This window comes from Alnus glutinosa, chromosome 9, assembly GCF_958979055.1.
Source record: "Alnus glutinosa chromosome 9, dhAlnGlut1.1, whole genome shotgun sequence".
NCBI classification, from domain to species: domain Eukaryota; kingdom Viridiplantae; phylum Streptophyta; class Magnoliopsida; order Fagales; family Betulaceae; genus Alnus; species Alnus glutinosa.
In genome coordinates, this window is record NC_084894.1 from 6,312,594 (window position 1) to 6,442,783 (window position 130,190).

The 130,190-nt window shown below is 34.7% G+C and overlaps 18 protein-coding genes and 1 non-coding gene across 19 annotated transcripts; 4 read left to right on the plus strand and 15 right to left on the minus strand.

Moving 5' to 3' along the window:
- Positions 1 to 2,219: 2,219 nt before the first annotated feature.
- LOC133877982 (NAC domain-containing protein 90) lies at positions 2,220 to 3,710 on the minus strand. The gene is made up of 3 exons (XM_062316459.1): positions 3,510 to 3,710; positions 3,125 to 3,417; positions 2,220 to 2,776 (listed from the first exon to the last, which is right to left on the minus strand). The coding sequence occupies exons 1-3, from the start codon at positions 3,658 to 3,660 to the stop codon at positions 2,486 to 2,488; spliced, it is 735 nt and encodes a 244-aa protein (XP_062172443.1). The 5' UTR covers positions 3,661 to 3,710; the 3' UTR covers positions 2,220 to 2,485.
- Positions 3,711 to 14,424: 10,714 nt separating this feature from the next.
- LOC133876700 (uncharacterized) lies at positions 14,425 to 15,578 on the minus strand. The gene is made up of 3 exons (XM_062314956.1): positions 15,069 to 15,578; positions 14,734 to 14,962; positions 14,425 to 14,645 (listed from the first exon to the last, which is right to left on the minus strand). Exons 1-3 carry the CDS (start codon positions 15,576 to 15,578, stop codon positions 14,425 to 14,427), a joined length of 960 nt encoding a protein of 319 aa, XP_062170940.1.
- Positions 15,579 to 15,875: 297 nt separating this feature from the next.
- LOC133876701 (uncharacterized) lies at positions 15,876 to 17,012 on the minus strand. The gene is made up of 2 exons (XM_062314957.1): positions 16,698 to 17,012; positions 15,876 to 16,616 (listed from the first exon to the last, which is right to left on the minus strand). The coding sequence occupies exons 1-2, from the start codon at positions 17,010 to 17,012 to the stop codon at positions 15,876 to 15,878; spliced, it is 1,056 nt and encodes a 351-aa protein (XP_062170941.1).
- Positions 17,013 to 32,632: 15,620 nt separating this feature from the next.
- LOC133878457 (uncharacterized) lies at positions 32,633 to 33,651 on the minus strand. Its single transcript, XM_062317015.1, has 2 exons — positions 33,473 to 33,651; positions 32,633 to 33,366 (listed from the first exon to the last, which is right to left on the minus strand). Exons 1-2 carry the CDS (start codon positions 33,600 to 33,602, stop codon positions 32,969 to 32,971), a joined length of 528 nt encoding a protein of 175 aa, XP_062172999.1. The 5' UTR covers positions 33,603 to 33,651; the 3' UTR covers positions 32,633 to 32,968.
- A 14,244-nt stretch (positions 33,652 to 47,895) lies between these two features.
- LOC133878232 (small ribosomal subunit protein uS11x-like) lies at positions 47,896 to 52,377 on the plus strand. Its single transcript, XM_062316764.1, has 6 exons — positions 47,896 to 48,050; positions 50,572 to 50,691; positions 50,827 to 50,872; positions 51,344 to 51,429; positions 51,561 to 51,690; positions 52,094 to 52,377. The coding sequence occupies exons 1-6, from the start codon at positions 48,048 to 48,050 to the stop codon at positions 52,159 to 52,161; spliced, it is 453 nt and encodes a 150-aa protein (XP_062172748.1). The 5' UTR covers positions 47,896 to 48,047; the 3' UTR covers positions 52,162 to 52,377.
- A 2,435-nt stretch (positions 52,378 to 54,812) lies between these two features.
- LOC133878655 (germin-like protein 9-3) lies at positions 54,813 to 55,693 on the minus strand. The gene has a single exon (XM_062317229.1). It carries the CDS (start codon positions 55,631 to 55,633, stop codon positions 55,007 to 55,009), a length of 627 nt encoding a protein of 208 aa, XP_062173213.1. The 5' UTR covers positions 55,634 to 55,693; the 3' UTR covers positions 54,813 to 55,006.
- Positions 55,694 to 57,752: 2,059 nt separating this feature from the next.
- On the minus strand, positions 57,753 to 58,376 carry LOC133876702 (germin-like protein 9-3). The gene has a single exon (XM_062314958.1). It carries the CDS (start codon positions 58,374 to 58,376, stop codon positions 57,753 to 57,755), a length of 624 nt encoding a protein of 207 aa, XP_062170942.1.
- A 2,643-nt stretch (positions 58,377 to 61,019) lies between these two features.
- LOC133877072 (putative germin-like protein 9-2) lies at positions 61,020 to 61,646 on the minus strand. Its single transcript, XM_062315307.1, has one exon. The coding sequence runs from the start codon at positions 61,644 to 61,646 to the stop codon at positions 61,020 to 61,022; it is 627 nt and encodes a 208-aa protein (XP_062171291.1).
- A 3,292-nt stretch (positions 61,647 to 64,938) lies between these two features.
- Positions 64,939 to 65,565, minus strand: LOC133877055 (putative germin-like protein 9-2). The gene has a single exon (XM_062315290.1). It carries the CDS (start codon positions 65,563 to 65,565, stop codon positions 64,939 to 64,941), a length of 627 nt encoding a protein of 208 aa, XP_062171274.1.
- A 2,259-nt stretch (positions 65,566 to 67,824) lies between these two features.
- Positions 67,825 to 68,451, minus strand: LOC133877054 (putative germin-like protein 9-2). Its single transcript, XM_062315288.1, has one exon. The coding sequence runs from the start codon at positions 68,449 to 68,451 to the stop codon at positions 67,825 to 67,827; it is 627 nt and encodes a 208-aa protein (XP_062171272.1).
- A 7,502-nt stretch (positions 68,452 to 75,953) lies between these two features.
- Positions 75,954 to 76,704, minus strand: LOC133877031 (germin-like protein 9-3). Its single transcript, XM_062315262.1, has one exon. The coding sequence runs from the start codon at positions 76,598 to 76,600 to the stop codon at positions 75,974 to 75,976; it is 627 nt and encodes a 208-aa protein (XP_062171246.1). The 5' UTR covers positions 76,601 to 76,704; the 3' UTR covers positions 75,954 to 75,973.
- Positions 76,705 to 80,087: 3,383 nt separating this feature from the next.
- LOC133877058 (germin-like protein 9-3) lies at positions 80,088 to 80,714 on the minus strand. The gene has a single exon (XM_062315294.1). The coding sequence runs from the start codon at positions 80,712 to 80,714 to the stop codon at positions 80,088 to 80,090; it is 627 nt and encodes a 208-aa protein (XP_062171278.1).
- Positions 80,715 to 82,218: 1,504 nt separating this feature from the next.
- Positions 82,219 to 84,638, minus strand: LOC133878224 (peroxidase 60). Its single transcript, XM_062316758.1, has 4 exons — positions 84,344 to 84,638; positions 83,471 to 83,650; positions 83,202 to 83,361; positions 82,219 to 82,833 (listed from the first exon to the last, which is right to left on the minus strand). The coding sequence occupies exons 1-4, from the start codon at positions 84,578 to 84,580 to the stop codon at positions 82,406 to 82,408; spliced, it is 1,005 nt and encodes a 334-aa protein (XP_062172742.1). The 5' UTR covers positions 84,581 to 84,638; the 3' UTR covers positions 82,219 to 82,405.
- Positions 84,639 to 88,888: 4,250 nt separating this feature from the next.
- LOC133877820 (uncharacterized) lies at positions 88,889 to 89,818 on the plus strand. The gene has a single exon (XM_062316245.1). It carries the CDS (start codon positions 89,131 to 89,133, stop codon positions 89,677 to 89,679), a length of 549 nt encoding a protein of 182 aa, XP_062172229.1. The 5' UTR covers positions 88,889 to 89,130; the 3' UTR covers positions 89,680 to 89,818.
- A 9,466-nt stretch (positions 89,819 to 99,284) lies between these two features.
- Positions 99,285 to 104,803, plus strand: LOC133877370 (rho GTPase-activating protein 1). The gene is made up of 5 exons (XM_062315646.1): positions 99,285 to 99,968; positions 101,390 to 101,510; positions 101,781 to 101,900; positions 103,219 to 103,449; positions 104,030 to 104,803. Exons 1-5 carry the CDS (start codon positions 99,511 to 99,513, stop codon positions 104,576 to 104,578), a joined length of 1,479 nt encoding a protein of 492 aa, XP_062171630.1. The 5' UTR covers positions 99,285 to 99,510; the 3' UTR covers positions 104,579 to 104,803.
- Positions 104,804 to 107,377: 2,574 nt separating this feature from the next.
- LOC133877371 (protein FANTASTIC FOUR 3) lies at positions 107,378 to 108,641 on the plus strand. Its single transcript, XM_062315647.1, has one exon. It carries the CDS (start codon positions 107,670 to 107,672, stop codon positions 108,453 to 108,455), a length of 786 nt encoding a protein of 261 aa, XP_062171631.1. The 5' UTR covers positions 107,378 to 107,669; the 3' UTR covers positions 108,456 to 108,641.
- A 2,024-nt stretch (positions 108,642 to 110,665) lies between these two features.
- Positions 110,666 to 117,944, minus strand: LOC133878696 (N-carbamoylputrescine amidase). Its single transcript, XM_062317287.1, has 9 exons — positions 117,765 to 117,944; positions 116,495 to 116,543; positions 113,056 to 113,147; positions 112,733 to 112,884; positions 112,595 to 112,641; positions 112,444 to 112,477; positions 112,038 to 112,204; positions 111,192 to 111,288; positions 110,666 to 111,076 (listed from the first exon to the last, which is right to left on the minus strand). The coding sequence occupies exons 1-9, from the start codon at positions 117,848 to 117,850 to the stop codon at positions 110,901 to 110,903; spliced, it is 900 nt and encodes a 299-aa protein (XP_062173271.1). The 5' UTR covers positions 117,851 to 117,944; the 3' UTR covers positions 110,666 to 110,900.
- Positions 117,945 to 119,712: 1,768 nt separating this feature from the next.
- LOC133876994 (uncharacterized protein At2g27730, mitochondrial) lies at positions 119,713 to 128,917 on the minus strand. Its single transcript, XM_062315225.1, has 4 exons — positions 128,790 to 128,917; positions 126,913 to 127,032; positions 121,035 to 121,073; positions 119,713 to 120,344 (listed from the first exon to the last, which is right to left on the minus strand). Exons 2-4 carry the CDS (start codon positions 127,012 to 127,014, stop codon positions 120,129 to 120,131), a joined length of 357 nt encoding a protein of 118 aa, XP_062171209.1. The 5' UTR covers positions 127,015 to 127,032; positions 128,790 to 128,917; the 3' UTR covers positions 119,713 to 120,128.
- Positions 124,732 to 124,870, minus strand: LOC133878722 (small nucleolar RNA Z247). The gene has a single exon (XR_009901969.1). It is a non-coding gene; the product is annotated as a small nucleolar RNA Z247 (small nucleolar RNA).
- Positions 128,918 to 130,190: the final 1,273 nt, after the last annotated feature.

The following is a 130,190-nucleotide window of genomic DNA, read 5'->3' on the forward strand; positions in this document are numbered from 1 at the left end:
TAAAGCATGCGCAGAGGAGCGCAACCCTAGTACACATGGAGTATAAAAGAGAACCCCTAATAGGAAGGAACATAAAATAAATTAAAAAAATCTGCATAAGTAAAAATACTCAAGCTATGATGTGCCACTATCCATATATATAATGTTAAATTTTATTATTGGCAGTTGCTGGAAGCTGCTATAGCTCAGCCTAGAGAACCATTGATAGTTTGTTGTTTATAGAATGTGGTTTTACTAAATTAGATGGAGAAAGTATCAGAGAGCATTTGATTATATTGCAAGGTGAGGCATAAGCCTCAACCACGAAACGAGTACATGCAGGGTAGATCAGTTGGTTAAAGAATGGCTCTATATCATATTATTAAGCTAGCATGAAAATTTAAAACAGCATAGAATCATTAAAAGCGGTGCATGTTTTTCCAAAAGTAACTGCAACAAGAAAGAACCAAGAAGTTGTTGGAAACAATTTGCAATTGATGTATACTATTTTCAAAGACAAAGCCAGAAGCATTGTACTTACCTAAAGGTGAAAATGTTTATGAGCTTAAATAACTACTGAACTATTCTTCCTCGTGGCTAATGCTAGGAACTCTCTCCATGTCTTTATATGCTCCTTTGATAGTCAACAATTGACTTATGATTTTTTTATATAATTATTCATCTTAGTAATACGATTTCTGGACTTAGTTAATAAGATCATGGGGTTAAAAATTCAATGAAGACTTCATAGTTTGGGAAAAAGAGTGCATCACTACTTTGAGACATTTGAGTCATTGTTCGAGGTGGAAAAAGCTTAGTGCTAACTGTTGGGCATGCATTTGGGTTTGTTAAAAGCCAATGCCACTAATCTTTTGAGCTTTAATGTCTGTTAGGAGTGACTGACATTGAGACAAGCCATGGGGCATACCCCTAAAATACAACAGAGCCTCAACAAAGGATCAACTACAGGAAATTGCCATATCAGATGTATATCAACATGAATTCATACCTAATTACTAGGACAGGATGAGTCATCCTGTTCTTAATGCAAGGTACTGCAAAAAAGATAACAATCAATCCATTAGTTGCCACTGGTCAATATAATACAGAATAGTTGCACCAACAAAGGCATAAGCCATTGTGTCTTTTCCTGTTCGATAATTACTTACCGCAGATGATTGACCTTTGACGTACCAATGTAAAGTCTCATGTTTATTATTCTCAAGGACTTTGCTTATGCCATCTTCTGGCATTTCTTTTGATCTTAACACACCAGCAATGATCTTCTTGTTCCATTTGCCTCCTTTTTTGTCGTACCTTACTGAAATAGTACAATTTTTGGATGACAAAGAAGACCCATGCCTATACAATGTAGAATTTATATGCTCCCATTTGTTCAACAATATCCTTCCACCAAGAGCTTACTGTTTGTTAAAATTATTTGGGGGTAAAAAGTTATTTCTGATAGTTAGACAACCTTTGGTATCAATGAACTCTCTATCTGTTTTGCCAATGATTTCTTTGCAGATTGTATCTATATAGTCTATTTATAAATTTTCATAGGTACATACATCATTTGAAACCATCACCACCCTTAATAAGAAAAATCCTTCTCTGCTTGTATTTCCATCACAAATCCATTTTTGTCTTCCCATGATTTTTAGACCGGTCCCATGCAACTTTTTATGTTTTTGGCTATATTGTTTTTACATCATTTGAAACCATCACCACCCTTAATAACCCAACCAAGTTGCGTCTATCTAGAAATTTTCTTTATGTTTTTGGCCATCCCTTTGTCTATGTAAATCAGAAAAGTAAGCAGAGACTGAGGCATCTTCATGTTTTCCTATCAAGGCTCTATTCCTGAAGGAGGAAGAAGTATGGATTCGCGTTACTCAGTTCAAGCATAATACCTTGGGGAATGGTTTATGATTTAGTTACTAAATTTGGATTTTGAAATATGTTTTAACGAGAGAGATTTACATCGTCTGTATCATTTTGATTCAGCAAATACATTTGAAAGAATTAGATGCCCAGTCAAGTTGGAGATAGATTAGCTCCTTATTTCTTTAAATATTAATACATGGAGTAAATAAACAGTTTTTCTTTAAGTGTATTCTTCTGCTATTTCTTCCCCTTGTAGTTTTGTTATACACTTTTTACTTGATCTTGAAATATGACATCTTATTACCTATTCCAGGCTCACAAGTCGTGCTTGGAAGTTCAGGACACAATTTCAATGGGAGAGAGAAAAGGTGATGCCATTTTCAAATTTAATTGAAGTAGAAGGTTGTCAACATGCGATCTACACCCAAAACTTCCCTCACATCCTGCTGGTTATTCCTAGCTTCGGTTTGCCCACTAGAATCAGGACTATCTACATTATCTAATTCACTATTACCCTTCTGTCTATAAGAAAAAGAAATAAAGAATTTAGTACATCTAAAGTAAGCTGTTCTAGAACTTCTAGTGCTTTCTTCGTCAACAGTTCAGCACGTGGCTTGACTTAAAGCCAATTCAGTTGTTCCCATTCCCATAGAGGTTGTTCGAAACCATCATTTATCTCCCAGGTAATGTTTCCTGCAGTCTCTGGGAGATCAGCATGGTCTCCTCCCGAGTAAGAAGTTTCAGATGAGCTTGTTTTCTCCACCGTTGTAGCGTTCCGAGAAGATGCTTCAGCCCTGTCACTGGGATGTTCATGTTGTGCTTTTCTTGTTGACATTTCTGGGCGTCGATCAAATGCACGGAAGGTTCCCGATATCACATACACTCGGCACAAACTGAATTCATGCCTCAACTGCAGGTAAATAAATAGTGTAATGAGTTACGATAATTAGAAATTCTAAAAGAAAATTAAAGAATTACTTTTTGTTAGACTATAAATTAAATGATTAAATTCACTTGTTTCCATTAACTTGAAATAAGTAATAATTTAATATAGTATTAAAATAAAGATCATGAATTTAAACTTTGTCTTTATCAATTCACACCAAATTTTAATTAAATATTTTATGGATTGAGCTCCACTTATTAAGCGAAAATTCAAGCACACATGATAGGAGTGTCAGACTACAAATTAAATTATTAAATCTATCTCTATTAGTTTCGGTGATTTAACACTTTTCCATCTTTGGAATCAACAAACCTTGGGAACGACGGTGCTAGATGGACTGGTTACTTCTTCAATGGCTCTGTACTCATTCATCTTCCATTTGGTTTTCCTTCCAGTAGGAGCTTTTCCCTTATAGAAAACCATGGTTTTCTTCACTCCAATCACCCGGTTATCCGATGAATACACGTAGCCAGGAGAGCCTGTTGCCTTCCAGTACCCAGAAACTGTAGTTCTGCTGGGTCTTCCTCCCCTAGCTTCTCGTTCTTGTCTTGGCGCAAAGAAAAACCATTGCTCAGTGTCCTCTTTACACCGCTCTCCTGAAAGCTCTGCAACACAAAATCAAATTTGAAGTTAGAAATTTTAAAACGATCAATCAAGACTGAATAAGAGGTGAAAACAATCTCGAAGAGAATTGTACTTGGAAGGTGCCAGGGTTCTATGTCGTAAATGCCGAGATCGGGGATAACCCGTTGAATTTCTGGTCTCTTCCCTTCTAGCTTGTTGTGCAGGTAGAAAGAAACAAGCTCTTCTTCAGTTGGGTAGAAGCGAAAACCAGGTGGGAACTCCATTCCTCGGAAAAGCTTCTATTTTTGTTATTGTTTTTGTTACTGTCTTTAATGGGCATGAGCTATATCTATATATACAGAGAATGGGTTGGGTGAGGGAGACTTGTCAAGTGGAAGGAGAAAACTTTGGAAGTTTGGGATAGGGTGGAGACGTTTACGCGGTTATGTGAGAAAATTAATGTATTTTTGTCCTATGATTCGCTTCCATGGTGCTAATAGAATTTGTCAAATAAAAAAAATAATAGTCTTTTGAACCAGTCAGCCCTCGGCCCGCCCTCTTTCTCCCCTGTATTGCGGGTCCAGGCTTTGTTAAGAGCACCTCAATGCTAGCCAATCATAGAGTGTCCAAGTGTTGTCGGGGGTCCAACTACTTTTCCTCATCCGGAGTTTCTATTCCTTTATTGCTTTGCGTGAGACTATTCCAATGGCGTCTCTAAGTACCAATAACTAAAGTAATTATTAAAAAAAGTATGATTCTCTATTTTAGTTATTGTTTTTTTTTTTTTTTTTTTTATATATATTTTCTTCAAAAAAAAATTTTATTCTACTCTTTATTTACATTTAAATATCATTTTGTGTAGGAAAAAGTGTGAAAGAAATAGGAAAAAAAAGAAAGGAGGAATGCCAAACATCCAAAAACCTTTTTTTTTTTTTTTTTTTTTTTTTTTTAGAATTTAGTTTTAACTTGATGTGTCACAATTCTATAAGATCTATCATTTTGAGAAATGTGCAACAACCTTATAGGATTGTGACACATCAAGTTGAAACCAAATTCTGAAAAGAATGTTGGGATATCAAGCATTTCTCGAAAGAAAGAGAAAGAAGGAAAGGAAAAGAGAGAATAATAAAAAACTTTTTGTAGTGTAAATAGTGAACAAGCAGAAGAGCCTATTTAGAGCATTTCTAGCAATAATAGCCAAAGTAGCTATTGAAAAAGTATGACTCTATTTTAGCTACTATTTTTTCTATATTCTTTCCAACAGATTCTATTATACTCTCTACTTGTATTTAAAGATTATTTTGTGTGGAAAAAAGTGTGAAAGAAATAGTGAGAGAGAGAGAGAGAGAATAATAAAAAAACTCTTTGTAGTGTGAATAGTGAATAGGTAAATGAAACTATTCACACTAGAAGAAAAAAAATCTATTTTGCTTATTCTGATGGAGACGAAAAATTATTAAATTTGACTATTATGAATTATTTGCCTATTCTGTTGGAGATGCTTTAAAAGCTTTAAAAATAGCCTTTCGAAGTAGGAGTTGAGTGTTATTTCAAAATGGGCTATTTAAAAACAGTGATTTTAAAATGTGTAATTTGAAAACGAAAATTTTAAAAATGCAGTTAAACGTTTGGTAAAATTACAGTTTAGCCTTTAAAATCGTGAGTTTTTAAAAACGCACCACTTGCCTATGGTTTGAAAACGCAAATTTCTCTAAGTTTTTAAATCGCAAGTTTTTAAAAACGCATTATTTTTTGTGATTTGGATTAAAATTACATTTTTAGTTTGCAAAATTGCAGTGTCAACTGCAATTTTGGAGATATGGCCCAAGGTACCGTGACATTTTAATCTTCTTACCATTATATTATAGGATAGTAAGATCATATTTCCTCTAATGTATTCTACCAATTAAATTATATGGAATTTAGAAAGTATATAGCATTCTCTTGCACGTGGATTCACGAAATGGACGATCTAAATTGATGTATTTTAAAAAGTGTAGACTTAGGTTGTCGCTAACATAATCTTGTGCTTTACTTAGAGGGGCCAGTTGACAGACTTATATTCACACACCTTGAAAGGGCATAACTTTAATAATAATAATAATAATAATAATAATATAATAGCAATGTTATATATATATATATCTTACCTTTATTTTAATGGGTTGATGTGACAGTATCCATCAGTATTTGTTAAAGTATTCACAGTGGATGATCTAAATTTTTATCTAAAATAGTTAACGAAAACTCATTTTTGCTAGTTTAAATAATCATTTTTCAGCACCTTAATCCATTAGTTTATCTAAACTTCTTCTATATTTTATTAAAATAATCAATTTTTATTTTTATTCATTTTAATTAAAAACACATTATCACCAAAAACACAAAAACCGAAAAGTCCCAACTCAAAAACCTCGACCAAACCACATTCTCACTGTACAATCCCATCAACTATATCTGAAACCTCATCCAAATTTGAAGAAGAAAAACTCTAAACAAATTTGACCCGAAAAAATAAGGAAGAAGATCCTTGAAATCGACAAGGGGGGAGATTTTGATCAACCAAGCAGAGGACGAAGTTCTCATCAACCAAACAAATCAAACACAAGAAACCAACAAATTTCGATCTTGCGATTCCCAGAAGCCAAATAGAGGTCTTGCTCGTGCCAGACTTGGCCTGGGTGATGACTTCTCTGCCGTTGATTATGGGCACCACAACATACTGCTAGATCGCCAAGGAAGGAGAAGAGGAAGCCTCCGTACCAGAAAATGGAAACCAAGATATCTCCTTTAAGAATGGAAACTGGTTCCGCCCACTTGGGAGAAGAGGAAGGTGGATAGGTAGGTAAGAGGTATAATTGGGAGAGTCTGAGAGAGAAAATGCAGGAGAAGAGAAGCACAAAGTTTCGAGATAGCGAGAGAAAATGAGAATAATTAATAAAATAAGTACACGTCTGTGAACAATGTCACGTCACATGAGGCGTGATAATACTCTTCACAAATGCAGGGGACATCTATTGTAGCGTTGGTTTGCATAATCCATTGAAGGAGTGTTTTGACCTTTTTGTTATCTATTCCGGCTAAAAGTAGGTTTTACATAACGCACTGTGAATGTTCTTCATAGGCACTGTCATACCAACTCAATAGAATGAAGATAAAATGCGAGTGTACTATTTGATATTTCTTTAATAACAATAATAGATGAATTCTAAAAATCATGCTTTTATCTCGTTACTACTATCACATCCTGCTAACGTGCCAGTACCAATTAGCAGGGTGACATTGTGTTTGGATAAGTGTGGTTTTTAGCATTATTCATAATAATATTTTTTTTTTTTCATTGCGAAAATCATCTTCACGTCAGCATTATTGTACAAAATGTGTTCATTTATAGTGCAGAAAACATTACTATTCAGCTTATTATCTCTCTCTAATATTCATGTATAAGAACCCATAAATGGGCAGAGACTTGGAAACGTGACGGTGAAGGTATGGCATTAGTTGGCTTGGCTGTCTATGCCGCACCATACAAATTACAAAAGCATGTGCGAAACCGCAGATCGGTCCCCTCTAAAAGAGCCGGCTTTCAAACAGTTGCCAGCTCCGCGTTCGCTTTGGGTTCATTTGGTGACATCACCTGCTTACGCATTTTTTTTTTCCTGTCAATTATAGCCATTCCTGATCCTCAACAAGTTCTGTTAGAGTTCTCAAATTGCAAACATATTCTTACCATACATTCAGAGATTCTTCACTTTAAAAAATAAAAAGAGAGAAATATATATATATATATATATATATATATATATAAAGAGAGAGAAATATATTAATCTCAAACAAATTTAATTTATGAGAAATTATCAAAACACTCACAATGCACAATAATGACACAACACCAAGGCACATTAAGATGGGTCCCACCTCAATGTGCCTCGATGTTGTGTCATTGTTGTGCACCAAAGAGTGCAATGAGGAGTTGTTGTGTAATTGTTGTGATGGTGTTGTGTATGAATCAAATCCCTATTTATTATGAGCAATACTTTTCATGCTATACTCCTATTTGATTGGGATGACATGGCATTGCACGTCAATCTAATAGGATGAAAGTAAGATAAATATGTAATATGTTGTATTATTCATTTACTATTAAAGAAATACTTTCCCTTCCCCTCGCTCCTTTCCTTTCCCAGACATGAGCTGACAGGAAAAAAAATTCTGCAATATAAACGTAATGTATAGGGGTAAAACAGGAAAAAAGTTGTCCTCCAGTCAGTACGCATCTTGGAAAAACTTGTCCTTTGCTGAAATTTTTTTTCAGCATTTCTGCTAAAAGTTTCTCCTGTCAGTACGCGTCAGAAAGGGAAAGAGAGAAGGGAAAGGGAAAAGAGATATCAAACAGGGCCTAAGTTAATATAACAGTGCTAATTAACTTTTAATTTATTTATTTTTAATAAATAATAATTTAAGAACCGGTATATATTATCACATCAATCAAATAATTTAATTTTACTATTATTATTGTTACTCTTTTGTCGTTGTCGGTGCTGTTGTTATCAGAAGTTTAAACAAGTCATTTTTAATTTTCTTTTTTTTTGGGATAAAGTAGTTTGAACTTTGAAGAAGTCTTTACTTCGTACTAGAAGTTCAAACACTGAACAGTGAACCCAAACAACTAGAAAAGACAAAAGATTTTTTCTTTCAAGTAAAGTCTAAAGATTTTGACAGTGAAATGATAGTGACTTCAGATGAGATATGTACATATATTATTATTATTATTATTATTATTATTATTTTAAGTAAATTGAAAAAGAGTTACATGACTCAAAACATCGAAAAAAGACTTTTGCTCTCCAACAACAAACTTATAACAGAAATTATATTACATATAAAATGCATATAGATAATAAAAAATAAGTCAAAAAATAATCTAGTTTTGTCCTCTCAATAGAGGCGGCATAAAACAGTAAAAATACTAAAATAAAAGGTATATGCAGAAACATGACCGTCTCAAAATTCATTAATTGTTCGTTTGAGTGTTGAAGTCAAATATTAATTAAATTTATTGTACGAATTATGATATTTGATTTTGTGAGATAAAATTTAAAAATTTTAAAAAAATATTATTTATTTTTTTAAAAAATAAAATATTATTCGAAATAATATTCTAAACAAACGTACAAAGTTAGAAAAATTTAATAGAAAAGTTGAATGCCAGCAAGACTTATTCTAATTTGGTGTCAGATAAATGGGCGCTAAGAAAACATTTTGTCCCTCCCATCACCCTCGCGACCCAGTCTTGATGGCATTGAGGAGGACAAAGAAGCCCATCCGTGCACGCCGAATTTGGGGACTATTTTTCTACGCAGCCACAATTCCCTTTTGTTTGGGAAATTAATTTTTGTTTTTGATTTCCAAAATTGTTTTGGGGGACAAAAAAAAAAAAAAAAATTTGTTTTCAATTAACAAAAAGTAGTTAAGATGTTTAGAGAACCGTTTTAAAACAATTTTCACTTAAGAATAAACCAACAATTGAGATTTATTTATTTATTTATTTTTCCTTATATGTCATTTAAATGGATTGTATATTAAGAATCTCTCATATGATCTCCCCCCAAAAAAAAACAACATTCACATGTTTACATTATCGCAAAAAATATTCATAAACGAGAGATTAGAATCCAAGCCTATCATTTCACACATTTAATCGAACAGTTAAAAGGTCGAGAGCAAGACATCATCTATGCTGGCTCACGACATGAAACTTACTTAACAATTACCTAAAGACTTCCAATAAATTGACACAGAACAAACGAAAACACACTTGCAAGAAATCCCACAAACTTGCAAGAAATTGACACAAAACAATATTCACAGACTTTCAAGAAATCGACACAGAACAAAAACAATGAATCAATAAATTAAGACAAACCTATGTAAGGGTTGTCTTTATTTGTAGCATCAGTTATGCCTCACAAAGATCCATACAGATACAAAATAAAGTTAACCCTAAGAATTTGATAAGCAAGAGGCAATCAGTCAAAAAAGAAACAGAAAAAATAGCCCTAAGGATCCAACGATGTACAGCATGCAGTTGAAGGAGGTTCTTAAGAGTACAAAAAAGTGAAACGTATATGCTACCATGTTTGGGCATTATAGATGTAGTGTGAAGAAGAGGCGGTGCGAGAGTGACAATTAGTTTGAGAAATGCTGTTGATTATTGCTCCTCGTCATTCCCATGAATCGAACCCCATATCAACACTACCCTTTTTTTGATGTACACTAAAAATCAAAGGCGTCTTTTTGTTGTTTGGTGAGAACTGTTTTTGAAACCAAGTTAAACATGTTTCCCGTTTTTGTGTTTTTTCAATTTTAATTTTTAAAACAACCGGCCACACGCTCATCTAGAATACCAAAACAGGTTGCCAAACAGGCTAGGAAAACGTTTTGTCCCCCTCCCATCACCCTCACGACCTAGTCCTGAAAGTATTGAGGAGGACACAAAATCTTTATAAATTAAATCGAAATCTTAAAAAGTCGCTGTCAAAACTCAGAAGCTAGCCCATCCATGCACGCGGAATTCTATTTTCCTCCACAACCACAATTTCTCTTCGTTTACCTCTTCGTATCCGCGTCCCGAGTGTGTGGGGTTCTCTTTGCTGCACCAAACACATTTATTCATAGAATTGGAAAGTTTAACTTTAGGGCCTACAATTAAATATTCTTTTCTAAAAAATTCTAGGCATTACATATTTATCTAAGCATCTAGCTAGGGACGGAAAGAGAACAGTTAAAATATTAATTAAATAATTAAATATATGTATATATATAATTTAAAAAAAATACACATTACCCTTTCAAACTATCAATTCATTATCACTGTATTCCTCAAACTATTAATTGTATCAATGTCTCCCTATTGACAAAAATACATTTCGTAAAATTATTAAAATAAAATAAATTTTTAGTTTTAGTTTTTTTTTTTTTGAATTTGTAAGGACATTTTTATCTTATTATAAAAAAAAAAATTAGGGTCACTTTTGTCTTTTTGTTGGTCTTAGAAGGGGCATTGACACAATTGGTAGTTTGTGGGTACATTGACAATTAAGTGATAGTTTGAGGGGGATATGTATACTTTTCCCTTTTAATTTCTTATCCGCTTAAACTTATAGAATACGTGGTGATTTAACTTAGTATCAGAGTCAAAGGTTTTTAATTTGAACTTTGATAGACGTCTAATCTCCCATTTAATTAAAATATTTTTCGTGTTGGGCATCACCTATTAAAAAGAAGTTTGAGCCTACATATGATGGGAAGTGTTAGAGTATTGATTAAATAATTAAATTTACGTCTTCTATCAGCTTAAATTTTTGGGATAAGTGGTGATTTAATAGAAACTATATATAAACTAAGGAGAGCCTTGATCTTTCTTGGTCTTCAAATTTTCTTGTAGAAGTTTTTTTATTAAGTTATATATACGAGGAATGCTAAAGCTCATTCTAATATTCTTTGGTGTCTTCTGAAGGACATAAATGTAATAAAAAAATTATCTCGATGTCATTCTGGATGCATGGATGCAATTTTTTAAAATGTAATAAAAAAAATTACATCTATATTCTTCTGGATGACATTGATGCAATTTTATAATTTTTTTATTATATTTAAATCTTTTCATATAGATTTCAGAAGAACACTAGAAAAAATTCTAATATTTTTCTATATATATATATATATATTTTAAGCTTAATAATTAGAATTGGCCCTTGTCAAAAGTATCTTTGACCCTTAATTCATAAACCCTTTAACAGCTGGATCTAGCTGTTAAGCCATCACTGAAGTAGAGGTGGACTGTTTTTCCATCCCCTGCGATGGGCTGAGGTTGACCTCCAAAATTAAAAGTATACTTAATTTCTAAGTGTTTTTATTATTATTATTATGAATTACTTAATTGCTAAGCTTGAACGTAACTTGGACGTAACTTGCCAAATGAATTACATTGCTAGCAAGTTTAGCTTAGCCTTAGACTGTGGAGGTGATCAAAGATGACAATTAGCTTAGTTAATTGATTAAGATGTGTTTGGCATTACGATTTCATATATAAAAAGTGAGATTTAAAAATAAATCGTAAAAAATTGATTGTTTGGAATTGAATTTTTAAAAAATTACGATTTTAAAACGTAGAAAATCTGTGTTGGCAAATCACATGCGAAATTGAGTAGTTTTAAAAACTTATAATTTTAAAGGCTAAATTAAATATGAGTTTAAATTAAATATAATTTAAAAATTATATATTTTGAAATAGCTATTTTTAAATTACACCTTTTTTTTTTTTTAAATCGTAAATCCAAATTTAAAATGATTCCATGAAAACCGATGGCTTTCTCCATTTTGTATCCCTTTATTCGGAGTCCAAATTAAATATAGGAAGATTTGAATTCGAATCCAAATCCCACAGACTTGAGTCTAGGAAAAAAGGTTCCAAAATCCAATTACGATTCGAATATGAACACAACTGCTCTTGCTTCCGCCATTTTTTTTTTTTTTTTTTTTTTAAAAAAAAAAAAAGTAAAACTAATCAATTATATGAAATTATATTACAAAAAAGAGAAGTATTTCATTTTACATATTAAATAAAAGACTTTTAAAAAAAAAAAACACTGAACTAACAGCCACCTCTTTTCTTTTTTATTTTTTTTAATTAAAAAATTCTAATTTTTAAAATTCTTAATTTCTTTAACTTTTTAGATTTTTTTTTTTTTTTTTTAAAAAAAAGAAAACAGGTTTTCTATTAATTTTTTATTTTTATTTTTTAGAGGATAACGGTATTATCGGAAAAAGTGGCCTTTTTGGAACACATCGATAGTTTGATGGGTCACTTTATCACACTTGAAAATTCATAAAAGTATTCTAAAATAAGGCTTTTTATATTCATAGAAGTATTCTAAAATATCTTCTTCTTCTTTTTCTTTTTTTTTTTTTTAAAAAAAAAAAAAAAATGAAAAAAGAAGAAGAAGAAGAAGAAGAAGAAGATCAATTATCAGTCATCCGTCTCAAAATTAATGGTAATCTTTTCTTTTTTAGGTTGTTTCAAATTAGGGATTATCCCAAATTGGACCAGCTCCCCTGGCCTCCAATTTGGTTGTTTGTATCGGATGAGCTCAAGGAGACATGGATTCTCCTCTCCATGTGTTGAAATATGCAATGGCCATTGACATCACAAGGGCGTCGCCATGGGGGTGACTTATTCCCCGTGCATACTCCTTAGTAAAGGCAATGGGCTCCCCATGTACATCCTCGAAGTCTTGGCAGGTCGTCCTACAACATATATTTCCTCGGTGTGAATTCGCCTTGCGTGTGCTTTTTGGGAAGAGTTCAATGTTCCTCTCCCCAAGAGCCCCCTTCAATGATTTAGGTGCGTTTGGGTGTTGAATTTTTAGAATCAGAATTGAATTCTTATTCTCTTTACGAATTTCTAGGAAAATAGAGTTTAGAGTTTTTTTTAAAATTGTGTTTAGGTGTTGAATTTTGAGATTGAAAAGTATTATTTTTTAATGGTAGGAAATGATTAGAAATGATTAGAAATATGAAAAGTTGTGTATAATGATTGGTGTTATGAAAAGTAGTGTGGAATTATGATTGAAATAAATATAATAATAAAAAAAAATGACTTTTAAAAGGAAAATTTTATACTTAATTTAAATTAATTATAAAATTTAAAAAATATGGCAACAATACCGTTGATTCCCTGTCCATTTCTTTTTAAGCATTATTAATTTTTTAAAATAATATTAATTTTGTATGTTCAAAGTGGAGGCACGTTAGTGTTAAAAGGGCCGGGACAAATAAAATATCAAATTGCAATGAGAAGCGTGACCCCCTGGCCTTTTCCATCAAGGGCATTGTCCTCTAGCTCTACTTCAAACGATGACCCTCCAACACTTGACACGTATTTATAATATTATCGCATGTGTATATGTATGTTATAGTACTCTCTCTCTACGAATATGTATCATGATGACATATCTAATCTATGGCTACTCCCAATTAACATGCATGCATGCATGCATACGAGTGACTCACGCCTCTCATACGTAGCACTCTTCTTTATCATATTATTGTATATTTCTTTTTTTTCTTTTTTTCTTTTTTCTTTTTTATCTTGTCAACCTACGTTATCAACATGCAAAGCTTGTAGGTAGTGATCGAGTGGTTCGAAAGCAAGGAGCTTAGCGATTTTTTTTGGAGAGTTAAACTCATAAAAAAACATAAAATCAGGAGTTTTTTTTTAAAAAAAATTTTATAAAAAAATTTGAGGTTTTTAAAAAATTTGAGAAGACTTTTGTCCCTCCAAGCTCAAGGGCAGTTCTGCTCCTGTTTAAATCTGGATAATCATGAAGATGAAAGATTCAATGACAGATTTTTGGCCCATGGCTCTACCCCGCTCATAAAAGTTTTTGGCTCCATCCTTGAAAATAGGCTCCTTTTGTTTTTGTTTTTTTTCTTTTTTCTTTACTGTCTTTTAGGTTTAAAAAGTTTTCAAAACTAATATAATGGCTCAATTTACTTAAATCTATGGACCAAAAAAAAAAAATATTTACATACATAAATATATAATTCAAATGACCCACACAAACAACATACATATCAGTCAATTTCACATATTTGTCTTACATTGAAAAGTCTTATCAACCATAAAACAAACTCAACCATAACAAAATGCATGGGCATTCTAAAAAATATTACTTCAACATTATAATTGCCCTTTTTTTTAATTATCTCCATCTTCGTTTCCATGTGCATTATCCCACATTGCTTGTGCAATGCCTTCTCTAAAATTGGCCATTTCAATGCCAGCTGCAGATGAGAAGTCATACTGTCCTGAATGCGAGGGGCCTGCCTCATCATTGTTGCCATATGCATAAGGCTGCTCACTCGTCTCTGGTTCTGCTGCATCAGTGCCGTTGAATATTTGATCATTTGAATTACGTGTCCCGATGAAGTTGTGCAGTGTACAGCATGCCATGATAATGCCAGGTTGACGTGTCAATAAGTACCTAGGCATATCGTACAAAATACGCCATCTCCGGCCTCTTTAATCTAGCGAAGCAGTTCTCAATCATCATTCGTAGTGAGGAGTGTCTGAAATTAAACAGTTCCTTGTACCCACGGGGCAGAGGCCTATTACGAAAATGGGAGAGATGATACCTCTCCCCTTTATACGGAGGCAAGAAACCTCGTGTGCATGGGTATGCAGAATCAGCCACATAATAGTGCCCTTCATAAATAAAATACCCAAAGTTTATTGAAGAGCATGAATTTTTATGATATATAGAAAATTACGCAATTGTATGCAACATACTAACCATCTGTAGGCCACTCAAAGTCTTGGTCAGTTGTAACAGCATCCTTGAAAATGCGGCCATCGTTCGCGGATCCCTCCCAGCCAGCGTACACGAACGTGAATAACATATCAAAATCGCATATTGCCATAATGTTATGTGTGCATTCATTTTTCCGGCCACGATAGAGGCGTTGGTGCTCTGCTGGGATTTGGGCCTTTATGTGTGTGCCGTCGACTGCACCAATACAATCCTGTAATAATTTTCAAAAAAAAATTTACTTGAAAATGTACATTGTTTTACAAGTTTTGAACAGTAGCGTTGATAGGGCCGATGTGTTATAAATGAACAACACTCACCTTGAACCAAGGATAATATTTAGGATTACCCTGTACATGTGGGTGCACCCCAATCCTATGTCTCACTTTGATGTAGACCTTGGCCAGATGGCCCAGTTCTTTCAACACCTTATTATAATGCCGGTTTATTGTCTCCGTGGAGTGTTGGAAGCGATCGGCAGCAATCCGCTGCCCTTGGCAGTGCCCAGTAAGCACAAGAAATATAGCAACACTTTCCTCAACATCAAGGTTCCTTGTACTCTTTATGAGTCGGCGCTCCCTCAACTCAAAACACAAAGCTATAAAATCTGGTGGCTCCATACGAAACATTTGAAAACACGGCTCTGGGTGACCGTTCAGCATGTATGTTATGTACATGCCCCCTCGTAATGGCAAGTTGCGTTGCGGCATTTTGGTGTTTTCATCGTCGTCTGATGAGTCAATCGCACTCAGTAAAAAGAAAATATCGTCATCAATTTCATCATCTATATTTCCATATGCGGGTACGAAAGGCAGGTTAGATCCGTCCATCCTACAAACAAAGACTTAGTTCAATACAGTTTCAAATAATTTGGTGAATAATACAATCTAACACACATTCAACAATTAATTATTGTCACATATGCACGTAGTAAAACACATTGCACCAATTAACTACTCTCATAGCTAATAGCTACAATACATTAAACTAACATCAAATAACTTGTCTCATAGCTAATAGCGAAAATACATTAAACTATTGAACATAACTTAACTTGTCTCATAGTTAATAGCTAAAATACATTAAACTAACATAAAATAACACATGCCACCAATTAACACAGATTGTCAATCCAGGGGCTTGACCTTTGATAGCCAAAGCAATCTGTGTTCTTTGTTCCAAAGGAGAAACAAGTTTTGAAGTTTTTCATCTAATAGCTGAATTGATGCAGCCACGTAAGTATCGAGTGTAATTTCATCCTGCAACTCATTAAGCACGGCGATTGCTTGGTTTATTGGAGGTGCGGATTTGCCAGTGCTGAAATGTTGCGTCGAACTCAAGTCCGCCGGAATTTGCTGCTGTATGGATTCTCTTCTTGCTATCGCCAGCTCCTTCATCTCATCATACAGAGCCTGCTTCGAACGAATTACACTCGCTCTTGATTCCCTGGAGGATTTTTTACCTGAGGATCCTTTCCCTGAAGATCCCATGCTGACGCCCAATCCGATACTACGTGCCGGGGAATTTTCCCTACCCCTTGTAGCCTCCACCATTGGCTCCTTCCCTCTACGACGACCCCTAACAATCGAAGGTCCACCAATCTCCTCATCATGCGGACTGTCAAGGTCAACAAATGTGGGTGACGGATGACCTTCGGGTTGACCTGTACAACCTACCCCAGCATCCCACACGTGTATGCCTTCTGTTTGCATACGGTGCATAAGATCTGCTTCCTCATCGGTGTTTGGCGGGGACCGTGCGGAGGACCGGCGGAGAATGCCAGTTGCTGTGGACCGATTGAATATGACCCCGAGTTCCTCATAGTTACGGCACCCTTTTGCTTTGAACCGACCAATTTTCGGATCCACCTACGGAAACGCAGAGAAATTATTATCCCCCAAATAATATATAGGAGTGATCATGCCAAGCTAGTTCGGAATAGAGCGTACCATCTTCGCTCGCTCCCATTGCGTCGGGGTGCCTGAAACTGTGTTTAGTATTGGATCCCAGCCAAAGCCAGTTTCATGATTTAACAGAGCAAAAAAGGCGTTGTGGTCGTCTCGCAACCTTCCATATTTCGATGATATCTGGCCAGGAGTCCAAACTTTACTCGCACTCGGAGCCATGGCACTAGCTAGGGACACCCACAAATTCTTATTCGCAGTCCCTCGGATAATGGAACCGTTTTGCACACATTGGAGTAAAAGTTGGACAAGTAGGTCCTCATCCTCTAGTGGCCACTTATTTGATTTATCGCTTGACATTGAGTCTCGTTTTCTCTAGTATGGTAAGGAAAAGTAGGGCTATTATAGATGTATAGTAATAATCGAAATCCTATTAAAGGCACATGTTTTAACATATAACCGAAATTTGTATTTTAATTAAAACAGGAGAAGGTTGTGCGTAATACCTTTCGAATATGAGAAGAACTAGTCGCTCGTAATAAATTGTGCTTCCCACTTCTCGTTAAATGAGGCTGTGCACCATGTAAATTCAATTAGTCCAGCATTGTGACACATGAGTTCTTGAATTAAAAATAAATTTAATTTTTATAGAAAACCAGTATTGTTTTTTAATAAAATGTTCGACTCTAGAGATTCATGTTATTTGGTATTTTATCAAATTACCATATGAAGATTCAAGGCCCAAGGTGGTCCCTCCCCCAAAAAAAAAAAAAAAAAAAATTAAGATTGAGAAATTAATTTTACCTCCAACTTTTTTATTTTATTTTTTTTAGTCTTGACCCCCCCAATTTTTTCCTTTCAATTTGGCCCCCCTGTTTACTTTAGATTTTGGTTATTTATTATTATTTTGTTTAACTCTGTTAAATTTTTTAACTATGAGTAATAACACCTAGGCTGAAACCCATGTTTACTTTAGATTTTATTTATTTATTATTAATTTGTTTAACTATGTTACATTTTTTAACTATGAGTAATAACACCTAGGCTGAAACCCATGTTATATTCGATCAAATGAAGTTATTCGTACATATATTTAAGGCACTACCATTAAATCATTTTAAAAAAAAAATCAATTCAGGAGAAAAAAAAAATAATAAAACAAGAAAAAGAAAAAAAGATGCACAAATTATATGTACAACTCTATATGTACAACTCTATAATTATAATTAACCAGTACTAACGACCATGTAAATTTTAAAATGTCTTACACCCAAATATTATGTCAATTAGGGGATCTAAACTTCGACCAATTGTATATGTTAAATTAGAATAACAGATGGGTTCTAGTTAATAATAACAATAATAACAAAACATAAAAAAAGTGGAACTCTATTTTTTCCTGAACAAAATTCAAGAGAAAGTGTGTATTTATTTTTCATTAAACAACAATACATAATTTATATAAAATTCTGGAATTTATTAAATATACGAGATCAAGGCTTGCGGTTTACATTGAAATATTTGTCCCAGTAAATGGCAGTTCTATCAACCCCAAGACAAATGTTTTAGAGGGTACGAGGTAAAATGTTAATGTTATTTAAATTTAATTAATATTGTGCCTTTTTTCTTTTATTTATTTATTTTTATTTCTAGTAGATTAATTAAGCTGTGCTAAAATACATAGGGTGCTACAGTATGTCCAAATAAAAAATTGTTTCTCATAATTTATTTCTTTCAAATGAAAATATAAAAAAATATAATATAAGAAAAAAAATTGAGAAATAATATTTAAAAAACAAGTAGATAGAATAGTGTATAAAAAAAGCATAGTTAAAATGGAGAGTTACACTTTTTTACTAGTGTAATTTTGCTGGAGAGTGGAGATGTTTTTAGGACTCTTTTGTGCTTTTTAGGACTTTTTTTTTTTTAATTAAAAAGTAAAAATATTGACAAACAAATCAACACAAGCAGATTGTTGTTGCATTTCCAAAACTTAAAAAAGAGCCAATTTTTTTTTTCCCGTTCCTGTTTTCCTTCTTGTTGTGAAATATTTGTTATTATCGTATGAATTTTTTCTTCCATTAAAAATTGATAAATTGCATTATTTTGCAGAACCAACAGAATTTTATTAGGTGACAAAAAAAATATAAAAAAACAAAAACGAAAAAAAATCATACTGGAAGAACACCATTCAAGATAAATGAGCGCAAGATAAATACAGACATTGCAAAATTAGTGGAAAGAACACCATTCAATACAACATTCAAACGGAAATTACAAATAGGAACACTGCTCAAACGGAAATAATTGCAAAGGAATAAATAGACCATGATAATAAAAACCCAATAATAGTCCATCAAAACTCATTGGCAGTGTTCTTGGGCAACATTAGAAACAACTAATGAAAAAAAAAGGAACAACATACTAATATCAAATTTATAAACTAACCCTCCAAGATCGTGTTCTCGGACCGACCACGTGGACTGGCTTCACCGGAGGAACTCGGTACCACGAGGAGTTGGAACCACTGGATGAAGAAGGTGATTCCGAGTGAAGAGCATTCTCCGATGTCATGGATAGGTTCTGCCTTCCAATGCTCGAAGTTATAGACAGTGCACGGCACTGTGCGAGGCATCAAATCAGCCACAACTCAGCCACAGGATACTCAGAACACACTGCCCCAAAATCAGTAGGTTGAGGTCAGTAATAAGAAGTAAAAGCTATTGAAGGAAAAAACTTAAAAAAAAATACATACCGATCAAAATCTTTTTCAAGATCTGATGGGGAAGATATGCAAAATATTGCACTTTGTGAGGACAACGGCTGTAAGGAGGTGATGGATGCCTGGAAAGAACCCTGTCACGCTGCTACCTGATAAGCCATGTCCTCGCACAGTGGAGGAGGGGAAGTAAAATGAGGAGTGTCTATGTTGGGAAGATGAGTGAATCTCAGCTTCGGGTTCATCAGATTGATCTACAGGTTAATTAGGAAAAGTTGTGTGGCCATCGTGAATTACTCGAAGCCATAATGGCATCTGATGCATTGGGGGTAAAAATTGGCTTCTACACGTTTCCTTTGAAATGGGGAGTTATAGGGTGTGGCGCTCAGACAGATTGCATAAAAATTGGACGTTTCAGATGATATATTTGCCATTGTTATATGAATCCAAGGGCTAATAATCAAGTAAACTTAAAAATATGGTGTAAATATTTTACACCTAGTCTAATCTGCCACCTTCACGCGTCTGACTACTTTTTGTTTTTTTTTTTTGTTTTTTTTTTTTTTGTTTTCGTGCAAACCTTGGTCTAAGAGACAAAGTGAGAGTGATTGGGTGTGGGCGCAAGTACTGGTACATAGGGAACTGACGGAACAGATTAAATCTAATCTGCAAGGCATTCATCTAATGGCTATTAATGGGGCATAGTTACAAGGAATGTGATTATGAATTACACCAAAGACCAACCTACAGCACAAAATGCACTCTGGCACAAATCTTTCACCCGGCACAAATCATGATGACGGCTGACGCAGCAGGTGGAAAAGTGTGAGCAGACGTCTGACGCATTGAAGAGCTGGTTCGGGGCATGCGTGGGAAGTCGAGAGTTGATTGTTTGAAAAGTAGTAGAATTCGGGTTTTATTCGGGTTTTTTGCTTGTTGAACCCTGGTTTCGGGTTTTGAAAAAAACCCAGAGAAGAATAACATTTCTTCTCTCTATCCAAACAGTTCATTAGATTTCTCCTGTTGGCTCCTGCCGGGGTAGCTGCCTGGCCGGTGGGGGCCTTCCTCGGTTCTTGTCTAGGTTCTTCTTGGTCCTAGGTTTTCCACCGCTTGAATTTTTTTTTTCCCTTGTTTTTTTTTTTTTTTAAAAAAAGAAAGAACTAGATCTCTCTCCCTTTTTTTAAAAAAAAGATCTCCCTCCCTTCAAAAAAAAGAAAAAGATCTCTCTCTCTCTCTCTCTCTCTCTCTCTCTCTCTTGTTCTTCTTCTTCTTCTCTCTCCGGCGACGATTGAGATGGGCGACGGGAACGGGACGACGGGATCTGGACACGGAGTCGGTGACGTCGTTGAGGTCGGATTTGAAGCGAAAGGTCAGATCTCCGGTCGGATCTAGCCTAAATCCATGCTCGGCCGGATACAAAGAGTGATTTGGCTGGTTCTCTCTTCCTCTCTCTCTCTCTCTCTCTCTCTCTCTCTCTCTCTCTCTCTCTCCCCCCTTGGCCTCCTTGTCACCACTCTCTTTCAAACCACCGGATGGATCTTTTTTTATTTTTTTTATTTTTTATTTTTAGGGTAAGTAAAATTCTTATGTTTGATTTACTTTTTGTGTTTATTTTGGGTTTGGATTGTGATGATTCACGACTGAAAGACGGGGTTTTGAAAAGGGTATTCCATGTGATGATTTTTGGTTTGGATTGTGATGATTCATGGATTATGAAATTTTTTGGTTTGATTTGTGAATGATTTTTTGACACCCGGGATATGTACCCATTGACCAGATCTTCCGTTGATTTCCGGTGGAACCCGAATGAGACCAGTGACATGTTGAACCCAAGAAGAACTAAAGAAGCCCGATTCTCCAATGGATTTTCGGTAGATATTTCCAGTAGAACGTAGCAGCTATGATTGCTGGAAAAAAAATTATATTAAAAATAATAATTATTATTATTATTATTTAAAAAAAAAAAATAACAAATTCTGAATGGTTTTGCCCAAACTGTCTAGAATTCCAGACGGTTTAACCTAAACCATCCATAATCCGAATTCCCAACCCATTTTTCTGGATGTTTTAAAAGTGTCCAGAATAAACCGTTTTGAACAAATTCCAGACGGTTTTTTGCAATTTCTGGACGGTTTGAAACCGTCTAGAATTCTTGAAATTTTTGTAGTGAGTTGTAGATTTGAGCACCTAGGATTAATATGCTAGTTCATGTAATAGTTATTGCATGGGTGGTTTATACTTTAGATCTTGCTATCTTGTTGGTTTTCACGAATAACTTTATGATTTTAGAGCTTTAAGTAAACCCATGAGTATGATAAAAATTTATGCTAGATCTAGTTATGAGTTGGTTGTTTGAATTCGTTGGTGAGCTACGATATGCATGAAGACGATATTCGTGTTTAGAATAGTGTTTAGAATGATGACAAGGCCTTAGATGTGTTTAGAATGATGCTTGTAAGAATATGCACATTTATCATTTATCAAAATAGTCATTCTTGCAAAATTACTACTTTAAGTTTTCACGTGCATTTGCTTACCCTGTGCATAGTATTCCTCAACAAATTCACTTTCGCAAGACTCGTTTCCTTCGTCTGCGAGTGTTTTTTATTGTTAGTCAGGTTTCCAAATCACAAACCTTAAAATAGTGCTTAAACTTAAGATTATTGCATTTTGTGTACCGTTCGAATGCTAGTCCTCGTCTGAACGGTGTTCGCTTGCGCCTCGTTAGAACGACCTTCGAATAGGAGTTCAAACAAGACTCTCTGTAAGTGTTTCGTTAGAATGGGGGTTCGAACAAAGACATTGTTCATCATTTTCTCTGAACCACGCTTCAAATTTTTTCCTATTTTTCACTCTCCAAACACTCCAAAACACTAAAGTTATCATGTTTTCTTTCTCTTCCTAGCACCATTTTGAGCCTAAAAAACCTAGTTTTATGATCTATCCTAAACCTAAAGATTCCAACTTTTCCCTTCCACCTCCATTTTCCTTCAACCAACACTTTCAAGAAAGCACTTAGATCTACCTAATGCTCATTCCTTTACTGTCCCTAGCTAGCTAGCTCGTTTGGCAACCCAAAATCCCAAAAGTTTCACCCTTAACCTTATCTTGATCGAGCTCCTTGAGTTTACTGTCTCTAGCTCTACGTTTCTGCCTTTGAGCCAACTCTCCTTGTCTTGGGCTCTACATCCAAACCAGTTATGTTGGGCTTTTAGCTTACTCTACCTGCTTTACATCAAGTCCATGTTCTATATATATATATATACACAAATGTTAACGATGATTAATTACATTGGAAATGGGGATTTGAAGGTTTTCGTCTCTTCTCCAAAATTAAGACGACAACAGTTGTGGAGATCCTGAATATCATATATTTTAGTTTATTTTAATGTTTTACTTGATTTTTATAATTTTTTTTTTTTGTTGGTGGAAATTCCTCGGAACTGCATCTGGATGTTATTATATATTTTTATTTTCATTTTAATGCTTCATTTTTGAAATGCACACGGTTTGCATAGTGATAGATAGGGCAAACTTTAGTTCTTACTCTTCGTGTTGCTTGAGAGGTAGTACGAGTCTCGAGCATCGTTAGGAGTATTACAAATTTTATTATAAATTAATTTGGCAGTTTATGTTGTATTTGTCACGTTAATTATTAAACAATTAAGGAAAATATATATATATATATATATATATAATTCTTTTAAACTATCACCTCATTGTTAATGCCTCCCCTTGTTAATGTCTCCTCTTAAATTACTAAAAAATGTCAATGTCCCCATTATGACAAAAAATTTTGTTCCTTTTTGTTTTGTTTTTTTTTTTTTTTCAAAATTCGTTGTCTTGAATTTTTTTTTATTTGTTTTTTAAAAAATTATTATTTTTTTGTTATTTTTTTTTAATTTTTAGTTTCTTTCCAATTTATAAAGACATTTTTTGTCTTATTGCAAAAATTTTAAGGTCATTTTTATCTTTTTGTTGATCTTAAGGGGACATTGACATTTTTTTTTTTGTATTTTCAGTGGGAACATTGACATAATTGGTAGTTTGGGGGTGGGAAGAAACATTAACAATTGAGTGATAGCTTGAAGATGACATGTATACTTTTCTCGACAATTAAATTTATTTATCAAATTTTATTACTTAATTTTCCAACCCATGTGGCACCATATATGTAGCACTTAATAGTACTCATTCGCTTATTTTGCATGTTCATTTCTTTATTTGGGTGGGAAGCACTCTTAATCGAAAACTCACCATCGGAGGTGCTTTTCAAACCATTGATGCTTATGTTGACAACTGACAAGGACTAAGGGTGTTGGGTAGTTTCGCATTGGATTGTTGGATTGGGCCTTGAGTATAGACCAGCACCGTAAATGGGGCAATACAGAACAGGCCCATTGATCAATGGAGTTTGATGGGCCGAAAAATTCCTTTAGAAGGACCGATAGTGCCGAAGATCTAAGCACGTAATGCTTGAATACTTAGGTGTCCGACCAAGGTATTTGGGACGTGCTCGAAGAGGAAGATCTTCTCATTTATGATGAGTCATGCTCATTTATTATATATGACATAAACTTGTCCAATCATGATTGGGTCTAGAGGGAACAACAGCACCTTGCGCCACTGCTCAGACTAGTTCATCATGTTAACGGTTAGAATACCATAAATGATCATTGATCATGTTAGGTTCAATATATACTTGCTCCGCCTGCAGGCGAGATACACACGTGCAAGCTCACAAAAAGAAGGTGGTATAAATAGACATTATAAATGGGTAACACCTAATTAGGCCAATGCATTAATTATTATTCTCATTCCTCTCCACAAAAAATAATGACTGACTTAATCATCGGAGGAGGCGTTGTCGGCCAACCTCAGTGAGTCTTTTTTTGTTTTGCTGATTCCAAGTTTATCGGCCTAGCTTCCTTCTTTGGACTCTCATTGCTTGGAGAACTATCCCACGATCGACATGTCATCGTTTGGAAACTGTACCAACAAAGGGGCAATTGACAAATGATATATAGCTGCATCATTTATGTGGAAAATCTCATAAATCAAATGAGCATTACCCAATCTTGTGTTCTTATCAATTAATTCCTCCCCTCTTGCATCTTTAGCTAAGGTCTTCATGGGTGATTGAACTGTATAAGATGTGGGAGTTGGCATCCATCTATCCTATGAAATTTTAACAGAAGCTCTGTCACCAATCCTCCACATTAAGCTAGATTTGGGGAGATCTCGGACAAATGTCTACGTACTTCTCCTTGCATAAGATGGTGAGCACCTCTACGAATAATAATCATTTTAGCTATTGAAAATTATATTCTTTCTAGTTTGCTGGCCTACTCTTTTTCTAACACAAAATCTAACAAATTATCTATTTCACTCTCTACTTTTTTTAAATAGCGAGAGAAAATAATAAACCATTAGTTATAGTATGAATAGTAAATAGACAGAAAAAAAAAAATTGTAGTTTGGCTATTATGTTGGAAAAAAAAAAAAAAAGAAAGAAAAGAAGAAGAATAAAAAAAGAAAAAACTAATAATAGTCAAATTTGACTATTATGGTTCATTCGCCTATTCAATTGGATATGCTCTAAAAACCAACTTTGCTTTTGAAAGAGTTATATATTCAAATAATATTTTTCATTGAATATCTTACTAATCAAAGTGTCGGAGTAATAAAGTAATCTCGAGATGTGCTATACATCTTCACATGGTCCTTCTCTCATCTTTTCATTTTTTTAAAATCACCATTAAATTTGTAGTGATTTTGAAAAATGAGAGAATAGAAGAAAATTTCATACATGATCCTGCATATCCAATGGCGATTTTGAAAAGTAGGAGAATGAGAGAAGGATAAAGACCTCGAGAGGAAATAAATCATTATTTATTTATTTTTTTTAAGTGTCCCATCCTTGCCCAGCTCATCTACAGTACATTCAAGTCATGCCCCAACCATAATCTCAGCTTCATTAAATTGATGTCCTTAGAGCAGTAGCAGCAGCTTCTCAACCATTTTTCTTATTTTAGGAAAAATTTAGGGAACCAAACCACTTTTTTATTCCCTATAAAAAAACACCTCACAATAGATTTCTTTAATTTTTCCTATATCAATTAAATACTATTTTTTACTCTTATTTTATTCTTTTTTTTTTTCTTTCATACTTTTATTTTTTTATTCTGTCCTGCTCTTTCCTTCTCCGTCCTCTCTCTCTCTCTCAAAACCCACCAACTTCGACGACAACGCCATTTCGCCAGCCATGACTGTCTCCGGCTGGACACTAAATTTACCTACACCATTTCCTGTTCTGTTTTTTCCATCAAATCCTCCTATTCACACACAAACACACTCAAAAACCCTAACAACACCAATTCGGCCTCCTCGGAACGAGACCAATATACCCAAACCCATCTACCCAAGAGAGAAACTGAGCGATTTTGTGAAACACATGCCCAATCTCCAGTGGATGTTACTGAGCCGTCGCCGACAGAGCCAGAGGAGCCGATTTCCAGCGAAATCTGGCAGTTCAGTGACGGCGAAACAGAGGAGACCCGATCCTCTGATGGGTTGTTGCCGACGGTGACCAGAAAACGTGATTTTGTGGGTCGTCGATTGGCTGCCGGAGGACGCAATTTCCGACACCAGTCCAAACTCACAAAAACGCCATCACCAGTTGAAGACTTGCTGGGAAACACCAATATCAGAGGGCTGGGTGCTTGAACAAAATGAAGAAATCAAGAACAGAGGCTAGGTGCTTGAACAAAGATGAAGAGATAAACGAGAGAGAGAGAGAGAGAGAGAGAGAGAGAGAGAGAGAGATTGTTTTAACGCGAGAGGAAGGAGAGAGACGAGTTTTTTTTCATTAAAGTAATGCGTTGGGTAGCTACAGTGCTTCCCAATGCATTGGGAAGCACTGTAGCTTCCCAAGCAACTCCATGGAAAATGAGGAATCTGCTGTGGCATGTATTTTGTAACTTTTTTTCAAATTTTTCCTATTTTAGGGAATAGAATCACTTATAGGGCATCTGCTACTAGTGCTCTTACAAAGTAATTTTGGCAGTCGAAAGACAAGTTGGGATAGCTTGAATGACTTCTTTCAAGAGAAAGTCCTTTCTTGTTCTCCGTTTGGGAGAGAAACTTTACTCTCCGATCCTCCAACATGTTCTAAATTCTATCCTTAATGCTTTTGAGTTTTGAACGTTCTGATTCTGAATTTTCCGATCAATGCCGATAGTTACAAATACTTTTCATAACTAGTTAATTATCCATGATCTATTCCATGAAAGTCTGTTTTGTTTGGTTTAGAATGCTTATCAATATTCTTATGTTCTTTAAAAGGAAACTTCTCAATTATTGTATATTTGTCGTACGTACATCAATAGATTGTTTACTATCAATTAATTATTTATTTCCATTCTCTATCTACAAAGTGTTGAACATTATTGTTTCTTCTTAATTTGTGAATCTTGACTTGTACTAAAACTTGACATCTATTAATGTTTTCAAACTTATGATCGTGTAGTTAATAATTAACTTCAATACCTAAAGTGATTTCGAACAAAATTGTAAAGAAAAGTAAATATTCTCTTTTCAAATTACCATCTTAATTAAGAGTGGAGAAAGGAAAATGGGTCGAGAGGGGTCAAATGTCTCCTCTTACCTCTCAAAAATTCATTCTATTCCGGTAGAATTTCTCCATTCATTGAGGAAAATCTTTTCCAAGAGAATAGGAATTCACGTCTCATGCTTATGTGATTTTCTTTCTTTCACTATACTGTAATTAGGTCAGACGAAAGCTGAAGAACACAGAGGTTAATTTTTTTATTTTTTTAAGCTAATTGTATGTCTAATTCTATCCTCTCTACACGTACAACTAGCTAGCCTCTTGTCAGAATAGAATAAGTGGTTTTTTAAAAAAAAAAAAAAAAAAAAAAATTGGATTAAACAGTAGTTTGGATAATTACAGCCTCTCTTTGGAGCCAAAAATAAATGGTTTACGTGGTTATAGGTACTCCATATAAAGCACCAATATTAGAGCTTGCCTGTCCCGATGAAGGAGAGAGCTACCTGCCTCGTTGCAAACTTAAAAGTGTTTTTATTATTAATTGTGTTGGGCCCAAAAATGAGATCCAGACACGTCCTATCAAAAGCTCGTTTGATTGAAGCAGAAAGAGAGAGAGAGAGAGAGAGAGGCGAGAGGTAATCAGGAAAGATATTTTGCTGTTGATTTTTTCTACTTTTCCTCCCAACTGTCACTGTCATCAGTATTACGCACCGGTTGGCAATCACTTCTCCTCATATTTGAGGAGATTTTTTTTTTTTTTTTAATGGTAACAAAAAATAATTGATGTAAATTGTAATATAAAAAGTAGAAAGAATTATGAAAAAAATTTGTATTGTAGTATTTTTTTTATTTAAATTTTTAATGTGATACAAAAATTAAAAAAAGTTCAAATATTTTGAAATTGCTGTTTTTTTATTTTTGGGAAAAATGAAAATAAAAAAAGGGAAGGAAATAAAAAGAATAATAGTATTATTAAAAAAAAAAAAAATGAACGAATGAATGATGAATGGCCGTAACTCCCATTTTTTAACTTTATTTTTACATTTTTAAAAAATAATCAACATCAACACTTGAGATAATAAGTATTTTTGATTTTTTTTTTTAAAAAAATAAGTATTTTTATTTATTTTTTAATAAATTTATATTTTTTTTTATTAAGATGGACACGTGTCACCATCTTATTGGCGACATGTGTCGCTGACGTGACATTTGACGGAATCTGTTAAAATTTTAACAGAATTTGACGCCAATGATCGATTTGTAATTATTTCATACCACGAGGACCTTTTATGAACTTTTTAAACCATAGGGAGTGAAAAATAATTATGGCATACCACAGGGACCAATGATGCAATTATCCCTCAAAACTTATAACTTTTTTCATTTTTTATATCACATAAATAATTTTTTATTTACTATTCAAATAAAAATAATTCATTACAATACAAATTTTTTTTATATAAATTTTTTTTTATTTTATATCACATTTTTTACTTTTTACTGACTCAGGGCTTGTTTGGTACGTAATTGTGTTGTGGAATATTTGTGTGTTGTAGAAAAATAAGTGATTGATGTGATATAAAATTTGAGAATATTTATAGAAAAATGAAAAAATTTTGTTTTGTAATGAATTTTTTTTTTAAAATAATAACAAAATATAGTTGATGTGATATAAAAAATGTAAAAATGTTAGAATGTTTTTGATTTGATATTTTTGAAAAAAGTGAAAAAAAATAAAAGGAGAATGATAATGGGTTGACAATTTTTTTTTTTCACTGTTCTGTTTTGTTGGTTCAGTTGCCAAAAGCTAAGCCTGATAAACACTTTTTGTGTACAGATGCTATCACTTATCAGTTGTCTTTTCACTCTCTCCTCCTAAATGCGCCGACTTCTTTTTCATCCTCATCTTTTCCTTCCTATTTTAATTCAATTCAAACTCTGCTTCGGATCCCAATTCTTCTTCTTGCTTCTCTTTTATTTATTTATTTTTGTTGACATATTCATACAAGATCAGAGGGACTAGGGATGTAATTGAGCCGAGTCGAGTCGAGTTTAAAAATTTTAAGACTGGCTCATTTAAGAGTCGAGCTTGAATTCAAGCCGAGCTATAAATTGTATGTTCAAGCTCGGCTCGTTTAAAATTTGGGCGAGCTCGAGCTCAAGCTTGAGTTCGTTGAAAATGACATTTGAGCCGAGCCGGGTTACTGGACAAGCTCGGCTCAATTAGAGCTCGATGTAGACTATTAAATTTTTCAATGAGTAATCAAAGCAGAATTCAAGCCCAAGTTTATGAACAACCTCTATGCATTTATTAATAACAAAAATATATAATATGTAACTATATAAGGCATATTATAAAATATAGTACATAACTATAGTTTATAAGTAACAAATTAACAATATGTTATTATATATAAGTAGAGAGTATAAACTATGGTATATGTATAACGTGAACAAATAGTAAGTGTAATATATTCTATATAACTAAGTAACTAAAATATAAGTATAATATATAACTATTGTTAACCATGTGTGATGTGATAAATGTGTTTATATATATATATGCTAACTATTTAATATTGTTATATACTAACTATTAATAACTTAATATGTTAATTTAACATACTAAATATTGTTATCAAAGTATTATAATTATTATGTAATACTATATATATTATACTATATTTACTATTCACTAATATATATGTAAGATATGAACGAGCTAACGAGTTGAACTAACGAGCCGGGCGAGCTTTAAAGGAGTTGAGCTCGCGAGCTCCTATCGAGTTTTGTCGAGCGAGTCGGGTATGTATCACTTACTAATCGAGCGGGTTTCTACAGTAACAATCGAGTTTCTACAGTATCGAGCTCGAGTTCGGATCGGGCTAAATCGAGCGGGCTGTCGAACAGACTGATTTATTTACATCCCTAGGAGGGAGATTCAAATTAGTGATTTTCGTTTTATAAAGCGTGGTCACTAATCGATTAAGCTACCCCTTGAGGGACATGTCTTTTATTTTTTAAATAAAAATATTAATAAATACATACAAGATACTTAAAACTACTTTCACATTTATGTCATATCATAATATATTTTTACCTCGTCGTGCAAGCCTCCCACTCGCACGGCTGTTGTTTGGTTTTTTAGTGGATTTCTTATGTATTTTTGCAGCTATGTTTGTGTTTTGCTGCTTTTGTGTTGCATGAGTTATTGTCTCAAAATTTTTATGTGGTTTTATTTTTTAGTGGAGATTTTTATGACTGAATTTGCGTTGGTTTTATCTTTTAAAGACTGAGTTAGAAGAATTCCTATAAACCAATTGCTACTTTTGTGTTGCATGGGTTATTGTCTCCCAGTTCTTATGTGGTTTTATCTTTTAGTGAATATTTTTGTAATTAAAAATTTGTGTTAGTTTTATCTTTTAGAGACTGAGTTGAAAGAATTCATATAAATTAATTGATAAGAAATTTTATACCAATATAAAAATGAACTTCTTATTAAAGTGGGAGTTTTTTCAGGGCAAAATATTTTATAATCCCAAAATTATTTTAAATAGCAGTACTCAGGTGAGTTATTTTTTGAATATGGGAGTACAAGTTGGGGTAGATGAAAGACAACATCTTTAATTAGGATGATGAACGTAGTTATGTTGGTCAAGGAACAATTAGGATCCTTGTCTTATTTTTGCAGTTAGGTTTAAGTATAAACTAATTATTTTGCAATTTAAACTATGAATAATATCTTTTATTTGAAAAAAAAAGTATTTAAGTAAATTGAAATGAAGTGGAGAATAGAGCAATTTTTTATTATTTATTTATTTATTTATTTTTTATTTGGTCCTATGTTGTTGGAAAAATTATGGAGTTAAAAGCCAAAATAAAATTAGGACTCAAGGCTTGATCGCAACGTGGATATCTTTAGAACGTATTTTGTCTCCTTTCTAAGTATGAAGGAATTTGACAAAATAGTTTCGAAGATACAATGAAACCTAAATGTTACTCAAGAATACTAGTTTCTAAAGTACGTAACAAGAAAACATCATTATAAAGAGAATAACACAAAACAGATATGTACAAAGTAGAATAGAGAAAAGCTATGAGAACGTTTAGATTTTCTTTAAACGTAAAGTAAGCCTCGTAGTGTCTGTTGTTTTGCCGCCACTAGACAGTTAATTATCTTTTCTATCACTCAACTTATTGTTAAGTGGGGATAATTCTTTATAAACTAATCGACTTTTTGTATCTAGTCAATATGGGATAAAAATTTTCTTCTTACGCTTCAAAATTTTAGATTGACTTGAAAGATGTAAATCTTTCAATTATATGGACATAAAACTTTTAAATATAATATATTTCATAATTATTTGAAATACTCATGAATAAATAATTTTATTTATTTATTTTAAATAAATTTAACATATGTTGACCTACTTATATGAATTCTAATTACCATCTAATAAGAGACTTGTCAACCCCTCAATTCATATATAGTTTAATTAGCAAAAGGCAACGAGCTATAATAATACTTTTTGTAACGGAAAAGGTAACGGCAGGTGAAGGTAAAATATGCATTTAAGGTTCCCTCTCCCCTTTTGACAGGGAAAAAGAAGGGAGGGGTAGGTGGGGTGGACAGTTTAATTCAATCGACTTTCATTTCTTAGCGATAAGAATGTCAGTTGGTCAGGTGGAGACATTAAATTCCACCCCAGTACCGAGGCTAGGTCACCTGGCAATGAGATTAATATTACACGGAAAATTGTTAAAGATTTTCTTCTCATTTTTCTTATCATCCATTTTTTTTTTTAAAAGTTAATTTTTTATTAAAAAATTGTCTCTGATGTCAAATCAGTGACAACTTTTTAATAAAAATTAATTTTTTTTTTTATAAAAAAGTGATAAGAGAATGATGAGACGTGTAAAAGCTCTTATATTACACGTATACCAAATCTATATATATATTCTTTTTCTTTTTTTTCTTTTTTTTTTTAATGAGAAGTAGTGATATTACGTAATCACCTTGAAGTTAGCCGTGTCTACATAAATGATAATTGTATCATCAAATTGCACAATTACTCTGATAAATATATATATATATATCAATCACTTTTAAAATCTTTTCTACACGATGAAAACTAATACATTCTCATTAATCCCCAAATGATCATTAATTAGTGCGAACAACAAGGAAAATCATGCTTTGTAAAGGAAATTACGCACCATTGACATTGATGTTACCATATTCTCTCTAAACTCTCTGTTCGGTTTTCTCTCTAAAAAAGATTCTATTGACTTAAGCGCCAGAGGTTTTTCGTTGGCCCCTCCTATTGGTGTCACCCCAATTTTTCCTTTATTTTGGAGGTGACCCATCGCTCGTACTGTTTGAAAATTTGCTTCAATAGTTAGCATCATCTGTAAGAAAGTTGTCTAGCGGTTTGAGATGACCATCCGAACTGTCACTTTCTTGCATATATATATATATATATATGCATCAATAATACCTTCAAAACTTAAAAAAGTGGGGCACAACCTTATTTAAGGACTGTGTAGCTCTAGACCCAGGTATTACTTGATGAGAGAGAGAGAGAGAGAGAGAAGAAAAAGAGGAGGAAAGGAAAATCTTTAACTAAGTAGTGATATATTCTGATCATTTAGCAATATAAATTCCACGCGCACACTTTAATGGACAATAAATAGCATATAATACGTCTTCTTTAAAAGGAAACCAACTTCATATATATGTAAAAGGAAAAAACTTATAACACTAATTATCACAAGCCAACTTCTTACAAGGACTGAAAATAACTTACATTATCACAAACCAACTTCATAAAAGGAACAAAAGGATGATAAATAGAAGAAGAAAAGAAAAGAAGAAAGATATAAGACAACGCTAGAGGCTATTACATCCTTCACAGATATAACACAGCTAGATCTATATATATTGCCTTGTCTCCCTAACACATGCACTAGTACTACTATATGTATTGTTACCAAGAGACTGGAGATTGAGATTACTGCCATAGATAATCAAGGGATGCCGATGATGGGAAAGTAAGGAATATAATAGCTAGATGGTGCAAAGCCCCACTCCGGTGGTAGAGGTAGGTCGACAGTCTTGGAAGAACCAGACTTGTTCATGGCTGCCTTGCATTTCGCATGATCTGCTGCCGGGCAAGATGTTGAAAAGCTGAGGGGAGTGGAGATGGTGTAGGAGTTAGGCTCCTGATCAGCCTTTATAATTTTGGAAATCACATTTTTCCTTGAGGCATAGAGCTGGACTGGACCCCCGAGAAGCTTGGCCTGACAGTTCAGTGGAGAAGATTTTGAAGTGCCTGAAGGAAGCTTCACTTCAAAAGAGCCATCATGTTCTGTGTCTGCCATAGCCAACTTTTTCACTCCATCACACTTCACAAGAACCTTAATGCCTGTAACAAAACATGAAGAGTACTGTTATCTAGTTCAAAGATGGCAACAAGAAAACTTGTTCTTTTTTTTTTTTTTTTTAAGGATTTATGCATGTAAACAACAAACCCGATAAGCCATCATTGTGTTTGCAATCAAGGCAAGAGACTTTGGCCTTCAGAACTTGGCATGTTGAAAGCTCAAATCTAGCAAAAGCCAATACAAAGAGAAGCGCTGTGATGAACTTAGGGAAGGCCATGGAAGCAAACACTCAGAGAGACGAATGAGAAGTTCGAAGATGAGATGGCAATGTTAATTAGAGCACTATAATATAAGGATTCTGAACATGGGCATGATAAATGAAGGGCCCCGAGGCTGATTTTAGTAGTTGGAATCCTTAAGACGTGCATTTATTTCATCACTTCCGAACTTAAACGAGCATATAAGAAATCCACTTCTGCATCATATTTACACGTCTAATCATTGCTGTTTTGACCTCTAAATAGGATTAGTGTTTTTTTTAGCAGGGAGCGGAGTAAAAAGGCATGATATATCGAGGCAAAGACGAACAAAAACCTGTATGGCCAATTTCACAACAATTCTCTTGGCTGAAAAATGTTACGTTCTATTAAACTTTTACAAAATGAGTCTTACTAAACGAAATGTAGCTTATTTATTGAAGATAAATAAAAAATAATTAATAAAAAGAAATACTACGAATACTAATGAATAAGTTTCACATCATCTTAGTAAGGCTCTCTTTAAAAAAGTTTTAGTACATGTAACATTTCTTATAAAAATTTATTGAAACGACCTTCTATATATTTCTCCAACTCTCATCATTTTTATTTTTTATTTTTTTAAAAAAAGTCAACTATTAGCTCTATTTTTTTTACATGTGAGTCCTACGTATTCAAGAATTGAATTTAAAAAGAGTTGATGAAAAGTTGAAGAAATAACATTTCTCAAATTTATTTGGTTAACTTGTATATATTTGAGAAAGAGAAATGCTACATGTACTTAAATTTTTTTTAAAAAAATGACGAGAGTTGAAGAAATATATAGGAGGTCTCAATAAATTTTCACATGTACTTGTCCCACCACTAAGGACATTTATAATGACTTTCTAAAATCAGATTGGCCTTCCCTAAATTTAAATAAAACCTCCCAAAATCTCACTCCAATGACTCCCTAAAAATTTTCTAGACTACCATCCAGCTACAATACCACCCTATATATTTGAATTAGCACGATCGCTCAATCTAAATATTGTTTAACACAAACAATTATTTCTCTCCTCTCTCTCTCTCTTTTTTTTTTTAAAAATAGAAAAATTGCATAAGTTTTTTCTTCCTCATTAATCTATATCGGATTTCCAGAATTAATCATAGAAGTTGAGCCTCCAAGAATTATAAGCCAATATCTTTTTAGCTAAGGAATGAGAAACCTTTCTCGAAAGATATGAAAGATCTCCCTCTAAGCCGTACTTACGACCTTCATTGAATACGGCTTTCCAACATATTGTCGCCATGTTCCTACTCACCGTCGCCTGCATTGTCATGAACGACACCATCTTCCCCAACTCAATCCCTGGCACCACCACGACCACTAGAGAATCGATAGGCGCCATGTAGCAACAATAGCTTCAACATCCTTGGCCACAATCCTCGCTAGCCATTGGCCCCATGTTCACCTTCAACTCCTTTGCAAAATTCTTCGCGTAGGGAGATGCCACCACCCTCTTCCCTCCCTTTGACACTAGGTGCGTGGACGCCACCGCTACTGCAAGAACCATTCATTGCAATCTTCTCCGTTTTGGCAACTAGTGATGGAGAAGTAGGAGGAGAATGAAGAGTTGGCAAAGTAGGTGGGAGCGATAATGCCATCCTTGACCATAATGGTGGCTAGGTAGTCGTTGTAACATGTCTCGACATCCCTGTCGGACTCCACCACTACCACGCTCTCGCCCTTGGACAACTTGTTGCCCTCCGCCTTCTCCCATGACACGAGCTTCCCCTCCATCATGGTCGAGCTCAGTGCCAACATGAAGATCTCCCGAATCTTCGCCTCGCATCGCGCCATTACTCTAGTGGCGCTCCATAACGTGGAGGCAAAGAGACTTGGCTAGGCGCACAGCGGCAACGATCTTGTCGTGGTCTCGAGGGTGAGTTTGGCGACGTTGGAGAAAATTAAATAAATAAATAAACAAAAAAATATTTAAATGATTTAGAGAAATAATAAAGAAGTTGATGTGAGATTTATTTGAATAAAGAAACAAAAAAATATTTTGGTTCCTTAAATTTTTATTGAAACACAGGAAAACCATTGTAAGTGCTCTAATATACTTTTCAAAAGCAAACCATAAAATTCTTTTCAAATAAATAAATACTTCTAAAAAATTAAACACAAAACACTTCTAAAAAATAATTATCATGAACGTTTGCAGGCCTTGTAGTGGCTACCATGAGCTTCCAATGACCATTGCATGAACTTTCGACAGTCTCATGGTGGCTTCTAGGAATGTATGTCGTCTGGCATGGACACCACGATGGTCACCATGAAATTCTAATGGCCTTGTGTGGCCATTAGGAACATCTGTGACCCCTGCATTGGCCGGCCACTAGAACCATCTGGCACATGCATAGACCGCGGTGGCTGTGGCCAAGTGGGCACTACTGTGAAATATAAATTGCGATAGTTTTTTTCTCATTTTTTTTTTCTTTTATTTGCTGGAAAACTCTTTGATTTTTCATTTTTCACAAACACTTTTCAAAATTTTACGAAATAAATTTTCATTTTTGGACCCCATATAGGCATATACGACACATTAAATATTATATGTGTTGAGTCTCATTTATTAAGAGAGAGTTTGAACCCGCAAGTAAAGAGAATATGATTCTCTCCATTTTGACTCATTTCATGGTCAAGATTTTTATTTGTTGATTATTGCATCTAACGGTGTATATGGTACCATGTCATTTAAAATTGTTATTTAAAAGTTTTAAGTGACATGCCAACATATTAACTTAGAATATTAGTTAAATAATTAATTATTTTTTTTTTACCTACTTAAATTTTTAAGATAAGTGATGATTTAACAAATGAAATAGTAAAGTAAGGAACGCCCTTTAATTTGTCCGACAATGATTTAGTGATTATTTATACAATTAATTGAACTTTTGTTAGTCTTAACAATATTGTATTAACTCTGGAGTAATTTTCTAGAAATTCTTCATGTGTCCCTCAAAAAATGAGATGACTTTTAAAATTATCATTTGATCAAAATTTAATAGTGATCAATCACAAGCCCAAATGTGATGGGGAGTGATCCTAGCTTGTACCCTTTGTGCACAATAATGGCACAACACCAAGGCATATTGGGGTGGGACACAAGGGATTTGATTCTTGTATAACACCAATACAACAACCCCTCACATGAGGGTGGGCCCCAGTATGTGGAGAAATGATCCCTACACTCATTTCTCACAACAGCCCCGCAACAAGCTGACGTGGCTGGTAATATTTTATTATTTTTTTGTTTTATTTTCTTTTCTTTTTGTAAAAAAATAATAAAATATTACAAGCCACGTCAGCTTATTGTGGGGTTGTTGTGAGAAATGAGTGTAGGGATCATTTCTCCAATATGTGGGACCCACCCTCATGTGAGGGATTGTTGTACAGTTGTTGTATTGGTGTTGTAAATCTAACATTTTCCGGGACACAATGTGTGGGTCCCACCCCAATGTGCCTTGGTGTTGTGTCATTGTTGTGCATTGTGAGTGTTTTGATGATTTCACATTCTTAGAAATCACTCTTATGTTCTTCTTGTGTCTCTTCAAGAATGATGTGTCTTTTAAAATCACCACTTGATCAAAATTCAATAATGATCAATCGCAAGCTCAATGATAATTTTAAAAGCTACATCATTTTTGAAGAGACAAAAGAGTGACTTCTACCATTACTCTAACTCTACTAAAAAAACAATATTATTATATTAACTATGCATTTTTGTCATTTATATTCGGCATGAGATCATACAACATTTAGTCATTCATACATTAATTTGATCACTCCAATAATTAGTGAAAATTTAAAATCAACACAATTATTGCCCCGTGCTGCTATAAAAGTTCAAGATGATGAATTTTGTAAAATTTATATACAATTAGTAACATATATATATATATATATATATATATATATATATATATATATATATATATATATATATATATATATATATATATATATATTCTTTTTTTTCTTTTTTTTTTTTTTAAAAAAAAAGCATTGAAAACACAATTGCATAAAAAACATGAATTTTAGGGTCGTTAATTTTTTGTACGACTTGTGAATATGATACAAACCTAACACGAAATTAAAGGATTAGGGTTGAGAAATCTGACCCATTTAATTAAATAGATTAGGTTATGATTGACATATATAATCTTATATACATGATTTGACTCCGACACATGACGTAATGACATGTAATTTTTGACATGACTCGCGAACCTGATATAAACCCAATACAAAATTAGGGAATTAAGATTAAAGAGTTTAACCCGTTTAATTAAAATAATCAAATTATAGTTAACACATACAGTCATATGCTCATATCTTAAACAAAAATTGTTATCCCTAATGAATTCTTCAAGGAAGGGAAAATTAAGAAGAGTGACATAAATTTGTTTTTAATTAATTACTTTTCAAGAATAAGTAAGGCGATTCCATTCAATGTAGCTGGTGAAAGATGCAATTGGCCAAGTTCCCAACCACAGGGACAAGGTATGCCTCCTACTAGTTGTACAGAGAAGAGATCAAAGTCAAAAGTGGCAGCAGCACCGGCATATCGTACGTGGAGACACCTGTCCCCCCCCGCCCCCCCCCCCGCCCCTCCCCCTTCCATTTGTTTTTTCCAATTTCTGACACAGGGACATCGATCAACATTACTTCAGATTTTACATCTGTGCAGGAAGTAGGTACAGAAGGAGATAATAAAGAAACAATAATTTAATTATTTAATTTATATTTTAATATTTTATATATATATATATATATATATATATACACACACGCAAGCATTCTCAACAGCTTTTTAATTATTATTTTTAAATATAAAAAATAAAACTACTTTTTATTTTCCTATAAAAAACATCCACAGCAGTTTCTCTTTATTTTTTCCTATATCATTAAAATATTATTTTTTTACTTTTACTTTAATTAAAAGTAGGAAAAAGAAGATAAAATAGGAGAGATATAATATATTTTTAGAATAAACAATTAAATGGGAAGAGTGAAAAGTGTTTTTCAGGAAAACGAAAATTTTAAAGAAGCTGCTGTGAAAGGGTTTTTATAATTTTCTTAAAATTTTCTCTAAAACTTAGGGAACAGATCCCCTTTAAGAAGCTGCTGTGAATGCTCTAAGTTTTAACTCTTATTAATATGGGAAGCTTAACGCAATATATAGTATATTTAATTAAAATGAAAAGTAAATTATGTTGACTATATTCAAACAGACCTTTATTCAGATACAATTTTAAATTACAATTTATTTTAAAAATTTAAAGCAATAAAAATAAATAAATTTAATTATTTAATTTATATTTTAGATGAACAATTTTGCATGCGTTCAATAATTAAAAATGCATTGAGATAAATTAAACTAGCTTGAGTGTTGGATAATATGGCATGCAAAAGTAATTCTTGTAAGAGCATTCTTAGCAGCTTCCTAACCATTTTTTCTAAATATAGGGAACAAAACTACTTTTTACTTCCCTATCAAAAAACACTTCATAGCAGCTTCCTTTCATTTTTTCCTATATCATTAAAAAATTATTTTTTTACTTTTACTTTAATTAAAAATAGGAAAAATAAAATAAAATATGAGAGAGATAATATTTTTTTTTTTACCTTTACTTTGATAGGGATAAATGGTTAGGTTTAATAGTTGAGTTGGAATGGAATTCCAATTTATTAGGATTAGATTATTTAATATTAGGATTAGAGCTTATTTGAATTTGAATATTTGAACTTTAAGTATTATCACTTTAGGTATTATTTACTTGTATTTCTATTTAAAGACCATTTGATCATTAATGAGAGAGAAGAAAATAATTGATATAGACTTTTGTCTTGTGGTTCGATTCCAGCCTTAATTGGATTCATTTGGGGTCTATCTCCGGCTTTTAATTGAAGTTCACTATCATCTTCCATTTGAACTTTAAGCATTATCACTTTAGGCATTATTTACTTGTATTTCTATTTAAAGACCATTTGGTCGTTAATGAGAAAGAAGAAAATAATTGATATAGACTTTTGTCTTGTGGTTCGATTTCAACCTTAATTAGATTCATTTGAGGTCTATCTCCAGCCCTTAATTGGAGTTCACTATCATCTTTTCATTCAATTTCTACATTCATGAATCATCCCTATTTTTCATACATCAATAAAAAATCACGCATCATACTTTAATTAAAAGTAGGAAAGAGAAATAAAGTAAGAGATATATAATATATTTTGTGAATAAACAATTGAATATAAAGTGAATAGTGCTCTCAATGCTTTGGGAAATTGAGAAGCATCATTCACTTCCTAGGAAAACAAAAATTTTAAAGAAGCTACCGTGGAGAGGTTTTTATAACTTTTTTAAAATTTTCTTTAAAACTTAAGGAACAAACCCATTTTAAAGAAGCTACTGTTAATGCTTTAATAGTTTCATTTCAGAATACCAAGACAGGCTTTAATACTATTCAAGTCCCTCACAAAAATCTGTCTGTTATGATAACGTAGGGCCTTAAGATGATTGTAGGAGTCGTTAATAAAAAGAGTGCAGAGTTTAGGTCCCCATCACAGGTGTCTATAACCACGGATTAGGATTTCTTAAAAATTTTAAAAAATTATAAAATTTCAAATTATGGTATTTAGGCGGTTTATTTACGTCAAAACCCTTAGAAAATGTCATATATTAAAATTGTGCCATGTTACAGTTGAGAATTGAATATATTTTTATCAGGTTCTTGTTCTCTATGTTCTAAAAAATAACTTTGAAAAAAAATTATCTTAGTTTTATAAAGAAGAAGCGTCTTCACAAAAGTGATATAGAAATATTTTCAAAGAAATATTTTTTATGGGATCTAGAAATATTTTGTGTTGAACACACGAAAAATCTTCTTTGGATTTACCTAAGATTTTTGGAATTTATTGATTTCTTTTAGGACTGTCTAGTTTTGGGTTTGGCGCATTTCATGTAACGGAGTTGTATGGTCCTGAAATATGGGTGTTTGATCCTTATGAATTAACCGAAAGGATACAATCTATAAATTCAGCGTGGGGTTTGGAGGGTTTTGATCCTCTTGTTCCGGAAAGAATAGCCTCTTATCCTATTGCAGTAGGGACATTGGGCATATTCAAAGAGAATAGAAAAAGAAGATATAATATAATCTGACGTGTTTAATTAAAATAGAAAAAAATAATCTTTTAGTCAAAATTAGATAGAACTTTGCATAATGGGATTCGAAGCTCTTATACACCTTTCATTTGTATTACTAAAATCATATCCAATTGATTCTATCCGCTAATTTCAGTTTCAGATCAATAGTTCATAGGAGAAATTTGTAGGGAACATGTCATAGGAGATATCGAAAAACACTTCTACAGAAACAAAAACTTTTATTTTGTTATTATGATAAAACAACCATAATGAAATTTTGATGTGATTTTGAAGAAGACACTTGAGTTAAGTTGTCGACTTGAAACCAACTAAAAGTTTGGGCCTTTAATTACATGAAAAATTAGTTGGTGCCATTGCAATCGGCCGTCGTCGTTGTCGTCATCATCTTTCTTAACTTCTTTCTTTTTCAAGAAAAAAGGGAAGGTACGATTACACCGAATTAAACATAAAAAAATGGTTGAATAACCCAACAATAAGTTTCAATACAACTAAACTAGTACTTGTAAGCATAAAATAAGAGGGAATGTTTCAAATGAATGACATGACCTAATAAATTCTTGGCAAAGAGGCCAAGAAAATTGGCCGGCAATCAAAGCAGTTTGAAGTAAGAGAAGGGACAAGAATTTCGAAAGATCACTCAATCCTTTCAAGAGACATGAACCTAGAAAGGTCCATTAACACATCCCAAACCCCCACTATGAAACCGCTACCACTGCACACCAGAATGTAAACTATAGCATCAAGGATGGCACGGATGCAGGTCGGATCGAAACCACTAGCTTGGTGTCTAGACAACACCTCAAAATCATCTTGCAACCAAATATGGAGATCACCATAGGCAAAATCGCGAACTATGAAGATTTGGTATGGGAGAGAGTGGTGCGTAGAATACCAGGCGCGTGAACCAAAAGGGTGTCCGAAAGGCAGTGGTGCATGATAAACATGCACAGAGGCGGAGATATTGGAGCGGATTGGGCAAAGCAGGTCGAAGAAGGGGTTGATGAGGCGTGTGCACGGAGGAGAGGGGTAGAACGCAGCACATCTGACTCCCAAGTTGCAAAAAACAGTAAAGAGGAAGAAAGAAAAAGATAAGGTGAAAAAAAAAAAAAAAACACTTACTAAAAAAACAAAAAAAAAAGAGGAGGAAGGAGGGAGGAGCAGTATCCCTCCCTTTTGCAGTGCCACTTACACCCAAAGCCCAGTTTAGTTTAGGTGCTGTTAAAAAAATTACAACATATATGCCGTAGTTTTTTGAACCGTCCAGATTTAATTTTAAGATTTTTTTTTTTTAATGAGAAAGTTAAATTAAAATTAAATCTGAACCGTTAAAAAAATTTTAGTACATATATTATAGTTTTTTTACGGCACCTAAACCAAATCCGAGCCGGAGAATTGATCCAAAACGAGCCAACACAATTTTCCTCCCCAGTATACACAATTTCAAACTTAACCAACATTCTCCCAAATAATACTCCATGATATTTTGGTTTTCAGAATTGAAAGCGATAGAGACCTCAACCCCAAACAGAGCCGCAGGTTCTCTTACTCTCGGGATTAACAGCTTCTGCATCACCAGTAGAAGGAATGGGCATAAAATCCATGGGAAGGGCCCGAGAAGGAGACCTCGCCACCCATCACTTTCACTTTCTTTTAAAAGAAACCATCCTATTCACAAGCAAATCACCAGGCTCCACAAACGGGTCTACCCATTTGTTCATAAAATTCTAATTCACCAATCAATTCATGATCAGTAATTGAAATGCAACCTCAAATCTCATCTATATAAGGCATCTCAATATTATAGTGCAACCATATGATCCATCACATAGGCCCAACCAAAACACAACCATATGATCATGGTAGTACCCTATTAAACCTCCACTGTTTTGTGCTTTTTATAAGAAAAGTAAAAGCATTAATAAACAATTCAACACGAAAAATACTAATAAAATATCCAAAAATATTTTCACCTTAATATCACATTATAGTCAAAAGGCAAAAAGTATCTTTTAAAAAGCATTGGCAATACGCCTAGACTCTGTTTGATAAACCCGGTTGAAAATAACATTTGGATGATGCACAAAAATCTTGTTGACATAAAATAATACCGGTCTGAAAATTAACAATTAAATAAATAAAATACAAGAGATTAAAAGTAGCGTATGAAAATATTTTACAATGCTATAGAATCACCCAATAACGTTGTCCTTAAAGGTTGATTCGAGTCTCCCGGAGCATATAACTCGGTGTAATCGAATCTCTTAACAAACAATCTCCCAAGATTAGACTATAGCATCTATCTTTGTTAATGACACACTTCCAAGAACGAAGATTAAATAGAACAACCATTTAATCAAAGTGAATGAAGAACTTCAATATATATATATTTTATAGAAAAACTATTAATATAATATATATAGCTTTATGCTTTGAAACAAGTGTTTGATAACACGTGTATGATATGAAAACAAAAGAAGTGGTTTTCATAGATTATTTTCTTCACATTTTTTGTGCACCTTGATTAGGGGTAGGCACGGGGAGTGGGGAGGGGGCGGTTTTTCGCCCTTTTTGGCCCTACTCCGCACAACTGCGGGTTCGTTGTGGACCCGTGAACCGCTTAAAGTTAGTGAAATCCATGTGGTGCGGGTATGGGCGGGGCATGGACGTGTGGGGCGAGGCGGTTTGCTTTGAGTGGCAATTACGTAATTTTTTGTATTGTTTTGTAAAAAATAAAAATTCAAAAAAATACTATTTTTTTTTTATTAAAAACAAATTAAATGTTTTTTTTTTTTTTTGGTAAATATAAACCTGATTATCCAAAATAGTCTCCAGATCCTTTCGTTTCTTTTGATGAAGGCAGATGAACAACAATTAAATCATTCAAAAAGAAATGCAACATTTCTTTAAACTCTACAACACAACAATAATAGCCAATTAAGCAAGTTGCAACAAGCAAAATCTTTAAATTCATAACTTGCAAGGCTACAACAGTAACCTATCCAAACAAAACAAAATCCAACACAAACAAGCAAAATTCATAAATTCATAACTTGCAAGACTGCAACAACAACCCATTCCAAACAAAACATGCAAAATCTAAGTAGCCAATACAAACAAGCAAAATTCAGCAAGACTGCAACCCATCCAAATAGTAGTACAAAATCCAGCCTTGTCACATACTCACAAACAGCAAGTCAACAACCCATCCAAACAAAACAAGCAAAACCCAAATAGCCAATACAATTACAATTTACAAACAAGTAAAATCTAGCAACCCATCTAGACATTAGTACAAAATACAACCTTGTCACAAACAGCAACCCATCCAAACAAACAAGCAAAATGCAACTTCAGTCTTCACGTCACTAATCCTCCTTAAACAAAATATTGATGTTCTTCATAGTTATTTCTACAAAGAAAGAATGAAAAAAAGAAAAAAAGAAAAAAGAATTATATTCTCAATTGAAACTGATAATTAAAATTTGTAAATAGCAAAATAAATAAAAAAGTGAATAATAGAAAGCTTACCTGAATCGAGCTTATAACTTTTAGGATCATCAACTATCTCTGTATCATAACCATTGTCATTGCTTAGAGATTTTGATCTTAACTAGTTTTGTGCACACACTAATGCTTCAACCATTTTTTGGGCCAATGAACTTCGAAAAAGATTCAACACAAGCTCTCAAGTGCTAAACGCCGACTCTGAAGCAACTGTAATAACGCGAATGACCAACACAATACGTGTTATTTGGGCAAGTACTGAAAATTTGGTTGAGTTCACCTTCCACTAATTTAAAATATCGAAGTTCGCATTCGATTTTTCAACCTTTCATTTGTATTACTAAAATCATATCCAATCGATTCTATCCGCTAATTTCAGTTTCAAATCAATAGTTCATATGAGAAATTTGTAGGGAACTTGTCATAGGAGATATCGAAAAACACGTCTACAGAAACAAAACATTTATTTCGTTATTATGATAAAACAACCATAATGAAATTTTGATGTGATTTTGAAGAAGACACTTGAGTTAAGTTGTCGACTTAAAACCAACTAAAAGTTTGAGCCTTTAATTAAATGAAAAACTAGTTGGCGCCATTGTCATCGGTGTCATCGTTGTCGTCATCGTCTCTCTTAAATTTTTTCTTTATCAAGAAAAAGGGTAAGGTGCGATTACACTGAGTTAAACATAAAAAAAATGGCTGGATAACTCAATAATAAGTCTCAATACAACTATATTAGTGTTGATAAACATAAAATAAGAAGGAATATTTCACATGAATAACACGACCTAATAAGTTCTTAGCAAAGAGGCTGAGAAAACTAATTGGCCGTCAGTTAAGGCGGTTTGAAGTAAGAGAATGGCCAAGAATCTTGAAAGATCCTTCAACCCTTTCAAGAGGCACGAACCTCGAAAAGTCTCTTAACATGTCCCGAACCCTCACAATGAAACCGCTACCACAGCACACCAGAATGAGAATTATAGCGTCAAGGATGGCACTGCTGAAAGTCGGATCGAAAACACTAGCTTAGTGTGTGGAGAACACCTCAAAACCATCTTGAAACCAGATATGGAGATCACCATATAGGCAAAAACAAGAAGTCAACTATGGAGATAGATTTGGCATGGGAGAGAGTGGTGAGCCGAAGACGAGGGAGAGAACGCATCACAGCAAAAAACAGTAAAGAGAAAGAAAGAAAAAGATAAGGCAAAAGAAAAACCATAAAAAAAAAAAAAAAAAGAAAAAAAGAAAAAAAAGAAAAAAAAGAAAAAAAAGTGGAAGGAGGGTGGAGCAGTATCCCTCCCTTTTGCACTGCCACCTATACGGCTACACCCAAAGCCCGATTTGGCTTAGGTGTTGTTAAAAAAATTACAACATATGTGTCGTAATTTTTTTCAACCTTTCAGATTTAATTCAGAGGTTTTTTTTAATGAAAAAGTTAAAGTCAAATTAAATATGGACCATTAAAATTTTTTTGGTACATATAAATATTATATTTTTTTACGGCACTTAAACCAAATCCGAGCCAGAGAATTGATCCAAAACTAGCCAACACAATTTTCCTCCCCATTATACACAATTTCAAACTTAACCAACATTCCCCCAAATAATACTCCATGATATTTTGGATTTCAGAATTGAAAGCGATAGACGGATAGAGACCTCAATCTGCAACAGAGCCGCAGGTATTCATACTTTCTGGATTAACAGCTTCTGCATCACCTATAGAAGGAATGGGCATAAAATCCATGGGAAGGGTCCTATCGAGAAGGAGACCTCGCCACCCATCACATTCACTTTCTTTTAAAAGAAACCATCCTATTCACAAGCAAATCACCAGGCTTCACAAACAGGTCTACCCATTTGTTCATAAAATTCTAATTCACTAATCAATCCATGATCAGTAATTGGAATGCAATCTCAGATCTCATTTATATAAGGCATCTGAATATTGTAATGCAACCATATGATCCAACGCATGGGCCCAACCAAAACACAACCATATGATCATGGTAGTACCCTATTAAACCCCCCACTGTTTTTTGCTTTTTCTAAGAAAAGTGAAAGTATTAATAAATAATTCAACACGTAAAATACTTATAAAATACCCAAAACTATTTTTACCTTAATGTCACTACATCATAACCAAAAAGTAAACAGTATACTTTAAAAAGCATTAGCAAAACACCTCGCCTTCTCCCAATGGCTCACTTGCAAAAAGACAACAACTGCAAATGTTCTTTTTTGGGTCAGAAGCATCAATGGCCATAATTTAATGAGTAATGTTAAATGTCACCCCACGTCCTCTTATGCACCTGCAAGAGGAAAACCCTCCATTTGCGGCTTCTTCGATGCTCCATGCTGCCGCCACCCTCTGCTGTTGCTAGTGTTTTGTGGTTTTTTTTTTGTTTTCTATGCTTGTTTTTCTTTTTTGTTTGTTGTGGTTGTTTTGCTTTATTTTGTTGTTTTGTCTTGTTGGTTACTTGGGTTTTGGTCTCCTTGATCTTCTGTTGTGTATTTTTTTGGAGACTTTTGTGCCGGATTTTTAGCATGTTCTCTCCCCCTGTAGTTCCTTGTGGATGTACAATGCCCCTTCAAGCTGGTCATCTTCTTGGCCAACTTCTTCATACTTCATTTTGTGGTGCATTTTGTTGGTTTTGTGACCAAGATTCAAAGGACCAGGTCGTTTTAGCTCATTTCTTACTATTTATTTATTTTTGTAATTCTTGCATTGTATATTCATTTTGAGTATGTCGTAGGGGAGTCCATTTTTTTTCTTCCGATTTTAGGATTGTTCACTTTCTTCTTTTCAAACCAAGAGTAGAAATGATTCCATTGTAACAATTTTCTTTATTTAATTAGAAGAAAAAAAAAGTAACTGTTTTTGTTGGGAACTACTTTGAAAAGTGTTTTATGTTTAAATGTTTTGATAATTTGTTTTTTAAAATTTGTCTTTATATTTGAAAAAGTATTGTATGTGAGGTTATATCTGAAAACTTACTTAAATATGTACTTCAAAAAGTGTTTTTGAAAGTACTTTCTCAAAATGTAAAAGGAAGAAAAACAATAATAATAATAAAAAAAAATTAGGAATTGGAGACTAGCATGTGGCCGCCAAATTGTTCCGGCAACAACTGTAGTAGATAGATCAGGTAGTCTGATGGATTTGATGGTCATGTAGTGACAACAACCAGACTATTCGGGCGACCACACGGTAATAGTCAGATGAATATGTGATATTGATTCTCATTTTTTTTTTAATTAATAATATTTTTTAAATCAGTTATTAAACCTGTTTTTAAGAAAATAGTCAACAATATTTTTGTCTTTTTAAAACCATTTTTTTTTAAAAAAAAAGTAAAAAATAAAATATTTTTGGTGGGATAAAATCATAAAACTTGTTTGAATAATTTTTTTAAGAAAATACTTTCCGTCTCCATGAATAGAAAATCATTGTTAACACGGTTGAAAAAAGGCCGACTCTTCTCCAAAAAAGAGAGAAAGGGCAAGGTCCAACTTCAAGGCCCAAATTCGAAAAATACCAAAAGCCAAGGCGCTGTTTCAAAATACAAGAAAGTGCAGGGACCTCCGCGTCAATTCACAAAAAATATTCACCATCGCTTAAAACCCTAATTCCCCCAGTCTCATATAAAGCCAAGCTTTCATCTCGAAGCCAAAGCCGCACTTTCTCAGGCCAGTAATCTCTCTCGCGCTGTCAGAGTTCCTCATCTACTTGAAGCAGCCATGGTAAGCAAATCGAATCCAATTTCTAATCTTTTCGGCAAATCAAAGCCCAATGTTTCTGTTTATTCTCTGTTTGGTTGCTGATAAAGGTTGATAGCAGTAATGGGAAAACAGTGGCATTTTGTAGCCATTTGGATTCTGAAAGAAGGTCAGAAAGTGAAAAAAATGTTGATTTTCTTTATATTGTTGTGCTTTTCTAGGTCCTCTTAGTTTGCGAAGAAAACTTCGAAAACAATAGGAAAAGTTGAAGGCTGATGTTAAATTCTATTTATTTATATTGTGCTAGAACAGTTGAAATCAATTAAAAATTTAGTCTAACAATAATCTTACGATTCTTAGCTAATGTTTAGACTCCATGTGATATCTAATTTCTGTACGCTTTTCCAACTTTTATACTCATTGAAGTTGTAGAACCATACCTTCTTCATGCAAGTAATTTACTTTTTCTTGTAGAAAAGCTTTGTTTGTGTGCTTGTTTTCTGGAGTTATCTGATGATAATTTAGCTGTGTATGTATATAAATGTTTATATGTAGTGCAGTTACGTTTGGACATTTTTTTTTTTTGGATGAATAAAGTCTTTTTATAACCAACACCAAAGTCAATTACAACACTCCAGAAACCTGGAACTCCAGGGCATCAAAACAAGTCCTGACTCGCTGAAAACCAGCAACACAAGACAGTAAACAACCTGCCAAACAGCCAAACAACTCAAGAATTACACAAGGGAGAACAAATTCCATTTTGCTACAAGAGCTAACTGTTTATCACTGCCCTTAAACTGCCCCTTGTTCATGATCCTAGCTCTGACTTCCCACGAAATTTGAGCCAAGATTGCTTCCTCTGTACACTGATTATTACTATGCAAGAGAGCATTGCGTTGCTTCCAGAGATGGTACACTACTGCAGCAAAACAGATTTTCCCCAAGCAGGATTGCAAGCTTTTCCCTCTCATCACCTTAGGGCCCCAAACTTCAACTTCATCCCAACTAGTTGGCACATCAGCAAAGAAACAATCACTCATAATAGTCCTCCAAATCCTTCTACTGAAACTGCAACTAAAGAACAAATGATTTCTGTTCTCTTGTGCAGCATAGCAGAAAAGACAGAGACAGGGACCCATATAACCCCAAGAACACATCTTTTGTCTGGTGACAACAGCATCCCTAAATACCAACCATAAGAAAAAAGAGTGTCTCGGAATTGCCATTGAAAACCATACTGATTTCCACCAATGAACAACCTGGTTTTTACTTCTCTCAACCTTTCCCAAGTTTCCGCACATGAATATTTCCCATTCTTGGACTCCCAGATAGGCTGATCTTCTCCCCCCAATTTTATATCCAAAAGCTGGCATTGGATCTCAACAAGATCATCCGACCTTGCAGCAGGCCAAAACCACTCTCCATTGTGTGTAATAGCAGACAACTTGGCATTAATGGACATCCCTGAGTCATGTACTGCCCGGTACCCAAATCTGTCCAAAAGACACCCTGCAGGGTGCCAGTGATCTAACCACAGAAAAATATTCCTTCCATCCCCAACTTGAAAGCGAATTAAGCTCTTAGCCATATCCCTTAACTTCAATAATTTCTTCCAGCTCCAAGAACATGAGGAAGGGATAGAAATACTCCACAAACTTCTACCCCTAAGCCAATTAGACTCTATCCAAGCAATCCAAAGAGAGCCGGCTTTTGTGAAGAGATTCCAAATGTGGTTTAGCATTGAAGCTTGGTTCCAAACCTCAAATTTCTTGATCCCTAGCCCACCTTCCTTCTTAGGAAAACAAAGATACGTTTGGACATATTTTGTTCATATCATTCTCTTGATGGGATCATTAACTTACTTTTGTTACTGGTCTCACTCTGTCTGGATTGCACTGGAAAAGGTGTCCATAGTCTTGTCACAATTACTTAGTTCTTTCCTTCTTTATGATGCAGCCATGGTTAATGATGTGCTATACTGACTGGCTTTAGTTGATCATTTATACGCTTGATTGTTGAGTGATAATGTGCATCATGATGTGGAAAGTTTATAGACCTCATATAACTTGGAGTCACTTCAATCTCTGTATAGATTTGGGTAGTGGGTTGGACTGACAAGTTTTACCCCTAACAAAGTGTGAAACTGGTGTCATTTTTTTGAGAGGAACTGCAAACTTTAGCGTGATACTATAGTTGGATGGAAAACTTTATTCAGTAATTGGGCTGTTAAATTTTAGTCCCATAGGAGATTCATTTTTCATAATTATACTGGATCGAATGGTGTGCTCCATTGCTACTCAATAGTACTTCCAGTCTAGGGCTATCAAAGCCATGCATTTCCTCCTTCATACTACATAATAACTACGGCTCATGCATGTATCCATTTTTTTGTACTGGTTCAAACCTTCCTTCCCCCCATCTCCTTGGGGTCACTTGTTAAAATAAAAACATTATTCAACATTATGAGTGTATGGAATCTTGATCTTCGAGAAATGATATTTAATTTTAATTTATTTTCTTAAATTTTGGTGGGGTTCCTTAGTCGAGGCGGAAGCAGAGGGAACCAAAGGAAGAAAATGTGACCCTTGGGCCTGCTACGCGTGAAGGAGAACAAGTTTTTGGTGTGGCTCACATTTTTGCATCTTTTAATGATACTTTCATTGTAAGTGTCATTTTTCATTTTTCTTGTAAAAAAAGTTTCATTATTCATTTTAGTAAAGAAGTTATTTGTTTGTCCTCCAATTATGGATGTTTTTTGATAATGATCATAAATCATTTTATTGCTTGAAAAAAACAGCATGTGACTGATCTTTCTGGAGGAGAAACACTTGTTCGCATCACTGGTATGTGATCCTATTTCTAATTGTTTAGTTTGATCCGCAGTTTTTGTCTTGCATAGCATTTTTAGGCACAATTGCTTGAAAAGATTTTCCACTGTTGTACATCATTTGCTAATGTTATTCCTTCCTATTGGGGGCATTTCAAGTTGGTTGTTTTGCTAATGTTGAATTCGGGTTTGTGTCATCTTTCTTGTGTATGCTCATGTGCATGGCTTGGCCTGTTCTTGTCTATGTTCTTGCCTTCGGCTTATCTTCTCACATCAGTAAGGGCGTCTATGTTCACATCTAGAATAATTGCCATGTAGCGGTGATTTTAATCGCTTCTTAAACCTTAGCATAGGAAACAAATTGAATTTCTTCATCTTTGCATGTATGCTTTTGTCCTGTATAATTCCCATGTGGCGTCTGTTAGAATTTAAGTCTCAATTATGGATTCCCATGCAAGTTGAAAATGAATCTGTCTTCCAAATGTAGGTGGTATGAAGGTAAAAGCTGATAGGGATGAGTCTTCACCATATGCTGCCATGCTTGCAGCGCAGGATGTAGCACAGAGATGCAAGGTTTCTCTTCTTTTCCCTTTAATTTATTACTTCAAATTGTAATTATTCGATTTTGAATTGAGCCTTCCTAAATATGTGTTCCTTCACTATAGTATTGCTAGCTTGACCAATTGTCATTCAATCCTAAACAGGAACTTGGCATCACTGCTCTTCATATTAAGCTTCGTGCTACTGGAGGAAATAAAACTAAGACTCCAGGTCCTGGTGCTCAGTCTGCCCTCCGGGCCCTTGCTCGTTCTGGAATGAAGATTGGTCGCATTGGTAAGGCTCTTACTATTTTAAATGCATGAAATGTAAGCATAATATCTGTCATTATTTCTCCTGCATCCTGACATTCATTTGTATGCCTCAATTGCTTGGTGGAGATACGGATGCCTTGAGGATTTTCTGTCTTGTATAAAGATTTTGCAAAAGTTATTCCAGCGTAGGATGAATTTCTAAGGTCGTCTACAATTAGGGCTATTTTTTTCTCTATCCCTACCCCAGTTTACCAGTGCTATGTTTATCTGGATGGTCATCTGCCTGATTTGGACTATTAATGTCCATCCCTCATACTGATTATTATTATTTTTTATTAAAAAAAAAAACTCTAGAACAATATAACTTATTGGAATCACCGAATCAGAATATGGCCGTAAATCTTACCTTGTGTTATTGTTCACAGAGGATGTGACTCCAATCCCCAGTGACAGTACGCGAAGGAAGGGTGGTAGAAGAGGGAGAAGACTGTAGGCTCGATGTCGAATCGAATCATCCTATCATTCAGTTTTGGTGCTGGTGATGCGTTTTCTTGGTTATTTCCTTGGAGGCTTATTAGTTGTTGGAACATTTTTGTAGTTTTTGGCGATGGCTGACTCTTGCTTTATATCAAGCATAATGTACAATCAGAAGGGTGTGAGATTATCTATGGCATTTGTGTTGGCATAAATGAAATTATGTTTATGACTAGTGATGCTTACTGTTGAGTTTGCTTTTCTTTAATGATTAATCTAGGCCATGGTCATTAGCGACATGCAATACATATGAAGAGTGTAGAAAGAAAAATTGTTCTTTGTTTGTAGAAGACAACTGGGTTCAAAATGTCTTTGTGAAATCAGCAGTCTTGTGGGAAGCTTCATTTGGTAGCGCCTAAAGTTAATTCAAATCTAAGGACTGGAAAATTTCTGTCCTTCATGAATGGTAGCTATTATCTCCATATCGAAATCCTCTATTCTTGACCGTGGAAAGGTTCGACTTGAAGAGCTTGATTTACTCTTCCTAGTAAGGTCTGTTGTGAGTTAACTCTCTCTCTCTCTCTCTCTCTCTCTCTCTCAAAAAACAGTATTATAAGTACTTATAAATTTAGTCAGATATCAATGTGAGCAGGCTCAATCACCCATCGACTAGAGTTGACATATCAGTGTAATGATGGGAGCAAGCTCAACCATCTATTGGCGTGAGCCGACATATCGATGAGAGTAAGCTCAATCAACCATTAGTGAGACCAAGCTCAATTGCCGACATATCTGTACATGAATGATTTATTTCCCTTCAAAAATCCCTTTTCTTTCTAAGACCTTAAAGCTCTTTTTCTTTAGTAAGACATTTTCCTTTTTAAACCATATTAGGCATATAAAACATCAAAACTCCTAATCACATGTGTGCATTCATAAAATGTTATAAGTATTATATTTACTATCATTTCCTTTATTGCAGAGTCGACTTTGGATTCGGATTTTACAATTTACTGTGCCTGAGGGCGACAATATTTCATTTCTAATTTATTTTTAGGGATAAATGCAAAATCAGTCATTGTGGTTGGTATAAATTACAAATCACTAATTCCAATGGGTTGGCTCAAATGGTAAGGGCATTGGTTTTTGTGGTTGTCACATGAGGTCTAAGGTTCAAATCTCCTTGGGTGCAAACAATTTTTTGGGGCCAGCCTGCCAGCGAAGTCGGAGTATTACCAGATCCGTGTAGAGTGGGTGCTTTACATGGATCTGAGGTTTACCTAACAGGAATGCGTAACACGAAGTGACTCTGCCTTGGAGGGGTTGTTCGTCATTAAAAATTAAAAAAAAAAAAAAAAAAAAAAAAAAAATTACAAATCGCTTACTGTCATATCAAAGTACTGAACTCAGAGGCCCCTGTGGTATGCCAAAAAACAAATGTATTCCCCAAAGTTAAATTCCGTTTAAACATTTGACAGATTTTGTTAAGTATCACGTTAGCGCTAATAAAATGACATGTGTCACTCTTAATAAAAAAATATAAATATATAAAACTAAAAAATTATTATTTTTTAAATAAAATATAAAAAGGAAAGGAAGTGGTTGCCGGCTGGGGGGTGGCCGGCATTTTTTAGTTTTTTAACGACAATATACGAAGTTCACGTATAATTCTAACTACTTGAACACATCATATATATTCTCAACTTATATTTCTCTTTGCCGACGATATCTTTATCTTCTTTATCGTGATGGTTGATCGTGTGAGGACTTTTATTTATGCGATTATTTTTTGAAAGTCAGATTTATTTGGCCATGCCTTGAATCATCTCTCTTTCCTTTAATACTTAAGTGTTAAAAGAGGGAGAAGACAGTAAGGTTGCTCATTGTATGTCAAGAATATTCCCAATACAACTCCCCCAACCCTTCAAGCCACCCCGATTTCAACTTTCTTTCCAGTCTTCTCCGTTTCATTTTCCCAAGTACTTCTTGCCTTCCACTTCCACCACACGATTGAGATTTTTTTTTTTTTTTTTAATTAATTAATTAATTTATTTTTTTTAACGAATGCAAAGTTTGATCGACTTGATCTTACAAGTACACTAACAAGAAAAAAAAGAAAAAGAAAAAAGAAAAGGTGGTGTAGCTAGGACATTAGAAAAGTCTAAAAAGAGGTGAGTCGTAAGGTAGGGGCCATTACAAAAATGACTTATTTTTCTTATTTTATTTTATATTTTTGTTTTGTTTCAACAGGGGCCACGGCTCCGGCCCTTGTTAGCTTAGAAATGCATCTGCCACCGAAAATGATGAAGATACAAAGTTTCGAAATAGAAGAATGTACTTAAAAACCCTAATTTTTATGTGAAATCATGAAAATGTCACCAAGTAAAACAATGTGAAAAAAAAAATTATAAAAATTAAAATAATAGGAGTGGTCGTTAAACCACCCCAAACACACCACCCCATGTAATCTGGGGTGGCAAGTCCAACCCAATAACATTCCTTCTCTCTCTCTTTTTTCTTTTTTTATTTTGCCAAGAAATTGTAGTTAAATGAGGTTGAGTGTGACATGTAAGTGATAATTCATGGGAGTAATTTGCAAATGTGTCATCTGTGGTACTACGGGGTAAAGGTATTTAACTCATAAATTTATGAATTTTTTATGACCAATAAGAAAAATAACAGTTAATACTGACAAATTTGATGATTTACCCTTCTGAACAAAAGGGTAATTATTTGAAAGATTAAACAAAAAAGAAAGAAAGAAAGAAAGAAAGAAAAAAACAACAACAATCACGTAGATCAAGGAGTAAAGAACAATGAGCTATCATGAAATAGCTACTAGCTAGTAGTAATGAACGGTATCCTTAAGGCTTGGGAGCAAGACCAGCTTTAAGATGTTGAATGGTGGCAACGTCAGTCTTGAAGGACAAAGCCAAGACATTGTCGTCAATGCTAGTGTTGAATAAAGTGTTAGGAATTGAAACAGTTCCAACATTTGTGCTTCCAAAGGCTGAAATTGCTATCGCAGGTGCTTTGGCGGCAGAGTTATACTGAAAGTGTACGAGTCCTTTTGGAAATACAAACATATCACCCGTTTGTAGTGTCTGAGTAAACAACTTGTTGGTGGTATCAACAAACCCCACTTGAAGGGTACCATCAATCAGGAAAAGGAGCTCAGCAGAGCGAGGATGGGTGTGCGGTGGGTTAGTGGAGCCAGCCGCAAATTCAAGAACAGCAATAGAAACACTCTGCCCATTAAGAGCAGGGAATTCAGTCAAGGCTGCTTTGGAGACCTTAAAGGCTGTGGGAAGGCCTGCCGTAATAAGAGAACGTATGCCAGTATATGTGAAGAAATTTCCATCAACTGTGACATTTGGGGGGACTATAAAGTCTGAGAGGATGTCTGGATCTCCAGCTGTTGCCATTTGAATGATGGCAAATGAAAAAATTAGTAGTAAGAAGAATTTCATGGCGAAAGTTTTAGAGGCCATGGAAGAGAAGTTGAGGTATAGATAAGGGTAAAGCTGATATGGGATTTTAGTGATTGTTGATGTGGTGGAATGAGGTGCATGCTTAGGCTTATAAGAAATGGTGCATTTATAGGGTGCTATCCGTATAGAATTTGAAGGAAAGGCAATCGTGTTTGTGCTCCTTCTGCAGGCCATTTGGATGACAACTTGAGGTGAAAACTACAAAGTCATTCTTCGTGTAGCTAGGCTGTAGCTGCGCTTCTTTGGTTTCATCATTTGGCTTAAAAGACACCTAGAAACTACAATTTCTGTTTAATAACCTCTTTTGACCAATATTATATTGTTGGCCTCTATATATCATATATGAGTCTTTTATGTACAATATTATATGTGATTCAGTATATAGTCGTAATCTTTGTAATATTTGGTGATGATTTTATCACACATAAGTGCAATGGTGTTGTTGGTACTATTTGTTTGTATTTTAGTCTCTTATATTGGAAAGTTGTAAATTTGAATTAACATTTACATATACGAGTTTCTAACGAATATACCTTTAAAAAAAAAGAAAAAAAAAATTGTATTGTAGTGATTTTATTTATTTATTTGAATAGTAAAAAAAATTATTGATGTGATATAAAATGTTAAAAAAGTTAGAATGTTTTAAAGTTGATTGTTTTTGAAAAAAACTGAAAATAAAGGAGATGAATATGTTGTTTATTGCCAAACACCACCTCCGTCTTTGACGGCAATATTGGAAGGGTCAGTTTTGAAATTGGATTTTACTGTCATAGCTAGTAGAAAGCAAAAGCATCTCTTCGATCTTCTCGTTTGTTTACTTATGCCAATTGTTTCAGTAGAAAATAGGTTTTTTACGTAATACAGTAATAGATTCAAAGAAAAGATAATCATAAAATAAAATAAATTAAAAACAAAGTGGAATAAAAAAAATTAATTAAACACAAGGAATAAAATAGGAATTTGCTCATTTCAATTAGGCTCTTTTAAGGAAGTAGTTATAGAGGTGTGTTGTGGAAAAAGAGGCTTATTGGCGACAAGTAATGGACAAAAAATATGGTTGTAATTTGGGAGGTTGATGCTCTAATGTCCACATTAGGCCATATTGGGTGAGTATTTGAAAACATATTAGGTGGGGTTGGGATTCCTTCTCTAGTTTTGTTAGTATAGATCAAGGTGGATGATGGCGCTTAGACCAAATTTTCAGAGTTACTTTGCATTGCTTGGGATAGGGATGCTTTGGTGGCTAACCACGGATTTGTTCACAATGGGGAGGTGCATTGGGAAATGAATTTCATTAGATTGGTGCATGATTTGGAGGTGGATGTTGTTTCTTCTCTTTTCAATGTTATTTATTCCGCTAGGTTGGTTCAGGGGCTTGAAGATATATAAGCTCTGTTATATTCTTTCGAAGGGACGATTCTTTGAAGTCAAAACTTTTTATAAAGCTCTCATTTCCAATGCTCATTTATCTTTCCCTTGGAGGAACTTTTGGAGGTGTAAGGCTCATTTAATTGTGGCTCTTTTTACTTGGACAACGTCTTTGGGAAACATTCTAATAACTTTTTTATGGATAATATATGTAAGTGTCATATTATAGTGGTGGATTAGTGTTGTATGTGTAAAAAAGTGAGGAAACATCTGGTCATCTTCTTATTCATTATGATATTGCAAGAGAGTTGTAGAATTTGATTTTTAATATTTTTGGAATGGTGTGAGTTATGCACGAAAGGGTGGTGGAGCTCTTGGCTATTCAAGTAAAGTAAATTTATTTAAAGCGCAAGAGGTGCAGCCCAAATATACAGGAACTCGCGGCATGTTGGAAATGAAAGTTTTGTCAGAATGATTTTAAACCACATGAGCCAACCTAACTGAATACAGAACATTGAAGAGAGCAGACAGTAAGCTTGCTCATTGAATTTCAAGATAGAGGCCAGCGTCTTTGAGCTTATTTAACTTGATGCTTACAAAGGTGATGATACATCATACATATACCCTTCTAAACAAGAAGGGTAATTATTCCAAAAAATAAAAAATAAAAAATAAATAAAGAGAGAGAGCACAAATTATACACAACAATGAGCTATCATAAAATAGCCACTAGTGATAATGAACACTATCCTTAGCGCTTGGGAGCAAGACCAGCCTTAAGACGTTGAATGGTGGCAACATCGGTCTTGAAGGATAATGCTAAGACATTGTCATCAATGTCGGTGGTGAACAAAGTGTTGGGAAGTGAAACAAGTCCAGCGTTTGCACTCCCAAAAGCTGCAATTGCTATAGCAGGTGCCGTACCAGCGTTGTATTGGAAGTGTAAAAGTCCCTTTGGAAACACAAACATATCACCCGGTTGTAGTGTTTGAGTAAACAATTTGTTGGTCGTATCAACGAACCCCACTTCAAGGGAACCAGCAATCAAGAAAAGGAGTCCACTAGCGCGAACGCGGGTGTGGGGTGGGCTAGTAGAGCCAGCCGGAAATTCAAGAACATCAATAGAAACACTCTGCCCGTTAAGAGCCGGGAATTCAGCCAAGCTTGCTTTTGAAGCCTTAAAAGTTGTGGAAGGACCTACCCCAACAAGGAAACGCATGCCAGTAAATGTGAAGAAATTTCCATCAACTGTAACATTTGGAGGGACTATAAAGTCAGAGAGGATGTCCGGATCTCCAGCTACTGCCATTTGGACAATAACAAATAAAGAAATTAGCAGTGAGAAGAGTTTCATTGCAAGAGTTGTTGAGGCCATGAAAGAGAATTTAAGGGTGAAGCTGATATGGGATTTTAGTGATGGTTGATGTGGTGGAATGAGGTGCTTAGGCTTATAAGAAGAGCTCTATTTATAGGGTAGAAGTTAGTGTATGGATGACAACTAGAAACGAAAACTACGAAGTCATTCTTTTTTTTTCTTCTCATGACTAGAATCGCATTGGCCCCATATTGGAGTTTCTAACTATCGAATATACCCTGAAAAAGGCTTTGATGCAGACTTGAATGGACCTTTCAATATCTCTGTCTTCGACTTCATATTGGATATTGGATTTTACTATCACAGCTGGTAGAAAACAAAGGCGTCGATCTCATCCATCTTCTCGTTTCTTTACTTATGGCAATTGTTTCGATCAGTACAAAATAGGTTCGTATTCTACACCCTAAATATATAACTCGTCAGCAGCTGTTTCGTGCAACTGTCAATATTATACAATTTAATCTTTTTCACAATAATATTAATGCAATGCTTTTCCAAGTTTTAATTATCATATATACTTCGTTTATATGTGAGTGAGAAGCTCGAAAAAACTCGATTGATCGATGAGATCATATCATCCATGTACGTAGAAATATTGAACTGCTAGCACCAGCGTTCGATCTGATGACTTTCAGCAGTCCAAATGCCTTAGCTTTGTCCACAATTTCGCATATACCCGGCCGAAGGAGAACAAGATCGAGCAGAACAAGCTTTGCGAACATCGACTCCCGGCCAGCCGGGATTAGTTTATTAATTTTTTTTCTTCGTGCGAACAAGCTTTGTAGCGGCAAGGCCAATTATACAAGCTTTAATTTACTCCTTTAGTTGTAACACCCGAGAAAAATAAACGTTAAAAGAAATTAGAAATTTGTAAATAGTGAATAAAAATAAATTGAGCATAGCGAGCTGAGGCTCGTAGCCTCGTAGGAGCATGTTAGATCAAAAAGTTAAAAATTTCTTAAGTTAAAAGCTTTAAATTCGAAATTGTGGTTTCTCTGTCCGAACAAAAAGAAATCTTCAACCACATGTCATTGATCGGAATGAAATTAAAGGTGGTTACGGTTAGTAGTTATTGGCAAAAACCGCTAACCGTAACTGCAACCGCGTAGTCGGTTATCAAAAATAATTAACCACCTGATCTACTAACTGGTAACCATATTATTATTGGCTAAATTTTGTTGACAAAAAGGTTACCATATTGGGACACATTACTCAGAAGAATCTGACAGGAATATTGATCAAGAAAGGAAAGAGCCGAATTTGAAAAAATATTGCAAGAATATTAATCAAGAAAAGAAAGAGCTGAAAAATAATAGTATCAAGAATATTGACCAAGAAAGGAAGGTGCACTGATTTGGAAAATATTATAAAGATCTTTTTGTTAAAAAATAAAAATCAGTTTTCCTTGCCGCATGTCCAGACAGCCTCCAGCCGTGTCCAGACAAAAGTTACAGAAAGTCTGTGTCCCTTATATGTCCGGACAGCCCAATGGACGCGAGTTACAGAAAGGTCTTGTCCCCTATATGTCCAGACGGCCCAGCGGACGCGAGTTCCAAAAGGTCCTTGTTTGCAAGATGTCTGGACCTAGAAGTGAAGAACTGCGGACATAGAAGATTTTCCATGCAGATGTCCGAACACTAGGGTTGCTTGTTCGGACACGTTTCAGCAAAATATTCACTTACTGATAAATGAAAAGACATGCATTGACCTGTCCGAACACCACCGCCTAGAAATCCGTTCCTGACTTGTTTTAGGATTTCCATAGCTTATTTAAAGATGCTTCTAGGCAGTGTTTCAAAAAGAATTCCTGTAGAAAATTCCATTGTGCTAAGAGAAAGTTTATTACGCATTAACGTTTATATGTATCTATCTTAGAGTTTTTGATTTGTAATTGTTATAACCGTTCAACCGTTTAAGTCTAACTGGAAATGAGCTCAAATTAAGGAAGCCAATAGAAGAACTCTCTGGAAGGGTCTCGGAGAAAGGCAAACAATGTATGCTCACAATGTATCATATATATTATAAGATTCAACCTTAATTATCATATTCATGATCTAGAGTAACTTGGGGTTTCATTGTAACTTTGGAACTATTTCGTCCAACTCTCTCAACACAGAAGAAATGAGACAAAATACGTTAGATTTCTAAAGAAATGGTCATTATGATCGACTCTTGAAATCCTTGGAAATTCAGTCTCCATAATTTTCTCTATATATTTTCAGTTTATATTTTCAAACACTTATCTATAATGTTAATCTTGTTGATAGCAAGACTGTGCAAGTAATATTGATGGAATTTTTAAGTTCAAATTCTAATTTCTGAATCCCATTTTGCCCATGCAATTATATCCATATTATGGCTTCAACGTTGTATGGAAAAATCAATAATCATATGGAGTTGTATCGTGTTAGAACTGGAGAATGTGTTCCATACATACAAGTTAGAAAGTAAAATCAGAGAGATTGGTTTAAAATCGTGATGATCAGGCTAATCAAATATGATTCTTTAGCAACAAAAATACAAATAAATTTTAAAAACACATTCAACGTACACTTCTAAACAAGAAGGGTACATAATTATTCAAGAGGGAGAAACAAAAGCACAAAACACCGACTGATCATAAAATAGCTGCTACTGATATCCTTAAGGCTTGGGAGCAAGACCATCTTTAAGGTGTTGAATCGTGGCAACGTCGGTCTTGAAGGACAAAGCCAAAACATTGTCGTCAATGCTAGTGTTGAACAAAGTGTTGGGAATGGAAACAGTTCCGGCATTTGCGCTTCCAAAAGCTGAAACTGCTATCGCAGATGCTTGCGCGGCAACGTTGTACTGAAAGTGTACGAGTCCTTTTGGAAACACAAACATATCACCTATTTGTAGTGTCTGAGTAAACAACTTGTTGGTGGTATCAACGAACCCCACTTGAAGGGTACCATCAATCAGGAAAAGGAGCTCAGCAGAGCGAGGATGAATATGCGGTGGGTTTGTGGTGTTAGCCGGGAATTCAAGAACAGCAATGGAAACACTCTGCCCATTAAGAGCCGGGAATTCAGTCAAGGCTGCTTTGGAGACCTTAAAGGCTGTGGGAATGCCTCCCCTAACAACGGAACGCATGCCAGTAAATGTGAAGAAATTTCCATCAGCTGTAACATTTGGGGGGATTACAAAGTCTGAGAGGATGTCTGGATCTCCGGCTGTTGCCATTTTCATGATAGCAAATGACGAAATTAGTAGTGAGAAGAATTTAATGGCGAAAGTTTTAGAAGCCATGGAAAAGAAGTTGAGTATAGATATGGGTAAAGCTGTTATGGGATTCTAGTGATTGTTGATGTGGTGGAATGAGGTGCTTAGGCTTATAAGAAAGGCTGTATTTATAGGGTGTTATCCATATAGAATTTGAAGGAAAGGCAATCGTGTTTGTGCTTCTTCTGCAGGCCCCTTGGATGACAACTGGAGATGAAAACAGCATAGTCATTCTTCTTGTTGCTGCAGTTCTTTGGTTTTGTCATTTGACTGGGACAAGACACCAAGAAAGTACAAGTTTTGCTTATTAAGCTCTTTTTGGTGATCATTTCATCACACATAAGTTGAACAGGGTTATTAATTGGTGCTATTTGTATTTTAGTCTCTTATCTAGGACAGTCTTGTAAATGTGAATTAACATTTGGGGTGTTGGCGGTGCTATATACAGTGGTTTACATATATATATATATTGGAATTCTCGGAAAATGATCAATCTGCCATAGAAAGGGAATAAACTCAATGAGAGAACACAGGCATCTTGGGGAAACTTTGGGCTAGATACTCTTTTAGGGGCCTACTTATTGGTATATATATATATTTGAAAATTCGGACGGCTTCCTATACACTCCAGTTAAGGCTTCCACAAACAGGAGACGTTGGGCAAAAAGTGTAATATGATACAAACTTTTGGTAGCCCTAGTCATTGAGATTTGTGCGGGCCGGAAAATGGGCGGTGGGGATTAGATCAATAGTGATCATATTCAAACATGCCATGTGTCATATTTGAACGAGAATAGTATCTCCACGTGTGATTGTGCTCGTGAGCCGTTGTTGAAGATCAATCATGGGCAGCTCGAACCTTAGGCGACTTAGACGGCCGCATAAGGCTCTCAATTGAATAAGGCCCCCTATATATATATATATTAGAAAAAAAAAAAATTAAGACTCTAATATGGTAAAAAGTGAATAAAATACTCTCTAATTAAGGCCTCAACTTAATAATTGTACAATAAAGATTATTTCCAAAACAAATTTTAAGACTCTAATATGATAAAAATTTAGTAAATAGTGTTTATAACTAAGGTTCTCAATCATGGTAAAAGTAATTATAAATTGAAAGTCTTATTATTCACATTCATCAAAAAAAAAAAAAAATCCATAAATTATTGGAAAGTCTCACTTATTTAATATTTTTTAAAAGCCCCATTTTTACATTCATCAAATTAGTCCAACGTGCATAATTTTTTCTTCGATGTTTATTTAAATTGAATGTTTACAAAAATATAAAAAGTCTTCAAAGTATATAAATTCTTTCTTAAAAAAAAAGAAAAAAAAGAAAAAAAAGTGTATAAATTCTCATTGTTTGTGTTGTGCATAATAGATAGAATTACACACTCGGTGACCGAGTCTTCAATGTCCAACAATTTTTTCTGTATTATGTTCTATTGCAAATCAATCTTTATATAACTTATTTTTATTTTTCTCTTTATTTTTCTTTAAATCTTATTATTTCTTGTGTTTGAATCTCATTCTATATATATATCTAAGAAGTTATATATAAACAAATTTTTAAAATACATTTTACAAATAGAAAAAAAAAAAAAAAAAAAGTGCTCTAATTGATATATTTAAAAAAAAAAAACATAATATAAATATTAAAATTAATTTAATTTAATTAATATTTAAATATAAAAAAAATAACTTTACTTAAATTTATTATCATAAGCGTTAAAATTTATCGAGCTGGCCATGAGATTAATAGCCCATGTTTAGGCAGGTGTGGGTTAGGCAAGATATGATGTGTAATTAATGTGAATGTGACTGACACATTCTTGTTTGAGCAAGGCTTTATCTAGCTTGTTCGTACAAGATGAAAAATTTCGCGTAAAATAGGGAGTTTAAACGCATAAACTAGGAAAAATAGAGAGAGCCCAGAGAGTGTTGTGGGAGAGCTTGACAGAGAGAGATTTGGAGAGATAAATAGAGAGAAATGTTACAAAAAGATAGAGAAGCTTGAGGAGGAGGAGAAATTAAGCTCTAGGAAAACTTCAATGGTAAGCATTAATTAATAAATTGTTGAGTTGTTGAATTATAGGTCTTCAAATATTTATTATTACCATTTTGGGAGATTATATATATATATAATATGTTGTTTTTTGTGTTTTGGAACGTTAGTTTGAGTTTAAAATTAATAATGTAGTTGTTTGTGTTGTGGAGGTTGGAGATCGATTTATAATAGTGTTTGAATGATTGTGAGCTATGGTTGGTTGTGTTGCTCGTATGGAGGTAATTATATATATATATATATATATATATATATATATATATATATATATATATATATATATATTTTGAAAGGAATTATGTTGTTGTTTTTATTGTTTGAGTTGTGGTTTGGAGAAAAATAAATAAAATGGAAGTCTATAACTCGTTTGTATGTGCGATTTTTTTTTGTATTATATTCTACTTTTTTAATTATATTCAAAATTGTGAATACCAAGATTTTTTTTTTTTTTTTTTTTGAAATTATATTCGGATGGTTTAGAGAACCTGAGATGAAACTAGAAAAAGTTGAATAAAACTTAAGTAGAATTTTAATTAAAAAAAAAAACCCAAACACGTTTTTGAAAAATAAAAAACAAGTGTTACGGCCCAAACTTGCCCTTAGGGTTTTGAGGATGTTTTATCATGTATATGCAAGAAATTAAATAGAAAAAAGATGCAATATTTTATTTATGACATGAGGCCACACTTTACGTAAATTTTGTATCGTAATGTATGCTCACAACGTATCATATATATTATGAGATACAACCTTAATTATCATATTCTAGAGTAACATGGGTGTGATCGAGTACGTACGTCTTGAAATCCTTTGGAATTCAGTCTCCATAATTTTTCTCTATATATTATTTTCCAACAGTAGTACTTATCTATAATGTTAATCTTGTTGATAGCTCGACTGTGCAGGTAATATTGATGGAATTTTTTAGTTCCAATTCTGATTTCTGAATCCCCATTTTGCCCATGCAATTATATCCATAACTTTGGCTTCACCGTTAACGGTTTTGTGTTAGAACAGGAGAATGTGTTCCATACATACAAGTTCGAAAGTAAAATCAGAGAGATTGGTTTAAAATCTTGATGATCAGACTACTTAAATATGATTCTTTAGCAACAAAAGTACAAACAAATCTTAGAAATACATTCAACGTTACGGTACACTTCTAAACAAGAAGGGTACGTAATTATTCGAGAGGGAGAAACAGAAGTACAAAACACCAACATATCATAAAATAGCTGCTACTGGCCGGTATCCTTAAGGCTTGGGAGCAAGACCAGCTTTAAGGTGTTGAATGGTGGCAACGTCGGTTTTGAAGGACAAAGCCAAGACATTGTCGTCAATGCTAGTGTTGAACAAAGTGTTGGGAATGGAAACAGTTCCAGCATTTGCGCTTCCAAAAGCTGAAATTGCTATTGCAGATTCTTGAGCTGCAGCGTTGTACTGAAAGTGTACGAGTCCTTTTGGAAACACAAACATATCACCTATTTGTAGTGTTTGAGTAAACAACTTGTTGGTAGTATCAACAAACCCCACTTGAAGGGTACCACCAATCAGGAAAAGGAGCTCAGCAGAGCGAGGATGGGTGTGCAGTGGGTTTGTGGTGCCAGCCGCAAATTCAAGAACAGCAATGGAAACACTCTGCCCATTAAGAGCCGGAAATTCAGTCAAGGCTGCTTTGAAGACCTTAAAGGCTGTGGGAAGGCCTCCCCTAACAACGGAACGCATGCCAGTAAATGTGAAGAAATTTCCATCAACAGTGACATTTGAGGGGACTATAAAGTCTGAGAGGATGTCTGGATCTCCGGCTGTTGCCATTTTCATGATAGCAAATGACGAAATTAGTAGTGAGAAGAATTTAATGGCGAAAGTTTTAGAAGCCATGGAAAAGAAGTTGAGTATAGATATGGGTAAAGCTGTTATGGGATTCTAGTGATTGTTGATGTGGTGGAATGAGGTGCTTAGGCTTATAAGAAAGGCTGTATTTATAAGGTGTTATCCATATAGAATTTGAAGGAAAGGCAATCGTGTTTGTGCTCCTTCTGCAGGCCTCTTGGATGACAACTGGAGATGAAAACAGCGTAGTCATTCTTCTTGTTGCTGCAGTTCTTTGGTTTTGTCATTTGACTGGTACAAGACACCAAGAAAGTACAAGTTTTGCTTATTAATCTCTTTTTGGTGATCATTTCATCACACATAAGTTGAACAGGGTTATTAATTGGTGCTATTTGTATTTTAGTCTCTTATCTAGGACAGTCTTGTAAATGTGAATTACAATACTGTGGTTTGCACATATATTGGAATTCTCGGAAAATGATCAATCTGCCATAGAAAGGGAATAAACTCAATGAGAGAACACAGGCATCTTGGGGGAACTTTGGGCTAGATACTCTTTTGGGGGTCTACTTATTGAGTTATTGGTATATATATATATATGAAAATTTGGACGGCTTCCTACACACTCCAGTTAAGACTTCCACAAACAGAGAACGTTGGGCTAAAAGTGAATTATGATACCAATTTTTGGTAAAACTCACTCTTAAACACCGATTTGTAAAGAGAGAATGTCCAAGAGTTTATATACACATGATTAAACTTGTACGTAAGCCATGTAGAACACTTTGAGTCGTAACAAACTATAAGTACAACACCCTCTATACAATTTTATACAACTAAACTACAATACATTTGAAATGTACAAGCAAACACTACAGTTGAGACAAAACTTTAAGAAGTCTCTCCGGTATATTCCATTTGCTGCATAATTTCACATTTTTCCTTGTCAAACTTGATCGTCCTTTGCTCACAGTTCTTGTTCTGATCTCCCAGATTATTCGTTGAACAATTTTCTCCTCTGACCTTATTTGATTGCCATGTTTAACATCATTCTGTATGTTGCTTCCACACATTACACACAACTGCACCCAAACTGAGGGTGCACAAAGTAGCTTTCAACCTTCGAGTTCGAGATATTCCAAATTGGCTGATCAGGCTCACCAATACACAAGATCATCTGACCTTGCCGGCATCCAACACCAATCTCTTCCTCTTAAAACATATGACAGTTTATTCGCAACTTCGCTACCAGCATTATTTACGATTCTATGACCAAATTTTTGATCTAGAACACCTTCTGAATGCCACCAATCAAACCACAGATTGATGCTTCTTCCATCTCCTACTTTGAATTGAATAAATTTTCTAGCTGTATCTGCAGCACTTTTACTTGCCAAAAACTCCTTACCTTTAGCAGATACTCCTTCACCCAAGCTACACACATTGAACCTGCCTTAGCAAATAAATTCCAAATACGCCTCAAAATTGCAACTTTGTTCTTATCCTCTAATCTTTTATGTCCACATCCCCCATCCTGTTTCAGAACACAAATTTGGTCCCAAACAACTTTTGCTCTTGCTTTGACAGCCTCATTGTCAGACGACATACCATAACAGAATTCTGATTGATTTATTATATCTGTTACAATTTGAAATGCTGCATATTCATCTCCTATTCTAACTGATATAATCCGTATGAAGTTTGAAAATAAGACAGAATACATAAGCGGCAACAGAGTTCAAAGTGCGGAGTCACAAACTCAGGAATGTTTAGGTTCAGACAGTTCCAACTCAAATTGTGTGCGCTTTAATTGATGTATCTGTGATGTTTGCTTATTCTAGAAGTCACAGATTTAGTTTGATCAGTTCTTTAAAATGGGTTTCTTTATGGTAATTTTTGGACCCTTGAATAATCTCTCTCTCTCTCTCTCTTCTTTTCTAAATAATCTCATTAATTTATGTGTTTTTTATAGTTGTCGACGTACGGTCTCTTGAATCTTACTTCATCATGTTTCAAGTGGATGTGGCATCTCCATTAATCCCGTGTAACGGCAGGCGCCCCAGGGAGTATTTAAAGAGAAGACAGTAAGCTTGCTCATTGTGTGTCAAGATAGCGGTAGCTTAGGAAAACAAAACCTTAATGCTGACGAAGGTGATGATGATATATATACCCTTCTAAACAAGAAGGGTAATTATTCAAAAAAAAAAAAAGAAAAAAAGAAAAAAGGTAAAATAGCAGAGAGAGAACAAAACACCATAGAACAGTGTGTTATCATAAAATAGCTGCTGCTGGTAATGAACGGTATCCTTATGGCTTGGGGGCAAGACCAGCTTTAAGGTGTTGAATGGTGGCAACGTCGGTCTTGAAGGACAAAGCCAAGACATTGTCGTCAATGCTAGTGTTGAACAAAGTGTTGGGAAGTGAAACAGTTCCGGCATTTGCGCTTCCAAAAGCTGAAACTGCTATCGCAGGTGCTTTTGCTGCAGCATTATATTGGAAGTGCACGAGTCCCTTCGGAAACACAAACATATCACCTGTTTGTAGTGTTTGAGTAAATAGCTTGTTGGTGGTATCAACGAACCCCACTTGAAGGGTACCATCGATCAGGAAAAGAAGCTCAGCAGAGCGAGGGTGGGTGTGCGGTGGGTTTGTGGTTCCTGCTGCAAATTCAAGAACAGCAATAGAAACACTCTGCCCATTAAGAGCCGGAAATTCAGCCAAGGCTGCTTTGGAGACTTTAAAGGCTGTGGGAGGGCCAGCCGCAATAAGGGAACGCATGCCAGTAAATGTGAAGAAATTCCCATCAACTGTGACATTTGGGGGGACTATAAAGTCTGAGAGGATGTCTGGATCTCCGGCTGTTGCCATTTTCATGAGGGCAAATGACGAAATTAGTAGTGAGAAGAATTTAATGGCGAAAGTTTTAGAAGCCATGGAAAAGAAGTTGAGTATAGATAAGGGTAAAGCTGTTATGGGATTCTAGTGATTGTTGATGTGGTGGAATGAGGTGCTTAGGCTTATAAGAAAGGCTGTATTTATAGGGTGTTATCCATATAGAATTTGAAGGAAAGGCAATCGTGTTTGTGCTCATTCTGCAGGCCTCTTGGATGACAACTGGAGATGAAAACAGCATAGTCATTCTTCTTGTAGCTCCAGTTCTTTGGTTTTGTCAATTGACTGGTACAACTACAAGAAACCAAGAAAGTACAAGTTTTGCTTAATAAACTCTTTTTGGTGATGATTTTCATCACACATAAGTTTAACGGGGCTATTGGGGTGCTATTTGTATTTCAGTCTCTTATCAATGACAGTCTTGTAAATTTGAATTAACATTTGGGGGTGTTGACGGAGCTATAGTTGTTTGCCAGTGTATGATTTTTTTATTTTTTTCTTTCTTTCTTTTTGTTGTCTGTAATTCTCGGAAAATGATAAAAAGCTCGCACACACAAAGATCCTGAACCTTCTTTTACATATATAATGATAGGAAGAGGTAAATTTAATCACTTAATCAATACTTTAACACTCTCCCTCACGTGTGGGCTCAGACTTCCTTTTGATAGATGAGGGCCCAACACGTGGAATATTTAATTGAAACGGGAGGTAAATGACGGAGTCAAGGTTCGAACTCAAGACCTTTGGCTTTGATACCATGTTAAATCACTACTTTTCCTAAAAGCTTAAGCTGATAGGAAGAGGTAAATTCTTTAACCTAACATGCGCAACGGAAAATTAAAGAGAACAGTTTTAGGCATACCTCCGGCCATTGTTGCTCAAGCACTCCTCCAGAACTTCTAAGAACAAAATTATGAGGTGTCTTCTAACATATGCATATTGCTTGATGGCTGTACTGATGGTGTACACAGGCACTCTATTTATAGGCTAGGTTAGGGGCCCTCAAATGGTAAACACCGAATTGTTTCCTTCCATCAAGGAAACAATATTGTTAATTGATTTTTAAAATCAATTAACCGATTCCATATTTACGGTAATCTAAATTAATAGAAATAACCATAATACCGATTCCATATTTACGGTAATCTAAATTAATAGAAATAATCATAATACCGTATATGTTTATTAAAAAATAATAAACATAGCAAACACCGTAAATGTGATATAAAGGCCACAACAAAAAAGGAATATTACATTCTCCCACTTGGACTTTATAACATATAACCATATGGTATTAGGTTCTTTAGTTTTGGCCAATCCTTTTATGGAATCCTCCAACTCAGTTAAGAAATGTTTCACACGAATCATGGCGGTAAAACCATTATAAAAGTAGGTCGTCCCTTCCATGTATCACAATGTAAAACACTCCTTACATGAGTACCTTATGGATAATCAAGCTTTATGAATGAACTTCCTATAAATCATTCGGGTCCAACTTTATTTATCCTCATGGATAAAATAACAAATGTGCACAAAATCTTTATTATCATAACTTTATGTCTATAGACCAAAAAGAGACAAACCAAGCGAAAATGAATTAATGAGTCTCATATATTCCGCATGACTTTATTCTTTCTTTACTGGTAAACTTTAAGTCATGGGATCCGCAATCATTAATTCAGTACTTATATGCTCAATAGACCCTTTATGTCTCTTAATGTTATCTCTCGTACTGAGATACTTGATGTCGATTTACTTCTGCTTCTACTCTTTATTCTTATAAAAGAAGATTATAGTAAAATTACCGCAGAGTATCTTTATGGTCTAACTGTAAAATCGACAATATTGAGACTTTCAACAAAATGTCTCAACCATCATGCCTGTGTACTAAATTCATAGCACGCTAGAATTTTAGCTTTCTTGATAGACGTAGCAACCATAGTCTGCATACTGCATCTTTAAGATATATCTCTCAATAAAAAATATATATACCCTAAATAGACTTTCTACTATCTACACAATCAGCAAAACTCAAATCTGAACAACTAACCACATTCAAATGGAAAGGTATCCTTAGGTTAAGTTGTACTTCTTGGTTCCTTGCATATACCGCAAGACTTTATTTGCAGCACTTTATTGACCCAATATTCTTATTGTCAGTCATATGGTTATGCATAATGCAAACGCTTTAAAAAACTTTTCATCTGCCCTTATTCCAATACATTTTGGGACATTAATCTGTATTTAATTAGTCCCTCTTAATTGCTACTGAAGGTACATAATTCTTCATTCTAAATCTTCCCAAAACTTTTTCAATGTAGACCTTCCGAGACAATGTTAATATTCTTTATGTCTCTGTGAATCTCTATGTCAAAAGACATAAGAGGTTTCACCCAAATCCTTCATTTCAAAGTTTTGTGAAATGAACCGTATGTAGCAAACCTAAATCACCACTTGCAAAAACAATATCTATATATAGGACTAGAAAGATTACTGTACTCCCACTGACCTTAAGGTATATATATACTAATTAACAAGGTTTTCAGTAAACAATAAAACAATTACCTTGTAAAAAGTATATCACCGGTGAGAGATCTATCACAGCCCATAAATAGAATTCTTTAATTTGCAAGTATTTTGACTGTTATTTTATAAAATGTTTAGGTTGTGTCATGTAAACCTCATCTTTAAGATCCTCATTCATAAATGTTGTTTTCGCATCAATTTGATGTAGCTCTAGATCAAAATGAGCTACTAATGCTATGATTATCTCGATGAACCATTCTTAGACACTGGAGAGAATGTTTCACGATAATCAATGCCTTCCTTATGAGTAAAAACATTGGCTACGAGTCTAGCTTGACTGTTGAGCAATGGATTTATCTCTTACTTCATGGCACTGAATCTCAATGCGGAGTTTTCTCCATTCATAGTATGTGAAAACAAATTTGGATCATCTTTATGTCCAATGTCAACATCAGACTCTGGGAGATATACAACATGATCACTAAGAATTGTTGATCTACTTATTCTATAGGATTTTCTTAATTCTACTTCCTCTACATTTTGCAATGGGAGAATAGATTTTGAACCTGTTCTGTATGAGTTGGTTGTTCTAGAAGTGATTGTGGCTCAGGATAATCAATCTGATTTTCTCTGAATACAATCAATCATCTTCTATGAGGAGGAGATTTGGTCAACTCTAGTGCTTCCTCAAATTCCAATTTATATGAATAAGCACTCCCACTAGGTTCCGTATCCTCTAAAAATTTTACAATCAACAACTCTAGGCTTATATGAAGGACAATAAAACATTAAAACCCTTTAAAGTTTACTAGATTGCTTATAAAAGATCCGCTGGTTGTCCTTGAATCTAATTTCCTAAGGCGAGGATTATAAATCCTCTCTTTAGCAAGGCAACCCCATATGTGTAAATAATTTAAACTAAGCTTCCATCTATTTCATACTTTAAAAGGTGTCTTATGGACAACCTTAGATGGAATACTGTTTAACATATACACAACGGTCTTCAAAGCTTTACTCTATAAGGGTAATAGCAGATTAGTATTACTAATCATTTCCCTTTGTGTGTACCTACCTTAATACTCTATGCCTATATTAGATCTTATGATCTTCAAATTGTTTCTCCTCTTCTTCCTTATAGGTATTAAAAACATTCAATACCCCAGCTTTAATATTTAGAAGATAGAGATACATAAACTTTATATGGTCATCACTAAAATAAATAAAAATATCTCTGACCATTTAGGCAATGAGTATGGAAAGGTTAACACCTTTCAATGTACATGATCTCAAGAATTTTAAAAGGCTCTCTTTGGCACCTCTAATGGTCTTATTGGTATGCTTTCCCTTACGCAGTCCACACAAGTACCAAAGTCAGTAAATTACCGACTTTTATTTTCTGTATAGAGATATATTTCAATCTCCAAAGCCATAACAAGAGCATTTTTAAATTCTCAAAGACTCTACTTTACGTCAACATCAATATGTAGAAACAAACAAATGATTTTGTTTCAAAAATTGGGATGTAGGTCAATTTTAAATAGACTTTAAATAAACCCCAACCAATATTCCATCTAAAATAAGAAAAATTTCAAAAATAAAATCGAAATTTTTAACAAACCAAACTAGAAAATAAATTTCTAAAAGATTATGGAATATAAATCATTTTTTAAGTAAAAAATATAACTGAATCTCAAAATTAACCTATAAATCCAAACATCCTCAAATTATAAACACGTGTTATTCACTTTTAAAAAGATTCTGCATTTGTGTTGACAACGTGGATTGTTAAACCATAATCAATCCACAACATATTTGAATGAGTCACTAAAAGAGATTCACGACATACTAGATATATGAGATTATCTTTATTTTAAGTCATTTCTCATACTTCACGCAATCTTTCTTTATATACCATTAATTTTCCTTATTGCATGAGAAATAGGTATCTTGATTGCCATAATACTTTATTGGCACCTTATTCTCATGCTTTAAGTGTTGGGCATGATTGCATTTATCGGTCTTTCCCTTAACATGAGTAATCATGTGAACACTTTATAGATTCTCTTGAACACACATGGTTAGAAGTTCACTTACTAACCATTTATCCTTATGTGTAGTAAAAGATAAAATTCTACACTTAGAAGAAAGAATTCAAAAATGAAATAGACCAATAATGACTCAAAAAATCTCAATCTTTATAGACTTAGGCTAAGCTATAATTTCCTTCATTCCCATAATGAGATTATAAACACTTTAGAAACTGTAAAAGGTTTGTTTTTAAAGCTTTTTTTTTTTTTTTTTTTTTCTATTAGGGTTCTGGCCAAGTTTTGTTTGAACTTACTAAATGTTCATAAACAACCTTTATAAAACTTTGGCTCTAAAACATTCAGGAATAAATCCTTGATGACTTTAGTGACATGAGATTTCATGAACATCTAACTTAAGTAATTAAATCACTCCCACCGTTCATGCTTAATAATCTCAAGTGGCGTACTTAATTCCGCGGGAGTAGGTGGTTTGTCCACACGGAGCACCAAAATTTTTAACACCCCAAATAAAAAAGCATATTAATATTTTTCAGTCAGAAAAATATTACCATAATGTATTGGAATATGAAACTACCAAGGTAGAGTAATATGAATAGCTGCAATAACCCAAAAATAAAATAAATACTTTAATGCTATGAATTAACTTTATTTTAAATTAGCCAATGCTAATTTAAATAGTAAATTTCAACCTACCTGTGGGCAAAAGTTGCATCATGCATGAAATTTACTCTTTATCAATAAGACTAATAAATTTAAATATTGATAAATAAAATTCTTCGTACCTGTGGGCAACCGAGAGAAATTTTACTTTCAATACTAAATTTGTTATCTTATTATAATTAAGTCATAAAAATAAAAACTTCCCTGTGGGGATAAGTAATTAAATTTATGAATTAATTACAAGACGATGTTAATTTTTCTATATGAAGTTCACGTGTACGATCTTTATGCAATTATTATAAAATCGAGATGCTGTGGCTCTCCCAAAATCATAATAATCATGCTGTAATTCATGAACATCTAATAAATCTTTATAAGGTTCATGCGTGTAATCCTGATGTAATTATCATTAAAATTTGGGATGTTGTGGCTCCCCAAAATCATAATGATAATTACGTGTGTGTAATCTTAATGCAATTGTCATTCAAAATTGGGATGCTGTGGCTCTCCCAAAATTATCATGATAATTGCTACTTCATTAACATCTAACAACTTTATAGATGCCCCCTTAATAGCCCCAGGAATATAACAAACCAATACTTAAATGGAATAAACAGCATTTTCCAAGGTGCAAGCAGATAAGCTCCCAGAAAAGTGAGGGGGGTCACACCGGACACACTTAAATCCCAAGACTTTCCTTGCCAGAACTTTCCCCGACATTGCATTCTTAGATATTACTGTAAACACACCAGTATATATGGTATTGTTAATTATTCTTAGGTCTAGGCATCAAGCAATTTATATTTAAACAATATAAATTCAACAATTAAAAATATATTCCTCAATTCATGTATTAAATAAACAATAATTTTAATACACAGTACTGTAAATAATAAAGGGAATAAAACCTTAATGTGAAAGCATAAAACCAGGCTTAACTCAATGGTTTGAAGCTTGTCATTTTATGGACATGAAGGTCCCAAGTTCAAGTTCGAACCCCATATGAGCCAAATCTTTTATTTTATTTAAATGCTACTGTAATTGGCTACTATATTGGGTTGGACTTCTGGGTCACAAGACTCCAAATGGGCTACTGTATTTGGGCAATTGGGTCAACCCACTTAATCGGGTCAGGCCTCTGAGTCTATGTATAGTGCTGGCCCAAACTAGGTCAGCCCACTTAAATGGCCCAAAACTACATGGGTTTTAAAAAACCTTACCCGAAAAATATATCCAACCCAAAAACTTTAATGGGTCAAAACCCTACCCAGTCACCAACCAACCCGACCCGTAATGTTCCAGATGGGTTGAAAACCCTAAAAATGGAACCCTAGCCGCTACCCCTTTATGAAAATACCCATATCAAGATTACAACAACTCAAAATTAGGCAATATATCACAATACACAGAATAGTGATAAAACAAAAAATAGTTATATCAAATTTATGGGTCTTCACAAACAGTACGTGAACAACAAATATTCACAAAATAATCGCTAATGCGTTTCTATCATGTTACAAAAGACGAAATATTGCTCAAACAATATTGACAAACAGAAGTGAACAATACCAAATAGAATATACTTGATTCAATATTGATAACCAATAAAAAATACTTGATTCAATATTGATAACGCATAGTAAAATTATACGCTAAGCAAAATAGCACAGAGGATGGCTCTGATACCACATGTTAGAAATAATTAACAATTATTTCTTTAACCTAACATGCGCAGCGAAAAATTAAAGAGAACAGTTTTAGGCATACCTCCGGCCATTGTTGCTCAAGCACTCCTCCAGAACTTCTAAGAACAAAATTATGAGGTGTCTTCTAACCTATGCCTATTGCTTGATGGCTGTACTGATGGTGTACACAGGCACTCTATTTATAGGCTAGGTTAGGGACCCTCAAATGGTAAACACCGAATTGTTTCCTTCCATCAAGGAAACAATATTGTTAATTGATTTTTAAAATCAATTAACCGATTCCATATTTACGGTAATCTAAATTAATAGAAATAACCATAATACGGATTCCATATTTACGGTAATCTAAATTAATAGAAATAATCATAATACCGTATATATTTATTAAAAAATAATAAACATAGCAAACACCGTAAATGTGATATAAAGGCCACAACAAAAAAGGAATATTACACTTAATGCTGACAAAGGCAATGATATATATACCCTTCTAAACAAGAAGGGTAATTATTCAAAAAAACAAAAAAAAATGGAAGCAAGAAACAGAAAGGGAACAAATTAAAACACCATAGAACATTGAGTTAACGATCATAAAATAGCTACTAGTGGTAATGAACGGTATCCTTATGGCTTGGGAGCAAGACCAGCTTTAAGATGTTGAATGGTGGCAATGTCAGTCTTGAATGACAAAGCCAAGACATTGTCATCAATGCTAGTGTTGAACAAAGTGTTGGGAAGTGAAACGGTTCCAGCATTTGCGCTTCCAAAAGCTGAAATTGCTAGCGCCGGGGCTTGCGCGGCAGGGTTAAATTGAAAGTGCACGAGTCCTTTTGGAAACACAAAAATATCACCCGTCTGTAATGTTTGATTAAACAGCTTGTTGGTAGTATCAATGAACCCCACTTGAAGGGTACCATCGATCAGGAAAAGAAGCTCAGCAGAGCGAGGATGGGTGTGCGGTGGGTTGGTAGAGCCAGCTGCAAATTCAAGAACAGCAATAGAAACACTCTGCCCATTAAGAGCCGGAAATTCAGTCAAGGCTGCTTTGGAGACCTTAAAGCCTGTGAGAGGGCCAGCTGTAATAAGGGAACGCATGCCAGTAAATGTAAAGAAATTCTCATCAATTGTGGTGTTTGGGGGGGCTATAAAGTCAAAGATAATGTCTGGATCTCCCGCTATTGCCATTTTCATAATGGCAAATGAAAAAATTAGTAACGAGAAGAATTTCACAGCGAAAGTATTAGAGGCCATAGAAGAGAATTCGAGTATAGATAAGGGTAAAGCTGATATGGGGTTTTAGTGATTGTTGATGTGGTAGAAAGGCTGTATTTATAGTGTTATCCTTATCCGTATAGAATTTGAAGGAAAGGCAATCGTGTTTGTGCTTCTTCTGCAGGCCCTTTATGGATGACAGCTTGAGATGAAAACTACAAAGTCATTATTCTTGTAGGCTTGTAGCTGCACTTCTTTGGTTTTGTCATCCGATCGGCTGCTAAAAGACACCAAGAAAGTACATGTTTTGCCTTAACTTCACGACTGCTATACATGCAATAGCTAAAAATCATATGCCCTGCTGTTCCTTAAAGTACGTTCTGAGGTTGGTATCACTAAACTGAAGTGGAAGAATGGCAGATAGATACTTACTCTTGTAGTTCCGTTCTTTCTTCTTCTTATTCTTTTTCTTCTTCTTCCTTTTTTTTGTTTTTTTAAAGAAAATTATCTAAGAACGGGTTACAGGGTTCAAAATATTGAAAAATGGGTGGACTCCCGGCCCCAATAACACACTCAAAACGAAAATACAATGCAAAAAAAAAAAAAAAAAAAAAAAAAAAAAAAAAAAAAAAAAAAAAAAAAAAAACCAAATAATATTAAAGGATAATTGCACCACTGATCCTTGGAATTGACCTAAATTACGAATCACTCACTGTGGTAATATAATTACAAATCACTCTCTGAACCCGTTTTCCATCCACCAAGTAAACAACCATTAGTAGATTACAATACAAATGATATTTAGAGGTTGTCTCACTATTTATATGACGTGGCAAATTAGCGGATTCTGTTAACTTTGTGGAAGAAAAACAGGTTTAAGGAGTGATTCATAATTATAGTTTACTACAAGGATCTTCCATGAACTTTTTATACAACAAAGAATAATTTGTAATTAAGGTCAACCCCAAAGACCAATGATACAATTATTCATAATATTAAATCGGCCAAAAAATGACCTGGTCTCTTTATAAAGCGACTAAAAGCAGTAACTAATGCAAAGCCAATGGGCATGCGAAGGTACACGAACCTTGAAAGGACCCTGGACCTTTCCCGAACTCGCCCTAGCTAGCAAGCAACTGTAATGAGAACCAAACGGATGCTGGTAAACGATGAGAACTGAAATCCCTTCTGGATTCGATGAAGAGGAAAGAGCACCGGAGATGCTCTTGTAGTTTAAATATGAACTTGCATATGCTAACTTAATTCGCTAGAATTAATTGACGAACAATTTCAGAGGTGGAGTAGGGCAGAAGAAGTTTTCTCAAGCAAAAATTCCGAATTCAATGGCTTAACTTCCTCTAGGTAAATTTAGATATAATTTTATTTAAAATTTTGTATTTTGTATTTTCTAACCATTAATTTTTTACTAAATCTTTAATTAAGTTCTTATAAAAAACGTGCTTTATGACTTTATGCAGTACTATTCATATAAAAAAATTATAATATAAGTACTCAGAATCAAACATAAAAAAGACTCTTACTTTCTTCTTCAAATTATTCTTATTCTCTTTTCTTTTCTTTTTTTTTTCTTTTTGTGGTTTTTTCCTTTTGAAGACAAATTAAATTTTTAAAAAATTTTTTTAGCAAATCTTACGTGGTTTATAGGCCCCCCGGATAATGACGTGGCAGCTTTGACTTGGCCTTCTACATATGTGGGCTAATGTGGCCACATTTCAACAATTATTTAGATTAGAAGGTGATTAAGAGTAGGTTTGGGTTTGTGATTTCAAAAAGTGCGAAATAAAAATAGTGATTTTAAAATGTGCAATTTGAAAAAGTAATTTTTAAAAACGTAGTTAAGCTTTTGGCAAAATTACAATTTAGCCTTTAAATTCATAGATTAGCCTTTAAAATTCTGTGTTTTCAAAAAAGTATTTCATTGCCTGCAATTTGAAAAACAGCCTTTTGCATTTTCATAGAACAATTTTTAAAAATAAAATTCCGAAACGATTCACTTTCTACGATTTAGTTTAAATCACGATTTTTGTCTACGAAATCGCAATTCCAAACGCACCCTAAATAAGCAATTTGTAAAAAGAAAAAAAAAATTATGGAGTTGATCTTCGAAATTGATAATCCAAAACCAATATTCATCGTATGATAACTCTAGTAATAATTTTTAATTTTCCAAACTAATGATTATGAAATTTCAAGATATATCACAAGAGCAATCTATTAACTTCATTTCTAAACTTACTATATATATATCATATAGTGTTGTCAGAAGAGTCAAAGAGCCTTCTTTGGAAGCAAATAGCCAAATAGTACTGGTGTTTTTTTTTTTTTTTTTTTTCCCACTCGGTTTCAAAATAAAATAGAAACCCGATTAGGTTAAAAAAATAAAAATAAAAAAAGGTTTATATTGTTACTTTTTTTTTTGTTTTTTGTTTTCAAAACATGCAAAATTACTCTCATTGGAATCTATCCAAAGAAGCACCTAAATCCATTGATTAGGCACAATCAACGGTTAGTTAGAACCATTAGTTAGTTTGATTTTGGGCCGTTGATCGGAATTCTTTACCTGATTTCAGATCCAAAGCAATTTTTTTTTCTCCCAACAAGTTTTCAGATCCAATGATCACGTTTGGATTCAAAAACTGGCTTTGCAAAAACACTTTGTTCCCTCGTCTCAACCACACACTCATTCAAACTTGAAAACAACTAGAGCAAAACAGCTCTAAATAACCAGAGAAAAGTCCTCTGATGAAACAAAAGGTCTAAGAAATTCTGGAATACAATGAAGCCACACGCAATCTTGATCATGTTGATGGCCTGCCTTTGCCAATTGGTGTGCAGCCGAGTTACCCACTCGTTTGATATGACAAACCTCCCAGACCTGAAAATAACGAAGAATATCTAAGATGTCTGCAATAATTTGTCCATGGATAGACCAAATGAACTTCTGATTTTTTATAACGGAGACAACTTGCAAGGAAATTCCCTTTCAAAATTATCTTTAACAAACCCCTACCACGACAAAACTCCATTGCTTGCAATGCTGCCATCGCCTCATCAACTACCGGATTCACCTATTGTAATAAAGTTTTACAAAAGCTTTTTGGATGGCAGATGAACATGGCTTATTATGTCTCATTGAAAGACTCTTTAAGTACTAATCTCTTAATTAGAAAAAAGAAAGAAAGTATTAATCTCTTTATTAACATGCTATAATTAACAATTACTTTTCTCGTTTTGATCCCAATGAAATGAGTTGCATTCCAATTTTTTTTTTTTTTTTACTACATGCATAGATATTCATATCCAACAATTTAGAAAAATATATGAATAAGACAAATAAAACAAATAAAAGTTCATAAAAAGTTCATGTTGACAAATTTGATGATACATACCCTTCTAAACAAGAGGGTAATTATTCAATAAAAGCAAAAACAACCACCATGTGGACTAAGGGCCAAAGAACAACGAGTTATCATAAAATAACAACTACCGAAAATGAATGCTATTCTTAGGACTTGGGAGCAAGACCAGCCTTAAGGTGTTGAATGGTGGCAACGTCAGTCTTGAAGGACAAAGCTAAGACATTGTCGTCAATGCTAGCATTGAACAAAGTGTTGGGAATTGAAACAGTTCCGGCATTTGCGCTTCCAAAAGCTGAAATTGCTATCGCAGGTGCATTTGCGGCAGCGTTATACTGAAAGTGCACAAGTCCTTTTGGAAACACAAACATATCACCTGTTTGTAGTGTCTGAGTAAACAGCTTGTTAGTGGTATCAACGAACCCCACTTGAAGGGTACCATCAATTAGGAAAAGGAGCTCAGCAGAGCGAGGATGGATGTGCGGTGGATTAGTGGAGCCAGCCGGGAATTCAAGAACAGCAATAGAAACACTCTGCCCATTCAGAGCCGGGAATTCAGCCAAGGCTGCTTTGGAAACCTTAAAGGCTGTGGGAAGGCCTCCTCCAACAAGGGAACGCATGCCAGTAAATGTGAAGAAATTCCCATCAACTGTAACATTTGGGGGAGCTATAAAGCCTGTGAGGATGTTTGGATCCGCTGCTGCCGCCATTTGGATGATGGCAAATGAAGAAATTAACATTGAGAAGAATTTCATGGCGAAAGTTTTAGAGGCCATGGAAGAGAAGTTGAGGTTTAGAATAAGGCCGGGTAAAGCTGATATGGGATTTTAATGGTTGTTGGTGTGGTGGAATGAGGTGCTGATCGAGGCTTATAAGAAAGGGTGTATTTATAGGTTGTTTTCCGTATAGAATTTTTAAGGAAAGGCAATCGTTTGTGTGCTCCTGCAGGCCTTCTGAGAAAACTACGAAGTCATTCTTCTTGTAGCTGCAGGTTTTTTTGGTTGTTAGTCATTTGGCTGGTGCCCAGCAAAATACAGTAGCTAAAAACTAATATACTCTCGGTTTTTTTTTCTCTCTCTCTAGGTAAAGGCAATATAACATTCACATCTGTTTCAGAAAATATTTAGTTAAAAAAAATATAACATTCCATCTTTCAATTTTTTTTAATTTCACCTATCCGTTAGAATTTTTCGTTAAATTCTCTCAACATTCCCAAAACACCGCTGTTTTTTCTTTCTTTTTTTAAAAAATAAAAAATAAATAAATAAATAAAGATTCAAGTATAACTATTTTTGCAAATTTCATTAAATTCTTATTGATGCCTAAATTCTTGCAATATTTTCTTTTTTTTTCTAAAAGTAACGAGGGGTATTTTAAGAATTTTAAAACTCATCCATTAGGATTTAACGAAAAATTATAATGAATTGCTGAAATTGAAAAAATGTGAAAGATTGATACACTAAATTGACATTTTTTAAAGTTTAAGAGTATGATTGCAAAAGTGATAAAAGATCAGGGGTGATTAATGAAGTTTTTCCTTCTTTTTTTAGCTTCCATTTTTCACAACACCTACTAAGCATTTTAGCTATCCACTTTTACGTTCCCAAGGTGTAGCTCAATTGGCTGGGAACTACACCTTATGAAGCGGGAGTAATGCTACACATCATCCCTTTGTCCTCCTTTTGTCCTCCCAAATTTGATGTGGCTCTTAAAATCACCATTGAATTTATGATAGATCATTATTAAATTTTGATCCATTGGTGATTTTAAGAGCCACATCAATTTTGGGAGGATAAAAGGTAGACAAGAGGATGATGTGTAGCATTACTCATGAAGCGGAGGATTCTCCCTCTCTCCTCTTATGTGACATGAAGGAAAAAAAAAAAAAACTATCCGCTTTTAGTATTAAATTTAAAATATTCTTTTATATATATATATATATATATACACACACACTATTCTCAAAGATGAGAGATAATAAAATTTCTTTTTTTATTATTAATTTAATTTATGCATTATTGAGCAAATTTGCTTAATTAGCACCGTAACAACTAGTCAAATCCGTAGTCAAAATAATTAAACGGATGTAGTCATGTAGAGCTTGTTTTTGTATTTTCTGTTAGAGGTTAGCCAAAATAGCCAAGAGGTTGGGGTAGCCCAAATGTACGTAAGTACCCTACAACAGCAAAATAGACATGATTGAAGGAAGATCAGTGATTCAATGAGGCTTTCTTTAATAATATCATCTTTGATCTTATATGTGATACAACGACTTAGAACTTATTAAAATAACCTCAAAAATTAATAAATAATTAAATAAAATAACCCCAAAAGAATTACAGGGAAACAAATTAAAGATGAAAATGATCGACCCAGATGAACAATAATTAACCCAATATAAGAAAAAACAAACAAAATGCAAAAAAAAACCAAAATATTAAGGATTCATGATGTGTCTTGGCATTAATTAAAACAAGGGGTTGTTGATGGCTCTGCATGATTTCCTTATCTCCCCGTCTGTTCCAGTAAGCACGTCGACCGCTCCCAACTTCACCATGGCTTGGCCGAATTTGCTGCGGAAGTCCCACGAACGGGCTATCGTTGACACGGTGGCGCTGGTGAGTGGATCTAAAGCTAGCTCTTGATCAATCTGGAGAACACCCCTGTGGGCTAAGATTTGCTTGTAGAACGAGTTATCAACGATGGACGAACTCAAGCGATTCTGGTCGAGATTAATGATGTTGCTATTGCTGCCTGTCGAATTCTGGGGGCACCTTTGTCTTAGCGTTGTGAGTAACCATGGATCCATGGTCGGGTCAGGTTTCCCAGTGCTTTGGAAATTGTAAAGTCGATCTTGGATTACGAAACAGTGTGTAACACCAACGGTATGACCACCTATATATATATATATATATCATGAAACATCAATTGATCACCAAATCAGTTGGCCTTCAGATCAGAATTAAAATTTGTTCGTGTTATAATTAACAGTATCTTTCACGTGTGGGTTCAAACTCTTTCTTAATAGATAAGACCCGGCCTATACGTGAAATATTTAACTGAAATTAAAGGTTATAAATAACGGAAACATTGTTCGAACTCAAAACTTATGTTCTAATACTATATTAAATCACCAATTATTTTAAAAGCTTAAACTTTTGAAATAAATGGTAATTTAACAAGCACGATTTAATTACTGGGCATGAATTAGTTTATATAAGTGTAACAAGACATGGAGGAGGAGGAAAATGTTGAATTAGTACCAAGAAGATAAACCATGTCTGTATCAGTAAGTCCTTTTCTAGCAAATGCAGCAATGGACTGAGGCACTGATAATGTAGGACTGGGAAGATCAACGTTTATGGCAAGGGATTCAAAGCCATCCCTTCTCCCCGTTTGGACGTTGTATCTCCCTCCTCCACTCTGCATCGATCATCAAATATGAGCACAAATTAAAAGACTTGTCTAAAATCATGTTAATTAATTCCAACGTACTGATCATCAAAACACTAATATTTGATTGTTTAATTACCAAGAAAATGACGTCCCTGGTAGCCATGGAAATTATGTCAGCACAAGAGACAAGGCCAGGACAGAACTTCTCCAATTGCTCTTTTACTGCGTCGATAACATCATAACCCCTCACACTTAGATTTGGTGGTGCAGTTTTCTCGCTGGAGCTCCCATCTAGCAGAATCGACGCATCACATCCCTTTTCATGCCAAACAAAGCGTTCATTAGTATACATTTTTCCCTACAATATGCATGGTTTTCCGCTATCCGCACGAGAAATGATATAAATACATTTTTTACACATCTCATTTTCAAATTCACCGTTAGATTTATGGAACCCACATTTGATACAACAAATTCAATGATGAATTTAAAACTTAATTATATGAAGATGTATAAGGAATGTATGTGTATCATTTCTCTATTAGTATTTAGTAAAACAAAAGAGAAATGGAAAACTTCATTTAACCCTCTTAAATTGTTTTCGCGTTTGCAATTACCTTCTTAAACTTCAAAAAAAATTCAATTGAGTGTATCCATCTTTCAAATTTTTTTTCAATTTTACCATTCCATTAGGATTTTCGGTTAAATCCTATCAAAATTTTCAAAATACCCATGTTAATATATATATATATATCAGGCGAGGATATTTTTGTAAATTCTATGAAATCCTGACCAATGCTAATATAGAATTTAACGGAATGGTGGAATTGAGAAAAAAAAAAATAAATAAATAAATAAATAAATAAAAGATAGATATATAGTAAAATGAGAGTTTTTAAAATTTAAGAAGATAATTGAAAATATGGTAAAAGTTGAAAGGTGATTAAGCCAAGCTTCCCCCTATTGATCGAAAAGAAAGGGAAAAGAGAAAAGAGAAAAAGAAGCTGACTTTGACAAAGCAGTCATGGAACTGCATGCGAATGAGGGCGGGGGCAATCGTCGGGTCCTTGAAAAGGCTAGCCTTGACAACACTAGCTACAATAGTCTCCACATCGAGAAACCCACATCTTCCCTTGTAAAATCCCACCTGAAGTGCGCCGGCGCCGCCATAACAGTGGCCTGTGAAGCTCACAGAGAGGAGCGCAAGGGCTACAACTGCAACTGCTGCTGTGCGAGACATTTTCATCTTCAGTAGTCCTATATCTCTTGAACTACGTACTGAATAATATTGGATCGATATGAAACAAACGACATGTTTGTTTGCCATTTATAGGGAAGAGGATGCATGGATGTGTACCCTATGATCGACAAGCTGAATGGTTTGCACGATCGATTGCACTAATTATGTGTTGTAACCAAACATTCAACACCCATATAAGGAAATATTTTATGTGGGATTATGAATTGTGAAACGTTTTTGACAATCTACAAAGTCAAAGCAAATCGTGGATCATACAGATCATGGAAAATGCAATTGCAACGACACAAAGCTTTGCATATATCCATCATGCATGCTGCTTCTTCTTTATTCCAATTAGCTCGTAACTTGGGCTATGCGCGGATTTTTTATTATAAGTTAATTTCAAAATTTAAACGTATTTTTATTGCATTTTTCATTAGAGGTTAAAAAATGCATGTAAAATAATCTATCATACTAAAGGTTATACGCCAATACTTTACCGAGAAATGCTAGAGTTTCTTTTAGTGTTCTTCTTGTGTCCATTTGAAATGACATAAATGTAATAAAAAATTACATTTATGTCTTTCTGGATGACATGGATGCAATTTTTTAATTTTTTTATTACATTTATGTCCTTTCAGATAGACACCAAAAGAATACTAGAACGAGCTCTAGCATTCCTCTTACCGAATATGTTAAATCAAATTAAAACATGTTCAAATATTTGTTCTCATACATATAGTTTAAAATGAAAAGAATTGTAAAGAAAATGAACAGCAAGAATAAAGCTTGGGTTCTAATTATTAAAGTATTAATAAAAAATTAACAAAAATCTCTAATATTGTAATTGGTTTGATACTATTATAAATAAAACTCATAATTTTGGCGAGGAGGGTCCAAGTTCCCAATGTTTTTTCGTGCTTCAGTTGAGTTTTCTTGTATACAAAATAGCCGGCCTACAAGGGATCTGGATTTGCCGCTCTGAAAAAAAAATAATAATAATTAAAAATCACGTTTGGATGCAAATAGAATTTTACAGGATTTGATTCTTGGCCGGACACAAGATATGAATGTCAATTAATTATTCTAAAACACAACCATTCTGGCCCCTCAAAACTGTCGGGAACTAGTGAGAAGCAAAGAAAAAAAAAAAGACACAAAGATTTACGTGTTTCACCACTAAGTATTATGTTCACCGATCGAATTGAAGAGATAAATGTTTTAGTATTTCTTGAGAAACAATACAAAGAGGCGTCAATACAGCACATAACCCTAAAAAATAGAAGCAGCTATAAATACAACTTTCAACTGAGTCAAAACACTGAAATGAGTAAAAATAATAATAATAATAATCACACATTTTCTGGATAGGAAAAGTAAAAGGTTATTACAGGCCGTTGAAGAGTACGTGAACAAAAAGTCCTCTTATCTCTCTCTCTCTCTATATATATATATATAGACCCATTTGATCAACTTCACCATCTCACCACCAAATTTAACGTGTGTACAACGAATTCGGGCTAAATTGAAGGAATTTTTTTACAATGGGAAGACGTAATTTTTTAAATAATTAATGTCGTTTATAAATAAAATGATATTTTTCAAACTTTAAAAAGTTGCAATTAATTTTTCAAACTATTTAGGCATTTCCTTAGATTTTTCAAAAAATGACAATAATGCTAGCTCCTACATCACATAAAAAAATTACAACAAAATAAATAAATAAAAATACACTATGGGCCGGGGAGGAGAAATGTGAAGGTACGTATAATTGTATTTTTATAGAATTAATAGCAGTAAAATGAACGTTTTACCCATTTTAATTTGGTCGGATTGATCACGAAATGCTAAATGAAATGGCTAGATATATAGTTTGAGCATCAAGTGTAATATTTTAGAGTTTAAGAATTTGGGTGCAAGCTTGACGGATTAACTGTAGTTTTCTCATTTTCTAAATTGGAAACTGCTGATCAATCATGTCTCATCGTTGCTTCAATCTCTCTGTTTCTTTGGTTAATATATATACTTATTTTTTAAATTTTAAGAAATTGAACTTCAAGGATGCTCATATTGGACGGTTTTGGCTCAAATCTCAACATGAAATGAAACGATAGATAAAAAGAAATATAAAAATTCAAAATTCAAAATGAAATGAAGCGAAAAAAAAGGAAACATTCAAACAACGAATGCCATGAACATTCAATCCATTCATTGACTCAACTACACTAAAGCATTCCCTGGCGACACCTACGCACATTGCTTTGGTTTTCCTGATTACTGGCAATATATAGTCTAGATGTGCTTATTTGAAAGACTAAGCTCTTTTTGTGTTCCTTTAATATGATGTCATTGTTTTTAAAATTACTGAATTACTCTATTTGAAAAGACATGAATTTAAACCAAAATCACAATTTCGCGTACATACCAAATATTTGGTGCGACAGTACGTTACTAAATTTCCAAGGGCAAGAAGAAAAAAAAATTTCAAGAATACCCACCTAAAATATGTTGAAACCCTTATTTTTCTTGTGTTTTTATTTCTTGCTCTTCTCTCCGCCTCTTTACTCTTTCTTACTGCTGTTTCCATCGCATCTAATCTTTAAATCTCAGGTAACCATCCCACCTTATTTTTCAAGCACCTCTTTTTTTATCTCTAATGGGTGATACTCTTTTTCTTTATACAACTTTTTTTTTTTTTTTTAAATGAATAACTCTCTAAGAGAGTTTCTTTGCACTTTGCTTGCCTTTGTGATATATGAATGAATGAATGAATGAAAGAGAAAGCTTTGATAAAATGTAAGAGAGCTGTATGTTTAAACGTGGTGTTGGGAAAGAAGGTAGACGACATGTGTTTTGTATCAGATATATGCATGCGCGTGAACGTTTAGAACTGTGGATGCGATGGTCAAATACAGCCCATTTCCCCTATGATGAGATCGAGAAACCAGCCGATCGAGGCTAATCAAAGTATATACTCACTGCCCAAGACTTGACTTCACAGACAGCTACTGATGAAGACTACTTTGCTGTTCTGCATACTTCAAACCTCACGCCCAACGTCTCTCCCAACCAACGTATCTCTGTAAATTTCCCAACTTCTCTTCCTTCGTTTATTTCCTCCATGTCTTTACACGAACACACATGATACAGCTTGGCAGTTGGCCTCCCACAATATCTACAATGGAGTTATTAGGGTTATTTCCAAAACCACCTTTCTCTCTCTCTCTCTCTTTAAATTTGTCTTCTTTGTTTGCCGAAAAAATGGAGTGTTTAATTTACAATCATCATTTAAAATTTGTATATATATATATATAAAGTTTAAAAAAATTTCATATATATCGTTATATGCACTGATTTTAAATCTCGATTATAAAAATAAATATTATCTATTTTATTTGAAATGAAAAAAACCTTGTGATTTGGTAAGGGTCCAAAATCACTGTTCACTATAGTTTTAAGCAGCTAGATGGACTAACAGTCCAATTTCATAAAGCAAAATGTCTAGTTACTTCTTCTTTTTTCTTTTTTCTCTTCTATTCTAACGTCTGAACAAAAAAAAAAAAAAAAAAACAGATTAGAATAGTTTATAATTCTAATTGTAAACGATTCGAATTGATGATTGTAAGAGACCACTTATAATAGTCGGATGAAACCTATCTGATCAAATAAAAATTGAAATACTCAACCACTTACCCGATCGAGTAATTTTTCACAATCACATGTCAGAAAAGTATAAATTTTGGACAGATAATTATAAGGGTTAAATACATATTTGCCCCATGTGCTTTACGACCTTTATTTTTTGCCCCATTTGTTTCACTTTTTATCAAATTTGGTACCTGTGGTATATGAAAAGACGGAAATAATACCTCCGTCTAATTTCCCATCCAAAACTAACGTCCACCCACGACATTTTCTGTCATGTTGTTATCTGGATGTTGTTGGAAACGACGTGTAAAGAATTGGGTTCTGAGCTTCAAATTTTTAGGTACCCAATGACGTGGGTGGACGTTAGTTTTGGACGAGAAATCAGACGGATGTACCATTTTCGTCTTTTCATATACCACAGGTACCAAATTTGATAAAAAGTGAAACTAAGGGAGCAAAAAATAAAGATCGTAAAGCACATGGGGCAAATATGTATTTAACCCTAATTATAAATTACTCTAATTTTAAAAAAAAAAAAAAAAAATGCACATCCAAGGGCATTGTTGTCATTTCATATACAAAGAATGCCTTGAGGCTTGAACATTCAATCCCATTCCATTGACTCATTGAGTCATTGACTTAACTACACTAGACGAGTAGACGATGCCCTGGCGACACCTACGCTAATTTCAGACAGCAACTACAGAGGATTCCCAGCGACATCCAAGGGCATTGTTGTCATTTCATTGAACCGTCCACCCCCCGACCAATCCAACCCATATTCCGCCTAGTACCCCTAGTACCCCTAGATCTCGTTCCTCCACGGACCACTGTAACTCCATTTCGGAACTGAGTAGGCAATACAAGGAAGAAGAAGAAGAAGAAGACGGTGATTTCCTCCAAAGAGCATGGGCAAAATGGTACAATGGAGCTGGGGCCCCGCTCTGATCGGAGCGGCGTCGGCTGTGGCAGCGACGACTCTGATCTCGGCCAAGCCCAAGGACCCAACCTTCCATTTGATATCAATCAACCTCACATCCTTCAAGCTCAACATCCCAGTCCTCGATGCCGAGCTCATCCTCACCGTCCACGTCTCCAACCCCAACATCGTGCCCATCCAGTACTCCTCCACCACCATGTCCATCTTCTACAAGGGCTCCTTGCTCGGCTCCGCCCAGGTGGAAGCCGGCTCCCAGCCGCCGCACTCCTGCCAGCTGATCCGTCTTCCGGCGCGGCTCCAAGGGCTCGAGCTGGCTCACCACGCGGCAAGCTTCATCGCCGACGTAGCCAGGCGCGAGATGGTGCTCGACGCCACTGTGGATATCGCTGGTACGGCCAAGGTGTTGTGGTGGGACCACAAGTTCAAGGTCCACGTGGATAGTCGCGTGACCGTGGATCCGGTTTTCTTTGAAGTTATTGATCAGGATATTAAGTCTGAGGTCGAAGTTCTTGCTTGAAGACATGAAGTGTACGTTTTTTTTTCTTTTTTCCTTTTTTGAGCAAATACACTTTCAGTGTATCTTTCCCTGTAGTAGAAGATGTAATTGGTTTTGCTCTTTTTAAGGCTTAAATCCAAAAATAATTTCTGTGCTTTTATATGGGTTTTTTTGGGAAACGCTAGAAATACAATTTGTGTATTACTCCAAGACACGTTAGAGTGGAACCAATGTGTAAATTCCACCCCCAATGTACCTCGGAGTAGTGCACAAGTTGTCATAAATCAATCCCCGTGTTTTTCTGTATATCAAATCAGTTTTTGGGTTTTTGCAAAAGTAAAAATTAACCCATCTACTTCCGTAAATAAGTCGTTTGTCACGTGTACTCTAAAAATAAATGATAAAAAAATAAAAATAAAAAAAAGCTTGTCTGCTTACGTGGAAAAATGTTAGAATTTCTTTTAGTATTTTTTTTATTTTTATTTGAAAAAATATAAATGTAATAAAAAATTAAAAAAAAAATCACTTTTATGTCATTTTGAATGATATAGATTTTTTTTTTATTACATTTATGTCTTTTCAGATGGACACCAAATGAACATTATAAAAATCTTTGTCCTTCTTTGATTACATTATATTGTATTATATCTCCATGCAAGTCTGGCCAAATCTATACATGTTGCTAGGACTGTACATGTGTTGGAGGAGATGGTTATTGCCTCTATTACCAATTTAGGCAGTAAGCAGTTTTGAGTAACCGCACCACTTGTTTAGGGTGAGCGGTTACCAACAATCTTTGTTGCTAGTTAGCAATTATTTATGCTAAAGCCACACAACGGTAACTGCATGTCAAGTATGGGCTATTTTGAACCTCTTTTTAGAACTCGTTTTACTAAAGATGTATAAAACCCTATACTAGAACGACATTGTTCTGGTCTTAAACATTGCTAAACAATGTCATTTTGCTATGAATAATGATTCAATGCCACCCAAATATACAACTTTTCACCACTTTGCCTATGTGGCAAGGTGGTCCTCCACTACTTTTTGAGTTTTTTTATTTTTTAAAAATAAATTAAGGTGGGGGACCACCTTGCCACATAGACAAGGTGGTGAAAAGTTGTATATTTAGGTGGTAGTGAATCATTACTCTTTTGCTATACTAGTTTATATATGTATATATATTATATTAAGAGTAGAGGATGCAATTATTAATCGTTTTCGCTTACGTTATCACTGTTAACCGATTGTGATGGGCAATTAGTTGAAAAAGCTAACTAACCACTCATGCAGTTACACGATTAATGGTTATCAACGGTTATAATTGTTCGCCTATATAGTCTTACATGTTGCCAAATCAGCAACATCTGTTTAGTGAGTCAACGCCAACTATGCCACATGGACACATGGTAGTGGGAAGAATCCCCTCAAGTAGTGGTGAGGTTCTTCCAAGAAGATGGGGTTGTTGTTGGCGATTGGGGGGGAAGGGGAGAAGTTGGTGCCATCTGAGTCGAAGATCAAAAGTAGCTACTTCATGTCACCAATGGAGAACTCAAAGAGGTTCGAGACATTCAAGAAGTCAACAATGGCGGTGATGGAGATCGAGGACTTGACGAAAGATGCTAACATCCTTGCACTTACGGACCAATGTTAGGGCTCAGGCCAGGTTCTTCACCATGTCCTCCCACCACCCACCATCTACTATGTAAAGGTGGTCACGAGGGTGGAGTCCCTTATAATCCCCTCCAAAACGTGAAAGGGTGGGTCATTCAAGGCCCTCCACCCTCACAACCATTTCTACGACATTAGAGTTTCTCACGAGTCAACTCTGTATGGTGTGTAGGTGGGTTGCCGAAGAATCCCACCGCCACCCGTGCAAGGGATATTTCCCACTACCACATGATGTAGCTGACGTGGACTCATTAAAAAAATGTTGCTGGTAATATGGAAACGTGTGCATATTTGACAAGACTTTTGTGGAGATATGTCGTAATGAGATTGGACAAATTGGTTTTTTGGTACAGGTGGCAAACGATCTATAGACTAATGGAATTAGTAGATTTACACGAACAGAAAGCACAAGGATCAATATTATCACTTTTGAGAAACCCCAATGACTAATTTGATTAACATCAAAAGCACATGGATGAATTTTGGATTTAACCTTGTTTTTATTGTGATTGTTTATCAAAACTTTTGCCATCACCGTTCATTGGGTTCACATAGCCTATGATCACACGTTTACACTACCACTTGGCAGCAGAAGACAACAGAGGAAAGAATAGGAACTTGGAATAATATTTTAGTCCCGAAATTTGTAACGTATTATTTATTTATTTATTTATTCATAATGGCTCCTTTTTTTTTCTTTTTTTGATGATGGCTCCTTAAAATTAAAATTACCCCCTAATTATCAATGTTTTCCTAAACTTTAAACTTTATAATTTATAATTTATAATATGGGGTTCTAATTTTTTTATCATCTTCAGTTATCTTTTGCTAGGTTGTGCTGTTAAATCCTAATGGTAGCCTTCAAAGTTAACGAAGAATTTAATTGGTAAAGATAAATAAAAGGGGCTAATAGATTAGAATTTCATATTGTTAATTGTTAATTTTTTTAATATATATATTACAAATTGGACTTTTTTTTTTTTTTCAAACTGGACTTGTTTCAACACACTTTTTTTTTTTTTTTCTTTTTTTCTTTTTGTGTGTGTGTGTGTTCAGTATTCTTGTGAAAAGGCACAAGTTCTTATATACCATTAACTAAAACTTCACTTGAAAAAAAAAAAAAATCTTGAGCAAATATAATTGGAGTGGAAGCCCACAAGCTTATGTTTAACTTAATTCTCGTTGGACTACATAAATAACCTTAAAAAATGAAGACTATTGGAATGTTAGCTTATAATCTTATCTTCAACTTAAAAAAACTCTTACCGGCCTACACAAGTAGCTCAAGAGAATGGAAGACTACTGGAATGGCAACTTACATCCCCGATCGGTTTAATGAACAGCCAACCCAAACACGGCCCCAAAGAACCACCTAGATCACCAAAACACAACCTTGCATGAAGCACATGTCTAGGAGGAAAATTCCATATCAGACAACCATCCTCTATGGAAAGCAACTCACTAAAAGAAGGCGGATCATAATCTCTCGCATGATCAAAGGCCAAATCGATGGGTGATTAATGACAATTACCTCATAAACGCACACGACCAAAATTGTACATAGTCTATATAAGGTCAGTAGGAGGCTAAACTCATGCATGCTCTCATATCATAATCTCTATCTATTTCCTTCTCTCTCATTCATACCTTCATGATTGATTTAAGCATTAGAGTTGGTGTTGCCACCTCCCTCCCCCATCTGTGGCGCACCACTCTACTGTTTAACTATCTTGCATGGATCTTGAATCGAGGATTAGGCGTGCATAGTCCCTATTGATTTTTGGCATTTAGAATAATAGTGAAAATATAGGGTTTTACATGCTAACTCTCATTTCACTCAAATAATTATTACCTCCCCCCTCAAAAAAATAAAAAAATAAAAAAATTGGAGAACTTATTTGGAGGACGTGCGCAAAGACATGTTTCTTGGTAATTTATTCACAAAACAGATATTAATCATTAAAAAAATAAAAAGTAAAAGCTATTCCAATGGTAAACAGAGATAAGCTACAATTAGGCCTTTACAAACAATTACAGTTAGCAAGTAAACAATAAACAATTACAGATTAGCAAGTAAAGACAACCACTCCACTTAGGCAATTATTTTATAACTAGCAGTTAGCAGTTATTAAAACCTATAACTAGCGGTTGATAACTGCTTTTTATATATATGCTTTTGGGCCTTCCTTAGCCTCTTTTTAGGCTTATTTTAAATAATTTTGGGCTTTTTTAAAATAATAAGGATTGATCCTAGGGGTAAAAATGCGGATGCGATTATCAGTAATATCCGCATCCACAAAATGTGGTTATCACTATTAAATATCATCATCTATATTATGTGATTGCTATCCGCATCCGCGCGGTTATTACGATTATTAAATGCGGTTATTATGCATATGAGGTAATGAGCGTTTGAATTACTATCAAAATCTATAAGCAAGATTAAATAATGCAATTATTACTATATTCAAACTTAAATAAATTGACATTTAACTTGTTACATAATTCACAATTATCAGTTATAGAAGATCATTATCTCATAAAGTAATTGAGATTTGGATTACCAAAAAAAAGAAAAGAAATATGTAAATGTAACGAGGTATGACTTTAAGATGATAGTGAAAAAAAAAACCTAATATAATCTAAAAGTCCTAAACTTACCGAATCCAAAACGACATTGTTTTTGTAAATATATATTTGCGGATGCGGTTATTAATCGCATCCGCAATCTCTAAACTAGTTATCCGCACCCGCATATGCGGATATTGGTTTTTGCTATTCGCATCCGCATGTGCAGATAGGATAGCGATTAGGTGCGAATAGCGGATGCGAGCTGTTATTATTCACCAGCATTTTCACCCCTAATTGATCAAATAATAATGAGCCCGAAGTTAACCCCAAATATATGATAAAACCTATTTTGATATTTTTATTTTGTGAAAAACCTAAGTAAAAAAAGATGTTGTTTTGGTATTAAATATATAATATAAATATTTATATTTATATTAAATATAATGGTAGACAATTAGACGTTATTAACTGTCTACAAATATCCCTAAAATTGTTATCTGCATTGTCATAAGTGATTAGCAATTTTTTATAACCACCTTCAAAAACAATTATAAAGTTATTCGGTTAGCGATTACGAGACAGTTATAATACAGGCCTAACTACAATTATAGTTTCTTCCACAAGTGCCCAGGCCAAAGAAGGTGGAAGAATGAGAAAGGATTTAGATTAGGTGTTGTAAACAAATTAAAATATATTTGTTGTAATTTTTTAATGGTTTATATTTAATTTTATTATCTATTTTTTTATTAAAAAAAAGTTTAACATTAAATATAAACCCTTGAAAATCTACCAATTTTTTATTATTTTTTTTTCCTTTAAGACCACCTAAGCCAACCCAAAAAATAAAAAAATAAAATAAAATTAACACATCATCATCGTCGATCGATACACTTGGCAATAATTTGGACAATCATTTCGCGTGTTGAAACTAAAGTTGACATTCGTGCCTGACTCGACCGCTCAATTAAAATCATCCACGCCTGCATCGTGATCAAGTGCCAAAGGTGAAGCCAAAAGACAACCATCCTCCCAATTTGAAATGAAATTTTATATTTTTTATTGTCAAAATTTAAAATTAATGTATTTAACCGCATATATTATTTTATATTATTTAAATCTTTTAGAAACTTTACTATAGTTTTAATAGTCTAGAAAATCGTTAAATAAATAAATTATTGCAATTTTAAAATGAACTTATAAATTCACGTGGTATGCCTTTCTAACAAAGTAATCATTCGGTACAAATTTCGATTTTTATTATTATTATTATTATTATTTTTTATGAATTTATAAATTTACTTTTAAAAAATAAAAGAAAAAACAAAAGAGTGAGTTGTTGTGCTTCTTGCGTAACAAAAACTGGAAGTTTGGTATGGTAAAGTAGAATTGTGGGCACCCCCACCATAAATAAATGAATTATAAAAGGAGGAAAGTCTTTTGTTTTTCATCACCAACAACAAAAAAAACTTGAAAAAGAGAGAAAATAAAAGTCTTTTTTCCCAAGTCTCCTTCATGTTCACAATTCTTTTGGAATTTCTGTTGGAAGTGGAAGAATTTGTTGGTGTTGTTAATTAATTAGTATACCTATAGTCTATTGGTTTATAATTACTTTGAAGAATAATTAATTACCCAACGGCAATCCCATTTGATAATTGGGTCCTGTGTTTTTTTGGCATCAAAGCAAAGAAAGAGAAACAATTCTATCAAAATTAGATATCATAATCATTCTTATCAAATAAATAAACTCAACTTTTTTTTGTTTTTTTTGGTGTCACGCTTCAATCCAATGATTTTGTCTTCACTCTTTGGCTCAAATTTTATAGGAAAATGCTTTGTGTAATACAGTTTTTAATCTAAAAGTAACGCTGAAAATCACATTTTTATTTCACGATTATTTCGGAATATTAATGTGGTAGCTCTAACTAATTATTGATTTTTTTTTCTTTTTAACTAGTTCTGATCTAATGGGTAGTTAAAACTGTCGTGTTAGCATTGTAGGATGATTGTTGGATAACAATGTAATTTTTAGCATTATTCTTAATATAATTCGTTGCAAACTCACTTGAACTGTCACGTAGCATTTACCACGCAATCCTCTAACTAATTCAATTGACACTTAATTATGGACAGAAATTTCCTACAAACTGGTTTGTAGGAAATTTTCTATAACCCACATATAAGATTGACATGTGTCCCTTGGCATTTGAGAAGTACATGTTTTTCAAGTGTTTAAAGGACACGTATCCTTTTTATATGTGAGTTGTAGGAAATTTGTAAGAAACTTGTTGTAGTACCTTTAATAATACTCTATTGATAAATTCTAGAATCACACTTTTATCCCCATTTCTTGACGTGAAATTGCCAATTAATTCTTATATTAGTCATTAATAAAATAAAAAATAAAAAATAAAAAGAAGGTGATGTATAACATGACTAGACATTGTAATATAAGTCTCTAGAAGTGGGTATTGATTGGTCAATTGGAAAGTCAACTGTTATCCAACGGCTGGAGCCGGCGAGGAGGAGGTTGGAATTAGGAATTAAATTAGAAAACTTCAAAGAATAAATAAATAAAGGTTTAATATTGGTAATAATATTTTTTTTTCTATTTAATGTGAAAATTTGACTTGCAAGAGCACGTGTCAAACACCTAAAAAACCATGTTTCAATTTTATATATACCTAAAAATTAATTAATATGTAAAAGGTTGTATACTTGTATCCGATGTGAATCTTCACCAAATGAAAGCAACGTAGAGGTTGGAATTCAATCATATATCATAATCTTGAAATTCAATTTGAGACATATAAACTTTTGAAGCAATTTTTTGGACGGTTGAATCGGGGTTCTTACAAATGAGAGAAAGGGTCGTTCAAAATCGTCGGTCTTAAAAAATTCGAAGAGCTTCCAAAGACTCCAATACTTATATTAGTAAGGTAAACTCAATTAAAAAAGTGGAAGAGAGAATATGTTACTCGGCTTTCGGGGATGCATGCCATTTTAAAGAAAGACCCGTGAATGTAAGCACCGGATATTTACCACGTGTCAGATTACCAGCCTCGTACTAATTTTTCATATAGTCAATATGTATGAGTGTGCCTATAGCAAATTTGTTGTAGCAACATAAATGATTAAACAATTCTAATACACATCATTAAATGGGAAAATATATAGATTTGTCAAACCAAATATGACTAAACTAGAATCCAATCCTAGCTAAAACCGACATTGTTGAATATTTTCTTTATTTGGTTGGGAATTTAAAGCTATTGAAATAGGTTTGACAATGAAAACTACTTACCATTTGTAAATGTTAGACTCATGCTAAAGCTCGTGGACTCGATTATTTTATATAGATATGAATGTTACACATAATTAGATTTAGAGAGATTTGTAAGGTGCTAATATGCTTTAGTTAATTTTGGAAAGAAAGATTTGATATTATGGGATTTGATTTCATTATTAATTGTAATTGATTATAATCAAATCAGATTTGAATACATTCAATTTTAATTTGATTTGATCTTCCGTGCATGCCCTTTTGTATTCTCTCTACATTCTTATAAATATAGATTATTTATATTGTAAATGATTAAGGAATAAGAGTAACATGTAACCTTAATTTTGGGCTTTATCCTGTGAGCATAGGTCATAGACCGAACCATATAAAAAATTACAATTAATGTTGAAATCAAATTCCATAATATCAAATCTCACAATATATTCTAACAATATTATCATACAATATTGAACATGAAATTTTTAACACATTAAACAACGCTTGATGATATTAAAATGATTTTTAGCACCCTTTTTTTTTGTTGAAAAAAATAAAATAAAATTTGGCATTAAGTTGAAGAAATTTACTACTCTGATACCATTAGATTTAAACAAAAAAAAAAAAAAAAAAAAAAGTGCCATACTATCATTGATTCATTATAAACATGTAGTATTTGAATGAATAACTTTCAAATTGCATGGTGATAATGACATAGATGGAGATGATGATAGCATAAAGAGTAATAATATATGGTAATGTGAGTAGAATTTCTACCATGAAATCATTTTCTATGTAATTTGAACTAACTAATAATCAGGGATTTGAGTAAACTGCACACATAAAAATAATAATAAAACTTCCCAATGGTAGTTCTTTAAGGCCACTCTATATTTTTCTCACAACTCCATTTTCAAACAATTTTTTTTTTTTAATACATTTCATTTCGAAAGTAGTTAGACACACCAATGTTATTATTTTTTTTTTAAAAAAAATAAATAAATAAATTATCTTGCTATTGCCTCTAATAAAACGAATATCATGTGTTTTGGAAAGTATTTTTTGTTTTTTTTTAACAAAAAACAATGACATAAATGTAGAAACAGTTTTAAGTGTTTTGTATTTGTTAATGTTTTTGTTTTGAAAAAACAAAAAGCTTTAACCAATGGAGTATGTTTGGAACAAGAGACCGTGCTCTCATATATTATTATCAATCAATTGAAACAAGATCACCATAGAGGAATCATTAGATATTGAATACAAGAATCAGGTTAATTCAAGGAGTTGGAACTTTGTTTTCCATTCTTACATTCATTATGTTGTCCTAATTGTCTGGACTCTCGTTTGCTGAACAACCCAACAACAAAACATATCAAAAAAGGTTTGGAGTATAAATCTATTCCTATTTTTTTTGGTTCAAATACTAAGATAATTGCAATTTATCTTCTACACTTCATATCATAATCAGCTCACCAAACCGCTATTATCAAAAAAAAAAAAAAAAAAAAAAAAAATACCAGTAAACAACCACAAATAAATGGAAGAGAAAAGGAATAAAATAAAATTGTTCTATTTTTAGATTTACATCTCGCATTCTTCTACAACGAGGTCGTTCTATTGCAATGGTTAACGGACAGCTTCATGTGAGAGATTGTTTAGATTCTATCTGTTCGATACTGAGTCCCACCTACCTACCTGGTTAGTCTAAACACCTACCGAACAACCCGATCCCTCAAGACTGTTCAAGCACTTATATGAGAGGTTGTTTGGGTTCTACATGCTCGAGCATATGTTCGACTAGTTTGAGACCCACCTACTCGATTAGTCTAAACACGTGTCCGAATATTTCGATCCCCCACTAATTTAGACCGTTCAAACACTTGTCCAAATTAATAGAGCCCGAACAACCTCTCACACAAAAAGATGAAAGGTATCCGGATCACCCATTTTTACCTGAAGCTGACACCCGAATCTATAATTACTCCGTACGCTTCAATACCACCCTGTATTTCAGTGAATTTATTTTCCCACCAAATATCCGTCTGTCCCTCTCGCTTTCCCACTCCGTCTTTGCTTGCTCAACTCCCCAAAACCCCAAAGAAACTAAAAAAGAAAAGAAAGAGTAGAGAGATAATGATGGTCACGTCCCACATTCTTCAACCCCTTTGCTTCAGTCCAACTCCACCACTCCAAATGTCCCTGTGAAAATTTTCTGTCTTTCTTTGTCAAGAATCTTTTTTAGTATTTGTTTTTTCTTCTTTCCCAGATCAACAAGAAAACCCTTTTACTTTCGCTTTTTTATAATTCAAGAAAGGCCGTTTTCATTGCCAGCCATGACTGAGGTCCTCAACCCCAACCATTCTCCATCACATTTCTCTGCCTCTTCTTCTTCTTCTCCTTCTCCTTCTCCTTCTCCTTCCTCTGCTTCCTTATCCAGCGCACACGTTCAGAATGAGGACGACAACCGCTGTGAATGTGAATGTGAATGTGGGTCGCCATCTTCGTCGGTAGCCGAGGTCGGGGATAATACGGTGACGGGCTGTGAGGAAGAGGAGGAGGGTGACCGGCAGAGAAGGGATCAGCTGTCTTTGCTAGCATTGCTGGTGGCCCTTTTCAGGAGATCTTTGGTTGCTTGCAAGAGTGCTGACAGGAGGGAGCTCTGTGCAATGGAGATCGGGTTGCCGACTAATGTGCGCCATGTGGCGCATGTTACCTTTGATAGGTTCAATGGGTTCTTGGGATTGCCTGTGGAGTTTGAACCTGAGGTGCCCAGGAGGCCTCCCAGTGCAAGGTAATGTGAATGTGGGTTTTGAATTTTCATTATTATGCTTATTTTTGGTCATTAAATTTGTGAAATTGTTTGGTTTTGATTTGTGGGTTTTGCTATTCTCCTTCTTTTGATAATGCTGCATTGTTTATCAAATTTATGATTTGTGAATTAGCTACCTTACTGTTTACAATTCGTGGGTTTTGATTTTCCTTCTTCTTCTTTTTTTTTTTTTTTTTTTTTTTTTGGAGGGGTGGATTTCGGTTATGGCGTATAGGTTTTGTGCAATGCAATCTTGAAATTGTGAACTTGGCGTGTGTAATTGCTGGGTTCTGTGCAATGCGATTCTTAAGATTATTTTGTTCAATTTCTGGATTTCTAGTTTTGGATGTCCTATTCGCGGCCTATTTTAATTATTGGTTTATACAGTTCGTAGAATTGCAAGTAGATTGCATTCAACTTCGTCACCCAAAATTGAAAAAGAACCGTTTTTCTTTTTTCCCATTTGGTTTTGGAAATTGGATAATTGTTGTATTCATTTGATATTTAACTTACGTTTGGGTGATTTTCTTGGATGATATATTATATATGCGGGGACAATTTTACTGGGAGATTTAAACGAAGTAAAACCTAAATAATGATTTCAGGAGATCAACAAGTTACCATTGAGGGGTTACCACATGCCACATGATTTATATATATATATATATCAATTTCTTCTCCTGCTTTAAATTTATAGTCACATAGTTAAGGGTAATCCCAATTAGGAAAAACAAGGTGCATATGAGGTACTATCCCTTCATGAGGGCAGTTGAGATTAGCCTTAAATGTAATTTATGCCAGTATTATGTTTTTTTCTGAAGTCGTTTAATGGAATATTCATCAATTCTTGGATGATAATAGTTTCCTCCTTTCCTTTGTTTTAATCAGCTTCAGCAAACAAGGCCCCCTTTCTATTATTCTTGTGTTTATTGTTATTATTATTATTTTTTCCTAATCAAGTAAAAAGTTTCTCCCAACCGGCCATTATCCATTTCTGGTGGATTATGTATGTTTGTGTCTTAATTTATTTAAACTAATTTATATCCTTTTACAAGCTTCCCGCTTAATCGGTATTTTGAATACAAACACCAACATTTCAGTTTGTTAAAGGTTGGATTCTGAAAGGTCATTAAAATTGGGAATAATGATTATTTGGTCAGATGACTTAAATACAAATCATAGTTAGCATGGTCTCAAAACGATATATTGAAACTCTCCTAAATTGTAGAATCCTCATGTAGCTCTCTTTTCCATAAGCATTACTTTAAATGGGGTAACGCTGTTCCTCGAAGGCTTTAAAACTTGGTACGTTTTGCACATCTCCGAATCAGTTTCTGCCTAATTGTTTAACTAGTAAGATCAAACTTATGCTCTTCTTTTGATTTTAATTTTTATATATGTAGTACTACCGTCTTTGGAGTTTCCACGGAATCCATGCAGTTGTCTTTTGACTCAAGAGGGAATAGTGTGCCAACGATTCTCTTGCTAATGCAGAGAAACTTGTATGCTCTAGGAGGCCTGCAGGTATTTCACCTTGTTCTTTCTCTTCTCCTCTATCTTCTTTAACATCATGATGCTGACTCTAAATTCAGGATATGATTTGTGTAACCAAGTACAATAGTTGGGATTGAAAGAAAATTTGTAGAGTGGTATGACTTATCTGAGTGAAGGGGCTTTTTCTATAGATATTTATCCGTTGCATGTCAAGTTATGTTGATTCCATTGGTATTGTTCTTCGTCTTAGAGTTTTTTTGGAGACTTAATTCCTTCGAATGTTGCGATTACATGTGAAAGGCAGAAGGAATTTTCAGAATTGCTGCAGATAACAGCCAAGAGGAGTATGTCAGGGAGCAATTGAATGGGGGAGTGGTACCAGGAGGGATTGATGTACACTGTTTGGCAGGCCTTATCAAGGTATACCATTGTTATTTTATCAAAGTTGATAAACATATCATTTTTATCAAGGTATACCATTTTTAACCATCATGTTTGACCTATATTTCTTTGTGAGGAATATGTGGGAGTGAGTTGATCTGAATCAGCATAATGATAAACAATACTTACACCATTTACATGTTGTGGAATAAAACTGTTTATTTCATTGTCACTGCTCCAATACTGCCATCCTTCATCAGTGTAGCGTATATTGTCACAGGGCAAGCAAAAGTCGTGATCATATTGCTGAGAACAATGTTTTGTTGAGGTTACATGCCTACGTATGCAGTGACTTTGTTCTGCTATGACTGTTTTCATTGGTGGAGCTGAATCATGCTGAGCGGGAAACTGACCCCGCTGAAATTTGTAAAAAATTCAGGTCTTATAGCAAAAATTTGAGATAATTGGAAAATTTTCACTGTTGTTTCCTCTGAAAAAGTTTTATTGGGTCAATTATGGGAGTTTTTTAAAAAAAATTGGGACTCAAACTCATAGGCAGATTAAGTATAAGAAACAAAATAATTAAAAAATGATTATGAAATGGTGGGTACTGTTTGTTTGATTCCAAAACAAAGCAACAAACCAAGCACCACAAGCCCGAAAAACTAGCAGCCATGATATTAAATAAAATTGTTCAAAGTAAAAGACTGTCTAGTCTCTGAAAAATCTTTTCATGGATCTTGGACTTACGATTATGATTTGAGATTATCTTCCAAATGATCAAGATAAAGTTAGAAGAACGTATCTACAGAAGGCTCCTTGTCAACCTTGTGACCATAGCTGTTCACAAAAAAAAAAGTTAAGAAAAAAATATCAACCAATCTTAGCTCAGCTATTGGCTGTTTTTATATGCTACATTTTGTGTCCTTCCATTTTCTGTATTTGATTGACAAAGGCACTCCTTTGGATTATGACAGGAAAACCAGAAAAGTGTGAATTAGTTTTTTTTTTTTTGTACCATATATCTATACGAATACATAAATATAGGTTAAATTTGGACCATTTAAGGAGGCTTTGTTCTTCTTTGACATGTATAATGTATTGACCCTTTGATGGATGGTAGTACTGCAGAGAAGTTTGATTCTGGGTTTCATATCGTAGTGTTTAAATCAAAGTAAAATTATGTCAAATTGCAGTCAACAATCACTGTGGAAATAGCGTTTGGCTTATTCCAGACTGATTTGTATTTAATTAATAGTTAAGTCAGTGTATGGTCCTATTATAGATGGGTAAGAATGGAGCCCAATAACTAATACTGATGTATTTATATTAAGTTGATGTATATTTGATCTTTCAGGCTTGGTTTAGGGAACTCCCAAGTGGGGTTCTGGATTCTCTATCACCTGAGCAGGTAATGCGATGCCAGACAGAAGAGGATTATGCTGAGCTTGTGAAGCTTCTACCCCCAACTGAATATGCTCTACTAGATTGGGCCATCAACCTCATGGCTGATGTTGTCCAACAGGAACATCTGAACAAGATGGACGCACGAAACATTGCTATGGTTTTTGCACCAAACATGACTCAGGCGAGTTTGAATAATTCTTACTTTTTGAAGTCCATAAATTCTTGATATACCTATGTCAATAACAGTTTATAAATTTCTTTCTTTCTAAAAAGATGGCATTTGGGCTTCCCCCTAAATCAAATCAGTTTGTTGTGTCGCATAGGATGTAATCTAGAAGCATGTTTTGGATGACATTTAAGTGAGTCCACATTCTTACCATTTGCTTATTGGAGCATTTTGTGGATTTTAGAAGAAGTCTCACCTTTTCAGTTCCGTGTTGGTGGTGTCTGCATGCGGCATTCTGACTATTGAGTCACGTGCCAAAATGACATGTAAACGGTAAAAGTTGCATAAGGAGATTCCCCCCCCCCCCCCCAATCCCCTTTAAGTTATTAGATTATCTTTGTTTTTTCCCTGGTTCCTTGGTGAGATTTAGAGCTACAAGCCTACAACCTACCTCAGCTCCAAAGTAGTTATTCTAAGATTTTTTTTTTTTTTTAATCACTTTCTTTTTAAGTTGAAAAGATTTGATGGAAATGCTGATGGCAGATTTATCCAGTGGTTGGTGGGATGACTGTATTTTTTACTTCTTTTGCTGCAGATGGCAGATCCTCTGACTGCCTTGATGTATGCAGTCCAAGTGATGAACTTCCTCAAGACCCTAATCTTAAAAACGTTGCGAGAAAGAAAAGAGTCTGCCGTGGAGACTTCTTCAACTAGCCGTTTAGAGCCTTCTGATGAGAATGGCCACCAGAGCCCTTCACAAACCTGCCTGGAAGATAGTACCCGAGAGAATGAAGAGAGAGAGCAAAACCATAACTTAATTGATGGAGAAGCTAGCAGTTTATTGACTAGTGACAAAATAAATCCTGACAAGGATAGTTGTTGTGAGACTCTAGTTCAAGTTGACCCTTCTTCCATTAACAAAACAGAAGCTGGTGAAATCAATGGTGCAATAGGTGGAGGTCAAGGTAATTCTGGAAAGGGCAAGGCTGGTCAACCAAGTAATTCAAATTGCAAAAAGGGGCCAACGAAAAAATGCGGTCAGCAACCTGTAGTTCCGGCAACGGCGCCTGTCGAGAAAACTAGAGGAATCAGCAATCTGAGTCGCATTGATTCAATTTCAGAGCGTATCGAAGCCTGGAGGTGAAGGGAGCTCAACAGCAGTTGATCTCCAGGTGATTATATTACTATGTTCTAAAGTGTAAGTTTGTTTGATTTGGAAGTTGAGGGAAAGTATGTGAATTGTTCATGTATGTTGTCTGTGTTGCTGGGTGATTTGCTTAACCTGTTCTGATTTCATGGAGACTTCCATAGGATCATACTAACATTGTATTGGAGTTTCATTGATGTGTTTCTTGTGTTTGTTTTCCAACATGTCTACGACCAACCTCTTGTCTCTCTTAGACCCTTCTCTCTTTGGGATGCTTGTCAGCACGTTCATGCTACAAGCATCATATTATTATCTTACATTCACGTGCTAAACGTGCGTTTGGGACCAGAAATAGAGACAAGAAAGTGAATACCATTATTTAATAGAGACATGATACGCATACGTATTTTGTACATCTAATGTACATATCTTTTTAAATTAATCATTTGATCTGTAGGACTCACATATAGGTTTTACAAATTTAATTGTTGATTTAAAAAGGAAATGTACAGAAAATGTATAAGAGATGTAAAAAAATCATTTATGTATCTAATAAGCCTGAAAGATGATCACGAGGAAAGAGAACCACACAACTACGGAATTGTGGTAAAAATGGTAGGTAATAAAACGAGGGTTATACGATATACCTCTCTCCAAGTAGATCTCTTACAGGTCGGATTCGTTGCTTGTCTTATTGCCCACGTCCAATGCACGATCTCATGAATTAGAACTCTTCTTGTCGCCTAGGAAGCTACTAGAGGTTTGTTCTACACTTCTAGGGTCCTTGATGGTTAACCTAAATTATCGATGTAGACATAGATTTTTCTCTCTAATAGAGCTATAAGAAAGAAGTTCTAATAGAGAGAAAAAATAGAATCCTACTTTAATCCAAATTAGTAGGTAGTTATCAAATAATTACGAGTAAATGCTACATGTCTTTCTTGTGTTCTTCAAAAGTGTGTTTTTTCTTGATTTTAGAAGAACACGAGAAAAACATGTAACATTACTCAATAATTAGGTCGGTTACTCTTTGGTCTCAATTTGAATTCAAATTGTACTAACCAATGTGGACGCTACATTAATTTTCAACAGCAGGGTAGATTAGTCTGCATCCATCCATGCCTGTTTGTTTATAAACCATTCAAAATTCATTCTATCATCTTCTATTTTTGTTTGGATATGAAGAGTGGAAGTATGGTGGTGCTGAGACGAAGCACGTGGGCCATAGGGTGTCATATAATGCCATTTTTAGGGTCGATAGATTTATTTTGTAAAAAAAAATGGATGTTAAATCCACCGTCAAATCTCTTATAAATCCCATCATTTGGGATTAAGATAGGATAATGAAATGGATTGATGGATGGACGGACCAAGTTTCATGTAACTAGGATCAGCTCGAATATCCCACTTACTTTTTTAGAAATGAAAACTACAGAAGAAAGAGGAATGAAACACTTGGACGTCACTTGCCACTTAGTTGTCTAATCTGAAGTAATTTTATTTTTGTAGTTGTTTTAATTTGGATCGTTAATTTAAAGTGAGCGGTCAAGTCTCACTAATGTCCTGATCATCGGTTGGACTTGAGAGAACGATTGCAATTTTCACTGTCTAGACCCTTCTCGTGCACCTCTCAACGAACAAGTATTACTATATCCACGGCCAACTAAAACGGCTACAGTTAGTCTCTTCTTCCTACTTTTTTTTTGAAAAAATTGGTGGACGCCACCATACAATGATGCTGTCGTTGCTATGGTAATGGGCAGTCTCTCTCACCCCCGTGCAATTTTCATGATTGGTGGGTGGGTTCCTGTTCTCAGATGTTGTAATGTTGTTTCTCTACCATTTCATTTTTGTCATTTTGATAATAATATCATTTCATTTTTCATTTAATAATAGAAAAATGGTTGCGATGCTTGGTGGAGTTTGTGCCACCAATGGCCAGGATATATTATTATTGCTTTTTGTAATGACCAATTTAAACTAAAATATTTTATACCCTCTTTTAATTTTTTTTTTTTTTTTTTTTTTTCTAAATGATAGAAATATTACTAATATGATTTTATACATAAATCCTTTTAAATATTATATTTACCCTAAATCAGACCTCCTCATGAACCTCATCTATAGACGGAAAAACTACACTCATCTCTTTCAAGATTTGTTTAAGTTTACGATTTCAAAATGTGCAATTTATATAAGTAGTGATTTTAAAACGTGCAATTTGAAAATAACTCAATTAAGAGTTTAATTAAATTTCAGTTTAACTTTTAACAAACGTATGTTTTAAAAAATGCACCCCTTAATTACTTGCAATTTAAAACTCCGGGTTTTTCTACGTTTCTAAATTACAATTTAATAAAAACACATCACAAACGATACATTTTATGGGATTTGATTTAAAATTGCTTTTTTAGTATGCAAAATGACATTCCCAAACTTACACCAAAATTGCAATGTCTCTCCAAATTTTATAAAGTTGTAATTGACCCTCAAACTACCTAGCTGTTTTATTTAGCTCCCTTTGTTAAGATTTTCTATTAACAAAAAAAAAAAAAAAAACCCTAATGGAGGGATTAAAGTCAAAAGGCTAAGTCATTTGGTTGGGGGCACATTAATTTTCCCAAAATAAATATATATTATAACAAAATACAAAATCATGGGTCCATCTTCTAGATGGGTATGGAAAAAGCAGGTGTACAAGACTAACAAGAGTAATATGGTTGAAAAGGAAAGGAGGTCCACCCAATACTCTGAATAGCCAACCCGTTCCAGAAAATGTGAATCGAAACCCACCACCCATAAATAGCCGATGAAATCTTTGGAAATTTATGTACAATCATAACCACCAAAATCTTGACCAACCTCCATAGCCACTCGTCTCCGTTCCACTTGGACAGAAAAAGATAACCAAAAATCATCTCCGCCTGATTAATAGCGCCTTGCCCTGATCTTTTCAACCCCATCCTAATCTCCCTGCTCCCTTCTCTCCACCTCTCTCTCTCTCTCTCTCTCTCTCTTCTTCACCCATCCAATACTCATCAACCGTTTTTTTGCTCTTCTTTTCTCTCAAGCAGCAGCAGCAGCAGCTATGGCTGCCTGTGGAAGCCTTCAACACATGTTCGAAAACCCATTGCCCGAAAACCCAACAACGCTGCTTGAATCCCTCTCTTCATGGAACCAGATTAAGCCTGTAAAACCCGTTGAACAGCCTTCGTTCACCGAGATCTTCGGTGAACTCCATTTCAAAGAGAATTCTGTTTCCGAATCATCACCGTGTCTTCCCCTTCCAGTCTCGCCCTTGCCCTCATCGTCGTGTTTGATAGAAAATCTCAGTATCAATGATGGGAACAAATACACGCGCAGTCACAGAAGCAGTGACAGCTTCTCGTCAATGAGCTCCGACAGCCTGCAGCTCTGCACGGAGGGTCTTGGCTTTGAGAGCTCCGATGACGTTGAGGACTTGGGGAATGAGATGAGTGAAGATTGGCAACACCAAGAGGAGAAAATAAGGGTAACAAAGCATCATCATCATCATCATCATCATCATCATTTTCCATCTGAAAAAAAGGCAAAGCCATTTCCTCCGCCGATTTCTTGTATCGGCAAGAGTGGGAAGCCTTGGGTTTGCTTCAAGTCTTACAGGCATGACGGCAGGTTTGTTCTCAAGGAGATAAGGGTTCCCACCCAGGAGTTCCTGCATGCATATAGAGAAGATGGGCGCCTCAAGTTACACTTTGTTCAGCCAAATGATGAGATTCTGGAAGAAGAAGAAGAAGAATATGAAGATGAAGAAGAAGAGGAAGAAGAAGAAGTAGAACTGGACGAGGAAGAAGTTGATGGTGGAAGCAATGGAGGAAAACAGAGTAATGGGTAGGAAGTCTCATGATGTCAGTGGTGTAGCCAGTTAGTCAGTTTTTCTACTCTGTTTTTCTTCCTTCTCAAATAATTAAAGGAAAGAGAGTAATTTCCCTGTTCTTTCTACATTGACAATCGTACCCACTAGCAATAGTGGGGATGAAGATTATTGCAACTCCACGCTATTCCAAATTTCCAATACAAATGCTGACCAATTGCAATCAAATCAAAAAAATAAAAAATAATAATAATCTCTCGCATCCAGTAAATGGGATCCGGCATGCATGATTTACAAGAAAAGAAAAACAAAATTGTATACTAAAAGATACACTGTTACACTATATTGAATTTGATACAATACTATATGCATAAAGAGATTGTCGCTCTTTTATAACAAAGCGAAGGATAAACCGACAAACAAGAAAGAATCTTTATTTTTTGTGAAGAAAACATTTTTATTTTTCTTTTGTTAAAAAGCAAAGAATTGCCCGTTAGCAACAATAATAAACTTTATTTTATTCAAAAGTAAAGTAAAAATGATTTGCTATAAAAAATATAAATAATAAAAAGTACAATCTTTTGAGGCATGGAGAATAGTATCAAATTTAATATAGTCTAAGAGTGTTTTTCTTTTTTAAGCACAACAAAAGGAACAGACAAATCAGGAAGGGGTTGATGGGGGTCTTTATAGGAAAAGAGGGGAGGTGGAAATGTAACCAAACACTTTTTGGCTACTGTCCAATATGTCACGTGATGGGCGCAGAAATTTACATTTGTGGAAGAGGAGATATGAGTTAAGTATCAACTCTCTCTCTCTCTCTCTCTCTCTCTCTCTCTCTCGCCTTTCTTCAGCTTGTTCCTGTTTGTCTATTCGGGACGGGGCAAGCAGCTTACATACATGAAGAGAAGAAAAGAGGAGGGGTTCCTTGATATTAAGGTGTCAAGACAGTCGAAGAAGGCCACAAGTGGAAGCAACCGATGCTTTGGTCATTCAGTTGACTCCTTACTGCCAGTCCGTGTTTGCTGGCATGGTGGCAAAAACAGGGGTTTCAACCGGTTTTACCTACTATTGGATTTGAACCAATGACTCACCATATGAAAGCAATATTTCTATTAACTTTTTTAACCTTCTAAGAAATGAAAAAAGGGATCGTAAAAAGAATATCCAAGATTGTTGGAGAAATCTGTCAGTCTTGAGTGATGTTGGAATTCTGGAGGGCAAGGATGACACGTCTGATGATAATGCAGCCCTCTTAGTGTTAAAGGGGAGGACAACCTCATGTATGCTTTGAGCCGTGTCTCACGAGCATCCTTGTAACACTTAAATAAGTCAAAATAATTCAATCCCTATTGGTGGCATTTAAAACCTTGCAAGTGTCTTGGAGCCAAGCAAAGCATACCCACTCTCCTAATCCTAAAAAGATGGTCTTTTTAGAAGATAAAATCAAATCTTCTAGAGATGATTTGACCACATCAAAGAAAGATCACACGTGACCACCAGACACGTGGCAAGACATATGTCCCAACTCTTTCGAAGAATACAAAAAATCTCCACTTTTGTTGACTTTAGGTTAAGGCTCTATATGAACAAGTTACCTCGTGAATTTGCTCGGATCGAGGTTCATTTAATACATGAGTCCTTTCTGAACACAAAATTACGTTCAATTATTAAATGAAACATACCCGTTCAAACTCTGCTCGACTCGGTTAATACTCGTGAGCCTAACTCGTATATATATATTAAGCTTGGCTTGGGTTTGAGCTGAGTCTCGGACGTGTTTTCAGCTGAGATGAACCGAGTCCGAAAATCTAATACTCAGCTTGGCTTGACTCTATTACAGTCGTGGCTTAGAGCAAAGATATCGCTGACAGAATTGAGTCTGACTCTGCGGTGCTGCCGCTTCAAAACAGATCAACCAATCACCCGAGTAATGATTGCAACTATACCCCCTTGGTTTATCTGCTAGGTTAAGTGGATCATCGAATCGGGAAAAGCTAAGATAATTTTCTTTAACACGTGAATCGCAATTTCAGGCTACTGCTCTTGATGTTATTAATTATTTAATTATTTTGTTGAAGGAGTTCAACAGCACAACCAAAAGTCAATTACAATCCTGCATGGATTAACTTGTAATAATGGTGTGCCTGGCCTGGGCCTTGGCTCAGGTCTCAAAAATATACATGAGGTTGGAGTTTAAGGCTTACGTTCAAATCTTCCGAACACGTATAAACACAACAAACGCCACATATCATTAATGAACAGAGTGCTAAATAGGATACTCAAACAATGAGAATGATTTGTGGATATCACATAATACAGGGCAATCCGACATGGTAATTGTACAGATAACAACAGTGTTCAATATACCATATTTCATTTCAGGTTCAAATACCACACGGTACTGAAAATTGTGAAAGAACTTTTATTAGTTACCTGAGCAAAAAGGTAGTAATAAGATGATTATCAGAGTGTGGGATTCTTGCCATCTAATGTCAGAAGCACTTTGTATAAATCCGGACGCCGATCACGAAATATTCCCCAACTGTGTCTCTTGGACTTGATTTGATCCAAATCAAATTCTGCTACAAGAACAGCTTCCTCTTTATCATCAGCAACTGCAACAATTTCTCCAGTTGGTCCTGTGGTCAAATTTCAATATATATATATATATTAGATACACGTCCATGCACAAGGTCCAGTTACTTAAAGGTACTCTCAATATTGCTAATGCCAGCAGATAAACAGAAGGAATACCTGCGATAAAAGAGTTCCCATAGAATGTGATCTCACTTTCTCCATGCCGTGTCTCAATTAACTCTTTTCCTATGCGATTAGAAGCTACTAAAGGTACCTGAATTCATGCAAATAGATTAGTTCCCCTTGTGTGGAAGTGTTTCGATAACAAACACTATTTGTTGGAAAGTTTTATTCTAATTAACAGCAAGTCCTTGACTGAAACCACCAAAAGACAACAACTAACAGTGCCATTTGCTTTGGCATGCATAAGGTGTCCAAATTTATCATAAATCACGGCAAGTTCGTGACAGAAATCATCAAAAGATAACAACAAAGATCCATTTGCTTTGAACGCATCAAGATGTCCAATTTATCATTTTGTGGTCACTTCTTGGATTATTATTATTGGCCCCAAAGAGGAAGTTACTGAAACAGGCCAAACCAGAACCAACTATAGTAATTTTTTTTAATAAGTGAGTGTAGATTTTATAAATAACAGCGTAAGGCGCCTCTAGTACACCCGGAGTATACAAGAAACAAATGCCTCAACACTGACCCGACCCAAGCAAAACCCACGAGAAACCCAAAACCCAAAATACAGAAAAAGCCCCCGTTGAACACCCAAACCAGCCCCGAAAAAACCTCAACCCAAACAAACCCCCCAAAACCCACCAGAAACCCTGAACAATCCTCCCAAAAAACAACAAACAAACCTAAAACCCAAGAGAGACCCAAAACCTGAGCCAATGGAAGCCAAAAAAGAACCAACCCAAAAAACAAAGGAAAAGCCAGAAATACAGGGAAAAAAAACAGCAGAGACGGTGACGCGTGCCGCCACACACACCGGTGCTGCGCGGAACTTACCACATTTGCCCCAGCATGCCCTTGCATTACCCGCTTCCAGTGTTCACGGGAATCAAGTTCTGCATCTTGAGGTTCAGAACCAATAGCTGTAGGATAAAGCAATATTTCTGCACCTTGAAGAACCATAGCACGGGCTGCCTCTGGGAACCACTGATCCCAACAAATTGCTGACATGAAATATGCAGTAGTGGACTTAGTTTTTTTCCTACCCTTACTTCTGTTGCAGATGAAATGATTAATAAAAAATCTCTAAATAACATGGTTATAATACAAATCTAAAGCGTAAGTGAAGATTACTGAAGGTACACCATCTCCACATCTCACAAAAGATAGATAAAAATCTAATACAAACCCAAGAAAAATTAAAATCAGAACATAAAAAATTAGAGCATTTAAAAATTCTTACCAATTCCAATCTTTGCAAACTTAGTCTGGAATACCTGTTGACCAGAAGTATCAGGTTTGTTATAAGTTTCACTAGTTATTACAAATCACTACCAGGATTTGAGCTACCAAAGCAGTATTATATATCATATGAGATTATAGTAAGCACCCACCTTAAAGCCAGTGTCACCAGGATTAAAGTAGAATTTTTCTTGGTAGCCTGTCAGGGAAAACTATTATAAGTCATCATTAAACAAAATATATATATGATTCTACGGAAGGAATAATCCTGCATCTTGCAATTTGCATACCTGGGCTATCTGGGATATGGGACTTTCTATAAAGTCCAAGATCTGTCCCATCAGCATCAATTATGGCTACTGAATTGTAATGAGCATTGTTAGCCTCTTCAAAGAAGCTAACTGGTATCACTACCCCTAACTCTTTTGCAAGTTTCTGCATCCTACACGGCATGAACATAAACATATAAAATAAGCTCAATTGCACAAAAGGTGCTTAAAATTGAGATCAAGACGGGGAAAATGATAGGAAAATAACATGGTGCCAACTGGATATGGCATGAGAGCATTCTGCCACCCAAGCAAATGGCATATGACATTTTCTGATAATTTACCTCAGGATTGTTGGGTGGCCCTTATAAGGCTTAGATCGTTGAAAGAAATCCTCCCTTTCTGCCTGACAGAAATAGTAACCCTCAAAAAGTTCCTGAAGAAACATCCATTAGGACAAAAGCTTATATACTACCATTGACAATAAAACTAATTCAGTCAAAGAATTTTTGTCAAACACTGTCACTTATCCAGTTCATTTTTTATATGCATGGCATGCATTAGTTACAAGCAATACTTACATCACCATCCATAGTATCTTTGTTTACATTAAACATCAAACATTTCCATTTCATCGGGTCAGAGCTGTAAATGATAAAACAAGACCGTTTACCATAATTTCAAAGGGCAAAGAACCATTCAAAAACCTTGTCGTAGAACTTTATAAATCATATTGTCATCACCAGCTGTGATAGATCTCAATATCCTATTACACATCCTATGATGTATACAGCATGGTTTATGTTATATGTAAAACTAAAGGTGTCTCCAATATGCATTGTTTCCAAAAAAAAAAAAAAGACAAATTAAAATTTGACTGTATTTTGTTAACATTACCAAAAGACCAATTAAAACAGTTACCCTTACTTATCAAAAATTAAAACAGTAACTCTTGACAAAGTTATTACATAATCTAAAAAGGTGCTTTAAACCTATAGAAAAATATTTATATTGTTTTCTTTATTTTGCCTAGACTACCAAAAAAATAAAAGTAAAAAGCAAAAAGAAGAAGAAGAATCTTAGCTGTGCTGAGACTCATTCATTATTTATGTCATCCACATTGCAGGAGGCTTTTAATTTTTATAATTTATTCAATGCTCAATTGGACATGGAAAATATGCCATTTGAGACTTTGAGAATCAAACTCAAAAAACGCAAAGCCTATGAGAAGAATGAATATCCTTAATTATATAACATAAATTTTACTTACTGAAAAAAATGCATTTTAGTGTTCAACTCTTGTTTAAGTACCAAGACTTACAAGTTGACACTTATTTGATCACTTTCCAGTATGGTTACCCAAACTATATTTCAACCCTAAAATATAGTTTTAGATAGATGGGCACCCACTCTCCAATCAACCTGCGACCTATCAATTTCTATCAAAGCAAATTGACTCCAAAAACCACATCAAAACAATAAAGTGTGCACCAGATGGTTATCAATGTGAAAAGAACATGATTTAGAATTAATTAGTGGATAATCCACTGCAACTCCACCCCCCCCCCCCCCCCCCCCAACCACCCCTCAACTAAAAGGCTATCTACCACCTTTCACCCCTGTGCTCTGCCCATTATCCTCTGTCATAACCCTCCACCTCACTAGGTAAAAATGGAAAGCATAATTCCCCAGGAACTCCTCAGGAGCTCTTAAGTCTTATGAAACTTAGAAGTCTAATTTACCAAGCATTGAGAAAATCACGATTTTTTTTTTTAATGAATTAGAAAATCTCAAAGCTATGCACCACTGAATCCAATGTTAGGGACAGTGCCCTAAAACCCAATTTGTATGACGTTTTCGTTTAATAAAAGTGTTTATTTTTTGAGAATTACTTGAACATTGGGCATTGCATATTCATTTGATGAATGTAGTCCTTAGATTACATCGTATGTTATTTAGGTGTATTAATGAGAATAAATCAGAAGTTCTTTGTAACTTATAAATATTAGTTCAGCATTTCATTTGATAAGACTATAAAATATTAGTCATGATGATCTATCTCGATCATGGAAGTAGAGACTTCTTATTGATATGTTGGTGTATTTGGAATATACTGAACTGGACCACCGTGAGTTATTATTCTATGAATTACTATCAATTGAATAATTAAACTCACGACTGCTAATAGCATTGACTCTCAATCCTAAGAGGAATATAAACTTAAATGTGAAGTATAAGTTACTTTGATGTATCTAGGAGTGAGATCTTGTATGGTCAAAACCTCAATACGTTGGGTAATCACATGTAGCGTTGTGGGAACATTATTCAAGATAAAATCCATAATCTCTATATGAGACACGAAATATCCCCTTGAAATAGATTTAATGTGAATTGATTATTCTGAGTCTCGGGTTCAAGCATTCTAGTAAGGACTTACTAAAATAAAATATTTTGTAGAATTGGATTCTAAGAGTATAAGAATAATCAAGAGATTAAATTGGGTACTCAAGGAATCAAGAGATAGAAGAAATAAAGTGACAGTAATTCTAATTGACTTTATTTCTTTACGGATATTTCATGAAATGGCCAAATGCAATATTTTGGTCAGGAGGCTCTTGTATAATTAAATAAATCCTAAAGTGCAATTATATTTTTATGGTGGAATAAATATAATTAATGGTAACTTTGGGCTAGTTATGAGATAACAAGAGTTCAAATCCCATTGGAGCTAAGTTTTATTTTTTTCCTTGGATCCCTCCTCAAACTATAAATGCCCCATTACAGGGGTGGCCGGGCCACTCTTGATGTTGACTCTCTAGGGAGCATGTGGTAGAGCTTTTGGGAGATAGAAAAGAGTTTTCTCACTCCTCCTCTAGGCCTACACGCACACAAGAGAGAAAACAAATATAGGAGCCCACTCTTCTGGCCTCCCTATAGTCACTGAGGAGAAGATCTTTGTGGTTCTAAGAGCACAACTTGTTTCATCTTGTAGATTAAGCATTAAAGGTATGCCTTCTCTTCTTGTTATTCATGATGGATTGAATAGAGTTTTGTATTTTTGAAAATTGTGTGCAAAACTAGAAGCGTAGATCCTTTTATTTTCTGTTGTGATTAATATGTATGAGATGCATATTGGTTTTCCAACATTCAATCCTTCCATCATACCCAAATCTTAAGAATTTCTAGATAAACTTGATAGTGTCAAACAAGTAGGTATAACATGGAGTTCTATGGTGGCGAACTGAGCAGAGTCGAATATGTGATCCTACTACCATGAAAAAATATGCTAGACGTCCTCAATTGGGAGAAATTTTTGAATTAGATCACGCTACTTTGAAACCCTATGGTTTTGGGCATATCAATTATCCAAGATAGAGCCACTCAAATTCAATGCACAAAGAATATTAGGAATATGGCAAAGGAGCACTAACCTTGACCTACGCTAGGACTTTGGCTTTATAAAATCAGACTCCAGTAACTCATAAATTCCTTGGAGATGCAGTATGAATAAATCAGAGCGTTAAAATATTCTTTTACCCCGACTCCAAGGTCCTTTAACCTCATCAATTTGAACATTTTCGATTTTTTTGTTACAAAGTTTCAACAATTGCAAAAGGGAGAAAGCATTTTAGATATGAAACAAATAACAGAAATAAGAACAAAGAAACAGAAATGAAGGTGTAATTCTGAAGATGTATTAAATAAATACTTTCTCAAGAGAAATATTTCTAAAAGAGCCATAAACTGCAAAGACTGGATATCACAAGTTCCTAGCGTGCATACCTGTATAAGAATGATGTTTGCACCCTTTCCATGAGCAGCTCTAACCAGTCTGCACAAAAGAAGGTTGCTTAAGAATACTAACAATTTTAATTTAAATGCCTTTCTATTTATGCCCTAAAAAGGTGAAGCATGAGAAAATTTCAAAAGTATCACTCACACTTCAAAAAGATAAACTAAGACAGGGAGGGGGAGAAACAAAAAAACATGGAGGTTTATGACTTTTTTTTATAAGTAATTTTTGGTCCTCAAGGGAAGGGGAGAAAAGAGATTCAAACTGGTGACCTCCACTTCATGAGGCGTGGTCCCTAGCTGATTAAGCTACCCCTTAGGGACAACATGCAGGAAAAAGCTGATGGAAGTATGTGTTAGCATTTAAATGGAAAAAGAAGGTAGAATTCCCATAAAATGCCATAAACATATAGTTTCTAAACACCAAGCATTCAATTTGGTATGACATGAAGACAGATGACATAATATTGATCAAGTTCCCGAGAACTATTGCAAACACAAATTGCTGATGCCACAAAACAAGCATTCAAGTTGGCGTCTGTATAACCAAATTATTCACCGATGCATAAATTTTTGGGTCATTGTTTTACATTGGAACGTTTTGTCACCCCAAAATTACTTGGCGCAACCAAGAAGAACTTATCAAGATGTTAAGATGTTGGAAGTTCCAATCTCATGATGAAGGGGAATTGGTGGTCGGACCCTGCCCTTTTTCACAACGAAACTATAAAAGTGAGTGCCCTTCATTTCGACCATAACCAAGTCCATTTTGGTTAAATCCTTCACAATAAGCTGGCAGAAATTAATAAAATCAGAAGAAAACATCAACTAGAGCACCCAAAAGAATGGAAAAGAAAAACTAAACCGAAGTCTAACACCTTCAAAGAGAGTACACAGTACTAGACAGAGATATCCCAATAACAAAGCAAAAACAAACATTCCTTGTCGTCCAACATATGCAGAAAGAACAATCTTAAAGATCGAAGACCAATAATACTAAAATAAAAGGGACCCGTTCTTCTGCTAAATAGACTACATCAAATTCAGACCCACTAGTTAAACTCAGAAAGAACGAACTGAACAATTTCTAGAACTGGTCCTAAATTTGCAGCACGGTGCACATAGGAGGCGAATAGAATAAGAGAGACAAAAGGGTGTGGGTTTTGTTAGTAAACAGCAAGATTAACAGGCACCATGTGCTTCTAATTACCCTACTCACTTTGAACAGGATAATCAAGAAAAAAATATTAAGAAGAGAGACCTTTCGGCGGTGGCGACATTAGTGGAGGCGTCATCGGTGCAAGCGAATTGCAGAGCTGAGACCACCACTCTCCTTCCCTTTTCCATTCTTTCCTCTCACTTTCTCTCCGTCTCTCTTTGCTTCAGAGTGTGTAGTGGTTGTCGCGCGCACCAAGCGCTTGAGCCCCACGCTCTGATGCGATTCTCCGAAATGTACATTTTTTTATTTTTTTGCATAAAAGGTAGTTTTTTTTAATGTTGTTCCTCGTACAGTCAAGGAGGGTGGTCCGCCGCCCATCGGAATAATTTAAGAATTTTAATAAAATTATTTTTAGAGTTAGGATATTTTTATAATTATAATTTAATTCTAGTGAGAAATTTTGGTCATTTATAATTTTATATGAATGAAAGAATAAAAAAATGTCTATTTCACATGCAGGTGACTCTCAATTCCAGCTCCTTTTCCATACCGATGTGTTATTTTTGTTTTACTACTTTTTTTATTTTTTGTCGTTTTGTTTTATGTACCATCTCTGTGTTTCTTGTAATTATTATCGAACAAGTTTTTGGGTAAGGTTCTTCAGGACTCTTTACACACCTTTAACCGCCTTTACTGGCAGCATAGGTTCTTTTCTTTCGTGCTAAGAATCAATTGACTCGTGTCATTCATTTGATGTATTACCTCCTATTGTCTGTTTTTCTCTTGTGCTTGTTGTTGGGTTGTCCGGCCCTAATTGTTATTTTTAGTTGTAGTATCGAGATTATGACTAGACCTAACACTTCCATTGAGTTGAATATAGATTGGACTATGAGATATCCCGTTCAATTATTTGTGGCCGTGTACCAGTGACGTCAAAACTGTAGATAAAAAAATTACACAAGATTAGACTATGAGATTACCAATCTTTCATTCAATTATTTGACTTTTGTGCACCGTAACTTCTTGTTTATGGTTTATTATAATGATTCGTGTGAATATATTGTCACATTATTTAAAATTTTGAAGAAAATACAATTTACCTCCCTCAAGTTTAACCATTTTTTTTTAATTTTGTCTCCGATATTTAAAAAGTTAAAAGTTGCAATATACTCAACAAAGATTTCAAAAATTCTCAAGAGAACCAATCCGTTAGTGATTTCTATCTTATTTAACAGAAAATAGCTCACGTGTGCTGCACATGCTTTTTTTTACAAAAATTCTAAAATTAACCCTGTTAATTTTTAAAATGCCTTTGTGAGCCCCATTCCAACCCCTCCCTTGGCCAAATACAAGCCACCCCCTTTTGGCCATGGCGGCTACGGCCACCCCTTTTTCTTGTCTTCTTTTTTTTCCCTTTAATTTTTTCTTTAAAAAAAAATAAATAAATTTTTTCAATAATTTCAGTTACAAAAGACAGCAATCACTAACGGATTGGACACATTAAGAATTTGAAATTTTGGTTCAAGTACATTGCTACTTTTTAAACATTGAAAGCAAAATTAAAAATGTGGTCAAACTTTTTAGAGAGTAAATTGCAATTTCCCCTAAAAAAAAAAATTAAATAATATAACATCAAATGCAACAAAACAAAATAAAATTTAAATTGCAAAATAATTTCTCTTAATTTCAAATGAAATGAAAATGATCCAATTCTCGGCTACTGGAGTAGTCTTCTCTCATGGCTCCATGGGCATAAATTGAGGGGGAGCTTTGCTCATCTTAAAAACTAACTACAGCTAGAATCTAATAATCTTGAATGTAGAAAGACTAGGTTGACTTGGCTATATAGAAAGAGAAATGTTTGGTTTAAATTCAATCTCTTGTTCATCTATGTATAAGAGATGTACAAATTCACCATTAAATCTGTAAGACCTACATATGAGTCCTACAAATTCAATGATGAATTTCAAAAGAAATGTGCAAAATATAAACAAAAGAATGACACCAAACACATCTCAAACATAAACATGGCAAAACATACAGATAGTAGTGGACGCCCCCAACATGCCATTTCGTCTATAAATAATCATGATAAAGACAGTAGTGGTTCTTGACATGAACTGGGTTTTCAAGATCTTGCCCAAAACTGTATATCATTCTCATCAGCTATCAATGATAATTATCACTTACCATGGATTGGACAATATTCGAAAAACTGCGCTGAAAATTAACTCTGAATGGTGCCTCCACATTGTATGTTCCCAGAAAAGGGTCACCAGGAGAACCCTTGCCAAACTCAAGAATTATGAAACAAGTATATGAAAACACAATTATAATCTGATGCAACAAATGCACAGATTTGAACACAGTGAAGCCGATATATTTTATTAACTCCTACCTTAGATCCAGAAGTATAAGCGTACTACTCATCATCATTTTTTTTTTTAACTGCTCATGACATTAACTTCAGTCCTGGACTTCAGGCTTCTTTGCGCTAGCTTTAAGGTACCATCCAAGAGAAGCAAAAACAGTGATTGTACCAGCTACAACTGCATAGTTCCGGTACTTGTCAGTGGACACTTTGTCAGATGATGTTCCAGCTGTTGAGGATGAGCCGGTTGGTTTGGCATCAGTGACCGATCCTCCTGCGCTTGTGGCAGGTGTTTCTTCTGGTTTAGGACCCTGAGAACATTCAACTCATTAAGCATTACTTTCAGGGATAACTATATAAGGATTTCAAGCAAATTAAGTTCCCAAAGAGAGAAGAGTGGAATAGATGGTTCATAACACAATTCGAGAGGCTTGAACATGAGCCAAAATGGAAGTTGGAAAGACAGACTAACTTGATAATCCAATTCAGATTAAAATCACCAACAATCCAGATTGATTTTAACTGAAATGGGTATTTAATGTATTAATTAAGATAATTCAGTTCAGCCGACACAGAATTAGAAAAGGTTTGAACTTTAAGTTCTGAGTCAATCAACAAAACAAATCAACCGAGTTTTGGACCAGTAGCTCAGAGAGCAAATAATACATAGAAAACCAAATGGCCTAGCAATATAGGTGTTGAACATCAAGAACTCTTTAACCATTCCAGAGAAAGTAAAGAGGTGCTTTAAAACACAATTGCAGAAACTGAACCCAAGGTTTTATTTATAATCTCATTTCTTTTTCTCACAAGCCTCATTAAGCAATATCCTAAGTATCGAGTAATCGTTTGAGAATAATGAGACTAGCCCACCAAAAATATGACTAAGAAAATTTAAGTTCAAAATGCAAGATTTTCAATGAAACTGCGCAATGCATATATGAGATAACACACCAAAGTCTAAACACACATGCAGACAGCCAAAGTATACTAGCTCATACCTTCCGTGCAAGCTTCTCCAACTTCTCTTGCTCCTTTCTCTGCATTATTACAAAATATCTATTAAAACATCGACATGAAGTGTTCCCCTTTGTATTTGCTTGGTTGATATATACAAAGTTACTCATTCATCCAAAAAAAAAAAAGACATGAAAACACCAGATGTGATAAGCAGACACTCATGCAATCAATAGATATATTCAGATGACTCATGACAGCAAACATCTAAGCAGAGAGAGAGAGAGAGAGAGTGATCATTGAAAAGTTCTCCAGGTGAGTAACACATGCAGGTCAAAAGTTCAACATTCTCCACTCTTTTTACTAACACGACTTTGACCCCACTTCATATTCAAATATCGATGAGCTTTGGACTATTCTTTTTCCTGGGCAAATCCTACTGACACACTATAATGACATGGCATGCACTTTAATTTATAATCTCAAGATTCTCCAATTGAACAAGAGCTCAAGGCAAGGTTAATGAGGACACTCTCATGGAAATCATACTCAAATGTGTTAAGTACAGATAGTAATATATGAGTTTTACCAGTATTTTAAGCAGAGCTTATGTCTTCAAGTTTGTCAATTATTTGATTCATTCAGCAATTTCTGGAATTTATAACTGCCAAGTAACTTCCATTTCAACTTCTTATAGAAATAGAACATTGAACTAATTTGGCAATACCAAATTACAGGTTACCAATATGTACTATCCCCTCGCATACTGGACCTCCAATATAACAAATCATAATTCTCCACTAAAAACTTTGCCTAATCAATGCTCAAGGGAATTACACAACTCCCACCAAATAGACTTCATGTGCGTCTCTTACCCCCACTGACCAGCTAGTGTGCAATGACGACTGGCCCGCAAGCTACTCGATTTTATTTTCTTAGCTGCCTACTATTCTAGATGCTACTTACTTTTGAAGCCAGCTGAAAAACGGATGCGCGCTACTAGCGCGGCTCACTTCGCTTTTGTTGCGGAGCTCGCTGCTTTGAATTTTGTTACGGAGTATGGAGCTAACAACTCCCCCCCCCCCCCCCCCCCCCCCTATTTTTCTCTTTTTCTTCTTTCTCCCCTTGTTTCTCTGCCGGCACATGCACAGGCACAAGCAAACATTTTGCAACGTATAGACTGACACTTCAAATACCCTATGGTGGATATAAACAACAATAATAAGTTTAGGCGTTGTTTGCGAAATCAAGATCTCTTACACTTCTCCATAAGGACTTCACGGTTCACCACCATTTTGATATACAATGAATATTACAACACAATTTTAATCTTCAAGACAAGTACTCTTTAAGTTATTTTACGAATTTAATAAATCCTAGAAGCACCTTCCTACTGGTATTTCCATGTGCATCTCAGATCATTCAGCTTTTTCTTTTTCTTTTTGCTTATTTACAAATCCATATCCCATATATACAAGGTACCGGGAAATTTTTTTCATTCAATTTCTCATTTTTGGTTTAGGGACTATTTATATAAATTTCCAAACAGTGCCCATCCTCTTGAGATCAAGTGCCTTGAAAACCATCTTGTACTTAGAGAAGGAAAAATTTGCTATTATAATTCACACAAGCAAGAGAGAGTTGATTCTACGAAACAAATAAGGTTAAGTTCTTATACATTCAAATTAAAAAGAAAGTTGCAGCTGAAATGGTTGAGTTCTTACTTATCAAAAAGAAAAGGTTGAGTTCTTGTACAAGCATATTAAATATAGAATACTTCTTCAAACAATCAAGCCAAGTCAGTACACAATTGGACCATTATCAAAATCTATATATCACCCAATAACAAATCAAATCCATCTGACTCAATAACAGATCGTGTCCTGATTAAAGTTGATTGTACAAACTAAAAATGCAAGCCAACATGTTAAGAACATCCCTGGTAGTCTAAAATATTTTATAACTATATCTACCTAGAATTCCTATACTGGATTAAGTTATGGAAGATTACTGAAGCTTAAGGAATTTGACAAGATCCAACAAAGCACCGCTGAAGTGAAAGGGTTTTGTTAATGGTAGGACCCAATACGACTCCATATCATGATACGATACGTATCGGAAAAAAAAATAAAAAATTACAATACTTGACAAAAACACTAAAAATAAATCATATAACAAGAAGTAATAATCAACAAATATTTAATCCAAAAAAAAAAGGTTAACTTCAAGATGTATTAATCAACAAAACTTTAAGTTATTAACAAATAAATTTAACAAACAACTCAAAAGACATTACACGACCCAAAGAGCACCCACAGTTGCTACTACAATAATTACCATACAACTTCTTTGCCATTGGCCAATGCACCTAGAATGTTATACGCATAAAAACAATGTCGGGGAAACAGGGCTTCTTTAGGAAGGGGTTTCTCAACCTTCCCCCAATAGTTTCAATCCCTCCCACGTCGCTTCAGGAGGTCAACAATGTCGGGGTGGTAGGTCCTTCCTCCCCTCCAAGTGGTTGCATAAATGGTTTCTCCCAATCCCAAAATTGGCCAGTCGGTTTTGATCATAACGGGGAGATTGTGGTTTGGGAGGAGGAAGATGATTATTGGGATGGATTGCCCTTGGATTGGGCAATGGATGGGGATTTTGGGGAGGAGGCCATGGCAATTCGGGATGCCATGGAAGAGGAATTCTAACGGGATTTGATGATTGCACGCCAGAAGTCTAAAGGAAAAAAGGAGCTACTAAATTTGCATAGCTCCATCAATTATGGCGACGCGAAAGATCCCTCTAGGCGTAGGAAAGGTAAGGCACACTTGATGTAGGCTAGTTGTGCCTTGGCAGGTGGTGGGTTGTCATGTTCTTAGTTGGGTCCTTCTGTAGTTTTTTTTTGGGTGTCTTTTTCGTCTTCTGGGGCCTAGTTTTGTGGGTTTTTGCAGGTTAGCTTTGGTTGTTCCTGTGTATTTAGGGGTGCCTTACGCTTTCATTAATAAAGTTTTCTTACTTATCAAAAAAAATAAAAACAATGGCATTGCTAAATACTTGTGACATGATCCCAACAACCACTAGAGCTGCTATATAGTCTACCATACTATAACATGTAGAAATTCTGATTATTTGGCTTTTCAAGCTTGCTCATCTAGTGAGCGTCTATTCAGTATATATAGAGATTACACAAAATACAAGATAAGTCCTATATTCTAGCTTTCTAATCTAACACTAACTCTTAGAGAATCTGATTACAAGTATCCTATTCTAATACAAAAACTGTAATCAGCAAACTAAATACAAGTAAAACTCTTCCACTTAATCTTATCCTTATCAACCGGTTGTGTTATCAACACTCACTAGGAGTTTGATCAACCGGGAGTCTTCTCACCACACTCACTAGGAGTCTTAATAATTTGAGAATCACTAGGAGTGTGATGTTCGTTAATACCCTCCCTCAAGTTCAACGGGAGTGATCGGACGTTGAGCTTGTAAGATAGAAGATGAAACCGTTTTGAAACAAGCGGTTTAGTAAGGCACATCCGCAAGCTAATCAACACTTGAAACAAAGAGAATCTCCAAGTCTTCGGAAGCAACTAATTCTCGGACAAAGTGGAAATCAATGGCCACATGTTTGGTGCGAGAATGAAATATTGGATTGACAGACAAATAAGTTGGTCCAATGTTGTCACACTAAAGTTTTGGTGGAGTAGGAAGTGGAATGCCAAGTTCTTGGAGAAGAGAGCAGATCCAGATTAAGAAGATGACCATAGATTTCATCAGCGAAGAGAGGATCCAGCCGAGTTTTAATTGAGGTAACAAACGGATCATAATCGGATCCGAGGCCAGCAAGAAGATAAGAGATGCTTTCAAAGTCATTGAGATGTTGGCCAGCAGCAGCAAGGTTGTCACACATGGCCTTGAACGATTGAAAATATTCGGTGATGGACGAGCTACCCTTCTTGGCAGTAGCAAGTTGATAATGAATCTGCATAACATGAGATTGTGCTTGAGAGGCAAACATGGACACTAAAGTAGTCCAAAGTTGATGAGAAGTTGCACATCCTACAGCATGAACAACAAGTGGTCCAGTGAGTGTGGAGATCAGCACGCTAAGCAACATCTAGTCATGTTCACACCAGGCAAGGTATTCTGGATTTGCTACGGTTGCAGGAGCATCTGGAGTAGTGCTCGGATTTGGAATGATCTGGATTGGAGGCTTAGAAGTTCCATCCAGGAAGTCGTATGCTTCTTGGGCTTTAACATAAGCCATGATCTGAGTTCTCCAACTAGGAAAATCGGCATTGGAGAGTTTGATTTGCAAGGTATGATTCATGTTTGGGACAGTGAAAACAATATTGGACGATGGCGGGTTAATGGTGGGTTGTATCTCAGATCGAGCAGGGGATGAGGCAGCAAAAGAGGCCGTGGATTCAGTCATGATTTGAAAAGAAAAAGACGTTAGTCTATGAAAGGCTCTGATACCATGTAGAAATTCTGATTATTTGGCTTTTCAAGCTTGCTCAACTAGTGAGTGTCTATTCATTATATATAGAGATTACACAGAATACAAGATAAGTCCTATCTTCTAACTTTCTAATCTAACACTAACTCCTAGAGAATCTGATTACAAGTATCCTATTCTAATACAGAAACTGTAATCAGCAAACTAAATACAAGTAAAACTCTTCCACTTAATCTTCTCCTGATCAACCGGTTGTGTTATCAACACTCACTAGGAGTTTGATCAACCGGGAGTCTTCTCACCACACTCACTAGGAATCTTAATAGTTTGAGAATCACTAGGAGTGTGATGTGCGTTAATATTACATAACCATGCTCAAACCACCTAGACGCCTCAAACAATATAAACATAGGATCTGATTCAAGTAAAATCCATGGGTTTAGCACAAAATTTAGTGATTTTGTTTCAAAATGTTTCAGGTTTTGATACCATACCACTCTGAATATAGCAAAATTTTTAAAGATATAAGTAAATACATCAAACAAATCAAAAGTTTACACGCATCTAAATCAACCACCAGAGGCATGGACCTCCAGTGAAGTGGTAAGCCATAAAACAAACTATTGGAGTCTCACCACCTCACAGAAAAAGGGGGGAAATATAAAATAGATTTTCTTTATTTTTTCCCCTTTAAGCGCATAAAGCACTTTCCTATGATAGCAGAACTTTAGCATATCTCCTTCAAAGTAAATATTGTTAGATACAGCCACTAAAAGACTGTGCAAAAGAATTGAATAGAACTTTTTAAGGTCTCTAACCACTTATAAAAAAAGAAAAAGAAAAAGAAATAATCAGATTTTATGGTTGATAGGCTCAATGATATAGCTCAGCAAGACAACTCATTATCACTACAAGAAATTGGCTTAAAATAGTTGATATTATTGGTTCCAAATATTATTGAAAAAATTAGAGAGAGAGAGAGAGAGAGAGAGAGAGAGAGAGAGAGAATTTGTCCCAGATAAAACTTTAAAGTTTCAATAGGTCCAAATTGCCCCTTGCCTTAACCAATTGTCCAAATAGGCTTCAGCTGGAATCCTCAAACCATATTCAAAACCCCTTTTTTTTTTTCTTTTTTCTTTTTTTTTTTGGGGGGGGGGGGGGGAACTCAAGACATCTCCTCCACTAGACAATGACCTTATTTAAGTATAAAATAAATTTGAATGAAAATCCCATTTTTAACAATATATACAAAATACCAGATCTTCAAATGAAAATGACCAAATAAACTACTCAAAAATTCAAGATAATAACAAGGGGACGGCAGAATGAAAATTTATATCAATACATAAAGAAGCCAGAAAGAAAAGGTTCAACTTGATAACACCATCCATGTCTCACAGTATGAAAGTAGTAAAACAGTTTCAAAAGGAAAACATAAGAAAATATAGGACTCTGGAGATTACCTTAATGTAAACATTTTCAGCAGCTTTTTCCTCCTCGCTAAGAACTTTGCCACCACTAGAAAACCTCCGAGATACAAATCTTGCAGCCATCCTCATCGCCATTGCAACTGGATTATTTTCCTATAAATGAGATAAGGGGGGATAAAATAACACAATAAATCCAACACAACTTTACCCATACAATCAAATGATACAACAAAACAAGACTCTAGTACATCCCTCCTCTAAAGTTGTACAATTGTGCTCAAACTGCACATTTGTTTTTTTATAAATTTTTGAAAGTTCCTTTTCTACACTGTGTTAGAAGAAAATAAAAATGGGGGAGGGGTGAGGGGATGGGAGAGAGAGAGAGAGAGAGAGAGAGAGAGAGAGAGAGAGAGAGAGAGAGAGAGGAGTTCCCTTTCTACAGAGTGTAGAAAAGTTCATTTTCTACATTGTGTTGGAAGAAAATAAAAAGGGGGAGTTGTGAGGGGATGGGGTAGAGCAAGAGAGAGAGAGAAAGAAAGAACTTTCCATATCAGATATCTGGTCCATCCCACAGGTGGGTTAAACAAATAGATGGCAAGCAACAAACAAAAAGGCCCTTCCTACCCAAATGCAACCCTTACTTCATTTTCACCTCAGTTCTTAATTCATGTTGGTAATTAAGCACTGCTATTTGGTTATTTAACGTTCAGAGTACAACTATATTTAGCATAAAGATGCAGCTTAGAATGCAACATCAACTTAAATCTAAAATTCATTAAACGGAAAAATCATTTACAAGATATAGGCACACTCATGGTCTCCAACATATACCAACAGTTTCTTCTTAAGTCACAGAACTCACTAAATTGATCATTGGATATTAAAGGAGCTTTGGATTTTAATTTTTTTTTTTTTTTCTTTTGGGTACATTGGAGACCCACTGTGCCTACGGCTACACTACAGGTTATAACCCTTTCCTTCCCCTTAAAACCCCTCCCATAGTTTAAGTGAGATTCGATCCCAGCTCTCTTGTACTTTACAAGCCTAGTCAGCTAAACACACAATTACAACTACTTTAATTTAAATGATGAATGAAATAGCTTATTAACCAGAAATCTCTATGTGGTGCATACTATTTTAATATACATAACAATATATATATATAGTACTATGTAGAAGACTACTTAAACAGAATACATTTTTTGTTTCAAAAAAGTGTCATCATTTCTAAACTCCAAATGAAAACATAAAAAATAAGAAACTGAAAGAAAAAAATAATAATAATTATAAAGCTTTAAATGAATTTTGGCCAAACCTGCAAACATTTGTACTTTAATACATTTCCATTGAATATCACTCTTCAAGGAATTTTCTAGATATAATAACACCCAAATTTCAGGTGCATAAAATTAGTTTCCCCAATGCTTAAAAAACAAAGCAAAACAAATCGTGTAGAAGAAGCGATATCTTAGCTTTACCCAAAAGCGATTACCATCAACGAAATAAACAAAAATAACTAAAATAAGCCCAGAACAATCTCTTTTACAACTGATGTTCCTTTGCAACAAACGGAACCTCGTGTCAAGGATTTCTGGAGTAAGATTCCCAGAATTCTTTTCCTTTCCCACAAATCTAAGAGCTGGTATAGCATAGAAAACAAACCCAAATTCCCCAAAAATGAAGCTAGCGACCAACACCGACAGCATACAAGAACGGAAAACTAATTTCATAAATCAAATCAACATCACTTCTCTACATGTATGCCCACATACAAGCATATATATATATATATGTACCCAAATTCACCGAAATGCTTGTGTAAACGAACCCTAAAATCAGGACCAAATAGCAACCAGCTAATACATACAGAAATGTTACATAAAATTGGAAAATGGGAAAAAATCGCTTACCAAGCAACTGCAGATTGACGGTGAGACAGAGAGAGAGAGGAAGAGAGAGTGAGGTGTATAGAAGGAAAGGAACTAGCCAGTTGCCGAGCCAGCAATTTATCTTTGGGAGGGCCGGGTTTTTTTTTTCTTTTTTTTTTTTTCTTTATGTTCTATATTTTTACTACACACAAAAAATATATAATAAACACAATCAAAAATAGAAATGAAATATTCGTATATTAGTATTCGTACAGTTTCCGGTATAGCGTGAACACGGCACATTCCTTGAACCTTCCTGAAGATCTGCAAAAGAACAAACACTAATGCTCCGTTTGTTTCGGTGTAAAATGATTTTCGTGGTAAAATAGATTCAGGAAAGTCATTTTTCAGAAAAACAAAAAAAAAAAAAAAAAATCCGTCGAAATCATTTTTCAGTATTTGGCACGTACGGAAAATTACAAATATTTTTTATATTTTAATTTAATCATATTAATTAAAAATAAATAAATTGTATTCACAAAATAAAAAAATGTTAATATAAAATAATATAAAAATATTTTTTTTAATATTTGGCAGATACAAATTCCGGCGAAATTGCCGGAATCTGGCCATTTTGCCGGATTCCGGCGATCTTTGCCCGAATCCGGCAGAAAACGGCCGGATCTCGGCCAGTTGACCAGAAACCGGCCGTCCTGGCCGGGATCCCGCCGTTCTAGGAGGATCCCGGCCAGACTGGCCGGAGATTCGGCCGGATCAGGCCAGATGCCGGGGGTCCGGCCGTTCTGGCCAGATCCAAGCCGAATCCGTCCAGGATCCCAGCCGCTCCGGCCAGTCTGGCCGGAATCTGGCACGATATCTCCGGAATCCGGTGATGTCTACCGGATTTCGCTGGATTCCGGCACCGACTGGAGTCGGAATCTGGCTTGTCAAAATCTGACAATATTCAACTGCTTGAATGTTAAGGTGGACTACGTTGTTTAAAAAAAAGTTGATTGCATCTACCATCTACGGAAAATGATTTACGCTTTTAAAAAACGTAAATCATTTTCTGAAATTTATTAAGCAGTTTTGGTCAAACGGAAATCATTTCCGGTTGACCATTATTTTCGCCCCTACCAATCACTGGAAAATACCGAAATCATTTTTTAGAAATCATTTTACGCCGAAATAAACGGAGCATAAGGGACCCTTCTGGGGTCCTCTCTGATGCCTAGCTAACTTTTGCTAAAAGAATCCGCTTAATATCCAAAAATTCAATCTTTTTCTTATACATGGAGCTTGGGCCTATTTATAGACTTTCAGATGCAATTAGAGAGTGTCGTGGATCCCGGATCTCTCAGGATCCACAATCTCCTCTCCGAATCTCTTGAGATTCCCTCCTCCTTATCCTCTAAGCGTGACTTTCCTGAAGATTCGAGATTT

Bases quoted from the DNA above. Each gene is read 5' to 3' on its own strand.
- LOC133877055 (XM_062315290.1), bottom strand. From the start codon at position 65,565: ATGGCTTCTAAAACTTTCGCCATTAAATTCTTCTCACTACTAATTTCG.
- LOC133877031 (XM_062315262.1), bottom strand. From the start codon at position 76,600: ATGGCCTCTAATACTTTCGCTGTGAAATTCTTCTCGTTACTAATTTTT.
- LOC133876994 (XM_062315225.1), bottom strand. From the start codon at position 127,014: ATGGCGATGAGGATGGCTGCAAGATTTGTATCTCGGAGGTTTTCTAGT. The intron at 121,074-126,912 runs GTAATCTCCAGA...GTAATAATGCAG, and splicing joins CTGAAAATGTTTACATTAAG to AGAAAGGAGCAAGAGAAGTT. The intron at 120,345-121,034 runs GTATGAGCTAGT...GAATGTTCTCAG, and splicing joins TGGAGAAGCTTGCACGGAAG to GGTCCTAAACCAGAAGAAAC.
- LOC133877371 (XM_062315647.1), top strand. From the start codon at position 107,670: ATGGCTGCCTGTGGAAGCCTTCAACACATGTTCGAAAACCCATTGCCC.
- LOC133877072 (XM_062315307.1), bottom strand. From the start codon at position 61,646: ATGGCTTCTAAAACTTTCGCCATTAAATTCTTCTCACTACTAATTTCG.
- LOC133876700 (XM_062314956.1), bottom strand. From the start codon at position 15,578: ATGGACGGATCTAACCTGCCTTTCGTACCCGCATATGGAAATATAGAT. The intron at 14,963-15,068 runs GTGAGTGTTGTT...AAATTATTACAG, and splicing joins AATATTATCCTTGGTTCAAG to GATTGTATTGGTGCAGTCGA. The intron at 14,646-14,733 runs GTTAGTATGTTG...TTATTTATGAAG, and splicing joins CTTTGAGTGGCCTACAGATG to GGCACTATTATGTGGCTGAT.
- LOC133878696 (XM_062317287.1), bottom strand. From the start codon at position 117,850: ATGGAAAAGGGAAGGAGAGTGGTGGTCTCAGCTCTGCAATTCGCTTGC. The intron at 112,642-112,732 runs GTATGCAAATTG...TTTCCCTGACAG, and splicing joins CCATATCCCAGATAGCCCAG to GCTACCAAGAAAAATTCTAC. The intron at 111,289-112,037 runs GTAAGTTCCGCG...GCATGAATTCAG, and splicing joins GGCATGCTGGGGCAAATGTG to GTACCTTTAGTAGCTTCTAA.
- LOC133877058 (XM_062315294.1), bottom strand. From the start codon at position 80,714: ATGGCCTCTAAAACTTTCGCCATGAAATTCTTCTCAATGTTAATTTCT.
- LOC133878224 (XM_062316758.1), bottom strand. From the start codon at position 84,580: ATGAAAATGTCTCGCACAGCAGCAGTTGCAGTTGTAGCCCTTGCGCTC. The intron at 83,651-84,343 runs GTCAGCTTCTTT...TGGCATGAAAAG, and splicing joins TCCATGACTGCTTTGTCAAA to GGATGTGATGCGTCGATTCT. The intron at 83,362-83,470 runs GTAATTAAACAA...TGATCGATGCAG, and splicing joins CCAGGGACGTCATTTTCTTG to AGTGGAGGAGGGAGATACAA.
- LOC133878655 (XM_062317229.1), bottom strand. From the start codon at position 55,633: ATGGCCTCTAAAACTTTCGCCATGAAATTCTTCTTACTACTAATTTTT.
- LOC133878457 (XM_062317015.1), bottom strand. From the start codon at position 33,602: ATGGCCTTCCCTAAGTTCATCACAGCGCTTCTCTTTGTATTGGCTTTT. The intron at 33,367-33,472 runs GTTTGTTGTTTA...GTTTTGTTACAG, and splicing joins ACACAATGATGGCTTATCGG to GCATTAAGGTTCTTGTGAAG.
- LOC133878232 (XM_062316764.1), top strand. The intron at 50,873-51,343 runs GTATGTGATCCT...TTCCAAATGTAG, and splicing joins AACACTTGTTCGCATCACTG to GTGGTATGAAGGTAAAAGCT. The intron at 51,430-51,560 runs GTTTCTCTTCTT...AATCCTAAACAG, and splicing joins ATGTAGCACAGAGATGCAAG to GAACTTGGCATCACTGCTCT.
- LOC133877982 (XM_062316459.1), bottom strand. From the start codon at position 3,660: ATGGAGTTCCCACCTGGTTTTCGCTTCTACCCAACTGAAGAAGAGCTT. The intron at 3,418-3,509 runs GTACAATTCTCT...TTTGTGTTGCAG, and splicing joins AGAACCCTGGCACCTTCCAA to AGCTTTCAGGAGAGCGGTGT. The intron at 2,777-3,124 runs GTTTGTTGATTC...ATTTACCTGCAG, and splicing joins CTAGCACCGTCGTTCCCAAG to TTGAGGCATGAATTCAGTTT.
- LOC133877370 (XM_062315646.1), top strand. From the start codon at position 99,511: ATGACTGAGGTCCTCAACCCCAACCATTCTCCATCACATTTCTCTGCC. The intron at 99,969-101,389 runs GTAATGTGAATG...TTATATATGTAG, and splicing joins AGGAGGCCTCCCAGTGCAAG to TACTACCGTCTTTGGAGTTT. The intron at 101,511-101,780 runs GTATTTCACCTT...TACATGTGAAAG, and splicing joins ATGCTCTAGGAGGCCTGCAG to GCAGAAGGAATTTTCAGAAT.
- LOC133876701 (XM_062314957.1), bottom strand. From the start codon at position 17,012: ATGTCAAGCGATAAATCAAATAAGTGGCCACTAGAGGATGAGGACCTA. The intron at 16,617-16,697 runs GTACGCTCTATT...GCGTTTCCGTAG, and splicing joins AATGGGAGCGAGCGAAGATG to GTGGATCCGAAAATTGGTCG.
- LOC133876702 (XM_062314958.1), bottom strand. From the start codon at position 58,376: ATGGCCTCAACAACTCTTGCAATGAAACTCTTCTCACTGCTAATTTCT.
- LOC133877820 (XM_062316245.1), top strand. From the start codon at position 89,131: ATGGGCAAAATGGTACAATGGAGCTGGGGCCCCGCTCTGATCGGAGCG.
- LOC133877054 (XM_062315288.1), bottom strand. From the start codon at position 68,451: ATGGCTTCTAAAACTTTCGCCATTAAATTCTTCTCACTACTAATTTCG.